Source organism: Capricornis sumatraensis, chromosome 22, assembly GCF_032405125.1.
Source record: "Capricornis sumatraensis isolate serow.1 chromosome 22, serow.2, whole genome shotgun sequence".
Lineage (NCBI taxonomy): Eukaryota > Metazoa > Chordata > Mammalia > Artiodactyla > Bovidae > Capricornis > Capricornis sumatraensis.
In genome coordinates this window covers 25141261-25285439 of record NC_091090.1, presented here as the reverse complement: position 1 = coordinate 25285439, position 144179 = coordinate 25141261, and the positions used below count along the sequence as shown (strand labels likewise).

At 43.0% G+C, this 144179-nt stretch overlaps 1 protein-coding gene across 1 annotated transcript; it reads left to right on the top strand.

The window, feature by feature from the left end:
* The first annotated feature begins 60881 nt into the window (after positions 1-60881).
* Positions 60882-125137, top strand: TNFRSF21 (TNF receptor superfamily member 21). The gene is made up of 6 exons (XM_068994258.1): positions 60882-61340; positions 78532-79183; positions 80709-81203; positions 98127-98392; positions 121939-122167; positions 123776-125137. Exons 1-6 carry the CDS (start codon positions 61254-61256, stop codon positions 124003-124005), a joined length of 1959 nt encoding a protein of 652 aa, XP_068850359.1. The 5' UTR covers positions 60882-61253; the 3' UTR covers positions 124006-125137.
* Positions 125138-144179: the final 19042 nt, after the last annotated feature.

Below are 144179 nucleotides of genomic sequence, written 5' to 3'. Positions count from 1 at the left end.
TGTTCTGAGGTTGACAGCAACCTTGGAAGGTTTCAACAGATGGGATCTCAAATAGCTCTGGGATACTTCAGATTATGTGAAATGATTCAAAACAATATAAAAAATCACTACAATCTTCCAAAGGCTTTACAACATTATAAAAGAAAGGATGATTTGCTTGTTTATGGATTTCTGCCTGCCCCTGTTTGCAGAAATACTTCTGAGATCTGCCTTTGTGATCACCGAGATACCCTACCTCTGTGACTCAAGTATTATGCCCAAAGCTCTTGCTTTCAGTTTATTGTCAGGGGTGAAAGCAATTTTTCGTGGTTGTAACTTTTTTTTTTTTTTTTTAATAGATGACTTTTTTTCCCCCACTGCACCAGGCAGCATGCAGGATCTTAGTTCCCTGACCAGGAATCGAACCTGTGTCCCCTGCAGAAGGGCAGAGCCCTAGCCACTGGACAGCCAGGGAAGTCCCTGTGGGTTTAGCTCTTTATAGACGTCACTCTGCTGATGCCTTCACAGTCACCATCTTCTCCAAGTTGTGTCTGTGATTTGTGAAGATGGTGAAAGCAGAGAAACTGTAGCGCCTCTGCTCTGTCCCCAGCAACATCTTAGAGACAAATGCAAGACACACACATCCTAGGTGGATTTTTATGTTATAGTACCTTATGTCCATGGGCTCCCCTGGTAGCTCAGTTGGTAAAGAATCTGCCTGCAATGCAGGAGACCCCGGGTTGATTCCTGGGTTGGGAAGATGCCCTGGAGAATGGATAGGTACCCACTCCAGTATTCTTGGGCTTCGTTGGTGGCTCAGCTGGTAAAGAATCTGCCTGCAATGCAGGAGACCTGGGTTTGATCCCTGAGTTGGGAAGATGCCCTGGAGGAGGTCATGGCAACCCATTCCAGTATTCTTGCCTGGAGAATCCCATGGACAGAGGAGCCTGGTGGGCTACAGTTCATGGGGTCACGGAGTCAGACACAACTGAAGCGACTTAGCAGGTATGCCTCTTATGTCCACAGTGCTCAGAGCGATCTATGAAAACATGCTTGCATTCATTTCAGGAACATGCCTTTGCATCCATATACTTAACACTAATATTTCCTCTACTCTATACCCACATGGCCAAGGAATTGTTGCCAATCCGTCTGACTGAGTAATTAAAAATGTATGTGAGACACCCTTGGGCCTGGTGTTGTCCTTCGTGGAGTTTCTGGTTGAGACCATAATAAAAGATACCTCGTCAGATTCTTTATGACCTAGGATGAATCTGATCCTTAGCCAAGGGGACTGAGCAGGTGACATCAAGTAGGAAGCTAAGTATCTTTTTTAAATTGAACTACAGTTATGTTACAATGTTGGGTTAATTTCTCCTGTACAGCAGAGTGATTCAGTTGTACATATACATACATTAAAAAAAATAAATTCTTCTCTGTATGCTTTTCCATAGGATACTGAATGTAGTTCCCTGTCTGTACAGTAGGACCTTGCTGGTTGTCCATTCTATTTATAATAGCTTACATCTACTAACCCCAATCTTCCAATTAGGAAGCTAGGTATTTTGAATGATCTTTTTTCCTTTTGGTTGCACTGCACATCTTGTGGGATCTTAGTTTACTGGCCAGGGATCTCACCTGAGCCCTTGGCACTGAAAGCAAAGAGTCTTAATCACTGGACCACCAGGGAATTCCCTTGGAATGACCTTTAAGGACTGCTATTTCCTAGGTTTCCTTGGCCCTCTTCTCCTCCCCCCAGGATATGCATTCTAATAGCTTTAGCTTCTATTTACATGTTTCTATTTATACAGTTTATATGTTTATTTATATGTTTTCATTTATAATGGAGTGGGTAGCCTTTCCCTTCTCCAGGGGATCTTCCCAACCCAGGGATCGAACCCAAGTCTCCCTCATTGCAGGTGGATTCTTTACAAGCTGAGTCACAAGGGAAACCCAAGAATACCGAAGTGAGTAGCCTATCCCTTCTCCAGAGGATCTTCCTGACCCAAGAAGCGAACCGGGGTCTCCTGCATTAGAGGCAGATTCTTTACCAACTGAGCTATCAGGGAAGCCATTTATATGTTGATGACTGTCAACTCTATTGTTTTAACCCAAAACTCTCTCTTGTGATCCAGATCCACATAATCCACTGACTCTTGAGCACCACATCTTGGATGTCTCTTGACTACCCTACGGAATTCATCATCCCTTCCCAACATATTGCTATTTAGTGGGTATTTCTTATCTCAGTGAATGACATGCCAACCACCCAATTTCTCCAAGCAAATATTAAACTTACTTCTTTCCTCCAAAATCCCAACATGCACACATCTACAAACAGTCTCTCTCTTTCTCTATGAATCCAGAATCCATCTAATTCTCTTCATGTCTGCTGCTACTATCATCACCTGCACCGACCCTCTAAAAGCCTGCTTAGGATTTCCTTGGTGGTCCAGTGGCTAAGACTCCAAGCTCCCAATGCAGAAAACGAGATCCTGCATGCCCTAACTAAAGATCCCACATGCCACAACGAAGATCGAAGATCCTGAGTGCCACAGCTAAGAACTGACACAGCCAAATAAATAAATAAATACTTTGAAGAAATAAATAAAAGACTGCTTATACTTCTGGCCTCTGATCTTTTACTTTTCCAATTGTCCTACTGCAACTAGAAATATCTTTCTGAAATACAATTTAGATCATGTCACTCCCCTGCTTACTCTTTCTACAGTCCTTCTTTTACTCCCTTTTTAAAAAGATTTGAACTTATTATTTTCTATTGGAGTATAGCTGATTAACAATATTGTGACAGTTTCAGGTGAGCAGTGAAGGGATTCAGCCATGCATATACATGTATCCATTTTCCCCCAAATTCCCCTCCCATCCAGGCTGCCATATATCATTGAGCAGAGTTCCATGTGCTAGACAGCAGGTCCTTGTTGGTTATCCAGTTTAAATATAGCAGTGTATACATGTTCATCCCAAACCCTCTAACTATCCCTTCTCCCCATCCTTCCTCCTGGCAACTATAAGTTCATTCTCTGTCTGTGAGTCTCTGTTTTCTAAGTTCATTTGTATCATTTATTTTTAGATTCCACATGTAAGGGATATCATATGAAATTTCTCCTTCTTTATCTGACTTACCCCACTCATATGACAATCTCTAGGTCCATCCATGTTGCTGCAAATGGCATTGTTTTTAATGGCTGAGTGATATTCCATTGTACATATGGACCACATCTTTATCCATTCTTCGATCAATGGACACTTAGGTTGCTTCCATGTCTTGGCTATTGCAAACAGCGTCACAGTGAACATTGGAGTGCGTGCATCCTTTTGGATCATGCTTTTCTTGGATATATGCCCAGGGTGGGATTGCAGGGTCATGTGGAGGCTCTATTTTTACTTTTAAAAGGAAACTCCATACTATTCTCCATAGTGGCTGTTCAGTTCAGTCCCTCAGTCGTGTCTGACTCTTTGCAACCCCATGGACTGTAGCCTGCCAGGCTCCTCTGTCCATGGGATTTTCCAGGCAAGAATACTGGAGTGGGTTGCCATTTCCTTCTCCAGGGGATCTTCTCGACCCAGGGATCGAACCCAAGTCTCCCTCATTACAGGCAGAAGCTTTACCATCTGAGCCACCAGGGCAGCCCCCTAGTGGCCGTACCAAGTTACATTCCCACTAACAGTGTAGGAGTATTCCCTTGGCTCTACACCCTCTCCAGCATTTATTGTTGGTGGATTTTTTTGATAATAGCCATTCTGGCTGGTGCGAGGTGATAGCTCCTTATAGTTTTTATTTGCATTTCTCTAGAGTCCTTTTTTGCCATCTAACTAAACACCAGCTCAGCAACCTGTAGTTCTCACTGCCTTCAACTGTCTGCCTCCTCCTCACTTTCACCTGGCTGACTTCTATTGAATTTTGAGGGTTGAATTCTTTTAATATTTCTTTTGGGAAGTCTTCCCTGAATTCTTCAGACCAGATCAACCACTCCTCTATTCTCACAGCTCCTTGTGTTCCCCTGCATGGCAGTTATGTAATTTTATATTAACTTGTCTGCCTCCTTCATGCGCTGTAAGTTCCTTGGTAGAAGGAAGTGTGTCTAGTCAGCATGGTAACACCAGTGCCTCGCAGGCATCCTGCAAACAGTTACTGACTGAGCCGAGGACCTGATCCATCTCAAGCATCACCCCTGGGAAGTCATTTATGTATGTGTATGTGCTCCACAGGAACAGAATAAAACATGAACTGGGAAAATTTAAGCTTCTGTGATCCTGAAGACCAGAACTGTGAGCCACTAATGGCGATGTATGATTCTTACTATATTCAGAAGGTATTAGAATTATGAGTGAAAAATGTCACTGCCATATCAGTCAACAAAAGATGTTGCACTTATCAAGTCATCAACCAACTGCAAACACCTCCTGAAACCACCCCCCCCCCAACACACACACACAGGATATTGGCCCCAGATAGCTGAGGTGCACATCAAAGGGATAATTTCAATGAGCCCAGACTCTTGCATTTTTTCCATACATAGAAAAGCGCTGCTGCTGCTGCTGCTGGTGCTGCTAATTCGCTTCAGTCGTGTCCGACTCTGTGCGACCCCATAGACGGCAGCCCACAAGGCTCCCCCGTCCCTGGGATTCTCCAGGCAAGAAAACTGGAGTGGGCTGCCATTTCTTTCTCCAATGAATGAAAGTGAAAAGTGAAAGTGAAGTCACTCAGTTGTGTCTGACTCTTAGCGACCCCATGGACTGCAGCCCACCAGGCTCCTCTGTCCATGGGATTTTCCAGGCAAGAGTACTGGAGTGGGGTGCCATTGCCTTCTCCTTAGTGTGTATGGTTGTCTTTAACAGTAATCTTTTGAGCTTCTAACTACCTGATCTTTGTTACAAAAACTCTTATATATCCTGCCACCCCCAGCACCCCACCTCTTTGGAGCAGTCCCTCAGGGCTAAGAGGAGGCCTCCTGGGCTTAAATCCTCAGCAAGTCCACTGAATTATTATAACTCTCAAATTTTACATTGTGCATTTTTTCTCAGTTAGCAGAATAAAGTATAAAAAAAAGGCAGGATGATTTATTGACTTAACAAACCAGGAATGAGGGCCTACTGGGTACCAGGACTTGTGAGGGGCTTTGGACATCCTGAGAGATTGTCATCCAAGAGTTCAGAGCGGAGTGGGTGACAGACTCAGGGAATGGTAAAGGGGGAGGAGACCCGAAGGAAACTCACTTCAGCCCCCTCGCTTTACAGAGAAGACCTAGATGATTTCTACAATGTCTTCCAAATTATTTAAAACACTGGGGTTTTCTTTCCATATGACCACACTTTTTCCCAGCTTCAGTTTGTCTGTCCCTAAAAAGGGAACACCGTGGGACAGCCCTCGTGGTCCAGTGGTTAGGAACCCACCTGCCAATGGAGGGGACACAGCCTCCAGCCCTGCCTGGTCCAGGAAGATTCCACATGCCATGGGGCAGCTAAGTCCATGTTCCACAGCTGCAGAGCCCAAGTGCCTAGAGTCTGTGCTCCGCAACGCAGGAGAAAGCGTCGTGTGCAGCGATGAAGACCTACTGCTCCCAAAATAAATTAGTTAATTAATTACAAGGGAGCAGTGTATCAGTGATACTCTGAAACCACAGCCAACATAAGCTCACCCTGGAAGGGAAAAAGAAAAGGAACCATATGCCAAAGCTGCCTGGAAGGATACACTTTTATTTGCAATCCTGGCATCATAAATGCTTTAGGGGGAAAAAAATCATGTCTTCAGGAAACAGTTAAAAATGATCATGAATTAAAATCATCAAGCTGTGTTAGCAGATATGGAAAGAATGTGATCACGTGATTGTTTGACTCAAACATTTCATTGACCAAAAACTGGTTTTCAAAGAGAGACTGTATTAAATTGAGAGTGAATTAGTTTTTAATGGACATTTTGGAAGTTCTGGTCCATCTGTGCACATTTCAAGGTGTTGATGTCACGCAGAGGTAGCCAAATGGTTTGCATCAGATGACAGATGAGGAAGTGGCCTGTCAAAGGCTGTTGCTCTTGAATGAAACAGGGTTTGTTCATATGGTGGGTACCCCAACATAGGAGACAAGACTAAGGCAGCCTGGAATTAAAAGCTTGAGAATATCTACATCTTCATGTCAGAAAACCAGAAATGCTTCTGGAGGACAGTGAATACCTTACATATCTCAGTTTCACTCCCATGTCCCCTGTTTCTTGGAGCTCTGAATACCCATGGATGGGTTTCACATGTCCTGGTTTTATACTTAAGAGGGTCACTGACCTTAAAGGACTTTACGTTTGCAAAAAGTTATACTGTAGAGTTTATAGACTGCCCGTTGAGGATAGTTGTTATGTTATTATAATTTTATGTATACATACATGAATTATACTATTACATGTACCTACATGAACACACATATTATTACATATACTGCTCCTGCTGCTAAGTCACTTCAGTCATGTCTGACTCTTTGTGATCAGGCGAGAATTACTGGCAAATAATTATTGGCAAGTTACTGCAGTAACTTGCCATGTCTTCCTCCAGGGGCTCTTCCTGACTCAGGGATTGAACCCGGGTCTCTGATGTCTACTGCATCTGTGGGCGGGTTCGGGAGAAGGAAATGGCAACCCACTCCAGTATTTTGCCTGGAGAATCCCACGGACAGAGGAGCCTGGCGGGCTACAGTCCCTGGGGTCACAAAGAGTCAGACATGACTGAGCGACTTTCACTTTCACTTCTTTACCACTAAAACCAGTGTCACTGTTACGTACGCACGCATACACATTATCCATATACGTGTCAGTGTTATGTACGCACGCATACACATTATCCATATGTGTCACTACTACGTACGCATGCATACACATTATCCATATACATGTCACTATTACATACGCACGCATACACATTATCCATATACATGTCACTATTACATACGCATGCATACACATTATCCATATACATGTCACTATTACGCACACATACACATTATTTACACATATGTTTCACTATTACATAAACATATGTACATTATTATAACTACTGGGACTGATTTCATTAATAAATCAGACTGTACCTCAGGCATACTTCGGAAATGATTTTCCCAGTCTTTTTGATTTTACAGTCCATAGGGGTGGGCGGAAAAAAGCTTTTCTTCTGTCGGTTGTTTAGTAGAGTAACAGCGTTATTGTTTCTTCAAGTAGAAAAGTCACACGTTGCACCTCATCTCAGAGATTCAAACAGCTTTTAATTTATATGTTGATTTCATGTGATCTGACCGGAATGCAATGGAATTAATTAGGCACACTCACCACAGTGAGAGCAAAACACCCTGCATTTTCTAATTACATGAGTACTGAGGCTTGGATGATAGATGATGGGGGAAAATCCCTAGGCAGGAATTGTAATGTGCTTTCTCATTGCTCACAGCACTTATTTCCTTTAATGTACATTGTGAATCGTGTGCCTTCTTTCCTTCAACTGTTCCCCTTATCAGTGATGTGAAGCTGATCACCTGCCCTCTGCAGTTCTCTGTACTTGCTTCCACTGTGTGAGGCTTATTCCCTTTCTCAACTGCCCACTTTTAGAGATAAGGGATTAAGGATACATTGTAAAGAATATATAACTATTTTATTATTATGAGTTGCATTTGAGGGTACTCTGTATGTTTTAGGCTCTTTTAGAGATATATGTGATTTGAATTTGTTTACAAATACAATTTTCTCAAATTTGGGATTATGACCCCATTTTGCAGTGGTGGTATTAATGTTGTATGCCCAACACACAGTGAGGCCAAACAAACTGAAAGGTCAGAGTTTGGAACAGAGAAAGGTTTATTGCAATGCCATCCAAGGAGATTGGTGGCTCATGCCCTGAAAAGCTTCTCATTCCCGGAAGGAGTTTCATCAAAGCATCTTAAAATGGCAGGTGGGGTAGGGGGAGGTCTCAGGGTACCTGATCAGCTCGTGCACAATTCTGTGATTGGCTGATGGTGAGACAGCAGGATGTTGTCACAGGGGTTAACGGTTTCAGTCCTTAGGCTTCAGGAGGCCTAGGTATATTGCTCAGGGTCATCAAGTACTTCCTCCGTTTGGTGGTGGTGGTGATGGTGAAGTGGCTTTATATTTGCAAAACAACTCAGGAAATTTGCATCAAATACTATTATCTAGGTACTTCAGAGAGGAGCTAAAGCAGAGGATGGGGGGAAGGCCTGTCTTGGGAAGATCCCCTGGGTCCTGCTTGATTACAGAGAGGATGTGCTGTGTGTATGCCTTGTCAAGTCCTCCTTGCTGGTCTGTAGGGGAGCCAGGGCTGGAAGCCAGGGTCTGATGCCAGAGCCCGTGTTCTTCCTCCATCACTTCCTTAGTAAACCATACTCCTCCAGGCCAGTCACTCCAGTCAACAGGGTACCCAACCTATGATGATTACTCAACAGATGCTTTGGAATTGATGCCAACCCTAATTGTAGACTTGCTCACCTTACTACACGAACAGGCCTTGGCAGGAAGTGGAAAGCAAAGCACTCACACAAAGAGGTTCACGTGGGCCCAGAAAGCCACGTGCTGCTTCCCTCCCCCGTTTCCCAGCCCAGAGGGGAAAGACTTCAAAATGACCCCAAATTAATTCTGCATAAGTAGGACAAAGAATGCAAAGCCACTATTGCCAACTCACTTGAGAGATGGCTAGGAACGAATTTGGTTCCAACTGAGCAGAAACTGAATTTTGGCATCCACTCAGCTCAGAAATAAGGTCAGCTGTTTAAACCTGTGTCCCAAGAAAAGCCCGAGTGTCACAGGTGATTATCTTCAAACTTTTGCAGCATCCCGGTGGACCCAACATCAGTGGTAGCCTGCTCTCCCCGAGAGTATTTGCATAAGCGTTGATGAGAGCTTTACTCTCGGTTTTTATATTCAGAGGGTTTACCCCCTCATTTAAACATCTCGTTTCCCTACAGCAACAATTTTTGGCTCGTGTCCATCTTGCATATCCTTCTCAGGGCAGACAAGCCATCATTCTCTTTGTTCTTAAGGAGGTAGCCAATTATGGCCTTTTCTACTTAAGACTCTGAAACATGGCATTTGGGACAGGCTTACTTTCATCCACAGCTCCCTAGGGCATAATCTAATTACCCACAAGGTACACAATGCCCACAGTTATGTGGAGAACCCTGGAGTAAGTGCTCTGTATTGACCAGAGACATAAATAGCAGATAATTAATTCATGAGCCAGCTTTTATTAAGCACACTGAGCCTTACTGAATATTAGGTATGCCACAGGTGGCAGCTACGTGGGGAAAAATTCTCAAGAGATTCCCCCAGTGGCTTGGTGGGGCCAGTGTCCCATCCAGTGCTGATGAAGCCATAAGGATTAGCCAACTCTGCCTTGCTCACATGTCAGTGAAGATAAACAGGTCCTATCTACTCTTCCACTGGAGGGACAACAGCAAGTTCCCCAAGAGGATGCTGGTTGTCGGGTATGGAGAAGAAGGGAAAAGAGCAGGTATGAGAATTCTGGGATGGGTGGCTTAAAGATCAGCTCTGTTGGGAATCAACCCATTAGCAGTGTCCAGTCTTCCACCCAACAAATCTCCATGGAGGAGTTGGACGTAATTGCTCCCTCCTGAGAGTTATACAGCTTAAAGTTCCGGAATGAATTTCCAACACATATGTGTGTGTTTGTGGAGGGCAGAGGGGTGGTTCCATACTTCCAAGTGGTTCTCTGACTCCACAAGGGTGTCCTACAATTCAACCCAATTCTAACACTGCAGTTGGTTCTTCCAGTCTGTGGGTTCTGTCTCTGCAGATACAAAGGGCCTGCTATACAGTGCCGTTTTATATCAGGGATTTGCGTATCCTCGGAATTTGGTATCCTAGAGGGTCCTGGAACCAACCTCCACATGTGTGGGGACGACCCGGAGACAGTGTCACATCCCACAGGTTTAGGACTTCGTCTTAAAAGCCTGTCTCCCGGTCCAGTTCAGACACCCGCTGCAAGCCCAGGTTGTCACCGGGTTTCTGACCAACAGGCTGTAGATCAAAGGTTCTCACAGCCCCTTCCTTGGGTTTGATTAATTTGCTAGAATGACTCCCAGAACTCGGAACATTTTACTTACTAGATTACTGATTTTTTTTTTTTAATGATATAACTCGGGAACAACAGGTAATACCTGACAATTGTCCCTAGAACTTTTCATCTAAATAACAGAATAACAAGACAAACACTTAGAAAACACCCCCTTAAACTGAAAAATAGCATTGTGTCAAAAATGGACAAATTAATTGTCCTCATCTTTGAGGTTCATGAAAAAAAACGGCCACCTTCCACCAAGATAAATATGCATTAGATACAAATAGCCTTTATGACAAGGATTAGAGAGGACAGAATTTTTAGAGTTGATCTCTCTGTGTCACTTATTCACTCTGCCTCTGGGATACCTGTCACTTGCAGGCTGAGGGGACACTCCCTGGGACTTGTTGTCCCTTTCTTGTGCTGTGCTGGGCTTAGTCACTCAGTCATGTTGAACTCTTTGTGACCCAATGGACTGCAGCCCACCAGGCTCATCTGTCCATGCAGACTCTCCAGGCAAGAATACTGGAGTGGGTTGCCCTTTGTTCAGTTCAGTTCAGTTCAGTTCAGTTCAGTCGCTCAGTCATGTCCAACTCTTTGCAACCCCATGAATCGCAGTACACCAGGCCTCCCTGTCCATCACCAACTCCCGGAGTTCACACAAACTCACGTCCATCGAGTCAGTGATGCCATCCAGCCATCTCATCCTCTGTCGTCCCCTTCTCCTCCTGCCCCCAATCCCTCCCAGCATCAGGGTCTTTTCCAATGAGTCAACTCTTCACATGAGGTGGCCAAAGTATTGGAGTTTCAGCTTTAGCATCAGTCCTTCCAATGAACACCCAGGACTGATCTCCTTTAGGATGGACTGGTTGGATCTCCTTGCAGTCCAAGGGACTCACAAGCGTCTTCTCCAGCACCACTTCTCCAGTTTCAAAAGCATCAATTCTTTGGCGCTTAGCTTTCTTCACAATCCAACTCTCACATCCATACATGACAACTGGAAAAACCTTAGCCTATATGCCGGCAAGTTTGGAAAACTCAGCAGTGGCCACAGGACTGGAAAAGGTCAGTTTTCATTCCAATCCCAAAGAAAGGCAATGCCAAAGAATGCTCAAACTACCGCACAATTGCACTCATATCACATGCTAGTAAAGTAATGCTCAAAATTCTCCAAGCCAGGCTTCAGCAATATGTGAACCGTGAACTCCCTGATGTTCAAGCTGCTTTTAGAAAAGGCAGAGGAACCAGAGATCAAATTGCCAACATCTGCTGGAGCATGGAGAAAGCAAGAGAGTTCCAGAAAAACATCTATTTCTGCTTTATTGACTATGCCAAAGCCTTTGATTGTGTGGATCCACAGTAAACTGTGGAAAATTCTGAAAGAGATGGGAATACCAGACCACGTAACCTGCCTCTTGAGAAATCTGTATGCAGGTCAGGAAGCAACAGTTAGAACTGGACATGGAACAACAGACTGATTCCAAATAGGAAAAGGAGTACGTCAAGGCTGTATATTGTCACCCTGCTTATTTAACTTTAATGCAGAGTATATCAGGAGAAACGCTGGACTGGAAGAAGCACAAGCTGGAATCAAGAATGCCGGGAGAAATATCAATAACCTCAGATATGCAGATGACACCACCCTTATGGCAGAAAGTGAAGAGGAACTAAAAAGCCTCTTGATGAAAGTGAAAGAGGAGAGTGAAAAAGTTGGCTTAAAGCTCAACATTTAGAAAACGAAGATCATGGCATCTGGTTCCATCACTTCATGGGAAATAGATGGGGAATTAGTGGAAACAGTGTCAGACTTTACTGTTTTGGGCTCCAAAATCACTGCAGATGGTGACTGCAGCCATGAAATTAAAAGATGCTTAGTCCTTGGAAGAAAAGTTATGACCAACCTAGATAGCACACTGAAAAGCAGAGACATTACTTTGCCGACTAAGGTCCGTCTAGTCAAGGCTATGGTTTTTCCTGTGGTCATGTATGGATGTGAGAGTTGGACTGTGAAGAAGGCTGAGCGCCGAAGAATTGATGCTTTTGAACTGTGGTGTTGGAGAAGACTCTTGCGAGTCCCTTGGACTGCAAGGAGATCCAACCAGTCCATTCTGAAGGAGATCAACCCTGGGATTTCTTTGGAAGGAATGATGCTAAAGCTGAAGCTCCAGTACTTTGGACACCTCATGCAAAGAGTTGACTCATCGCATGAGTCAAGAGTTGGAAAAGACTCTGATGCTGGGAGGGATTGGGGGCAGGAGGAGAAGGGGACGACAGAGGATGAGATGGCTAGATGGCATCACTGACTCGATGGACATGAGTCTGAGTAAACTCCGGGAGATGGTGATGGACAGGGAGGCCTGGCGTGCTGCGATTCATGGGATCGAAGAGAGTCAGACACGACTGAGCAACTGAACTGAACTGACTAAACGGACCTTTGTTGGCAAAGTAATATCTCTGCTTTTTAATATGCTATCTAGGTTGGTCATAACTTTCCTTCCAAGGAGAAGCCCTTTGTTAGACAGGAACAAAAAGCAAGACTAGTCTTTTCTGATGCTTCAGCTCTGCGGGATCTGGGATGAACTGCACTTCTGTGGAGAAGCACAAAGTGTGCAGCTCTGCGTCAGCAAGGGTCTCACACCTCCCAGTCCCATCTCAGGCAAGGCCCGTGTTTTTATGAGTGTAGCATCAGGGGCAGGTGGTGTAGAAGATGAAGACATAAAGATCTCAGTTCTGCTCAGTCACTAAATGGTTCCTAGTGCTGGACTACAATCATTTAACTTTTCTGGCCCTTAATTTCCTCAATATTAACTGGATAACTAAGCGAAAAAATTGTAGAATAATGTGTCTAGTAGGATCCCATTACCTTTTTTGTTTTGATAATATTAAAAACTCCTTTACAGGAATTCTGTGGTGTCCAGTGGTTAGGATTGGTGCCTGGGTTCAATCCCTGATTGGGGAACAAAGATCCCGTAAGTTACAGCCCAAAACAAAAGCCCACTCCCTGGCAAAATCCCCTTATTACCAAGAGAAGGAGGGGAATGGGATGAATTGGCAGATTGATATTGAAATATATACATTGCTATGTATAAAATAGGCTTCCCAGGTGGCTTAGTAGTAAAGAATCTGCCTGCCAAAGCAGGAGATGCAGGAGACGTGGGTTCAATCCCTGGGTCGGGTAGGTCCCCTGGAAAAGGAAATGGCAACACACTCCAGTATTTTTGCCTGGAAAATCCCATGGGCAGAGGAGCCTGGCAGGCTACAGTACATGGGGTCACAAGAGTTGGACATGAACTTAGTGACTAAACCACTATCATTATTCTCGCCTGGGAAATCTCATGGACAGAGAAGCCTAGCGGTCTATAGTCCATGGGGTTGCAAAGAGCTGGACATGACTGAGCATGCACGTGTATAAAATAGATGATTAAGGAGAACCTGCTGTAAAGCACAGGGAGCTCTACTCAATGCCCCTTGGTGACTTAAATGGGAAGGAAATCTCCAAAAGAGGGGCTATACATATACATATAATTGATTCACCTTGCTGTACAGCAGAAACTAACACAGTGTGGTAAAGCAACGATCTTCCAATAAAAATTAATAAAAACACTTCAGATATGTGTTATGTGTATCACACACATATACTGTGTGTATATATATCTATATATATATAGAGAGAGAGAGAGAAAGAGAGAGAGAGAGAGAGAGAATGCGTATATACATACATTGATACACACAACATCAATGCCAACATCTACACAGAGATACAAATACACATGCAGGGATAAACACAAAGAAAGCTTTTAAAATAAGTTATTCTAGAGGGACAGGCAGAAAGCTGGGATATTTGGTCCCTGTGCCCTACTTAGCGTCACTGGCAGTAAGTGGGCTGAGTCGAGGACTGCTCCTCCTTGGAGTTGGGGTGGTGAGACTTCAACTCAATTTCTCACAAGGTTATCAGGTGCTAGCAGATAATGGTCCCATAAACCTGGGAACAGTTAGCATCTATGCTCACCCTTTTGGTACCCAAGGGCAAAGTTATTTTTTCCTACTTGCAAGCACATCCCAATACTTAACCCATAGAGGTAGGCTCCTTTTTCTGGAGCACGACCCCATGGTATGTCTGGTGACATCTATCCCAAGCTTTCCATTTATAGAAGAATAGGGACCCCTGAGATTACTTCCTGTCTTCCCTGAGTTCCAGCCTGCAACTAAAGTATCCAGGAGCCCTTAACGTGATTGGCATTCAAAATGCTGATGTGAGAGTGGGAGTGGGGAGTGCTGGCTGGGGAGTGGGGATGAAGGTGGTGAGGGGAGAGATTGTTAATGTTTACTATACTTTCATAGCATGTGTTCACTATCTTTTACTTGTTAAAATGAGCACACGTGTATAATCAGAAATCTTGTTAATAAAAGCAGGCACTAAGTATGCTTTCCAAGTGCAAAATATAGCCATTATTTCAAGGAACATGCTGATTTGCTGTCCTGTGACTTTTCGTGTTATTAGAAACACTTGGTCAAGCATTTGGGTTTTGCTTCTGCTGACTATATTGATCATTGTAAGAGCATTGTTCAAGACTCATTGTTACCAGATTTGCAAGATAGAAATAAAGACATTTAGATCTTCTAAGACATCGAGATTTTAAAGATGCTTTTAAAACATGAGGTAATGTTGGAAAGAAATTAAAGCTCCTGGTTACCCTAGCCAAGAGTCAATTTGAACAAAGAAAGAGGTAATTGGATTAAAACTGAGTTAAAAAAAAAAAAAAAAAAACAACTGACTTTCAGAGCTAAGAGACTCACAGGGGGAAAAAAAGCAATTTGACTCTGAAACACCCCGACAGTGTCTGATCCTTCCGACCCTTCAGCTTCTTGTTCTTCTGCATGGATTCTTCAGGAACACACCCTCTACAACCAGTTCTAACATTGCAGCTCTCCATGAGTTAAGAAGACAAGAAAAAGTATATGAGCCACGTGGATTAATCCTCGAAGAGAAAGATGCATGCGGCTCTTGTATCCCTGACATTCAATTCAAGCGGGACTTGCAGGGCTTATTCTTAATGGTTTTTTAAGCTATTAGAATAATATTTTGGAAATGGATCAACCGCTTAACCAAAGGTCGTTCAGTTACCACATCTCATTTTCTTATAAGGCAGTAGAGATAGCTGTGTCAGGACACTGATGATTTTCCAGATGGTTTTGGAATAAGTAGAATCCTAGTCTTCCGTCAAATTGGTGAATTGCTCTAGGATTCAAAGGTGGGGAACTTCTTGCTACTTTACATGAATTAAAATAAAAAAGCTTGCCTAAGCTCCACAAGCAGGTAATTTGTGAGATGGAAGAGAGGAAAGAAGAAGCGTAAGAAAAAAGAAAGAAAAAACTCATTTTTGACCTGTGCTTATTTATTTATTTGGTTGTATTGAGTCTTAGTGGCCACACGTGGCATGTGGGATCCTAGTTCCCCAACCAGGGATTGAACATGAATCTCCTGCATTGGAGGGTGGATTCTTAACCACTGGACAACCAGGGAGGTCTCAGATCTGTACCCCTTTAGAATCAAAAGTTTACATGGTCCTCTTAGCTTCTGTGGCTCCCCTTTTCCTGGATTCAGGTTGCTACTCTCTTATTTCTCTCCCAAACTGGAAAATACAGCTGTGATCTCACTTTTAAATCACAGATATGGTATCTGTGTTACTCAGCTTCTGAAAGTGTTTAGTCGCTCAGTTGTGTCCGACTTCTTTGTGACCCCATGATTGTAGTCCACCAGAATCCTCTGTCCATGGAATTCTCCAGGCCAGAATACTGGAGTAGGTGGCCATTCCCTTCTCCAGGGGATCCTCCCAACCCAGGGACAGAACCCAGGTGTTCTGTACTGCAGGCAGATTCTTTACCATCTGAGCCATCAGGGAAGGCCACTCAGCTTCTGAGGTGGCTGTCAAAGGCAGTCAGCTCATTCAACACTGTCACCTAGGCGGTATTGCAGATTTGTGGATAGAACTGCATCAATGCCATTCCATTCAAAGCTGAGGGCATGGCTCCAGAAGTATGTCTGCACCAAAAAGTTGAGCTTCTTGACTGATTTCCATAGATTGGATAAAGTAATCCAATAATTAAATGTTGTTTTCCCTGGTGGCTCAGACAGTAAAGGATCTGTTTACAATGAGGGAGACCTGGGTTCGATCCCTGGGTCGGGAAGATTCCCTGGAGAAGGAAACGGCAACCCACTCCAGTACTCTTGCGTAGAAAATCCCATGGATGGAGGAGCCTGGCGCAGGCTACTGTCCATGGGGTCCCAAGAGTTGGATACGACTGAGCAACTTCACTTTCCATTGAGTAAGTCTTCTCAAGAGGAAATTTTACAAAGACTTGGCCTGAAAATTTGTGTGTGTGTGGATTTTAATGGCAGGCAAATAATCAACATGGATTGTGTAAATTTACCACAGAGGCTTTCTGTGGTAAATATTCTGACATTTCAAAAAATGTCAGAATTATTATTACTTAAATTATTACTAAGATTTCTTAAAGATCCCCTGGAGAAGGGAATGGCTACCGACTCCAATATTCTTGGGGCTTTCCTGGTAACTCAGATGGTAAAGAACCTGCCCACAATTTGGGAGACCTAGGTTCCATTCCTGGGTTGAGAAGATCCCCTGGAGAAGGGAATGGCTACCCACTTCAGTATTCTTGCCTGGAGAATCCCATAGACAGAGAAGCCCGGGGGAGCTACAATCCATGGTGTCTCAGAGTCGGACACAACTGAGTGACTAACACTTTCACCTTCATGGCCTCTTAGAACTATCCAATCTCTTATCTATCCCCTTGTCTTCCTTCTCAACTGTTTGAGAAACATTTTGGCAAAAGTAATTTTTCATTTTCCTATCTCCATTTGTATTTTTTCAAGTTACTATCGTACAAATGATTTATTTATATTGGCTACTGTGATTCCCAAACAGCAGAAGGCTTATGTTTATGCATTTATATCCCCTGGGACTCCACAAAGCAACTGCTTTCATGGCGTTTGGATCCATCCTTCTCATACCAATGAGTTTCTATGAGAATTTTTACAAGGTGAAAATGCTAGTGCATTTTCCTGCAATTTTATCTTGGAATGATTTGGGGCTTGAGAATAGTTATAAAAAGAAAAGAGAAGGAGAGCTACCCATCTATGGTATGATTAAAATAATTAAAGATCAGAGTGCTTTAAAAGATAATTTTTCCCAGTTCTTCATAATTTCTAAAAAATTCAGAAAATATAGCATTTTAAGTTTTGTTATTAGTTTGGTAGGTACCCAGAAGGTGCGAATCTGCTGTGGGAAAAGGATTGACTTTTTCAAATTACATCTCTTGGTTCACATTCCTGATGGAAGTGGTTGAGGTAATCCATCTTTGAAAGCTATACCTGAAAATATGAAATATGAAGTCATTCATGCATTCAAAATTCATCTGTTGAGTGCCTTTATTGGGGAAGTTGAAAGATGCTATTGGAGAAGGAAATGGCAACCCACTCCAGTGTTCTTGCCTGAAGAATCCCAGGGATGGGGGAGCATGGTGGGCTGCCGTCTCTGGGGTTGCACAGAGTCGGACACGACTGAAGTGACTTAGCAGCAGCAAGGTGAACTGAACCATCATACCGTTCTGTGATGTCTAAGTGACATCTCTCTTTTAGGATACATAATTTGCTTATTTCTCTCCTTAGGATCTTATGTTGCTCTCAGCCCGATATCATCTGCCTTTTAGTGGTTGCTTTCTGTTCTCAGAAATTTGTCATGTTATTTGTAGCCGAGGAGGGCTGTGCTCGAAGATTTGGGCATATCCTTTGTTGCATCACCGTCAGCACTCCATCTTTCTGGGCACCTCCTGCTCTCAGGCCATCTAGGGTCGCTTGGGAGGCTGGTGACAGCCGTGGATTGTTTCATCTGCTTACCATACTTCCTCATCCCCCTTCTTTAGATTACAGCACTCCTTTTCTTTGGGTAATTGTTCCCTTTTTTTCCCTTATTATTATTCTGGTGGGGTTTCTCCCCTACCCCGCCCCAGGATGCAGTAATGGTCTTGTGACCCACTCAAGGCCAACCAGAGCCCTATTTGAAATTCATTTGGGAATGGAGAGAAGTCCTCTCTGTCTGGACCTAAGGCTAGGGCTCCTCTAAGCCATCTTCTCTACTGTGTGGGGGATAAAACCAATGGGAAAAAAGCAGGAATGCGTGATGGAAAAAGAGGTGGTGAGTCCTGGTGTCTGGGAGCCCCTCTGCCCTCAAAGCAGATTCCTGCAGCTTATTTCTCATGGGAATTGCCCCAGCATCCAATCCTGATAAGTGAACTGATACATGTCATTTTTATTCCCTTCTTAAATTAGTTTGATTTGGGTGTCTGTTTCTTATGATCTAAAGAGCCCAAGCTAATAGAGTCATTCCTTACTGAGCTGCCCCATTATTGCCCATTTTACCATGACTAGTTCAATTTTCAGGTAACTATATTACTCTCTGCCAATCCTTCCATAATGTAATCAGCCCTGTATTTTCTGGAGTCCTTTCTCAGTCTTTTCTCCCATCTTTCCAAAGGGCAGCTAATACAATTGGCCCCAATGTCTCAACAGCCTGGTCTTTTCCAGTAACATATTTAAACACTCTGAGAGGGGTATATATATATCCCCAATGTATTTGGAGAAGGAATTGGCAACCCACTCCAATATTCTTGCCTGGAGAATCCCATGGACAGAGGAGCCTGGCAGGCTATAGTTCATGAGGTTGCAAGAGTCAAACATGACTTAGCAACTAAACCAATTTATTTATTTAATACAGTAATGGGAGCTACAGATGCTGTGGCCAACCAGTGAAAGAGATGCTTGTTACCCCCAAAGACTGGATTGTAAGTTTCTGTAAGACCCCTATATCTGTGTGATCCAGTCTTACATAAAAGAGCCGTGGGACTTTTCTAGTGGTCCAGTGGCTAAGACTCTGTGCTCCTAATGCAGGGGGGCCCAAGTTTGATCCCACATGCCTCAACTAAGAGTCTGTATGCCAAAACTAAACAGCCCACATGCCACAGTGAAGACTGGAGATGCAGAGTGCTGAAACTAACAGCTGGCACAGCCAAAGAAAAAATTTAATATTGGAAAAAAAAAAGAGCCATATGGTTCCACTTCACACAGAGATGGCCAGATACTCTTATCATGGACTCTCTTCACTTCTTACTGTGAGCTGGAGGATCTTTATTTTCACAGTAGCCTGTATAGATATTGTTATAGGGTGAGACCCATTATTATTGAGAAGATGCTTGGTTAAAATAATCTTTCAAAACAAAATAAGTTTCCAAGATCTGAATAAAGGACAACTATTCTGCAGATGGGGCTTCCCTTGTGACTCAGTGGTAAAGAATCTACCTGTAATGCAGGAGACACAGGTTTCATCCCCGGGCGGGGAAGATCTTCTGGAGAAGGGAATGGCTACCCACTCCAGTATTCTTGCCTGGGAAATCCCATGGACAGAGGAGCCTCGTGGGCTACAGTCCATGGGGTGCAAGAGAGTTGGACATGACTTAGTGACTAAACAGTAGCAACAATTCTGCAGATAACAAGGGGAAAGTGTGCATAGCATTCCAGGCCAGAAGAGGTAGGGAGAATGGTGGTAGGTATTAAGGAATCACTTAGGAATTAACTGGAGAAGGAAATGGCAACCCACTCCAGTATTCTTGCCTGGAAAATCCCATGGACAGAGGAGCCTGGCAGGCTACAGTCCACGGGGTCACAAAGAGTTGGATACAACTGAGTGACCTCACTCACTCACTAGGAATTAATAGACGATAATCCATGATAGGGCCTAATTGGTGTTTCTGGAGTTACAAAATGCCTTGGTGTGAGTGACATTTGTCTGGAAACTGCTAAAGGACTAGATATCCGATAATATACCGTGCTAAGTTGCTTCAGCCATTTCTGACTCTTTGATGCCATGGACCATAACCCTCCAGGCTCCTTCGTCCATGGGATTGTCCAGGCAAGAATACTTTAGTGGGTTGCCATTTCCTTCTCCAAGGGATCTTTCTGCCCCAGAGGTCGAACCCGCGTCCCTTATGTCTCCTGCATTGCAGGTAAGTTCTTTACCATTTTGGTAAAGAATCTGCCTGCAATGCAGGAGACCTGGGTTCAATCCCTGGTTTGGGAAGATCCTCTGGAGAAGGGAAAGGCTATCCACTCCAGTATTCTGGCCTGGAGAATTCCACGGACTGTATTGTCCATGGGATCACAAAGTGTCAGACATGACTGAGTGATTTTCACTTTCACTTTCTTTATCACTAGCGCCACCTGGGAAGCCCTATAAGACAGAAGTACCTATTAGTTGGTGATGCTAGAGAGAATAATCTCAGGGAATTGGCAGCAATATTAGGTAATACCCGCAAATGCAGGCAGACTGCAAATTCAAAACAATTTACTCAATAACTACTTGGCAGCAGTGTGTGAGAAACCCCTGCCTTAGCTTGAATTTGTTCCCAGGGGCAAGTTGTCTGAAACAGTAACTGTATCTGATGATATGGGAAAGCAGGTTGCTAGTTCTACTCTTGTCAGCAAAGAAAATGATAGGATTTACATGATCAAGACACTTTTGATGGCGTCTAAAAACCTCAGGCAAAAAGGGCCATTTGATTACTTCCTAACTGGCATACTGTAAGGAACTCTGTGCAGATTAAAGATAACCTATTTCATCCCTCTGGATTAGAAGCACTAAGTGTCAGTTTATTAGCTCTTTAGCTTTTGTCATTAAAAAAAAGAAAAACAAACAAGAAAGGGCTGAGATCCATGAAGAGGCAATGCCTTTATCCCGGTAAACCTGTCAGCTTAGGGAGGTCTAGTTCATTGCCATGACTTTGCAGAATCTGGGTTTTTACTCCCCCAAATTTCATAAAGTTGCTACGAACAGACAAAATTCTGAGGGCTGAGTTAAATGAGTGAGGCCAATGGGTTAAGGGTTTTTCTTTGAAACATATGAAGAAAAGAGGACCAGGGCAAAATGATATAGGATGGTAAGGATTTACTGAGAACACATGAAGAAAAGAACAGAAAGTTGTTTCTATTTTTAAGGCTTAGTGGACAGGCTTAGCACAGTTTTATAATCCTTGATCAAGTTAGCTATTTTTACATGCAGTTCTACTTTTATTTTATGTATGCCAAAATTTTCAACTCAGGCAAACCACATCCATGGTGAAAGATTCTTCTTTCTCCAGGAGTTTAACCAAACTGACTGTTTTCCTAAAGTCAAAGGACCTTCAGTACAAGCAATAGAGCTCGAGAAGTGGCTTTTCTGGCACTGAGTTAACAACCTATAAACACATCAGTAATGGCACGCCACTCACAGACATCTTTGTTCTTTTCCTGTTATTCTAGCAACTTCTTTTTCTTAAATTCAGGTAACCAGAACTGTGGGAAGCTGGAATCCAGAGGAACCATTATGACTTTGATTTCCAACTGTGAGGAAGAACATGCATTAGTGGTCACTCAGCATTATATTTATGAGGACAAGGGCTACAAAGATCGTGAACATGACCTGGTGTGTAAAGGTTGTCAGCTGGACACATCCTGACATGTGTTCCTAGGGAGAGCTAGCCCCCGGCATCTTCTGCAGGTCCAACAAAAATGAATAGGGTCTGCTCTGAAGAAATTTCCAGAGCTGTTGTTCAATCTCTCAGGTGTGTCCAACTCTTTATGACCCCATGGACTGCAGCACGCCAGGCTTCCCTGTCGTTCTCTATCTCCCCAAGTTTGCTCAAACTCATGTCCATTGAGTCAGTGATGCCATCCAGCCATCTTATCCTCTGTCACCCCCTTCTCCTCCTGCCCTCAATCTTCCCCAGCATCAGGATCTTTTCCAATGAGTAGGCTCTTCAGGAGTAAAATATCATAAACAAAGATGGCACAATAGGGCTAACATGGTGGTCCGGTGGTTAAGACTCCACATTCCCAAAGCAGCGGGCCCAGAGTTCAATCCCTGATCGGGGAGCTAGATCCTGCACATGTTGCAATGAAGATCCCACGAGCCACAGCTAAGACCCAGGGAAGTCAAAATAATAAATAAATAAAATACTTAAAAACATAAAAGTTAATCTAAATCCACAAAAACACTATAAAAGCATACCTAAATATGAATGAATATAGAGAAGGAGGAGCCCTCTGAACCGCAGCAAATCTCATCAAGGTGGGTGGCTCCCTCTGCTCCACGGCCTCGCAGTGGAGGCCTTTGGAGATAAGAAAACGGGGAAGGATAATAATGAACACTTTAAATCTAAACTCCCCCATGGTGCTCCTATAATTAACTCCATTAATGTAGATGGCCACCCGTGTTTTTAACATCTGTTCTCCTGCTTTCAGATGGAATATCAAAGCAATATCTTCTGAAGGAATTGCTAGAGGAATGCAAGAGCACCAAGGCCTGAAAAATGCAGTTCCATTTACTCCCTTCCATCTTCATGGTTTTTATCCTGGTTCTTGAAATGCCAATCAACCACACTTCATACCTTTGTCCCCTCTGGGAACTTTCTTCCCCAGGACATTCTCGTGTCTCATACTTCATGTCCCCTCCTTTTCTGACTTCCTTGTATAAAATAATATCCTTAATCAATCATATTCCTTTACCTTACATCATTTTTATCTAGACACCTGACATTATACTACAGGTTTATTCAATAATTTATTTATTGCCTTGGGCTCCCACTGGAACATAAGAGACACAAGACAGGTATACTGCCTACTTGCATTGCTTTGTTCTCCGTGCCTAGAACAGAAATTGATGTCTAATGAGCTCCTAGTAAATAGTGGTTGACTGAATGCATTTCAGTCTTTCTTAACTTCGTAAGTAAGTAAGTGAAGTCGCTCAGTCGTGTCCGACTCTTTGCGACCCCATGGACTGTAGCCTACTAGGCTCCTCTGGCCATGGGATTTTCCAGGCAATAGTACTGGAGTGGATTGCCATTTCCTTCTCCAGCGGATCTTCCCGACCCAGGGATCGAACCCGGGTCTCCTGCACTGTAGACAGACACTTTACCGTCTGAGCCACCACTGCAAATAAAGTCACATCCACTCAGTCAACTACAACAGATTATCTCTGGATGTCACTGGTGCTTCATCCCAACCCCTTCCAGATCTAAAATAAGTTCAAGGACAAATAACCCATTCCTTCACTCACCTGTTTGCCCACCAGTTCCTGATGCCTGTTTATATGCCAAGCCTTGGGACATAAAAAACCCAGCACCTACACTGTTGACAATGATACTGATGGTGATGTGATGGTGATGGTGGAAAAGAGAGAGGAGTGGGTGGTAAGATGAATTCCCATTTGTTATCAGAACTCGAGTTTCAGGTTGATACTCATCCATGGGTTACTTCTGCCTACTTTATTTGTGATTTAAATGATGTACTTCTACAGGGACAAGAGCTTTGCCTTCCATTTTGTTTTCCTCTTTGAATTTTCTTTAGATAATAAATATCCTTGTTTGATCAACTTTTATTATTCCATCCAAGCAATTTGTTACTCCTGACTTGAAGGACTAACCAGAAGTTTGGCTACAGGACTGGGCTTGGGGATCTTCCAAACATGGCTCAGTTCATTCATTATGTAAATATTTCAACTACAGACCACTGACCGTGGGCAAGATTAATAGAACACAGGAAGGGAATTTATAGCAGATAATGGGAACATGAACTCTCTGAATTTTTTTGATGTGGACCATTTTAAAAGTCTTTATTGAAGTTTGTTACAATATTGCTTCTGTTGTTGTTGTTTGGCTTCAGAGATGTGGGATCTTAGCTTCCTGACCAGGGGTCGAACCTGTATCCCCTACATCGGAAGATGAAATCCTAACCTCTGGACCACCAGGGAAGTCACCCTTGAATTGCTTTTTTATACTATACTGGGGAAGAAAGCAGCTACTGGCGATCCTAATGTAATTATTGAGTACTAGACACCACCCTTATGGCAGAAAGTGAAGAGGAACTAAAAAGCCTCTTGATGAAAGTGAAAGAGGAGAGTGAAAAAGTTGGCCTAAAGCTCAACATTCAGGAAACGAAGATCATGGCATCCGGTCCCATCACTTCATGGGAAATAGATGGGGAAACAGTGGAAACAGTGTCAGACTTTATTTTTGGGGGCTCCAAAATCACTGCAGATGGTGATTGCAGCCATGAAATTAAAAGACGCTTACTCCTTAGAAGAAAAGTTATGACCAACCTAGATAGCACACTGAAAAGCAGAGACATTACTTTGCCGACTAAGGTCCGTCTAGTCAAGGCTATGGTTTTTCCTGTGGTCATGTATGGATGCGAGAGTTGGACTGTGAAGAAAGCTGAGCGCCGAAGAATTGATGCTTTTGAACTGTGGTGTTGGAGAAGACTCTTGAGAGTCCCTTGGACTGCAAGGAGATCCAACCAGTCCATTCTGAAGGAGATCAACCCTGGGATTTCTTTGGAAGGAATGATGCTAAAGCTGAAACTCCAGTACTTTGGCCACCTCATGCGAAGAGTTGACTCATTGGAAAAGACTGTGATGCTGGGAGGGATTGGGGGCAGGAGGAGAAGGGGACGACAGAGGATGAGATGGCTGGATGGCATCACTGACTCGATGGACGTGAGTCTGAGTGAGCTCCGGGAGTTGGTGATGGACAGGGAGGCCTGGTGTGCTGTGGTTCATGGGGTCGCAAAGAGTTGGACATGACTGAGCGACTGAACTGAACTGAACTGAGACTGTAGACTTAGAGAAAGAAATGGCAACCCACTCCAGTGTTCTTGCCTGGAGAATCCCAGGGATAACGGAGCCTGGTGGGCTGCCGTCTATGGGGTCGCACAGAGTCGGACACGACTGAAGCGACTTAGCAGCAGACTGTAGACTATAAATCCAGGAGGGTAGAGATATTGTCTGTTTCCATAGAGATATTGTCTGTTTCACTCACCTCTGTATATTTAGGACCTAGAACAATGTCTGATATATAACTGAAGGGGGAGTTCATGAGCTGAAGCTTGTTAACTGAATAAATTGAAGTGCATTAACATTAGGTTTACAATGTTTTGAATGAATCACTGAAAGAAGGAATATTGCTGTTGGAGGGGGGAAAGGTTAGGGACACTTGGTTACCTAACTAGATGGGGAAATGAGAAGGACAAACACAACTTTGACCTGTAGTTAGGCTACATAAATAGCAAGCATATTCTGTTCTCTCTACATACCGATCTCAGCTGTGCTCTGAGAGTCCCTGGAATCCTGACCCAATGTTATAAATGAATAGCACAGCTCTTTTATTTATTTATTTATTGACTGTGCCTCGGGGCTTGTGGGATCTTAGTTCCCTGACCAGGGATTGAACCTGGGACCCCCGCTTCAAAAGTTCTGAGTCTTAACCACTGGACCGCAAGCGAATTCCCCATTTATTTTACAGCTGTATTCCTGGTACAGCCTGTCAATTAAAATGACATAAACTGAACCTGATTTCCCTACATTTGTATACAGGAGTCTGAAAAATCTGGATCAAGTCCAGGTCAATTAGATTTTCTAGGTCTGTGATGACATCCTCGCGTCTTGGTTTTTCATCTCTAGAATGATTATAGCTGCCTCTAGCCCAGTTAGATCCGGTGTGGCTATCTTTAATAACGTTAGCATTCCTGTAATTACTTGAACAATATCCGTTTGTCACCTGGACTGTATGCACTATGAAGGCATGGACCATCTGTGCTGTTCCCAGTTGAATCTGCAGATTGTAATAAGAGTACGCTGCACACGGTACATACTTAACAAACGTGTTGAATCAGTGACTCATGCATCACTTGGTATTCCCAAGGACACTGAAATTAAAATGGTTCAGAGTCACCACAGATGGGTAAAACATACGTCTTCGGGCTCCTTGACACAAGGTAGAGAATAGCCCATACTCTGATTTCACAAATTCTTTATGTCACAGCTATGTCATCACTATATTTTGAAACTAAAATGTACATACCCATGGATCCCAGGGCGTTGTGTGGATGTTTCTTTTACCAGGAAGGGTTCCCTCATTTACCTTTACAAGTTTTCCAGTGCTGCAGTCTACTGTCATACTTCAGGTATCTTTGAAAAATAATATATATATATATCCAAAGCCCCTTCATGGGTACATAGTGCATTCTCTACCGTAAAACGGAGCACAGAATTGTATTAACTAGATCTTGAACAGTCTGGGCAAAAAGTATTCATCTGACTCAGATAATTTGTCCATCTGGAGAAGTTCTGAAATAGATCTCCAGATATCAAGTTTTAGAATAATAACATGACCTCAAAGGTAATCAATGTGAACAGGTTCTAAGGATGAGGCAACAGGGCAAAGTGTTCGGCTTTTCTTCCTGCTCCTTTGTTTTGATTAGGCCTGGTTCTGTCCCTAGTCCTCCGTTTGCCTGATCTATAACACGGGTGTGTGAGCACCACGCCTTTCCCTAGGACTATAACTTGGACGTCAGCAAGCTTTATTACCTGCTGTTTACCTCACCTAAGAGAACACAGGACAGGTGGAAAGTGTCTTTTAATTATCTGTGTACCCACATGCCAGGTGCCACTCACCCAGCTTTCAGAACTGAGATTGGTATCAAATAGACCAGCCACACAAGGAAACAGGGAACAACAGAAACAGAAGGCAGAAAGGGAGCCCCCAGAGAGGCAGCTGAGTAAGCAAAGCTTTGGTCTGGGTCCTGCGTTTCAGGATGGAGTGATGGAGACATCATATGCTTGGAGGCTAAGTAGACGCAGAGTCGAATCCCAACTGAGGTCTTTGCAGGTCACTTAAATATCTTACTTCCAAGATCAAAACAGGGCTATGCTATTAAATGTCTTGAGTTGTTTTAAAAATTAGAAGACACACAGATAAACCATAAGAGGCATCGCAGCACTGTCATGAGTACTCGTCACTGTTTTTGACACTCCAGGGAGGGAGAAGGTCAAGTCTGATAACATCGCTGTATGTTCAGATGGGAGAAAATAGGAACAGTTCTCTTACATGCTAAAAGAAACTGCTGTCTACTAATTAGACTCATAATTAGATTTTGAACATGAAATTTTGCTTCAAAAATAGTCCCTTGCCTCCCTCACCCACTTATTTGGTTTCATTTTCCGCTGAAACATCTTGCTTATAAACTCATTTTTGGTTGTAGCTGACGTTACTGGAAATGAGTTTAAATGACATATAAATTTCTGTCATCCTAATGGGCTTCTCTTCCTATCCCTGACACACCGCTGATGCTGTCTTATCCCATGTGTCCTGCTTGCATTGATGCTGGCCATAGACCCAAGCCTGCAGAAGGATGTCTTAGATCCAGAGTGACCACACAGACACTTGTATTGGTCCCCTGGCCCTTCTGTGTAAATCCTAAAATATTTTATAAGAACACATAATGTTAAATAGAGCAGGAAATGCAGCTATAGGTATTTTTGGCAAGTCCAGCTGGTATCACTTTGGTCTTGGGCAGAGCCTTGAGGGAATTGGCATATCAATCCAGGTAAAACTAGGACTTTTACAAAGGTCAGTGATAGAGAACCTAAATATATAGGAGGAGAGCTGAAAAGTAAAGGAGAAGAAGGGAATTCCCTGGGTCCACTACTCCACATTCCCAATGCAGGGGGCATGGGTTCGATCCCAGATCAGAAAACTAAGATCTTGTATGACATATGATGTGGGAAGAAGAAGAAACGATGAAGAAGAAGGAGAATGAGAAGGAGAAGAAGGAGAGAGGGTTTCCCAATGGTTTAGCCAAAATATCATCCCATATATTAATAATCAACCTTGGGCATGTTACCTAACCCTAAGTCTTATTTTCCACAGCTTTAAAATTGGGATAATGAATACCTACCACAAACATTTATTATCATGATGAGGGAAGATGATGTTGGGGAAGGACCTTGCAGATTACCCAGTACATCAGAAATATCAGTTTCCACCTCCTTGCCAAGAGTCCTCTTCATGGTCAATTTCTACTCTGTTTCAAGTTCAGGGACATCCTGATGGTAGCTTGAAATTTGCTGTAGTTGGAATATTTACACCATGGAAATTGGAGCCCAAGCCTCAATACTTTGGCCACATGATGTGAAGAGCTGACTCATTAGAAAAGACCCTGATGCTGGGAAAGATTGAAGGCAGGAGGAGAAAGGGACGACAGAGGATGAGATGGCTGGATGGCGTCACCGACTCAATGGACATGAGTTTGAGCAAGCTCTGGGAGATGGTGAAGGACAGGGAAGCCTGGCATACTGCATTCTGCGGGGTTGCAAAGAGAAAGACATGACTGAGCAACTGAACAACAACAAATCATTCAGAGCTTCTTCATCCATGCCCCTCCCTAGAGAATCTGTTAAACATTTAGCAGAATTTACATCACTGATATATTATTATAAATGTTAATAATGTGTTATTATAAATGTTAATATGTATTAATATCTTTAAGCCTTGATTTCCTTACCTTTAAAGGAGGGAGAATGAACACAGTCGCCCCATCTCAAGGGCTGCTACTGCTAAGTCACTTCAGTCGTATCCGACTCTGTGTGACTCCATAGACGGCAGCCCACCAGGCTCCCCCGTCCCTGGGATTCTCCAGGCAAGAACCCTGGAGTGGGTTGCCATTGCCTTCTCCAATGCATGAAAGTGAAAAGTGAAAGTGATGTCGCTCAGTCTTGTCCGACTCTTAGCGACCCCATGGACTGCAGCCCACCAGGCTCCTCCGTCCATGGGATTTTCCAGGCAAGAGTACAGGAGTGGGGTGCCATTGCCTTCTCCGATCTCAAGGGCATTTGGTGTCACATAACAAAAAACTGAAAATGACTGAGCGTAGTAATGATTAAGAGTCACGTGAGCAAGAGGAGGCGATGATGGCATTTCTTCCAGGGAAGAGAGAAAAACGCTGGAGGTCTGTCACTCCTGGTGAGGTACCGTGGTCCACGATTGGAAGCTGAGAGGAGAGGGAGCCCATTTGCCACATCCCCTTGGACTGGAGACTTGGTCATTGGAGAAACACGGGGGAGGGAAGGAGGGAACAGTGGTGGCTCAAATACTGCAGATTTATGTAGTTGTTATTGAGAATCAGTGTATTTTCTTGAATGAATATTTCTTCATAGGCTCTCTGCTCCTAGGACAATTTCCATAATTATTCGAAGTAGAGCCGATTCACATTATTGTATGTTAGTTTCAGGTATGCATCATAGTAATTCAGCGTTGCAGATTATTTTCTGTTTGCAGTTATTATGAAATCTTGGCTCTGTTTCCTGTGTCGTACAGTATATTCCTGTAGTTTATCCATTTTATACACAGTAGTTTATGCCTCTTAATCCTCTCCCTCTGTCTTTCCGTTCCCCCTTCCGTCTCCCCACTTGCTTGTTCTCTGTATCTGTGAGCCTGTTTATTTTCTTATACTTATTTGCTTGTTTCACTTAGATTCCACATATAAGTGATAACATATGGTATTGATCTTTCTCTGTCTGACTTATTTCACTTAGCATAATACCTTCTAAGTACTTCTGTATTGTTACAAAGGCAGATATCATTCTTTCTGACTGAGTGATATTCCATTATATATATATATATATATATATATATATATATATATATATATTACATCTTCTTTATTCTTTCATCTCTTGATGGGCACTTAGGTTGCTTCCCTGTCTTGGCTATTGTAAATACTGCTGCTATGACATTAGGATGCATGGATCTTTTTGAATTAGTTTCTTTGTTTTCTTCAATTATATAAATGGCTATTTTATGTAACTTTCACCATTTATAGTTGTATCCTGTGGAGTGATCCACAGAGTTCCTCGTGCTGCCATTTTGGAAGTACAAGTAGTAGTGATTTTTTTTAAACAAAACTCCAAAATTGTAAAGGGATAAATTTGTTGTTTTTTATTACATTAAAAAGTTTTTGTTCAAGCAAGGGTGATAGGAACTCACCTAAAGACTTCCAGTTGAAATAAAATATTTACAAAGTTGTTCAGTTGCTAAATCATGTCTGACTCTTTGTGGACCCATGATCTGCAGCATGCCAGGCCTCTCTGTCCTTCACCATCTCCCAGAGTTTATGCAAACTCATGTCCACTGAGTTGATGACGCCATCCAACCATCTCATCTTATGTCGCCCCCTTTTCCTCTTGCCTTCAATCTTTCCCAGAATCAGGGTCTTTTCCAAAGACTCAGCTCTTCACATCAGGTGGCTAAATTTACAAAGTAGATTAATAATAAAATATTGTACATTGTTAATGGATATACATCTAGAATACACAAGAATTTCTAAGTCTGCAGGAAAATGATGGGCAATCTCATAGAAAAATGGGCAATGAATGACCTAAGCAGGTCACAGAAAGAGGAAACTCTTACAGCTAGTGAGTTCATGAGGAGAGAATTAACCTCATTAGTAGTCATAAAAAATGCAGTTAAAATAAGTTTCCATTTTACTCTCAACAGGGGGCAAAAGTTGAGTTATAGGCAGTCAAATGCTGATGAAAATGGGGAAACAGAAAGCCTCACATACTGCTGATGAGACTATAAGCTTTTGGAGAACAATTTGGTACACATTTAGCCTATAACCCAGGAAATTCCATGCTTGTGGGTACCTTAGAAAATCTTTCACAACATGAATCAGGGGAAGATGATTCATGGCAACATTGTTGTTAATGTTTGTCGGTGTAAAGATTTCAGTTCAGTTCAGTTCAGTCGCTCAGTCGTGTCAGACTCTCTGCGACCCCATGAATCGCAGCACGCCAGGCCTCCCTGTCCATCACCAACTCCCGGAGCTCACTCAGACTCACGTCCATCGAGTCAGTGATGCCATCCAGCCATCTCGTCCTCTGTCGTCCCCTTCTCCTCCTGCCCCCAATCCCTCCCAGCATCACAGTCTTTTCCAATGAGTCAACTCTTCGCATGAGGTGGCCAAAGTACTGGAGTTTCAGCTTTAGCATCATTCCTTCCAAAGAAATCCCAGGGCTGATCTCCTTCAGAATGAACTGGTTGGATCTCCTTGCAGTCCAAGGGACTCTCAAGAGTCTTCTCCAACACCACAGTTCAAAAGCATCAATTCTTCGGCGCTCAGCTTTCTTCACAGTCCAGCTCTCGCATCCATACATGACCACAGGAAAAACCATAGCCTTGACTAGACGGACCTTAGTCGGCAAAGTAATGTCTCTGCTTTTCAGTGTGCTATCTAGGTTGGTCATAACTTTCCTTCCAAGGAGTAAGCGTCTTTTAATTTCATGGCTGCAATCACCATCTGCAGTGATTTTGGAGCCCCAAAAAATAAAGTCTGACACTGTTTCCCCATCTATTTGCCATGAAGTGATGGGACCAGATGCTATGATCTTCGTTTTCTGAATGTTGAGCTTTAAGTGTAAAGATTTGGAACCAACCTAAAGGTTGAACAGAGAAAAGATGAACATGTGTGGTATATGCATATTATCAAATACAGGCTATAAATCAGAAAGAAGGAAATATATATATATATATATATATAGAAGGAGAGTTCACAAATATACTACTGAACCTAAAATTTAAAAGCATAATGAAATGTTTATCACAATGCAATTGATGTAAAACATAAAATAATGCTTCCTATTGTTCATTGTTACATAATTTGTGACTAAATGCATGGATGATAGAATAATAGACATTAAAAACAGGAGTATGAAAGTGAATGGAGGGCAAGGAGGTGACAAATGGCATTGAGTATGGAAGATGAAGAGGACAAAAATAAATGCATAAAATTAAACTAGAAAGAGCCTCTTGATGAAAGTGAAAGAAGAGAGTGGAAAAGCTGGCTTAAAGCTCAACATTCAGAAAACTAAGATCATGGCATCTTGTCCCATCACTTCATGGTAAACAGATGGGGAAACCGTGGAAACAGTTGCTAACTTTATTTTTCTGGGCTCCAAAATCACTGCAGATGGTGATTGCAGCCACGAAGTTAAAAGGCGCTTAGTCCTTGGAAGGAAAGTTATGACCTTCCTAGACAGCATATTAAAAAGCAGAGACATTACTTTGCCAACAAAGGTCTGTCTAGTCAAAGCTGTGGTTTTTCCTGTGGTCATGTATGGATGTGAGAGTTGGACTATAAAGAAATCTGAGTGCCGCAGAACTGATGCTTTTGAAGTGTGGTGTTGGAGAAGACTCTTGAGAGTCCCTTGGATGGCAAGGAGATCCAACCAGTCCATCCTAAAGGAGATCAGTCCTGGGTATTCATTGGAAGGACTGATGTTGAAGCTGAAATTCCAATACTTTGGCCACCTGATGCAAAGAGCTGACTCGTAGGAAAAGACTCTGATGCTGAGAAAGATTGAGGGCAGGAGAAGGGGATGACAGAGGATGAGATGGTTGGATGGCATCACCGACTTGATGGACATGGGTTTGGGTGAACTCCGGGAGTTGGTGATGGACAGGGAGGCCTGATGTGCTGCGGTTCGTGGGGTCACAAAGAGTTGGACACGACTGAGCGACTGAACTGAACTAAAACTAAAACGTTACTACGTGGTTGGTGGCATCTATAGTGCACCAGAAACGGAGTACGGTTGGTCCTATTAGTGCTAGTCTGTGTGTCTGAGAGCCCATAATATTAATGATGATGATACAAGGAGATAACATATGTATGAATGACGAGCAGTGAAACCATCTTTGCTAATTCTCCTTTCCATTCTGTCTACCTTACAGAGAGATAGCACCAGAATTAGGGAGATACACTTTTGAGATGGACTTTGAAACTTTCTGCAGAAATCAAAGTTTGAATTACTTTTGTAAAAACTAAGCATGAATTACTATTATGAAAATGACTATTTATTTGTCTGAACTAGTCAATGCCTCAGTCAGGTAGAGACATAAGTGGGAAGGTAAAGTTTAAAAAGAAGATATTTCAGCAAGGCAAGCTATCACAGAGCATATGAATTAATGCCAGAAAATGAAAATAAAAATTTCTGGACAAAATCTGTAAGTCCTGAAATATGGTCCAAACATTGCCATCTGCTCATAAAATTACGGAGAGGCTGTTGGAACATTCCAACACTGGAATGGACTGTCTACGCATAGCTGTCAAGGCAAAAATCTGTGGCACCAGACCATCAGGAGAGTTCCCAAAGGGAGGAGGTCACTGGGATGCTTTCTTTCTCCTTGGCGTATTTCTATGCAGCAATTTCCAAACTTGAAAAAAGAAAAAAAGAGGATTCACCCTCATAAAACACCAGTCCAAACTATATTTCCTTCCAGTGAACTAGCCCTGGAGCACCCTTCTTAGGGGAAGCTCACTGATTGAAACCTCCCACTCTGGCCAAGCTCCATAGTAACCATTTGCATACGTTATTTTAGGACAGGAAGTCTTCCTAAGGAACACAGAACTAACAAGCTAGCACCAACCAGAAGAATTCGGGAAAGGTCAAAAGGAGATGCCACATGCCTTACCACCTCCCAGAATCCTTGCTGGCGTCCATCTTGGCTGAGCTATGCAAGTGCCAACAGGAAGGGCCCTGAGTCAGAATGATTGGCCAAAGATAACCCAGAAATGAATTGCATCACCATAAAATCCAAAGCTGGGAGTCATGTGGCAGAGCAGTTCTCCTGGGTTCCCTTACCCTCCTGCCCTCTGCCTGGGTGGCCCTTCCCAATAAAGTCTCTTCCTGTGTCAGCTCGTGTGTCTCCTTGGACAATTCATTTCCAAGTGTTAGACAAGAACCCCTTTTGGGCCCTGGAAGGAGTCCCCCTTCCTGCAACACCCCAACCTTAATACCATGACCCATCCAGTTCGTATTCATTCCTCAAGTCTCAGGTTCAAGAAACGGTGGGATGAGTAAGGACCTTGGATACAGACAAACCTAGGCTCCAATCTAAATTCAATTGCTCAAGAGCTGCATGAACTTGGGTAAAGGTTGAAATCTCACCATGCTGCAATTTCCTGAACAGAATGGGGAAAGTAATACATAATTTTCAAGTTGTGAGAATGAAAAATCTAGAGCAGACACTCAAATCAGTATTTACATATTCTCTCTCCTGGTTCTTGACTCCTCTTGTCCCAGTTGATCTCTCCCCTCTTGGAACTTCCTCAACACCCACAGGTGCAACTCAGTAACTTTCTGTCTTGATTGTAATCTCACTTCCTGGTGTAAGTTTTACCTCACCCAGAAGAGCTGGGCGGGAACGTTTTTTTTCCTTCTTCTGACCTTTCCCTCAAAGAACACTCACTAGAACAGGAACTTGGCTGCATATTACTAAAGTACCATGAACAGGTAAAGAAGAGAAAGACCTTCACCTTTCTCTTAAGATATCCCCACTGGCAAAGTCAGAATTCTCAACAGAAAATGTTGTTTTCGGTAAAACAAAATTGAGTGCAGTATTTTCAGCCACACAGAGGCTACACTCATTTATCTGTATGCTTTTAAAGAGGGCATCACCAGGTGGAAGCAGATCCTTTGTTTTTCGTCCACAAACACAGCGATGACTCAACTGCTCCTTATTTTGTTGTCACAAGTGGAGCTGGACATTTTATTTTTCCTATGATAAATCTAAAGTAGATAATCACTCTTTTCTCCAGATAACCTGGCAATACCGACAGTCAAAAAGGATTCTTTTTTTTAGTTCATTTAAACTCATAGTTTCATATAGGCCCGGAATGATATACCAAACCAAAGAAATAGTTCAATTTCATCCTACTGCTCCCAGTCAGAAAAAAGATAAGGCTTCCCTGGTGGTCTAGAGGTTAAGAATCCACCTGACAATTCAGGGGACATGGGTTTGATCCCTGGTCCATGAAGATCCCACATGCCCTGGAGCAACTAAGCTGGCACTCTAGAGCCTGTGAGCCACAACCAGAGAGAGCCCATGAGCAGCAACAAAGACCAAGTGCAGTCAAAAAAAAAAGAATAAATAATTAGATTAAAAAAATTTTTTTAATATTGCACTTTTTTTAAAAAAGAAAAAAACATATTTTAGCTGGTAAGGGATGGGATTGAAAGCTGAAATTCATCTCAAATCCTTAAGCCAAATGGATGATTTCATGGCTATATAACTATATATAACCAGCCCGTTTCTCCAAGATTCACAGGAAAAAGGGGTGCTTCCTATGTTGGGGGGTGCAGGGAGCCAAGCGCCCTGCATGGTGGGAGTGCCCTTCTGGTTTCCATGCTGTGGTTGTCCCCAGGAAGCCAGGGTGACTGTCCCCAACTCCAGCGTGACTGCCAAGGCACATGGGCCAAAGGACTCCACCCCCTTTAATGAAATACAAATTTCTATGAAGGGCTTCTAGCCTTCAAAGGTACTTAAAGTAATTATGCCCTGGCTTTAATACAGAGGCCATTTGTTTCATACATATAAATCAATCCAGTTCCATTTCGATGTACTCAGTTCATATAACAGCCTTGTTGAGGTTTACTTTGCACACCCGTAAAACTGAAGTACAAAGAAGTGAAGCAACTTGCCTAAGATCTGAGAGCTGGCAAGAGGGTAAGTCAGGATGTGAAACCCAGCAGCCTACATCCCATCCTCATAACAACTAAATGGAAGTACCTGAGGCTCAGGGAGCTATGGAACTTGCCCAACACAGCTACTCAGTCACAGGGACTAAATTGAAACATGAGTTGTCCATTACCAAATCTTCACTTTTTTACTAATTAGATGCTCTCACTCCAAATTGTGGGAAGCTTTGAATACAAGAGCTTCCCAACTACTTTAAAAACATTTCTTTCATGCCCATCATTCACTCAACAGTCACGGAATAAGTACACTGAAGTGAGCCACAGAGAACAAAGGCATGGTTTTATGCCGGGGGAATCACAATCTTGTGCGGAAACAGACACAAAAGCAAGGAATTCTGATGGTAGGAACCTGAAAAAGCATTTTGTTTGGAGAACAGGAAGGACTAGATTCTACTCAAGGAAGCAGAGACTTGAAGAAGCAGCCCAGGAGACATGCCGATGGGAAAAGACTCTTAACTCTTTTCTGGGTGCGCTGTGCGGCATGTGAGATCTTCCATCCCTGACCAGGAATGGAACCCGTGCCCCCTGAAGCAGAAGCTTGGAGTCCTAACCACTGGACCACCAGAGAAGTGCTGAAGACTCTTAATTTTTCGTAATAGGGTGCAGATGAGAGGAGAATCAGAGCAGTATTTTGAGACAAGTTGATGGAGGATAGAAATTGATGGACAGGAGACAAATTGTTAGGTTGATCAGGAATAAGATGGAGATACTAGAATCCTAAATTAGCACCCTGAGCACAGAGAAGGGAAGATGGGGGGAGATAGTGGAGACTCTGTGCACAGCGAACACAGTTAGTTATGAAGTCCATCTGTGTGCTCAGCACTGGGCAGAAAGACACACAGAGGGAAAGGACCTGAGGATGCAAGGTGAATTCTCTGATTACTCCTTAATCTATTGGGGAATTTTGTTGACCCAGTGAAAAGGAAGAGAATCCTAAAGTTCTTGGGCATAAAACCTCCCTCCCTTTTCTCACACATGCAGTTCCTTCCTTTGGAGGTCTTTTGGGGTTTGAAAGCTATCCTTTGGCAATGCTAATGATTTTGGGAGAAAGCCTGACATCTGGGAGGAAGTGGATGAGGGGTTAAGACACATTTTCCTCCATTTTTAATTTTACTAAAGACTCTGCTGACAGTTCGTGAGTGAAAATTCGAATTTTGAGTAGCACTTATTACTACAAGGGTACCATCTTCATTTCCTTATTTGCACTAAGTTATCAAGACCCCATTCTTCTATTTGCCATTTTTTCCACTTCCCTTGTAACCACAGACATGAGGGCTGAGCTCTGCAGTTTCCGAGGGTACAGAGTCTACTTTGAACATGGGAGGCTCTACACCAGGACCTACTGGAAGGGTCTCCAGTTTCATAATGCAAGCTGCAAGCTGGCATTCCTTTCCAAGAAGAATCCTTGGCAGCTAAACTGAACTGCTCTCCCCAGAAGAAGGCATAAAAAGGACAAGCCTGAATTTAAAAAAAAAAAAAGGAGAACTTACAGTGCAAATTTCAGAGGCTATCATGGATGTAGCTGTTGCTAATATAAAGGCTAAGAGCAATTAGGGCTTCCCTGGTAGCCTACAATTCAGGAATTTGCCTACAATGCAGGAGACCCCAGTTGGATTCCTGGGTCAGGATGGTCCCCTGGAGAAGGGATAGACTACCCACTCCAGTGTTCTTGGGCTTCCTTGGTGGCTCAGACAGGAAAGAATCTGCCTGCGATGCAGGAGACCTGTGTTTGATCCCTGGGTTGGGAAGATTCCTTGGAGGAGGTCATAGCAACCCACTCCAATATTCTTGCCTGAAGAATCCCCAAGGACAGAGGAGCCTGGTGGGCTACAGTCCATGGGGTCAAAAGGATTCAGACATGACTGAGTGACTAAGCACAGTACAAGAGCAATCAGAAAGGCTCAACTATAACAACAAGGCTACCAAGGAAGAAAAGAGGGCTAAGAAAGCATCTAAAAATATAGCAGTGACTTCTGCTAAGCCTCCCTCAAAGGCAGCATCTAAATAAAATGTGAAGCCCATGAAGGTTGCTGCTCCCTGAGCTGATAGGAAATATCAAATTGTCAGATCAGATTATAAAATTAATTTTAATTATTTTTAGATTGATTCTAAAATAAACATCTGACTCTAAAAAAAGGGATTCTGTGCTTAAAATAAGTTATACATATTCACATCTTTCCCTTTCTTCTACAAATTTGGTCAGCCTTTCGGGAGTTAGCCATCAGCTGAATCTTCGCTGCTCCCAAATATTCAGACATGATTGCCTTGAAACTCACTCCACGCCCTGTGGGAATTCAAAGTCCACCCTGAGATGACTATTCTCAGGAGGCTTCCTGTGTATTCTGATCTGAACTGTTTTTCCTGAGTTCTCAGGTTGATGACTCACCTGGGAAAATTCTAGGTGCTGCCCCTTCTTCCTTGTTGAAACTTTCACTCCAAGCACGTGATATGGGACTCCCTGAAGACTTAAGGGTACTTAGGGAGGGTTTACAACGCCGAAAGGCAGGATCTTCAAATCTCCAGTCATCCAGCCTTATCACTAACTGCGATTTTCCTCAGTCCCTGCACAGATGCCCAGTCACACCACCTTCCTCCTTTCTTCCCCACATCTCTTGAAATTCTTTCTGTGAAGGTATGCAGGTCCCAGGTTCCAGGCTTACTGGGTATTTGAGAGCTCAGTGGCACAGTAGAGGGTCTCTGCAGAATCCAGCCTTGGTAAACGGAAATTTGTGGTTATAAATAGCAGATCTCTCCCTCCCTTCACCCCCATTACTCTCTGCCTCTATTGTTGCATGATACCTTCCCTTAGGAAACTTCAGTCTCTGGGGAATAACACCTAATAAAGATATATGCTAAGTGCTAAAAGGACGACAGGAAAGGAAAGATTTGCAAAGAGATTTGTAGGGATGAAAGCAAAGCCTTATGAGTAGTCCATCCATCGACTCACCCACACATCCATCCATCTATCCATCCATCCTCCCATCTGTCCATCAACTTATCCATCTAACATTGACTAAATGCCAGCTAAGTGCCAGACACTGTTCTAGCCATTGGCTATATAGTCATGGACAAGATAGTAAGGGCTGTGCCCTATCAGAGTTTACATTGTAGTGGGGGCATGTATTCATTTTGATTCATGTTTTGCAGCAAGAATAGGTGTTCACTGCATAGGTAAGGGAGTCAAGACCTTTCCAGCAGAGAAGACAGGATGCACAAAGGCAAGAAATAAAATGAAATTAAATCACTAGGAAACAATATGACTGGCTCAGATTGCAGTGGGAAGACAAAGATGGAAGCAGGGCCAGGAAGGCACATAGTTGGGAGTTTGGATGTTATTCTGTGGCAAAGGGAAGGTCTAATCAATCTTATAATGTCTCGGCCTTTCTTTCTCCTGCTGCTGTGCTTTCTCCTCATCTCTATTCCAGTCAGCATGTGTTCTTGTCATTCCCAACCAAATGAGTCCATAGTGATGGGAGCATTAATTTATTTGAGCAGACATGTGTCAACATCATTTGGAGAAAAGGCACCAGACCCATTACATACACTCAAATAATGTAATTAGGACTAGTTTGAAAGCAGCAAACCTCGAGCTTTCCTAATTCAGTCCTGACTGCTTCAGCCCACTCTGTCTCTCACCCTGTCTTTCGAGCTAATTTCTACTTCTCCATCTCTCCACTCCTAAGCCCTTCCCGCCGCCTCCCCCACCACACAACTTATCTCAGGCTCTCTCCTGTTGTCTTGCCATAACAAACCGTAATATTTACTGGATTTCCATGGTAAAGTATTAGTCGCTCAGTTGTGTCCGACTCTTTGAACCCCATGGTCTGTAGCCTGCCAGGCTCCTCTGTCCATGGAATTCTCCGGGCAAGAATACTAGAGTGGGTTGCCACTCCCTTCTCCAGGGCGTCTTTCTGACCCAGGGATAGAACCTGGGTCTCCCACATTGCAGGCAGATTTTTTACCATCTGAGCCAACAGAGAAGTCCACGGTGAAGAAGAGAGAAATTTTTAGACGTTAGCTCCCTTAGTGTGTGGGAGAAGGCATTATAATAAAAACATGGCCACCTGATGAGAAGAACCAACTCATTGGAAAAGACCCTGATGCTGGGAAAGACTGAAGGCAAAAGGAGAACAGGGTGGCAGAGGATGAGATGATTAGATAGTATCATGTCTGACTCAATGGACATGAATCTGAGCAAACTCCGGGAGACAATGAAGGAGAGGGGAGCCTGGCCTGCTGTAGTCCATGGGGTCTCAAAGAGTCACACATGACTTAGCAACTGAACAACAACAAACCTTAATCTCTTCTCATCCTAATTGGAGTCATAAAATTTTAAAGGCAGTATTCGGACGGGACCTTGAGACTGTCTAGTGAAATCCTCCTCTTTCATTTTGGAAAAAAACAGGCTCAAGGAAACATCTCAAGTTAACCAGGCTCTGGAGATGAAACCAACAGAGGCTTATTCTGATATCTCCCATCGATGGGGGATATTCATGAGAGAGAGAGAGAGTGTGTGTGTGTGTGTGTGTGGTCGAGAGGAGTGTGTGGGTGTGTGGTAGGGCTGGTCCACCTAGTCCAAGCGGAAAAGGTAAGATGCAATCCCATCAGTCATACAGCCATGCTTTATGGATGCTAGAACACTCTTTGGGTTCACAGGGGTTAATACAGCACAGAACTCAGGCATCCAGCCACACCCCCAGCATTAAGGAATTCTTAGTCCTTCCCAAGAGTTATGCCGGTGACAGTCTCACTCCTCTTATTTATGCCTCTGCTATTCCTGCTACTTCTCCTGCTTTAGGTTAATAACTTGGGGGAAAAACCAAAAAAAACTCATCGGTCTTTTTGTAGCTCATGCTGACTCTTGGCTTCTCCTGATTGTAGTTTTTGCTTGCTTGGTTTCTGCGGATCATCAGCTTCTTCAGTTCAGTTCAGTCGCTCAGTCGTGTGCGACTCTTTGCCACCCCATGAACTGCAGCACGCCAGGCCTCCCTGTCCATCACCATCTCCCGGGGTTCACTCAGACTCACGTCCATCGAGTACGTGAGGCCATCCAGCCATCTCATCCTCCGTCGTCCCCTTCTCCTCCTGTTCCCAATCCCTCCCAGCATCAGAGTCTTTTCCAATGAGTCAACTCCTCGCATGAGGTGGCCAAAGGACTGGAGTCTCAGCTTTAGCATCATTCCTTCCAAAGAAATCCCAGGGTTGATCTCCTTCAGAATGGACAGGTTGGATCTCCTTGCAGTCCAAGGGACTCTCAAGAGTCTTCTCCAACACCACAGTTCAAAAGCATCAATTCTTCAGCACTCAGCCTTCTTCACAGTCCAACTCTCATATCCATACATGACCACAGGAAAAACCACAGCCTTGACTAGACGGACCTTAGTCGGCAAAGTAATGTCTCTGCTTTTCAGTGTGCTATCTAGGTTGGTCATAACTTTTCTTCCAAGGAGTAAGCGTCTTTTAATTTCATGGCTGCAGTCACCATCTGCAGTGATTTTGGAGCCCCCCAAAATAAAGTCTGACACTGTTTCTACTATTTCCCCATCTATTTCCCATGAAGTGACGGGACCAGACGCCATGATCTTCGTTTTCTGAATGTTGAGCTTTAAGCCAACTTTTTCACTCTCCTCTTTCACTTTCATCAAGAGGCTTTTTAGCTCCGATTCAGTTTCTGCCATAAGGGTGGTGTCATCTGCATATCTGAGGTTATTGATATTTCTCCCAGCAATCTTGATTCCAGCTTGTGTTTCTTCCAGTCCAGCGTTTCTCATGATGTACTCTGCAGATAAGTTAAATAAGGAGGGTGACAATATACAGCCTTGACGTACTCCTTTTCCTATTTGGAACCAGTCTGTTGTTCCATGTCCAGTTCTAACTGTTGCTTCCTGACCTGCATACAGATTTCTCAAGAGGCAGGTCAGGTGGTCTGGTATTCCCATCTCTTTCAGAATTTTCCACAGTTTGTTGTGATCCACACAGTCAAAGGCTTTGGCATAGTCAAGAAAGCAGAAATAGATGTTTTTCTGGAACTCTCTTGCTTTTTCCATGATCCAGCGGATGTTGGCCATTTGATCTCTGGTTCCTCTGCCTTTTCTAAAACCAGCTTGAACATCAGGAAGTTCACCGTTCACGTATTGCTGAAGCCTGGCTTGGAGAATTTTGAGCATTACTTTACTAGCATGTGATATGACTGCAATTGTGCGGTAGTTTGAGCATTCTTTGGCATTGCCTTTCTTTGGAATTGGAATGAAAACTGACCTTTTCCAGTCCTGTGGCCACTGCTGAGTTTTCCAAATATGTTGGCATATTGAGTGCAGCACTTTCACAGCATCATCTTTCAGGATTTCAAACAGCTCAACTGGAATTCCATCACCTCCACTAGCTTTGTTCGTAGTGATGCTTTCTAAGGCCCACTTGACTTCACTTTCCAAGATGTCTGGCTCTAGATTAGTGATCACATCATCATGATTATCTGGGTCGTGAAGATCTTTTTTGTACACTTCTTCTGTGTATTCTTGCCACCTCTTCTTAATATCTTCTGCTTCTGTTAGGTCCAGACCATTTCTGTCCTTTATCGAGCCCATCTTTGCATGAAATATTCCCTTGGTATCTCTAATTTTCTTGAAGAGATCTCTAGTCTTTCCCATTCTGTTTTTTTCCTCTATTTCTTTGCATTGATTGCTGAAGAAGGCTTTTTTATTTCTTCTTGCTATTCTTTGGAACTCTGCATTCAGATACTTATATCTTTCCTTTTCTCCTTTGCTTTTCACCTCTCTTCTTTTCACAGCTATTTGTAAGGCCTCCCCAGACAGCCATTTTGCTTTTTTGCATTTCTTTTCCACGAGGATGGTCTTGATCCCTGTCTCCTGTACAATGTCACGAACCTCATTCCATAGTTCATCAGGCACTCTATCAGATCTAGGCCCTTAAATCTATTTCTCACTTCCACTGTATAATCATAAGGGATTTGATTTAGGTCGTACCTGAATGGTCTAGTGGTTTTCCCTACTTTCTTCAATTTAAGTCTGAATTTGGCAATAAGGAGTTCATGATCTGAGCCACAGTCAGCTTGTACCCATTGCTAAGTCCCTCTCTCAGTCCAGCCTTTAAAATGGAGAGGGAGTATAACTGAGGAGGAACCCCCCAGGGCCTTCGCAGGGCAGGCTTTCCCCACATCCTCTGCTTGAGCTCCTCTCTGAAGTACCTGATGCAAATCTCCTGAGTTGTTTTGCAGATGTGATCCCCTAACCCCCCTAAATGGAAGATGTTAACTGCTTGAGGGCCATGAGCACATGGCCCCAGGCCTTCTGGAGCCAAAAGACTGATAAGTTAACTCCTGTGACATCACCCTACCCACTGTCAGCCAATCAGAGAACTGTGCACGAGCTGATCACAGACCCTGTGACAACCCCCACCTGGCTTTTACAAGTGTTTTCCGGTAAGCCTTGGGGAACTCAGTGCGTTTTAGGGCTTGAGCCACCCGTCTCCATTCAGGGCCCTGCAATAAACCTTTCTCTGCTCCAGACTCCGACACTTCCGTTTGTTTTGCCTCACTGTGTGTCGGACACGGATCTTGCCTTAACAGGAGTTCCCTGGTGGCCTAGTGGTTGAGATTCCCGGCTTTCACTGAGATCTTGTAAGTCATATGGTAAGGTCAAAAAAAAAGCTTCCAAGACTTTCGGTTCTGGAACTGATCGTCTCCTTGTTTCATAGTTATTCTTCATGGACCGTATTCTTGTGCCAGACCTTCTCAAAGATAGCCGCCTGACCTAGGGATCAGCTGTCCTGGGATCCAGCACCTGTGCCCAGGGTGGCAGTAATTTGCTTCCATTAGACAGCACTTTTGGTGGCAGTACAGAACTTCCTCTCCATGCACCCTCTCCGGTTAACTATTAGTGCCCCAGGTAGGGCTTAAATCCATGTGTATAGACCTTTAACTCCATGCCCTCCTCTTCATGTCAGACTCCTCTGGGTTCTCACTGGTCCTATGTGTTTCTTCGTCACCAGCCACGTTAGCATCTCCTGCCCCAAGGGGCATTCACTCTCCCATAGAGCAGGGCCTTGGTTCAGATCCTGGAATTATTGAAAAGGACTCGATAAACTAATTATAATTGAGAATAGCTTAGTCTATATCCTGGGTATTTATATTTTAACGATGTTTTAAGCCGAACAAATTACTCTCTAATGTGGCATTTCAGACTGAAGGAAAGATTTGAAAGGGGGCAAATTTCCCAGGGCTACTCCAATTACCATATACACAGTAATTTACTCTTCATGCCAATAAATATAGCTTCCAGTCTCTTCTACATATATTATCTCCCTGGTCACCACCTTAATTTCACTGATGAAGATTCAGAAGTTAATAAATTTTCTGGACACGGCCCAGATTAAGGATGTCAAGATAGGCAAAAATCAGTACATTTTATGCTATAAAAGCATGCTTTTTTTTTTTTTTAATATTCTATAAGAGGCTTAGAAGATACAAGGTGAAGGATAGGAAAGTCCCTATATAAGAGAAAGTTTTCTAATTTAAAAAATCTCTAACTTTCTGTTACTCATTGTACTATCCTGCAAGGTAGAGGTAAGTTGTCATTTATGGACCTGAAGTTAATTTTCATGTACTCCTGGAGAGTTATTGAAACCAAGAGCAGGAACCTGTGGGGCTCCCAGGTACAAATTCTTTCCGTGTCTCCTGTTTCTTGTTTGTAGGAAATAGACTTCATTCAGCCTCCTGACCTTGCCTGAGTTCCAAACGATAGATTCAAACAGATGCTGATCAGGGAAGAGAAGGGATGCAGAAACAAGGGAGGAACGGTCAAGAATGAATAGTGCAGCCTTGGGGCAGGGTCCTGCTTCTGGCTCAAGAAATATACGAAATAATATTTTTGTGTTTCTCTGCAGAACCAACCCCCAACCCCCAGCCCCCCACCCCAGGTGGAGGATGGGATGGCAAATTCAGGCTTGAGTAGATTCCTGGAGCACCACCTTGTTACCTCACCAACAACCAATCAGAAGAAAGTCACACACCCTGCAGCCTCACCCCAAATATTGCTTCTTAAAAACTTCCCCCGAACCATTGGGAAGTCTTGGGTTTTTGAGCATGAGCCACTCCGTCTCCTTGCTTCGCTCTGCACTCAACCTTTCTCTGCTCCAAACTCTTGACTTTTTGCTTTATTTGGCTTCTCTGCATGTCAGGCACATGAACTTTGTTCAGTAACATTTTTTTTTTTAACCAACAAATATTATTAGAGTGCCTATTAGGGACTGGGTGATATTTTCAAAAATATTTACTTTTGTAAATATTTTAATTTTTACATTCATTTTACACTTACTGTTCTTGAACCCAAGTCCATGTGCCTGATGCACAGTGAGGCCAAACATGAACATCACAGTTTGGGCAGAGAAAGGTTTATTGCAGGGCCAAGCAGGAGAACAAGTGGATTGTATTCAAAAGACCTGAACTTCCCAGTGGTTTTTAGGGATGAATTTTTAAAGGCAGTATTTGGTGGGGGAGAGCTGCAGGGGGGTGACTTCCTTCTGTCTGGTGGTTGCCCAGAATCTCAATCTTCTACCTTCTGGTTCCAACTAGGGTTTTAGCAGGTAGTTACCTTCCCCCATCTGGGTGGGGGTTTTAGTTCCTGCAAAACAACTCAAAGATTCCTATCAGATTGTTAGGGATTTCCCTTGAGGAGGAGGGAGGACTCCCTTTTATTGCTACACTATTGTTTCTTAACTGCTTTTCCTTTGTTTCTGCATTCCCTCACTTCTATAGTTAGCAATTGCTTAAATCTGCTCTTTGGAACTCACGGAAGGCCTAGGAGAGTAAAGCCTTTCCCTACAAACATGTTTCAACGCTATTCTCTCAAATCATCCCACCCTTGCCTTCTCCCACAGAGTTCCAAATGTCTGTTCTTTATATCTGTGTCTCTTTTGTTGTCTTGCAATAGGGTCATCATTACCATCTTTCTAAATTCCATTTATATGTGTTAATATACCGTACTGGTGTTTTTCTTTCTGATTTACTTCACTCTGTATAATAGGCTCCAGTTTCATCCACCTCATTAGAACTGATTCAAATGCATTCTTTTTAATAGCTGAGTAATATTCCATTGTGTATATGCACCACAGCTTTCTTATCCATTTACCTCCTGAAGGACAGCTAGGGTGGGATGATTTGAGAGAACAGCACTGAAACATGTATATTACCATATGTGAAATAGATCACCAGTCCAAGTTCGATGCATGAAACAGGGCACTCAAACCCGATGCACTGGGACCACCCTCAGGGATGGGATAGGAGGGAGGTGGGAGGGGGGTTCAGGATAGGGGACACATGTACACCCGTGGCTGATTCATGTCAATGTATTGTAAAAACCACTACAATATTTTAACTAGCCTCCAATTAAAATAAATAATTAAAAAAAAGAAAGAAATGGGAGACATGGAAAGCCTTTTGTACCCCAGAGGACTCCATAGGATCCTGCTCGATTTCAATGCTTCAAATAAAAATGAGAATGTGTGTATCAATATATTGATGTATCAATATACTTTATCGATACATGTATTGATATTCTTAATATTTATATTAACTTTAATTAATTTACAGTATTTCCCTCTTGGTAGATATTTAGGCTGTTTTCAAATTTTCACTATTGCAATGATGCTATAAGGGCTTTTCTGCTAGCTCAGCGGCAAAGAATCTGCCTTCAGTGCAGGAGATGCAAGTTTGATCTTGGTTGGGAAGATCTCCTGGAGAAGAAAATGGAAACCTACTCCAATATTCTTGCCTGGAAAATCCTATGGACAGAGGAGCCTGGCAGGCTACAGTCCATGCGGTCACAAAAGAGTCAGACATGACTTAGCCACTGCTGCTGCTGCTGCTGCTAAGTCGCTTCAGTCGTGTCCAACTCTGTGCGACACCATAGACAGCAGCCCACCAGACTCCCCCATCCCTGGGATTCTCCAGGCAAGAACACTGGAGTGGGTTGCCATTTCCTTCTCCAAAATGAAAAGTGAAAGTGAAGTCGCTCAGTCGTGTCTGACTCTTAGTGACCCCATGGACTGTAGCCTACCAGGCTCCTCCATCCATGGGATTTTCCAGGCAAGAGTATTGGAGTGGGGTGCCATTGCCTTCTCCTGACTTAGCCACTAAACAACAACAAATAAGTCTCTAAATAAATCCTTATTTGCACTGATGACTCTTCCTTAAGATAGATTTCCAGACTGGGAAATAGTGAAAGAGCCTGATGATGTTCAAGGCAATAAAAAAAAAAAATTTTTCTTTGAGGTTGAGCTATAAAGAAGCTGCAGTGCCAGATTTGGGAACAAGGCCAGGACCCCCTTCCCAAGTCCAGAGAAACATATCTGAGTGAACACTCAGTTTCCTCCAGCAAGGAGATGGAGCCTGCTTTGAGGTGTGGCTTGCATTTTGTCCTCCATTTTTCTGTTGGAGAAATGCGCAACCAGAGTTGGTGTAACCCAGCAGGATGCTCAATATGGGCCTTCCTGGGACAGGCCTTCCCCACGTCCTCTGCTTTAGCTCCTCTCTGAAGTACTTAGATCATATTGATAGTACCCGATGCACATTTCCTGAGTTATCTTGCAGATGTGAACTCCCTCTCACCCCACCAAATGGCAGATGTAACTACTTGACCAGGGGCACACAGCCCCAGGCCTCTTGGAGCCTAAGGACTGATAATGTTAAGCCTTGTGACACCACCCTGCCACTTCACTGTCATCCAATCAGAGAATTGTACACGAGCTGATCACACACCCTATGATCCCCCCTCCCTCACCTGCCTTTTAAAAATGCTTGGCTGAAACCCCTTGAGGAGGTGGAGGCTTTTTAGCACGTGAGCCACTCATTCTCCTCTTGTAGCCCTGCAATAAACCTTTCTCTGCTCCAAACTCAAGTTTTTTTTGGCCTCACTTTGCGTTGGGCACGCGAACTTGCGTTAATATTTGGAGGGCAAGTCGGTCCTTTAATATCATTGACGACGTCTCACTCTCAGCTTAAACCGTCCTCTCCTTTCAATGGTCTTCACTGAGAATAACATCCAGAGGATTATCGAAGCCCACAGCATCCACACGGTGTGGCCCTGACCATCCATCGGCCGTCTTTGGCATTGTCCCCTTCCTTCAGTGCCTGGAAGGGGTTAAGTTCTTTAAAGGCTTTACTCTCTGAAATATTCTTTTTTAAGATCTTCAAAAGATCTTGCTCTTTTTCTTCCTTTGGAGTCAGGTTCTCTGAAGAATCTCTTCAGAGAGTTCTTGCCCATATCACTTAGGATGTTGTTACTTTGTAGAACTTACCAAAACTTTCAATTATTTTACTTTTTTCTCTGTTGTTTTTTCCCATTTATGATGGGAGAGTCAGTTCTCTGGAATACCCAGAGCCTCACACAGTGGCTGGCATATAACAGACACTGGATAACTATTTACTGTTGAATTTCTGTAGAGTTTGGCCAGTTATGACAAGAGGACAGAGTGTAAGAGGAGATGTGGGATCCAAAGCCAGATTTGCACAGCAGAGACCAGGGTGCCAGGTCCAAGGTTGAGTTCATCTGCATTACCTGCTGAGTTAGCTGAATAATTAATAAAAGATGGCCACATCCTCAACCCTGGAACCCTTGACCATCTCAGAGTGAAATCCTGAGGCTTGCTTGAGCAAGCAGCTAGCCAAGCCACCACCCCTCAGGTTGGGATAGCTGTGATCTGGTTTCAGAGGCTAGAACACCATTTATGAAACGCCCAGCTCTGCAGAAATCTCAGCCACTGTAGTCATAGCACCCACTGAGGCCCCAGTTAAGCCAAAACCAGATACTGAAGCCAAAGCTGGATGTAAACCCCAAAGGACCTCAAGACATGCTTTGTCTGTGGGAGTTGAGTATTCGAAAACGGCCTTGGGAATTTCCTGGTGGTCCAGGGGTTAAGAATCGCCTGCCAATGCAGGGGACCTGGGTTGGATCCCTGGCCTGGGAACTAAGATCCCACATGCCTCGGGGCAACTAAGCCTGTGTGCCGCAACTACTGAACCTGTGCTCTGCAACAAGAGAAGCCACCACAATGAAAAGGCCTAGCATTGCAACTGGAGAGGGGCTCTTGCTTGCCGCCTCTAGAGAAAGCCCACAGGCAACAAGGGAGATACGATGCAGTAAAAAAAATAAATAAATAAAGAGTGGCCTAGTGTCACTGAAACAGTGTGGACTGTGATATGAACTTTATTTAAATCTGGACTTGGCCACTTCCTAACTAGTTAGGGAAGCCTGAACAGTCCTTTAACCTAGCTAAGATTTTATTTTGTTGTCTATGTCAGTCATAACAGACCATGCAGGATAGTTGCGAAGCTGAGAAATTCCATTTATAGCATGCCCAGGACACAGTAGTTTGAAAATGGTGATTATTATTACTGGAGTGTCTTCCAGGGACCCACAGCCAGAGTCATGGGTCAGGGACTAAGACTCTATCTTAGCTTGGTTCTCATGGATGGGATGTCTGTTCCCCTGCCAAATATCCCTCAAAGGGGAGCAGATCTAAGAAAGGGATATACTAAGGGATCAGATCCATTTCCCCACCAGCTCCCCTACTTCCAATCTCAAACCCTGTTTAGCACCATTTGGCAAAACCATGAAATGAGAAAAAAGTGCATCTCTACTGGGTAGAAAGCCTATGAAACTTCTGTGCAAAAAGTTAATTTTTAATCCTATGTTCTTCATCTCTCAAATAAGGGTAATAATAGTATCTTCCATGGAGAGTTATTATAGATAGGAAATTAAATAATACATATAAAACACTTATCAAGGCACCTGGTAGATGACGAGAGCTCAGTCAATACTGTTGCTGAGGTCCTGTCAGCAGTGATGGTGATCCTGAGGGTGCTTAGGGTGAGGATGGTGAGGACCATGATGATGATGACAATGATGCCATGAATGTGGCTTCCTGATTAAATTCAGGGGACACCCTGGGAGCTGACAGTCCTTGCAGTCTTTTCTTTGGAGGGAAAAGGAGGTTTAAAGAAATGTGAATTTATTCCCATCATTGTGCAATCAGAACTTTGAAATCAGTCTCACTGAGCTAAAGTCAAGCTGTCAGCAGGGTTGGTTCCTCCTGGAGGCTCTAGGGAAGAATCCATTTCCCTGTGTCTTTCAGCATCTAGAAGTCACCTCCCATTGTGGCTCAGCTGGTAAAGAATCTGCCTGCAACGTGTGAGACCTGCGTTCGATCCCTGGGTTGGGAAGATCCCCTGGAGAAGGGAAAGGTTACCCACTCCAGTATTTTGGCCTGGAGAATTCCAAAGACTGTATAGTCCAGGGGGGTCACAAAAAGTCGGACATGACTGAGTGACTTTCACTTTAGAAGTCACCTACTCCCCTGAGTGCACAGCTTTCATCCATCTTCAAAGTATATCACTCTTACCTTTGCTTCTGTCATCACAACTCCTCAATCCTTTGACCTTCTTACCTCCCTCTTATAAACAGCCTTGTGATCACATTTATGACCCAACAGACAACCCCAAGTAATCTCCCCATCTCAAGATCTTTAACTTCATCACATCTGCAGAGCCTCTTTTGCCTTATGAGGTAAGCTTCCCAGGTTCTGGGAATTAGGATGTGGATATCTGGGGAGGAATTCCTATCACAGCCACGGGTGACAATCTGTCCCCTCGTTCCCACTTTATGAGCATACATTTCGGGACCCATCTCTGAGGCCCTCCTTATAGGTAACCTCCATACCCTCCCCTCTCCCTTCCACTGTAAGCTTCAACTTAAATACCCAACAGTTGTAAGTTTCAATTTGAATACTCAACCCTCCACCAGCTATATGTCTGCATCCAAACAGCTTGATCAGTCTGGAGAAAAGCATCACTGTGACACTGGGTCCCACTTTCCATTTTTAGTCCCAGATCTGAGACAGGTCCTAAGTATTTCAGCAGAGATTCTGACACAGGCCAGGCCGTAGGCAGGCAGGGGAGAGGCAGAATGGCTCATTTTGAGATAGCTGTCCAAGAAAAAAGATAGCGAAGGTTAAATGGGGATAAGACAATCTCCTTTGGATTAAAAAATGAGTTGTGAGGAACATTTACTCTGACTGGGAAGAGTTTTCATGCGAAGCCCTCTGGGTGGGTGATGGAATTCTTAGGCAGAGGGAAAAGGTCAATACAGAAAAGGGGACTCATTCCAAGTCTGCTAAGAGGCTAGAGGAAAATGCTGTGTAAGCCCAGGGCTTAATTCTTATGAGGGAGACAGAGTATGATAAGGTAAACACATGAAGATAAAATAAATGCCAGGTAGAGAAAAATGCTGATCAAAATAAAACAGAGAAGATTACAGAAAATAACATGGATTGCTATTTTAGAAAGAAGAGTTGGAGTAATGACCTATATGGGGAAAGAAGCTAAAAAAAGAAAAGGAGAAAAAGACTGTTTATATGTATGAAAGAAAGTGAAAGTGAAGTCGCTCAGTCGTGTCCAACTCTTTGGGACCCCATGGACTGTAGCCTACAACACTCCTCCGTCCATGAGATTTTTCCAGGCAAGAGTACTGGAGTGGGTTGCTATTTCCTTCTCCAGAGGATCTTCCCAACCCAGGGATTGAACCTGGGTCTCTCGCATTGTAGGCAGACACTTTACCATCTGAGCCACCAGGGAAGTCCGGATATGTGTATAAGTATAACTAAATCACCTTACTGTGATTAACATTGTGAAGTTAACATTGTGAATCAACCATATTCAGAAAAAAGTTATTAAAAAAAGAAAGAAGTTGGAGAGAACATCTCTGAGGAGGTGGCAAGTGAGCAGTGAGGAAGGGGGGAAGAGACAGATAGGGGAGAAATGAAGGAAGCGCAAAAGCCCTGGGGCAGGATTTGCAAGGCGAGTTTGAGAACCAGCAGGGAAGTGGGTGTGGCTGGAGAGGAGTAAGCTTGGACGGGACTGGTAGGTGAAGGTGGCTGGGTCTCCAGGGGCCACAGAGTGGAGAGCCTTGGAGGACCCTCATGCCTTTGCTCGCCTGCTCCACTGGTGGAATGTCTGTCTCTTGTCTCAAAGGTAGAGCCATGAGGCCCTTCAGGAAAGCCCTCCTATGTGTCATCTTTACTGAGAAGCCCGCCTGTATCCCCTGAAGGTGTAACTGATCGCGACCTCTTACACTCTTCCAAGGCCCTGAGAGTCTTCACTTTGGGCAAGTCTTCACTTCTCAAGATCCCAGCCTCTGTGTGGGACCAGCTCAGCCTTCCTGTGAGACAAAGGGACCCATCCTTTCCAAAGCCCTGATATCTGAGTCATCACCCTATAACAGGTTCTTTCAGAGGATTTGCTTCTCCCTCTTATGTTTGGAAAGAAATTTGGCTTTCTTCTCCTGGGAAAAATGAAAACACTAATTCAAAAAACATATCTGTACCCCCATATTCATTGCAGCACTATTTACAATAGCAAAGGCATGGAAACAATCTAAGTGTTCATCAATGGAAGGGTGGGTGAAGAAACTGTAGTATGTGTGTAAAAAAAAAGGAAAACTCGTCATTTACAGCACAGGGATGGAACTCGAGGGCACTATGCTAAGTGAAAAAAGTCAGACAGAAAAAGACAAATATCGTACGACTCTCTTATATGTGAAAGTGTTACTCGGTCAGTCATGTCTGACTCTTTATCACCCCATGGACTGTAGAGCATCAGGTTCCTCTGTCCATGGAATTCTCCAGGCAAGAATACTAGAGTGGGTAGCCATTCCCTTCTCCAGGGGATCTTCCTGACCCAGGGATCAAACCCAGGTCTCCTGCATGGCAGGCAGAATCTAAGCAACCAAGGAGCCCCCCAGACAAAACAAAACAAAACAAAACAAAATTCCCAAAGGGCAAGCTAATAGATACAGAGAACAGATTGGTGGTGGCCAGAGGTGGAGGGTGGGGATGGAAGAAATGGGTGAAGAGGATCAAAAGGTTAAAAAAAATTTTTTTTTTTAACTTTCAATTGTTTGGCTACCTAATGGCTGGGCGCAGTGTACACAGTGAATTGAGAGAGCTGTCTTCAGCGAGGGTTGAAGTTAAGAGGAGGATGTATCTCAGGTTCTTTAACTGAATAAAGCTGCATTTTTCAAACTAGATCTGAGTTTCTGACGCCAACAGGTGTCATTGCTAAGCAACTGGGTAGGATTCTAGCTTAATCACTTGGCCATATGAGCTTGGACCAGTCACTTGCCTCTTGGAAAATCTGTCTCTTCATCTGCAATATATGATTAAGGATTCTTGCCTCATAGGATTATTATAGTATGATTTTGTAAAAATGTCTGGCATAGAGTAATCATGCAAAGTAAAAGTTTGCATGACCTGAAATTTCAAGTTGTACCTTTTTCTGAGTTCGATAGAAATAACACTCCACCTTCCATCCCTGGCTTTCCCATCTCTAAATTCTCTGCTCTGTCTACCTTGCAAATTCCTCTGTGTTCAGTGCATCTGACAGGAGAATTTCAAAAAACAGTAATAAGGAATTCCCATGCAGTCCAGTGGTTAGGACTCTGTGCTGCTTTCATTGCCAGGGACTTGGGTTCAGTCCTTGGTTGGGGAACTAAGATCCCACAAGCCATGCTGCATGGCCAAAGGAAAAAAAAAAGAAGGTGACAGAAATTAAGGTGAAGTTATTAAAAAAAATTTTTTTTAATTGCTTGTAAACAGATATACTTATTAGGAAAACAAGAATTTAATGCCTTAAAATGAAACTCAGTTTTACAATTACTTCTAAGAGAAAAATTGCATAAATTACCAGTGAAGTAATTTACAATCCTTACTGTTAAAAGTAGTGACTGTTTCTATATTAAAGACAGAGTCTAACTGATTTGGGAATAGACATGAAAGAAGGATAGGTTTTCAAAACAACCCTGTTCATAAGTCAATTCTAGAACAGACTACAATAAGATGCAATTATCCATTGTATTCACCATTATGACTTTTTAAAATTTAATATTAGTTTCAGTGCTGTGAAGAGAGATGGCTGAAAATCTCACAAAGTGACAACCACTTTGTTGATTACTCTTAAAGCTTTTGAATATTTAAGATATTTCCATAAAACGATTATTTTCCAAGCAAAATTAATGCTGCTTTAAAACTGACTTCAGATACAAGCAAGTTAGTCCAACTGAGCCTAAGACATGGTATGTGCAGAATGTCCCTCAAATGTTAAAAGTGGTTTTAAGCCTTTCATTATTTCAACAATGTATATGTTATAAACAACAAAAAAATCATTTGAAAGTGTTAATAGTTCAAGTTTTTTACCTTTATGTATCTTGGTGAATTTTGAATGACTAATGTTTTAATTTTTGTTTGTTTGTCAAATATGTGTTAACTTCGATGAGAGGGACAAAAATTAAAATTAAATGTGAATTCTTCAAAACATTAAAAAATGTGGCAACTGTATGAAAAAGTTAAAAAAATGAAGCTTTCAAATAGTTTTTAAAGTTTGTAACATGTATACTTCTGAAAGTATTAACGTTTAAAATTCCAAGAAGAACTTTAGGACATACTCTGTCAAATACTACATATAGTAAGTGCTGTAAAGAATAAAATTGAAAAAAGATCAAATCAGAAGGGAAAATTTCCTCTCAAGGGAAAAAAAAAATCCTTTTTTCCTCAGATCAACTGATGCAGGTAGGGCACCAAAGACGAATCATGCAAAAAACCCCTATGGGCTCTTGAAGGGGTGGGGCAGGGTGTGTAGGGATGGTGAATGGGGTGGTACCCTGGTTATATTGACTAAACTTCCATCAGCTAAACGACTCTGGGTCCAATGCTTCTCTGTCCATTTTTCAGATGCTTCTTTTTTTTCAAGGTCTCATTTTTTATATTTTTAAAAATGTTTTTGTTTTATTGTGGTAAAAGTCATATAATACAAAGTATACTATTTTAACCACATTTAACCATAGAGTTCAGTGACACCAAGTACGTTCACCTTATTGTGCAACACTTACCATCATCCTTTTCCCGAATTTTTTACGTTCCTAAACTGAAACTCTGTCCCCATTAAACATTAACCCCTTCCCATCCTCTCCCCACCGCCTCCCCCTCCAACCCCTGGCATCTACCAATCTACTTTCTGACTCTGTGAACTTGACTATTCTAGGTACCTTGTATAAGATGGCCAGCGTCAGTCAGTCAGTTCAGTCGCTCAGTCGTATCTAACTCTTTGCGACCCCATGAATCGCAGCACGCCAGGCCTCCCTGTCCATCACCAACTCCCAGAGTTCACTCAAACTCACGTCCATTGAGTCAGTGATGCCATCCAGCCATCTCATCCTCCGTCGTCCCCTTCTCCTCCTGCCCCCAACCCCTCCCAGCATCAGGGTCTTTTCCAATGAGTCAACTCTTCGCATCAGGTGGCCAAAGTATTGGAGTTTCAGTCTCAGCATCAGTCCTTCCAATGAACACCCCAGGACCGATCTCCTTTAGGATGGACTGGTTGGATCTCCTTGCAGTCTAAGGGAGTCTCAAGAGTCTTCTCCAACATCACAGTTCAAAAGCATCAATTCTTTGGTGCTCAGCTTTCTTCACAGTCCAGCTCACACATCCATACATGACCACTGGAAAAACCATAGCCTTGACTAGACGGACCTTTGTTGACAAAGTAATGTCTCTGCTTTTGAATATGCTGTCTAGGTTGGTCATAACTTTCCTTCCAAGGAGTAAGTGTCTTTTAATTTCATGGCTGCAGTCACCATCTGCAGTGATTTTGGAGCCCCCCAAAATAAAGTCTGACGCTGTTTCCACTGTTTCCCCATCTATTTGCCATGAAGTGATGGGACCAGATGCCATGTTCTTTGTTTTCTGAATGTTGAGATTTAAGCCAACTCTTTCACTCTCCTCTTTCACTTTCATCAAGAGGCTTTTTAGTTCCTCTTCACTTTCTGCCATAAGGGTGGTGTCATCTGCCTATCTGAGGTTATTGATATTTCTCCCGGCAATCTTGATTTCAGTTTGTGCTCCTTGGAGTCCAGCGTTTCTCACGATGTACTCTGCATATAAGTTAAATAAGCAGGGTGACAATATACAGCCTTGACGTACTCCTTTTCCTACTTGGAACCAGTCTGTTGTTCCATGTCCACTTCTAAGTGTGGTTTCCTGACCTGCATAGAGGTTTCTGAAAAGGCAAGTCAAGTGGTCTGGTATTCCCATCTCTTTCAGAATTTTCCACAGTTTATTGTGATCCACACAGTCAAAGGCTTTGGCATAGTCAATAAAGCAGAAATAGATGTTTTTCTGGAACTCTCTTGCTTTTTCCATGATCCAGCAGATGTTGGTAATTTGATCTCTGGGTCCTCTGCCTTTTCTAAAATCAGCTTGAATATCTCAAAGTTCACAGTTCATGTATTGCTGAAGCCTGGCTTGGAGAATTTTGAGCATTACTTTACCAGCATGTGAGATGAGTACAACTGTGCAGTAGTTTGAGCATTCTTTGGCATTGCCTTTCTTTGGGATTGGAATGAAAATGGACCTTTTCCAGTCTTGTGGCCACTGCTGAGTTTTCCAAATGTGCTGGCATATTGAGTGCAGCACTTTCACAGCATCATCTTTCAGGATTTGAAATAGCTCAACTGGAATTCCATCACCTCAACTACTATATAGATAGGGGGGAAAAAAAGGTAGAATCTGTTCATAGGACATATATTAAGTTAACCTTAAAATTCATTCCAACATACATTAGGTGCAGACAAACACTGTCAGAGGCTTTTAATGCTGCTCTTATCACTTATAAAAACTGAGAGAATGGCTCAGGAGAGGTGTTGGAGTAACTATTTATCCAAAGGATCTTCTTCAACCAACAGTCAGTTACTGTGAGGCCATCTCCTGTGCACTGGCTCAGCAGGTGAGCTATGAAGCTGGACTGAGACCAGAAATCAAATCACCTGACTCTTCCCCTTCTCTTGACACTACTTTGCATCATGTCAGAGTAAGCAATTTTTCTTTTCTTTTCTTTTTTTCATTCATATAATGAACAGAGTAAGCAGTTCTTCTATCCATCTTAACTCCCAATTCTAATGGGTCTTGGAGTAAATTTCAAATTTTCCAACCTACTGTTTCTTCTCTAATTACAGTAGATTATAACAGAGAAGCCTCTCAAAAACAGGAACTTGGAGAAGGAATATTGAGTACATAGTAAGGGACAAGCCTTGTGCTGGTAATTTCACATATTTTATCTTACTTATTCCTCCTAACAGCACTAGGAGATATTTCTTACTATGTTAAAAATGAATAAACTCAAAAAGTTGAAGATACTTGCCCAAACTTAATGTATAAGTAGTATAATGGAGATTTGGTCTCAGCAGCAGCAAATCTATTGTCTTTTGATTAAACTATTAAGTGAGGCCTACTTTCTCATCAACTCACCTGAGAAGTGAGAAATTATTTGGGGCCCTGTGTGGAAAATCATACAGCAAAATGGGAACATTACAGGGGTGAACTCCTATTGCATATGAATGATGGACAATTCAAGGTCAATGCCACCTCTCACAGTGCTCCAGATGAAAAAGAAATTAATTTAATTACCTCACTGTCCCCAAGATTGAAACAAAGGTATTATACCTTCAAAGGATTGGCTATTTTATGTTATCAAATCATCCCTCTCTTACTATCCAAGAGAGAAGGAGGCTTTCAGAACCATGCCTGCTTTGCAATTCTATTCCCATTTGATCTTACGCAAGAATGCCGTCTTAGTAGAATGTCTCTGTGAAGACTTGATCAAATCATGCCCATGTGCTTAATATCGCAATGTGCTGCCGAATGGCTGATATTCCTTCTTAAGCCAAAAAACAGCAAGTTCTTTTTTAAATTTATTTTTAAAAAATTTCTTGGCTGTGTCATACAGCACGTGGGATCTTAGTTCCCTGACCAGGGATTGAATCACCCCCTTTCCTTGCATTGGGAGTGCAGAATCTTAACCACTGGACCTCCAGGGAAGTCCCCAAGAATGACAAATTCTTAAATGAACTAGTTTAAGGAAACAAAGCTGAGGACAAAGCACTTAAACCCAAGTCCAGGACATGGCACTTTAGCAAAACACATATTAAACCTTTATTATTTGTATAACGCAGTTCAGGATGTTTGATTTAAGGCTTGGAAAAGGAAAAAGGTACATCAGGTGTGTTAACTGTTCCATGGTCTGTCAAACTTTTCAATATTTCACTTGGCAAATATTTATTGAGCCAGGTCAATATCTTGAATCTTGACTACGGAGATAGAAGATGATTGAGACATAGACTTTGGCCCCATAGAGCTCAAAATGTGGCCAGCAACACAGACAGGAAAACTAACTACAGTGTCGTGTCGTATGCGCTATCACAGAGACATGTAGGAAAAATCTTGAGGAAGGAACAAGTGTCTTTCCATATAAGGGTGTAGAAGGTGAAAGAAGATGTTAGGAAAGCATTCTTAGCTGAGGTACCACTTGAGGTTGGTCTCAAAGGGTAGATTCATAGGAAATCAACAAGCAGAGGTGAATTGAAAAGAAAACAAAAGCTAGCAAAGACTCGGAAGTATGGCAAAGACAAGGTAGGTAAGAAACACAATCATCTAGCAGAATTAGCATGAAGAATCTAGGGTCTGTAGGGGCTGGCAGGCAGTGGGAATGAAATTGGATGTAGGAAGTAAAGGCTCCATGTGCTGAAATTGGAGGTAGGAAGTAAAGGCTCCATGTGCCTTATCTGTATATGTCTACTCAACTTGCAGCCATGGGGAGGACTGAACCATGATCAGAGATGAGAATGCATGGTTTTATTAGGCCTTTGCACTTCACATTGAGAGTAACGAGGAATATTTGTTGGGTTTTTGGTGAGAGAAGGACATAATCAGATTTAGGTGCTAAAATGTTCATTATCCTTAGGATGTTAAGAAGAGTTTCTTTTGCAGGACTGAGAGGTCCAGGCAAAACATGAGACAAAAATCATGAAGTCTGTGTAATCGTCTGGGCAGGAGTAAAAGGACTATAGAGGAAGAGGTGCTGCCGCTGCTGCTGCTAAGTCGCTTCAGTCGTGTCCGACTCTGTGCAACCCCATAGGCGGCAGCCCACCAGGCTCCTCTGTCCCCGGGATTCTCCAGGCAAGAATACTGGAGAGGGAGCAAGGAGGAAAAAAACTGTCAGAGACAAAATTAAACTACAATTAATTTGGAGAGAAATAGCAGGTCTTCATGACCTTGAATGAGAGGGATGATGGACAGTTAAGGTCTTGCCAGGGAGAATACTTCCCAGAAGACATGAATGGCCATTCTGCTTGGCCAGCAATTCGGTCATACATAGGTGCACTGGAGACTGGGAAAAGTAGTCTTATATTCTGGATAGTTGCTCTGAGGCACATGGAAGCTTCCCGGACCAGGGATCAAATCTTCATCTTCTGCACTGGCAGGTGGATTCTTAACCAATACACCAGGGAAGTTCCCCAACTTCTTTAAAACAAGACTTTTTTTTCCCTTGTCAGGCAGCTTGTGGGATCTTATTTCCCCTACTAGGCATCGAACCCAAGCCCCTGCATAATAGTGCTGATTCCTAACCACTGGACAATCAGGGAATTCCATAAGCAAGACTTATGATGGTATTGATTAGTCATTTTGAAGTTTTGAAGAAATAAATGAAGCTGTTATCTATGGAGATACAATGCATCTCCCTCTTTCTGGAACTAGATTGAGAAATTCAAGCGCAACCATAATCCTCTCCCCCAAATTCCATATTTAGTAGTAATGTTTCCTAGAACTTTGATTTTCACCAGACGGTACACATTAGCTTTAATATTTATGGACAATCATTTTCTTTACTGGCAGATGTTTGCAAGAACAGATTGGAATTAATCCTCAGATTAATTTTTAGCATCTTTCAAGTGTGCATAGTACAAAGGCCAAAGCACAATATTTTAATAAGAAAACAAATAGTTGGCACCTTTCCTTTGTAGGTTACCTTCAGAGGTACTGTATTGATTCTTGAAGCAGATAATCGAGAAACTATATTATCTTTAAGTAGAAGGGGTCACAGAAGCTAGGAGAGGTCCAGCACCATAGAGTTCACAAATGAGTGGTGTGAACCAGATGGTCAAAGAGGCAGTTTCAGTATAGTGTGCCCTGTGCTGGCAGAGACTCAATTGTAAAGAATCTGCTTGTAAACGCAGGAGACGCTGGAGGTGCGGGTTCAATCCCTAGGTGGGGAAGATCCCCTGGAGAAGGACGTGGCAACTCACTCCAGTATCCTTGCCTGGAAAATTCCATAGACAGGGGAGCCTGGCCAGCTGTAGCGCACAGGGCTGAAAAGAGTCAGACATGATTGAGCAATTGAGCACACACATGCTGTCAGAACCTAGACGATGGACACTGTACCAGAAATGGTGGTGCTGCCAGGAGACTCTGCCTCCCCCCAGGTGAGACAACGAAAGGGTTGCCAGGTCCTCACTCACATTCAGAAATGCAGGCGGTGCCAACTATGCCCAGGAATGCTCTGTGCTCTTACTTCCGAGGCACTATGTTACCTCCCTTTCTACCCACCCACCTCCCACAAAGGCATTTGGAACTCAACTCAAAAATGTTTAATATGTTTTTGGAGGGAGAGTGTTTCTTATCTCTGTGATAAATTGATTCAGAGCTCTGGATCTTTTATTTAGGAAAATGCACCTGCCCACATATTTCAGGGGCTTCCAAGGCCTCTGTAAGAGCATCTATGGATCCAACTTCCGTGGACTCCAGGTTTGGAATTCTTTAGTCTGGATTTCCTTAATCGCATTTATTAACCCAGAGGATTTCAAATTTTGTTCCAAAATCTCCCCCAAATCACCTGGAGAAGTGAAAAAAAAAAAAATTCCCAACGCCCAGACCACATTCTATTCCGATTGAAGCAGAATTTCTAGGGTGGGAGCAGTCATCACAGTTTGTTTTAAACATTCCAGGTGATTCTAAAGTGCAGCTAAGTTTGGGAACCAACTCACTGGTCTCTTTATGGCACACCGTTGATCTAAATACTTTTTGCTTTTTCTCTGATCTTACTCATCGAGCCAGAAACAATAGAAAGGCGTCTGTCACAGAAAATAACTTACTGAGAATCATCTTAGTAAAGAGGGAAATTTGGGTCAAGGGTGTGCATACCTTCGCAACGTTTTCCTTGGATCAGAAAGCAGCTGCAAGTTCTTCAGCGAACGGCAGGGGGCATCCTGCACCTCCTTGCTTGTTCTGGACCGCCTTCTCAGTTCTGCTCGCACAAAGAGCCCGGCCTCCTTCGCGATGACATCACAAAGGGCCGATTCCCCGCCCCTTCGGCGCCACCACGTGTTTCCCTGCGCTCGGCGGCCACAAGACTCAGTCCCTCGCCGGCCGGTCAGGGCAGCGGAGGACGGTGGTTGGCAGCGGCCGGAGGCTTCGCTATGGGAAGTTGTTCCTTCGTTCTCTCGCGCCCAGCCCTCCTCCCTTGTTCTCCGCAGCCGCTGTCGGAGGAGAGCACAGGGAGGTGCGGGTTGCAGCAGCGGCTGCTTCTCCCCGTCCGGACAGCCGCGCAGCTGGGCAGGTGTTAAGCGCCCCCGGAGCCTCGCTCGCCGCCTCCCTCCTGTGTCCGGCCGTCCGGCTGCCGCAGTGCACATGGGGTGTTGGAGGTAGATGGGCTCCCGGCTCGGGAGGCGGCGGTGGATGCGGCGCTGGGCAGAAGCAGCCGCCGATTCAAGCTGCCGGGGGGCCACGCGCCCCGGGCGCCCTGCGAGCCCCGGGCTCAGCCATGGGGACCTTCACGAGCAGCAGCACCGCCCCGGCCTCCTGCAGCCGCATCGCCGGAGCCACGATGATCGCGGGCTCCCTTCTCCTGGTGAGCGCTCCGGGTGGGGTAGACGGGAGTCGCGGGCGGCGGCGGCGCTGGAGCCGAGGATGCCGCGCTCGGGGAGCGGGGCGGGTCGCGGGGCCGGGGCTTCGGGGGTGCTAGGTGCAGAGGGGGCAGGTTGCGAGCGAGGGCAGGCAACAGACCCGAGGGCTTGGATCGGGTCATTTTTGAGGGAGCCGCAGAGCTCAGCCCGACTCCGGAATGAAGGCGAATTGTTTTCCTTGCAGTGTGGCTGCGCCGGGAGAGGCGCTGGAGATGGCCACTCGGCTTCCTGCGCATTTCAGGGTTTCTTCACCTCCCCCGCCTCTCCGGGGCCCCCACCCCCTCGGCGCACCCGCAGGGCCCCCAGCCGCTAGCCCCTCCGCGGGGTGTGGGGCCGGGGAGCCGAGGCTGGTGGCGGCCGCCGCTTTGTTGCAGCTGCAGTGTCATGCCGGGATGCTGCTGCAGTGGGAGAGCGCGGGACCCGGGCGCGCCGGCCCCCCGGAACGCCGGGTGCCTCGGCGCCTCGCCTTAGGAGCGGGCGCCTGCTCCCCTTCCCCCTTCTCTCCGCCTTGACTGGGTGGGTCCCGGTTTCGGCACGCCCAAAAAGGAACCCTGAGACCCACTCTCAGGCGCCCCCAAAGCGCCGGCTTCCAGCCAGGCGGCCAGCGCGCTGACACTTAAGTGGGGGAAGGGGAGAGCCCACCATAAAGGAAGCTGAATTTACCCCCGTTTTTCCCCATCCTTCGCTTACCTGTGGCCGGGCAGGTGAGCATGGAGGGTGGAGCAGCTTCCTTTTTCTGCACCCGGTCTGCATTCAGCTCCAGGGCGTGCCCTGTAGCTAGTTCTCTCCATCGCTGATCTGGCCAAAGCCTGAAAGCACCTTCGACCCAAAACTTGTCCCCAACTTCCCCACATCCCTTGCCCGCCTTTCCAAATATTGGCGGGGGGATGGGATGAATTAGGTGGAAGAAGAAAATTGACTTGAGATCAAACCCACGAGCCACCATAAGCTTCCGTGCTTATCTTTCTGTGTCTGCCGGGTGGATGGAGATTCTTAGCTAAAAACCGAACAAAAACAAAAAAACAAGAGCCTATTTTCATGGCAAGGCCGTGTCAAGGAGAGGCAGGCTTGCTGTCTCCTTCCCGAAAAGGGCTTAATGCCCGGCCAACCAAGATCTCTTAGATCCCAGGGCACTGCAGTTGCTATGGCCTGGGAATTCATCCTACAGACACTCTGGTTCCCTGTGCGAGGGTGTGTTTTAAAGGGGAAGAGAGACACTAAAGAAAAGTTTGGTGCTGTTCGGATTTATAATGAGGCAGGTCCCAGACTCCCTTCAAAGACCCTTTTCTGCCCATTCTATAGCAGTGGCAAAGTCAAGATTTGTGTCCTTGACACAAGGGTGCTGGGTGGTGGGCAGTAGGCTGGGAGGGTCCTTGAAAGCAGTGGGCATGGATTGGACAGTTGGTGTGGAGAGAAACTCATCTAAGTCCTGGGGAACATCGAGCCCAATATCAATGGAGGTAGGTCCATCCTCAAGCTGCCTCCTTCTCAGTCTTAGATCTACTGCCCTATACCTGTGCTCCCCTTGGAGTCCACTCCTGGATTAAGTCAGTGCAGTATTTCATTGACTTTACGTTTCTGCATGAGATGCTTAAAGTAAGGTTGTGGTGTAATTAAAGCATAGGTTGCTTTAACCTCCAGAGAAAGAGCCCAGCTCCTTTTCTGAAATCATTAAGTCTGGTTGACCTAAAAAATTGTGCACTGGATTTGCAACTGAAGACTTGAGAAAGTAAGTTTGCCTGTCTTTTGTAAAAAGTAATTTATAGTGGAGCTTAGATGCAACCTTGAGATGCTAACTAAAATGAGAGTGCTTATTCTCTTGCTAATTGTAACAGAAAAGTTCCACTGCAGTTCACTGAGTGCCCTGAGGTGACCCCTGTGTCCGGAAGGGAAACTGAGAGAGTGGACAGGGGTCACCAGGGTGGGGAAGCAATGTCTTTTATTTTTCCCACTCTACCAGCTATAGTTCTTAGCCCAGACATTGATAGCATATGAAATGATGATCTCATGGTTAAGACTCCACGGTTGAGCACGGGTTCCATCCCTGGTCACGAAACTAAAACCCTAAATGCTGTACAGTGTGGCCAGAAAAAAAAAAAAAAAAGATGATTTCATGACATTGTTATAAGGATTCTTTATCCCACTGGGATTCTTGGCCCTATGAAAATGGCAGACTTCAGGTACTGCAGCTCAGGTCCACGCGGCAGCATGCTCAAGGCACATGGTTTTCCTCTTGTTTCAAATATTTCCTCTTTTAGGGTGAAGATATTTGTTACTGTCATCATTTTTGATTCTTTCTTGTGATGACAGGCTAACTGAAGGAGAACTTACTGTAAGCTTTAAAAACCCTTTTTATATAATATATATACAGCATATAACATGATTATCGTATATATCAGGTGCTTTATAGATAGTACCTATCTTAGTCCCAACATCTCTGTGAAGCCAGTGGGATGAGCTCAGTTTTCCAGTTGAGAAAATGGAGACCGCAAAAACTTCACTGGCAGTTCTGGGCCACCCTGCTCCCAAGTGTTGAGGGCACTGGTACTGGGACCCAGGATCACTAGGCTCCCTCTCACGACTCCACTGCCTCCCTGCTGTGCCACTCTGCAGGTTTCACAACTCCAAATTGCCAGATGAGGAAGTGCAACAAGAGAGAAGACTCACTGGGGGAGAGTTGAGGCTGGTGGTTTGATTTGTTGCAGGACACTGATGAGAATTGCATGAATACCTTTGGGGGAAAGTATTCTTGCTGCTTGCACTTCTGTTTCTGATGTGTTGAGATGTCTGCATGATATTTGAAAGTAAACCACACACTGAAAGGCAAAATCTTGTGCGTTTCAGGCCAAAAATCTGGAGAGCAGATGAATGAGACCTTGAGGTTTGTGCCAGTGTTAAGAAATGCCCTAGAATGGGCTAACAACACACTCAGAGATGTCTCTTGCCCTCAAGGAGCTTGCTTTGACTGCACAGATAGAATATTGGCAGTGGGACAGTCAGAAGAAAAAGGAGATGTAATTGATAAAGGAAATGAGGTCTGAAATGTTAGAACCCACTAATCTGTGTATATTATGAATTCCTGATAGAAGAACAGTTACTGTAAGAGCTTTCAGATGAGTGTTCACCTAGAAAGTCCCACATATGGGTGTTTGTTACTGTTGTTGAGACTACATGTCTTCGTGCCATCTCCTGACCTTTGCTTATTAAAGTTAATCATCTAGCATCCTGGCATTTGACTAGATTGGTGTGGAGTAGCTGGTTGGGGCTGAAGTCCTGAATAGATGCTAGACTAAGTGACAGGTTCAAGGAGAACTTCGAATTAGAGCTAATGTTACATCCAAAAGATTTTCTCCTTCATATACACCTGAACTTCACAGTCCTAGAATGTGAAAGCTGCAAGGGAAAACTTGGAGGGGAAAAACAGCCTAGATGGGGGAAGCAGATTATTTTTTCATGTTAACAAACCTACATTGAGCGCTTACTCTCAGAGGCACTGTTCTTGGTAGTGGAAGCCCAGGAATGAATTAGAACTTGGATCTTGCCCTACAGGTACAAAGTATATGGTGTATAAACGGACGTAGCTATCAGTAGTGCTGGTTGAGTTTCACACTTTCAGAAAGAACCCCCAGATGAATGTACTGTGCTCAAAGTAACACACAAAATGTGATGGATGTTAGCATCTTTAGACTACTTGAGGGACTTCCGTGGAGGTCCAGAGGTTGAGGCTGCGCCTTCCAACGCAGGGAATGAGGGTTTGATCCCTGGTCGGGAAGCTAAGACCTCCAGTGCCTCACCACCAAAAAACCAAAACGCAAAAAGAGAAGCAGTATAGTAACAAATTCACTAAATACTTAAAACATGATCCACATCAAAAAAAAAAAAAAATCTTAAAAGAGAAAACCACGTGAAGAAATTGTGGCTTTTAGTTTGAAAGTCAAAAGAAAAAATTTTGTAGTCTCAGAATAACACCTATTAGACTTGGTAGAGAAAATGACTCATGATCGCACAAGTCAGGTATGTCCTGGAAGGCAGGGTGTCTCACATACCATGTGAATCTCCCATCCCTATTGTCAAACTGTATAGGATGGGATTGAGCTTTTTTATCCGAATTCTCAGCTGTTTCTAAAGGCATATGGCTGAATCTGCCACAAGCCCAGTACAAAACAAACAAACCTACAGTGTAAAGAAGACACACAGGCACATCAAGTCAGCAAGAAAACAATTCCTTGTCATGGAATTCCCTACCACCCAAAGTTGAGAAAATACCAGCACTAGATCCGCCAACTCGCTAAACTGCATATTTTAGTGTGGCTAAATTTGGACACAGTCTTTCCAGCTGGAGGTGGTCAGCACGGTTAATACTGTATTTTCCAGCACCATTTGCAGCAGGCCCCTTTCTCCAAGTGGATGGAGTGAGTGGGTGTGGGTTCAAGTTGGTTTCAGCAGGTGCTCTGTGTCCCATCTATTTGTAGATCAGAATGAGGAGACATTTTTCAGCCTTAGGCTTGACTGTGAGGGTGAGAGGTGCAGTCTCTTTAGAGACCCTGGGGACACGTTGCAAATCGGTTTTGTCCTTATCCGGCTCTTTGTAAAGCATGTAAACTATAATTGGCTTCAGGGAACTTTATTAATTGTGTGTGTGTGTGTGTGTGTGTAATGGGAAATGGTGAGAGGCATCATCAGATTATTCCAGGGCCAGAGTGAATTGAGTGGCTTTTTGTCGACTGCAGTGCCTCTTTTTCCAGGAAGCACTGACTCTGCTGGCCTTCTTCGCCCAAGCAGGCCTGGCAAAGACTTGGTGATACCAGGTCACTCGGCAACTTCCTGGAAAATTCAGGTGCTTCTCTGCAGTGACAGAAGTCTCTCATTGCCTTTGGGCTTGTGCCTGATGACCATTTGGAATGGATTCGGTCTGGAGCATTAGGCGCAGATGATGTCTGTTGGACAGAATGAAAACTGAAGCTGCAAGAGGAGTTATCCTGGCCCCCAAGTTGAATCCCCCTTTAGCATTAGTAGGACACTGGGCGTTGTAGTTGGAGTAGCAGCTGCTGAGCTGCGATTCTTTAGGAAAGCGGCGAGATGGTGAATAAATCCTGGCCATGCCCCAGTGTTTGTATTTGTCAAATACCAGAAAGTAAACAGGCATCCTGAATTGGCTTGTGTGCTGCCACCTGGCTTCCATACCACCTTCCATGTCCAGCCTGAGCCCAAGAGAGGGGAGGAGCTGGGCAGAGCTTGTAAGTAGGAAGGGAACTGGCTGATGTCAGCAAGTATCTGCTGAACACTCACGGGGGCTGTAGAAACACGGGGCTCATGGATGTTTAGGCTGTTGCTTCAGAGCAGTGGTGATCTCACTCTTCTATCTCTTCTTCATGGCCACACCGAAGGGTAGATATGTGGCATCTTAGTTCCCTAACCAGGGATCGAACCTGTGCCCCCTGCATTAGAAGCGTGGAGGAATAACCACTGGACCACCAGGGAAGCCCTGTGATCTCACTCTCCTTGAGAGATGCTGAAGGCCACCAGGAAGAGTCCTTTCGCCTGGATTCTGCAAAAAAATCCCACACGTCAGCACCCTGGCCTTGAAGATGACAGATGCTTCTGTGGTGGGAAAGTTGTGCTCAATGTGTCCTCAGGGTGTGGCGCTTGGAGCCATTTGCAAATCTGTTTTGGGAAGAGGAGCCTGAGTTAAATGGATTTAGCAGGGAGGAGAGGAGTGAGACGGGTTCTGGAATCAAATGAGCAGCAGTGGCTCTAAGGGGGCTCTGGTCTCGATAGAGGGGAGGAATATTAACGGCTTTTAAGATGAATCATTGATTTTGATTATTATCAAGCTTCTTTTTATTGAGCACGTACTATTGGCGTTGAGTTGAATAGCTTCTACAGATGATCTCAATAGACCCTTCAAGTCCATGAGGTACTAGCATTAGCCCCATTTTACAGGCAATGAGGCTTGGGAGAAGCCATGGTCAAGAAACTGGCAACTGCCAGAGCGAGGGCTCGGAGAAGGCAATGGCACCCCACTCCTGTACTCTTGCCTGTGAAATCCCATGGACGGAGGAGCCTGGTATGCTGCAGTCCATGGGGTCGCTGAGGGTCAGACACGACTGAGCGACTTCACTTTCACTTTTCACTTTGATGCATTGGAGAAGGAAATGGCAACCCACTCCAGTGTTCTTGCCTGGAGAATCCCAGGTATGGCGGAGCCTGGTGGGCTGCCGTCTATGGGGTCGCACAGAGTCGGACACGACTGAATTGACTCAGCAGCAGCAGCAGAGCAAGGACTCAGATCTAAGTCAGTCTTCATATACACTGCTCTTTCTGCCAAGGTGTGGGTCGGGCACAAGCAACCTTAATTTACTGGAATTTTGTTTCCCGTTAAAGGAGTACTTTTACCTGAGAGTTGAACATTCTCTTTCCACTGGGTGAGCGGTTCTGCCCCATGGTGGCATTTGGAAGTTTAGCCAAAAAGGCTGATTATAGCGTAAGAGCAACCTGTGTGTGGCGATTGAAAGGGAAGGGCTTGGAGCCACTGGCAAGCATTTTCCTATGGTGTGGCTCTGACCGGCAATGGTTCCACAGTTAAGATGGAAAGATTCTCTTGCAAATTGAAATGTTATAAATAGGGAAGAGATGCTGTGCTTTCCTGCTCCTGGGGTCATTTTGAAAAATATTTGCCTAGTGAGTAACAGTATGACACGAATTCTGCTTAGCAAGCTAGTTTCAACTCATCCTGAGAACTCGAGGACCTCTCAGGGTTTCCTTTGCTGCCGGCCTGATTATTCGTACAGGATCAGTCCACAGGTTTGCGTCATCTGTTATTGGCATTTTCTTTGTTAACTTTTCATTTCAGGTCTCAGAAACTGGTTGAGCTCTGTGATTTGCAGTCTCGGCTCACGTGAGATGTTTGTATGTGGTTTATCACACGTGGAGCTCTCTCCTAAGGGAACTTTTCAACATGTCTTTTCATAGATTGTAGATGCTGAGTACACTAAAGAAAGGCAGAAGGTGAGGAGAAATTTTATCATTGCTCCTGGAAGGAGGTTGGCCTTCTGATTTCCCAAAGAACCCTTTGGAGAAGGATTATTATTTTATGATGATTATCAGATATCACCTTAGGTATGGCCCGGTCAGCATATCCAGGATTAAAAGAGGCAAGAGGCAGAGGAGGAAAAAACTCAAGGCAAATGGTGACAGGTTCCCAGAATAATCTCACTAGTCGTTCGTCACTCCTTGCTCTTTGCTTCTGCAAGTCCATGGCTCCTCTCTCTTCTTTGGTTGAAACCTTCTGTACCTGGTCCAGAAATACCGGATTTGATGAGGATTGGGTCTGCTTCTGCATACAGCATGCTCAAGGCCATTGTTGTTATTCCTTTTCAGCTTCTTACAGATGACAGACAACGCACTATTCATCTTGGTGTTTCTAGCCCAATGCCCTGACACACAATATTTAAGCAATAAAGGATTGTTGAATGAATTCCAGAAGGATTTTGCTCTAAACTAACAGTTCATTCATTCTGGAGAAGTTAGAGTGTAGTGGGAGCTTGATCTGAGTCTCAGTACTTTGAGCTACATATCAAGGGTCTTTGACTTACTAACAAAGAACATTTACTTTTTTACTTTTTTTTTTTTTTTTGGTCTCATCTGGGATCAAACCCATGCCCCCTGCAGTGGAAACATGGAGTCTTAACTGCTGGACCACCAGGGAAGTCCCATGATTTCCTGGTTCTTGAGTTTAGTCTCTGATGGTCTGACTGCTTTGAAGTGGTGGGAGACAAAGGAGCAGATAAGGTTGGGTCACCCAAAGTTTGGATGTGAATTTGAGGTGCTGTAATTCATCTCAGTGCAACCTTCCTGCCTGTCAGTTTCTATGCCGACGTCTCCTCTGGTTGGCAGTGTGTTGAGTCATCCTACTGTCGTTGGACCCTTGGTTGTTGTTCTCATTGTTTTCCTGCTGCAGGCAAGCAGCACAGACAGAGTTGTCTCTATACAAACCAGTTGCTCTTTTTTCTTTTGGGTTGTTCCCAAAAGTGAGGTACTTTTGATGTGTATTCGCCAAAGTGGAATTGCTGGGTCACAGGAAATGAATGAACTGTTTTCCGGCTCTTGCTGCACGTTGCCAGATTGTCTTTAGAAAGACTGATTGATTTAGATTGTCATCAGCAACCTATAAATGTGCCTACTACCCCACAAGCCGGCCAACATTGACGTATATCATTTTAATTTACTTATGCTGCTTTAATAGAGATATGTAAAGGTCCTTGGTTGTGCAAATTTACATTTCAATAGTTGCAAGGGATATTATCAATTTATCCATGGGAAACTCAGTAGTAAAGAATCTACCTGCAATGCAGGAGACGTGGGTTCGATTCCTGGGTTGGGAAGATCCTCTGGAGATGGAAATGGCAACCCACTCCAGTGTTCTTGCCTGGGAAATCCCATGGACAGAGGAGCCTGGCGGGCTACAGTCCATTGGGTCATAAAAGAGTCGGACACGACTTAGTGGCTAAGCAAGGTATCCGTATAATTATTCTGTCTCCACTGTTGAGAGCAATTTTTGTTAACTTGCTTTGTGTTAATTTTTTACATTTTCAGTTGTAAGCTTTTATTAGCTGTATATGGCATAGTTTTTTCCCAGGCTACTTTTAATGTTTTTATATTTTATAATGCAAACATTTTGGTTAGTTTCTTTTTTTTTTTTTTTTTGGTTAGTGACACTTCGAGGCTTTTGGGATTTTAGTTCCCCGACCAAGGATCAAACCTGTGCCCACTGCAGTGGGAGCCCAGAACCTTAACCACTCGACCACCAGGGAAGTTCCACTTTGAATTTATGTTTGATCTTATTAATGTTGGATTTGTTGCATTTCTGGACTTTAACATGTTAGTGGTGAGAACTACATCGGTGTGTTCTGCAGGATGTTCATGCTCCTGATGTGAGTAAAGGATTTCATGATCACATAAGTTTGGGAAGTTTTGGGCTCAACTGAGTCACCGTTTTCTGCAGCCCTCCTGGGCTGGGCGGGCCTCTTGCAGCATTCATGAGGCTGCCATGAACTGTGCCTCTCCAAGAGACGACTCCAGTGAGGAGCACGTCCTAAACTTCTAGGCCAGGGGTTGCCGAGCTTTATCTGTAAAGAGCTAGATAGGATTTCTGACCACGTGGACCCTACGATCTCTGTGGACACCACTCAGATCTGCCTCTGGTTTGAAAGCAGATCTAGGCAATGCCCAGAAGAGTGGGTTGTGGCTGGATTCCAAGTCAACTTGATTTGTGGACACCGAAATTTGAATTTCAAATCATGTTCATGTATCATAAAATTTTATGATTGTTTTGATTTTTTTTTTTAACCCAACTATTGAAAATGGGAAAACTAACCTTAAGCTTGTGGGTGATGAAAAAGCAGGGAGCTGGCTGGGATTTATTCACCCGTGTTTTAGACCCTAGAATCATCAACATCTTGTGGGACAAGATCAGGAAAATTCCCTCTGGAAAATGTTTCCTTAACTTTCCCTCCATCCATCTGCAGTGTACCAATAAATAACGAACGCTTTCTCCTCCTGTGTTTGCTCATCTGCTCGGTACTGTATATTCTAAATCTGTCTGGAAATGCCAGTTGGTTCTTGTTTCTCTTTTACCTCCTTGCCATGCAGTCTGTATTTTTGGTTTTGTGGCGGGCTCCAAGCCTAGTAGGGTATGTTTTAGGATTACAGTTTTTTAAAAATCTGGAGTCTTTGACACACTTATCAGGAATTGGTTATTGGCATATTGTTGTTGTTGTTGTTTTTTAAATAAAAGGAGGCTACACCTTTGTTTAACTAGTGTTGTAAAAACACAGGGATTATTGTTATTTTTATTGAATTAAAGATTCTTTAAATTCTATAGTGCTTTACAAATTTCAGAAGTTTCATACATATGATTTCTGTTTTGAAATTATTTTTTATTTTTGACTGCTCTGCTCTTCCTTGCGGCACTTGAACTTTCTCTAGTTGCATTGCCTGGATTTCTCTTGTTGTGGCATGCAGGCCTAGTTGTTCCAAGGCATGTGGGATCTTATAGTTCCCTGACCAGGGATTGAACTCAAGTCCCCTGTGTTGAAAGGCAGATTCTTAACCACTGGGCCACCCAACCCAGTGGGTTGATTTCTTATAATTCCATAATAACCCTTTGTTCCCCCTTCCCCATATCATTTCTCCCCTTTTCCTCTTTACACTAGTAACCACTAGTTTCTTCTCTATTGGGTATTTGTGTTTTAATTGGAGTGGTTTGAAAAGCTGTCTAAGCCCAAGGGACTGAAGCTAAACTAGAGTACCGTGATAAATAGGAGTGATGATTAAAATAGCATTCATGAAGAACTACCTTGTGTCACGACTGCTTCACCTATTCTTATCTGTAGTAACAATTGTGAAAACAATCCTAGGGTTGTGATCGTATGTATTATTTTTATTGTATTATAAAAATTATTTTTAGTTTATTATTTAATTATATTATTATCATTATCTCCATTATACTAATGAAGAAATGGAGACACAGGTTAAACTGCTCCCCCCCTCCCCCACACCCCCATCAGGATCTGGTAGAGCTGGGCTTGCTCAGATGCTTCAGGCTAAATTAGGTTTTGTTTATACAGGCTACAGTCGCTGCCCTGGCTGGTGGTGGCAGTTTTGCCAGGTTTAATGAGGACTCTGTAAATTCTTCACCTTCACCACTGTCTTGGGTTCTCCAAGTAGGTGGGGTCTTAGCCTATAGAACTAGCTGTTGTGATGGGTGACTAGTGGGCTTCCCTGGTGACTCAGGTGGCAAAGAATCTGCCTGCAATGCCGGAGACCCGAGTTTGATCCCTGGGTCGGGAAGATGCCCTGGAGAAGGGAATGGCAACCCACTCCAGCATTCTTGTTGGGAGAATTTCATGGACAGAGGGGCCTGGGGGGCCACAGTCCATGGGGTCACAAAGAGTCAAACACGACCGAGTGACTAGCGTGACACAATAACATTGTGACGGGTGGTGTGCGATGTGTTTCTATGGTCCAGGCCCCTGAAGGCTAAGTACACACACTCTCCTGCATTGTAGGTTCCAGGGAAGACAGCATCTGGGTTGGTTCTGTCTTGTTTTTTTTTCCCTTTGCCCTCCATCTCCTCTGAGCTTGCCTCCTTCCGGTCTTGTCGTCAGCACATTCTAGCCTCAGCATTCTTTGGATTCGCCAGCTTGAACGGCAGTCCCTGCTTTTGCCTTAGCAACAGAAGGCTTTTTTAAATCTGAGAGGATAGTAGACAGTGCCAGAGTCGGCCAGATTTATATAATGTAACTGGTAACGGGTCTCTCTGTGCTTTGCAGAAGCTTTTTGCTTGGCACCTTTCTCTTGGTACATTCTTTTTCTCCCTTCAAATCTCTAGAATTCCGGGCAGTCAATGACTTATGATTACAAATTTAATGTGATGTGGAAAATAAAACGGTCAGAACTTCTGGGAGTATCTCTACTCTGCCTGGCTTTTTGCCATATGAGCATCTGTTGTATGTTTTATTTTTCTAAAGATGTTTTTGATGTGGACCATTTTTAAAGTCTTTATTGAATTTTTTACAATATCGCTTCTGTTTTACATTTGGGTTTTTTGACTGAGAGGCATGTGGGATCTTGGCCCCCTGACCAGAGATCGAACCTGTAACCCCTGCATTGGGAGGTGATGTCTTAACCACTGGACCACCAGGGAAGTCCCTATTAGTATGTTTTATCCTCACCGTGTTTTTATAGTTACCATCTCAGGAATAACTTGTTTCCTTAGTTATCGTATCCAAGGAAGCTGAGATTCCTTTTGACATATTAATTTTAGGCAGTATTAACAATTTTTCTATAGTAAGCTCACAAGCGATCTTTGTGCTGGTCCATTATGAACAGACAAAAGTTTATCCCTGCCTTGAGTTTGCTCATTTTCTATGAAAAGTGATTGAGATTTGATAGGGAACAAGAATGACAAACACATCTACTTATAAACTGCACAGGCTCTTTCCCTCATTTATTAGAAAGATGAGGTCATGGGATAAGAATTGTTAAAGATAAATAAGCATCAGGACCTTCCCGGCAGTCTAGTGGTTAAGACTTCCAGTGCAGAGGGTGTGGGTTCAATCCCTGGTCAAGGAGCTAAGGTCTCACATACCTGGCAGCCAAAAAACCAAAACAGAGAACAGAAGTAGTATTGTCACAAATTCAGTGAAGACTTTAAAAAAGGCCCACATCACCAAAAAAAAAAAAAAAAAAAAAAATCTTAAAAGAAAAAAGAAAAAGGAAAACAAGCAAAAATAAGCGTCAACATTCTGACATATATTAGCACACCTGTTGTTTCTTGGGTCCATCTCTGTGTCCTAGAGTAAGAGTGATATAACAGGATAGGTGTGATGCAAGTTGTCAAGGTGAGTGTGGAGACCTTCCCTCCTTGAAATGTGCTTTGTGTCCTGGGTTTTCCCTTTAATCCGTTCATAAGTATTTGTCGTGCTTCTGTACCCCGTGCAGTTTGGAATGGTACACTGATTTTTGTCCATCTATCATTGTTGTTGTTGAAATAAGTGTCCTCTAAGTAAATGAAAACTTTCAAATAGCTGAAGTTGAAATCAGGATGGGACATAGGTGACTTCTGGAGAATGATCTTGTTATACTGCTTATCATTCTAATCACCAAGTTACTCTAATCTTTTTATGAAATGAGAGCTATTTTAAATTCTTCATTACATTTTCTTGTCATCTTAAGCACCACACAGAGCATAATTCTTATAAGCCAGTTACGGTTCTGTGAAAACGGAATGATATCCTCAGGGGCTTTAGAGGTGAAACTGTATTATTTACTCTTACACCGAAGAGTGCCAGCCTGTTTGAGACACGGGGGGGTGGAGGCATCTTGGCTTTCTGTCACTTGATTTATCCCCAGCAACCTCCTCCACTCCCACCCTTTATTTTGCTGCTTCTAATTAATTATGGTCTACAAATCCACTCATTCATTTAGCCAACACACCCTGGTCAGGTATACCATGCATTGAGTACTGTCCTCGAGGGCTTGGAGAGCATCAGCATATAACATACATTCTATTATCCTCATGGAGCTTGTGGTCCAGAGGGGAAGACACACTAAACAGATAGATGTGTAACTACAGAATGATGGTTGTCATATAGGAAAAAAAGGAATAGAGGATAGATAAACAACAAAGCCTTACTATATAGCATAGGGAACTATATTCAATATCCTGCAATAAACCATACTGGAAAAGAATATGGAAAAGAATGTGTATGTATGTATAACTGAGTCACTTTGCCAGACAGCAGAAATTAACACACTGTTGTATTGATAAATCAACTATACTTCCGTAAAATAAATTTTAAAAACAAAACATTTATTAACCTAAGGAAAGGGGGTACGGGGTGAATGGGAGACCTGTTTTAAGTGGGGGAGGGGAGAGCAGGGTTGGGATTTTGGAGGAAGTCCTAACTCTGGTAAAGGTTTTGCATCCACCCTAAGTCATGTGAGGAGCCACTGAGAGTTTTAAACAAGGGTTGGGAGGATCAGATTTGGCCTGTGAGTTGGAATGAGTGCTCAAGAAAGGAAGCCATGAACTCCATCACCTGCTAGACTCTCCAAGGAGGTATGAGTGTTCCAGTGAGGGAGCTCCTGGTCCCTGCATTTTCGACGTTTCTTTTGATTGCTCAGCATAGGGGTTGGCAGGCTTTTTGTTTTTTTCCTTTGAAGAGGCAGATAAGTTTGCAGCCATATGGTCTCTTGCAGTTATCCATCTCTGCCGTTATAGCATGGAAACTGCCATGGACAGTGCCTAAATGAATGCCTGTTGTTGTTGTTTAATTCCTAAGTCGTGTCCAACTGTTTTGCGATCCCATGGACTGTAGCCCACCAGGCTCCTCTGTCCATGAGATTTCCCAGACAAGAATACTGGAGTGGGTTGCCATTTCCTTCTCCAGAGGATCTTCCTGACCCAGGGACTGAACCCCATGCAGGGATCTCCTGCAAGGCAGGTGGATTCTTTACCACTATACCACCAGAGAAGCCCAAATAAATGCCTAGGTTCCCATAAAACTTATTTACAGGAACAGGTGGCATGTGGGATGTAGTTTGCTGACCCTTGGTTCAGAGGATGCTCTGTTTATCATTTCCATGGTCGTCACCATTGAGGTGGTTGAGCAAGAGAGGAAATGCAATCTACATGGTTGTCCCTGGCCTCGAGCTGCTTATAATCATTATGGGAAGATAAGTATATACACTTTGGAAGTCATCAACTAACATTACAAGGCAATATGTAATTAGGCACCAACATGATGAGCAAAAGAAACAGGAAATGTGATGAGTTTGCTCATTGGCTTGGAATGAGCGTCTAGGAATGGTTGTAAAGGCTTCGTGGAGAAGGTGGAACTCTGACAATCACAGACACCTTGAAGTTGAATGCACCTTGAATTGAATACAACCTGATCCAACCTGCTAATTTTACAAGTATGTAAACCCAGGTGGTATTGATCATAAGGCAGAGCCTGGACAAGAACACAAGTCTTCTATTCTCTAAATCTTGGCCCAGGTAGTCTTTCTCTTTCAGGTCTGGTCCTCCCACAGTCTGAAAATACCTATCTAGTAAATTCGTGGTAGTAAAGAAGAGAAGGACCGAGAGGTTCCAAGTTATGGGTTATTTGGTTCTTGCAGAAAGGAGTTCTTAAAACACTGAGAATAGCATGATTGTACCTATTATTTGGGATGGCAAGGAAAGAAAAGAGAAACTCGTGTGGAGTGGGAAGGGAAGGAGGTGCATATGGATTATAGAAAGATGCATGGGTGCACTGACATGTGGGCAAGGAAGCAATCTACATGTCCTCAGTAAGAAGAGTCTCTAACTTCTTTACGTGTGCAAGTTCAAAGGCATATCCATGCTGTTAGAGTACTTGACTGCTATAAAGAAGGAAGTAGTCTGTGTGCTCTGATGTGGAAAGATTTCAGTGATGCAGTAATAGAAGGTGACCAAAAGCAAGTCATAGAATAGTGGGTATATACAGCCTTTCCCCTTCATATATGGAATCCAGACCCAAACCTGAGGTAGCCAACTTGGCCAAGTGAAAGCATGTATGTGTGTTTTATGTGTAAATGCTCAGAAAATGGTCTGGAAAGATGCATACCATAATAAAGAGACTGTTTCTCTGGGGGTAGGAGGCTTTGAGCAGAGACTTTCACTCTATTTCATAATTAGAATGGTTACAAGGACTAGTTAGGGAATGTGGGTTTGACTTGTATACACTGCCGTATTTAAAATCGATAACCATTAAGGACCTACTGTACAGGGAACGCTGCTCAATGTTATGTAACAACCTAAATGGGAAAATAATTTGGAAAAGAATAGATAACATATATGAGTATAACTGAATCACTTTGCTGTACACCTGGAACTAACTCAACATTGTTAATCAACTATGCGCCAATATAAAATAAAAAGTTAAAAAAGAATGTTTATTTTTATTATAAATAATGATTTTAAAAAGAACAGTATTAAAGCAATAAGGGAACTTCCCTGGTGGTCCATTGATTAAGCTTCACGCTCCCAGTTCAAGGTTAGGGTTCTCCTGGTTGGGGAACTAAGATCCCACAGGCCACACAGCACAGCCAAGAAAAAAAAAAAAAGAAACAATAGAAAGTGCCAGGTTGGGTGAGAATTGGAGGGAAGGATCTGACAGTTGAACTGGGTTGTCTCCAAAGTGGTTCTGGGAATCCCAGGTGATTAGAGCCCAGGGGCGCCCGTCTTGTTTCAGGAAGTCCAAAACTTAGTTGGGGATCACAGTCATTGGGAAAGCTTAAAAACCAAATCAGACCAAAACAGATTGCAGATCCACCTGATCTCAGATGATGGGCTGGGGATGTGGATTTTCAAAAAGCTTCTCAAGGTAATGTTGATGTTGCATTTGAGGCCCCAGGCTTGCTTTGAAGCTCTGATTTAATTCCCCTGCCTCGGTATCAAGGAGAGATGGAAGACTCTCGATCATGGAGAACCAGCCTCAGGTTTTCTGGCTCCTGTTCTCCTCAGCTTTTTTCATTGCCTGTGTCTCTTGATTTAGATGTTTTCCCTAGCATCAGCTTTTAGGCATCATCTCAGCTTGTTTTTACATTTTATAGGGAACTTTCTTAAATGTTGTTTTTGAACTTTAACTGCCCTCCTTCCCATGCTTTATTCTTAGGGTCTTGGGTGGCTGCAGGTCCATGCTGCGTCGATCATGGCCTCAACAAATAGGAGGTGCATCTGAAAGTATTAACTCTGTTGTTTAAAGCTCATTCAGAACACCAAGGGTCTGCCTCTGATTTACAAAATAAAAAGGAAAGGCCATTTAGCTTTGTAAAGACAAAACCTTTGGAAAAAAAAAAAAAACCACACTTTGTCTGTTGGTTAACACCAAGTGGATCACCTGTAGTAGCAGCTTGAATATTTGTTATCCTGCCATCTCAGCTGATTTGTCCAGGTATCAACAAATGGCTACCCATCAGTTGGGTTGTAGCAAGAAGACACTATTCAGCAAGTTACTTTCCTCTTGCATTAAGATTTTAACTGCTGTGTAGCATTTTTAATATGAGTCCCAAAGTGCTTTCACATTCATATTCTCCATTGATTTTATAATCAGTTTGCAGCTTCATTTTACAGATGGGAAAAAAAGAAAGCTGAGGCAAAGGTCAGGCAACAAAACCAAAACTTTGCAGCCAGGAGATCAGGCCCCCTATGGAATTGTAGTCTATTTTTTTTTTCTCTCTCTCTCTTATGATGTAGCTGTTAAAAGGGCACAGTACTGGGGACTTCCCTGGTGGTTCAGTGGTTAAGAATCCACCTTCCAGTACAGGAGACTTGGGTTCAATCCCTGGTTGGGAACTAAGATCCCACATGCCACCGAGCAACTAAGCCCCTATGTGCCAGCACTAGAGAGAAACCTAAGAGCTGCAACTAAGACCTGATGCAGCCCCAAATAAATGAATGAATATTAAAAAAAATGGCACAGTACTGGTCAGACTTTTGATGGGAATGATGATGGTCGGGTAGGGATTGTTCCATCCTTTCTCCTCCTCTTCCTGTGTAACATCTTCTTAGCTTTTGTTCCTCCTTTCCCTTTTTTTTTTTTCTTTCAGCTTGGATTCCTCAGTACCACCGGGGCTCAACCAGAGCAGAAGGCACCAAGTCTCATTGGCAAATACCACCACGTCGACCGCATCACTGGCCAGGTGCTCACCTGTGACAAGTGTCCAGCAGGAACCTATGTGTCCGAGCACTGTACCAACACAAGCCTGCGTGTCTGCAGCAGCTGCCCCACGGGGACCTTCACCAGACACGAGAATGGCATCGAGAAATGCCATGAGTGTAGTCAGCCGTGCCCCTGGCCGATGATCGAGAAATTGCCTTGTACTGCCTTGACTGACCGAGAATGCACTTGCCCACCTGGCATGTTCCAGTCGAATGGTACCTGCGCCCCCCACACGGTGTGCCCTGTGGGTTGGGGGGTGCGGAAGAAGGGGACAGAAATGGAGGACGTGCGGTGTAAGCAGTGTGCTCGGGGGACCTTCTCCGACGTGCCTTCCAGTGTGATGAGATGCAAAGCGTACACAGACTGTCTGAGTCAGAACATGGTGGTGATCAGGCTGGGGACCAAGGAGGCAGACAACGTCTGCGGCCCGCTGCCGTCCTCCTCCAGCACTGCCCCACCCGCCGCTGGCACAACCAGCCTTCCACGCCCTGAGCACACAGAACCCCATGACGCCCCTTCCTCCACTCTCATTCCCAAAGGTAACTTAACCTCGTGAATTGCGTATGTGCGGAGGGCTCTGAGCCCTGTGGAGTGAGGCTGGGAGCCATGATGCTTCTCCATCTTGTCTATTCCAAAGTCACCCCTTGAAGATGGGGCTTGCCTTTTATGGCTGTTTAAAGTCTAGCTTCCATGGACCTATTAGAAACATTGAGACACCAGAAGTGTTAGCTATTAGGGAGGAGTAAATATCTGAGAACTAGGTGACATCAAGTTAGAAAATTAGAACCAGGAGAAACAAGGTCAGCGTGTAGCCTTGGGGAAATCACTGAACTTCTGCAGGCCCTGGTCACAAACTTGCCAATCATATGACACCATAAATGAGTGATTTGGCTCCTTTAAGGTCCCTTTGGATTAAAAGTTTTCTTAACACCCAGTCAGTCCTGGGGAGACACAGCCAGAAGGTCAGAAGGAGAGAAAAATACCACGACATCTGGAAGGGAAAGATGAACGCTGGATCCGAGGGGAGTGCGAGAAAAGGAAGGTCAGGCAGGAATGTCAGGAAACAAACACATTTGTGTCATGTTGAGGGTAACGCGTTCACATCTGGAAAATAGTTTTTTATTTTTCTCCCATAGGACTTTATGTCCTTCATCAAGTATATCCCAGTTTTCCTCAGAATTCATTTTGAATCTCAGGCAAGAATAACATTTAGCTTTTATTTCCAAATTCCTTTTGATTGAGTTTAATTTTCATGAGATGATGGCCGAAAACTGTCCAGTGAGCTCTCACCGTGTGGTTATGTTTGACCTTCTGATGAGACCCCATAAGGAAGGCCTTCTCACAACCGCCACTAGAAATGAAGAAGCAGCCTCAGAGAGCTCCCGTGATCTCTCCAGGTTTCCTCAGGGGTCAGGTCCTGTCTCTCGGGACTTGACATCCCTGGCTTTCATTCCTTAATGGAGAACTGCTTGTGGAAGCTTCTCTGAAAACACTCCACTAAGCTGCGTGCCCAAATCTTGCTGCTCTGTTACTAGCACATACTAAGCAAGTCCTGCTTGATTTTGTTCACTGAATATCCCACCAAACCTTTCTCTGGTCCAACATAGATTGGGGTTTGAACTCTTTCCTTTATCTTAGTTATGTTTTCCATTTTATCACTGCCTCATGAAATAGCCGGTTGGTGGGAGAGGAAGAATAAAGAAATTAAAAGACAGTGGAATTCAATTGGAGCTAGTTTTCTAATAATCAGAACAATTAAGAGTTGACATAGTACGTGCAGCACAGGAGAACCTACTGTGAAGCTCAGGCACTTGGTCCCTGAGGATGCCCTTGCTTTTGGCAGGAGAGAGTGAGTTTAGCTGTTAAGCTGAGTTTTAACCTCCCACATAAAGGCATTGTCAAGGTCTTTGTGAAAATGTACAATATCATTTATTCTAAAGCTCCATAGGTCATCTCTTCTTGGATTATCTGACCTGGTTTGGAGATGACTAGGAAGAGGATGAATGTGTAGATACCCCACATATAGAAAAGCTCTTCCCCCCTCCTTACTCTTTTTTTTTCTAGGCATCGACTCAACAGAATCCAACTCTTCTGCCTCTGTTAGACCAAAGGTGCCAAGTGGCACCCAGGAAGGGACAGTCCCTGACAACACGAGCTCAGCAAGCGGGGAGGAGGGCATGAACAAGACCTTCCCCAAGCTCCAGGTAGTGAACCACCAGCAAGGGCCCCACCACAGACACATCCTGAAGCTGCTGCCGTCCATGGAGGCCACTGGGGGTGAGAAGTCAAGCACGCCCATCAAAGGCCTCAAGAGGGGCCACCCCAGGCAGAACCCACACAAACATTTTGACATCAACGAGCATCTTCCGTGGATGATCGTGCTTTTCCTGCTGCTGGTGCTGGTGGTGATAGTGGTGTGCAGTATCCGGAAAAGCTCGAGGACTCTCAAGAAGGGGCCCCGGCAGGATCCCAGCGCCATTGTGGAAAAGGCGGGGCTCAAGAAACCCACGGCCCCCACCCAGAACCGGGAGAAGTGGATCTGCTACCGCAATGGCCACGGTGAGCCTGCCAAACTCGCCCCAAAGAGAGATTCCGCAGTTTCTGGAATCTCGTTTTATACCAAGTGCTGTTTGATCTGGTTGTGATAGGAGAAATCAGGTGGTTAGCATGTGACTGAGGTAATGTTCAGAGAGAATTACTCATCTCTCCTGGTTCCCCTGGGCATTTAAAGGACGGTATTTCCAAATGAGACGTGACAGTGACCTTCAGGGTCTTTGTTTGACTTTGTTGTGTAACAGGGGAGGGGATCAAGTTCAGAGAAGTTTGGCTGCCTTGACCCAGGGGAGTCAGTCTTTCGTTTCAGCGAAGGTGGGACTGAATCCGTATCTCCTGATGAGGCTGCTGAGAAAATAGAGGGAAGAAAAAGGCAACTTGTCTGAAGTGCGCTTTTTCGAATCTGAACCTTGCCTTTAGGTTCCTATCACTTTACCCACATGTATTTTTCCCCCCTTATATTTTTAGGATCTCATCTCTATCGGGAAGATAGGAAGGTTTTTGGGGTTTTAGACACCCAAAGCTTAGTATCTTGGTCACCTGAGGCTGGCCCCATATCTCTTACCTAGTTATCAGTGTGTATGAGTACGGGCTGGAATATTTCCATTTTTTCTCTTTGGAGGGCAAAACGTAGCTTATGAAACTTTTCCTGGTAGCTAAGTGTGATCTGAAGACTGCAGTTTTCAGACTGCGGCAGTAAAACTTCCGTTTCTTTAATATTAAATAAGATTTTAGCCCAAGTTTTGATAATCCCATTCAGGATCTTTCTCCTTAAAGATAAAGGCATAAAGCTTAATTCCTGTAAAGTGGTTTGACCTTTTGTATTGAGTCTTAAACTTGCTTATACTCTTTGGTCCAGCAGTTCTATTTCTGTGAATTTATCATAAAGATATAAACCAGAAATACTAAAACAAAAAAATTTAAGCACAAGGATCTTGAACTTTTAATTCAACATCATGTATAATAAATAAAAACCAAAAGTAATCGAAGGGTTGGTTTTAGAGAAATGACTGAGTAAATCGTGGCATATCCATATTATGACTATGAATATTACGTTGAGGTTGAGGATTATGAAATTTTTATTTTTTTTACCCATGACATGGGAAAACGTTTATACTAGATTAAAGAATAGAAAAACCACCATACCACACACCGTATATAATATAATCTTAGCTATCTTAAAACTTGGGAATAAATTCTGAAAAAAAATATGCCAAAGTGACAATGAAGTTTCTTTCAGTTTAGTGGTGTTTATGTGGATTTATCCCTTATTGGTTTTGTTTTTTATCCGAATTGTCTTTAATAAGCACATGCTACACTTACAATCAAAAATGTGGAGGAAGTTTAAGAAAACAACTCATTTTATTTCCCTTTGCTAATTTGTGTGAATATCAAACCAAGTGAAAGACTGGGGTGAACTTCCTACTTGGGATGAGCCTGCACAGATTTGAATGAAACAACCTTTTGCTGGCAGCTGAAGAAGGAAGACTCCAATTCTCCCTTTTTAAGAAAAATCATTTTTATATGGATATAATTGCAAAAACAAAAAAAATCACAAAATCAGTACAAAGAATATCTATATTTGTGTCCCCAGTTGACCTATTGCTAACATTTTGCCCTTCTGCATTATCCTTTGGTCTTTTTCTATAAAAATATATGTGTTTTATGTTATAAAATGTGCCAGGTAATTTAGTTATATATAAAATGTCATGTACCATAATATACAATATACAGGTAATTTCCCTGATGGCTCAGATGGTAAAGAATCTGCCTGCAATGTGGGAGACCTGGGTTCAATCCCTGGGTTGGGAAGATCCCCTGGAGAAGGGAAAGGCTACCCAGTATTCTTGCCTGGAGAATTCTAAGGACAGAGAAGCCTGGAGGGCTAGACATAAAATAGTTTTTCTGAACCATTTCATGACCATTTATGGCAGCTACTTCAGTATTTATTTCCTAACAAAAAGGATATATTCTTAAAGAATAGCACAGTTTTCAACTTCAATAAGTTTAACATGGATACAATATTTTAATTTATACCATGCGTATTCCTCAGTTGTCAACTGACCCAGTAAAAGGCCCGTGATAGACAGTATGCTTTTTCCTGTGATATAGGGTCTTGCCTAAGATCTGATATTTCATTAAACTGTCCTTTAAGTGGCCAGGCAGAACCTTGGTTCTCTTATATCTAGTTAGCAGAAACAGTGTGTCCACCCTGTTCAATTAAAGAAGCAACTCCATTCTTTTAGTAGCTGTGTTTACGGATTCGGTTATGGACAGCTGTATTTCTAAAAGTCTCTTGCGGTGTAGTTTTCAGAATTCTTGAGAATACAGGAAATTAATAGAAGTAAATCTAGTCCAGCAACACAAAGCAACTTAATACAACGGTTTTAGGTGTTTTTATGGCCGCCGTAACCTTGTAAACGACTATGTCTGTGTCCTTGAAACAATCCTATTTTGCAGAAAGAATGGAAGGGCCAAATCAAACAATACCTGACCCTACCTTCTGAGGAAGCAGAGCTTCAGCATTCTGTTTTTCCAGCTAAATCACAGTCATCTCATTCAGATGTTATTATCTCTTTCAGCAGTTTAACCTTTTTCCCTAGGATTTTGCCTTGGGAGGTTTATATTTAATATTTCTTTTTTTTTTAAGGAAGATCTCTTCTTTCCAAATTGCTGTCCTCAAAGGTACTCTCAGGTAAAATCCCATAACAAAGAGAGGTTCTGTTTCAGAAAAACCTTTCCAGGTGCTCAGAGAGGCCTCTGGAAACAATACCTTGTTGATCTGATTGCAGTGAGTTCTGGGCAGCAGATAATCCTGTATAGTAAGATCATTTTCTGGTCCTTATCCATTTCACACTGAATTGTTCAGGAGGATAAGGGTGAGGGTAAAATCACCAGGTCCTGGGTGTTCTGCATAAGAGGTCATGTAAGATTTCACTTACCCTTGGCTCACCTTAAGCAGATGGTGCTGTGTTCCTGAATGCCCTGTAGACCCCAGCACTCTGAAGCCAGACCAGTGGTTCCCACCTTTCTCATCAACAAGAGCATCTTTTTTTTTTGGTGGTGGGGGGGTCCTCTCGCCCCTTATGGATTTATGGTTTTAAAGTTGAATTCCACAAAGCTGCTACCCTACTTTCATGGAATCCTAGTGCTGGAAACACAAGATGAGGTCTTCTGTGGCCAGGAGGAAGGGAGACTGAGAATGCTGTGGCATTTTGTGTGTTTTGTATGTTTCCTTCACTTCTAAAGTCATAGCAGTTTTCTGTTTGGCCAGTTGGCACTGTACTCCTTTGAGCTCGGTCCATTGTGGGAGAGCTGGTCTTTGTTCAAATTTTTATTCATTTGTTTAATTTTGTTTGGGCTGGATCTTCCTTCGTCTCTGCACAAGGGCTCTCTCTAGTTGCGGCGGGCAGGGGTCCTCTCTAGCTGCGATGCACAGGCTTCTTATTACAGTGGCTTCTCTTGTTGTGCCCAGGCTCGACGGCACTCGGGCTGCAGTAGCTGCCACTCTCAGACTCTCGAGCACAGGCTCAGCAGTTGTGGTGCAGGGCTTAGTTCCCCTGTGGCATGTGAGATCTTCCCAAACCAGGCGTCAGACTCGGGATTGAACTGGTCTTTATTGGGCTTATGAAGGAAGACCATTTCCCGGTTTCACAACTCTGTGGAACTTCCCCCTCTTTCCAGGAGAAGCAGTGAGAAACAAATTGTAGGAAGGGAATTGTGATTGTGTTTCTCTTATAAATATTTCCCCGAAGTTGCAGGGGTTGGTTGGGGACAAATGCTGAGTAACTGGAAGCTGTGCCCTGGATGTATCTGAACAACATTAATATACTCTTCAATCAGATTTCAGGAATGACATAACATTTCATCTGAATTATTAAAGCCACCATAAGCAGTGTTCAGAAATGAAGAACAAATGAAGTGCATTAGGAATTCAATAATGAGTACTTTTCCATGTTTCTCTGAAGTGGGACTAGGGGGTGTTTGCTACTACCAACACAGGCAAGATCTTGAGGTGATTTGGGGGTGCAAATCACCCAAATAAACTGTGACTTTCTAATATAATTTTCTAACCTTATAAGAAGGGTTTCTGCCACCATTAAGTTTTCATCGTCCACTTTTCTTTAACAAAGACTGGGACCGTCCTTAGGCTTCCGTGGAGGCTCAGTCAGTAAAGCATGCTCCTGTCAAATGCCGGAGACACAAGAGACTCTGGTTTGATCCCTGGGTCGGGACGATCCCCTGGAGAAAGAAATGGCAACCCACTCTAGTATTCTTGCCCAGGAAATCCCATGGACAGAGGAGTCTGGCAAGCTATCAACCTTACTGAATGCCATATCCTGTTCTAAACATTTTTATAAGTTTAACTTAATTTTCTGAACCCTATGAGGTGAGCTACTGCCATCGCCATTTTCAGTTCAGTCGCTCAGTCGTGTCCAACTCTTTGCAACCCCATGAATCGCAACATGCCAGGCCTCCCTGTTCATCACCAACCCCTGGAGTTCACCCAAACTCATGTCCATTGAGTCGGTGATGCCATCCAGCCATCTCATCCTCTGTCGTCCCCTTCTCCTCCTGCCCCCAATCCCTCCCAGCATCAGAGGCTTTTCCACTGGGTCAACTCTTCTCATGAGGTGGCCAAAGTACTGGAGTTTCAGCTTTACATCAGTCCTTCCAAAGAACACTCAGGACTGATCTCCTTTAGGATGGACTGGTTGGATCTCCTTGCAGTCTAAGGGACTCGCAAGAGTCTTCTCCAACACCACAGTTCAAAAGCATCAATTCTTCGGCGCTCAGCTTTCTTCACAGTCCAACTCTCACATCCATACATGACCACTGGAAAAACCATAGCCTTGACTAGACAGATCTTTGTTGGCAAAATAATGTCTCTGCTTTTGAATATGCTGTCTAGGTTGGTCATAACTTTCCTTCCAAGGAGTAAGTGTCTTTTAATTTCATGGCTGCAATCACCATCTGCAGTGATTTTGGAGCCCCCCAAAATAAAGTCTGACACTGTTTCCACTGTTTCCCCATCTATTTGCCATGAAGTGTTGGGACCAGATGCCATGATCTTAGTTTTCTGAATGTTGAGCTTTAGGCCAACTTTTCACTCTCCTCTTTCACTTTCATCACAAGGCTTTTTAGTTCCTCTTCACTTTCTGCCATAAGGGTGGTGTCATCTGCCTATCTGAGGTTATTGATATTTATTCTGGCAATCTTGATTCTAGCTTGTGCTTCTTCCAGCCCAGTGTTTCTCATGATGTACTCTGCATATAAGTTAAATAAGCAGGGTGACAATATACAGCCTTGACGTACTCCTTTTCCTATTTGGAACCAGTCTGTTGTTCCATGTCCAGTTCTAACTGGTGGGAAAACCGAAGTGCAGAGAGTCACTTGCCCAGGGTCATACAGCTATAAAGAAGTAGTGCCAGGTTTTAATCTCAGGCACCGATTTGACTCTGGACATTGCTCTCAGATTCTCAGAGTCTGGATTTATAAAAAAATCTTGATTTTAATTTTTCCAGTGTTAAAAATTTCTAGGTTTCTGTGGTTGACTTTTTTTTTTTTATCATGCCCAATCAAGAAAAATTTACTTCCCTTAGCAAAACCCAACTTGTTCTGAAATAAAACAACCATAAAATTGTCATCAGTAATGAGTTTGCCTCCACGGAAGCCACTCCGATTACCTCCTTTTCCCTTTTTCTTGGATTGCCTGCTGTGGAAGCATTCTCAAGCCAGGTACCCAAGGGCTGCAGGCTCTGAGGGCCGTTTGAAAACAGAAAAGCTGTTTCGAAGAAGTCCGAGGTGATGGAGTTGTGCTCATAGAAGCTCAAATCTGTTGAACTTGGTAGTGCTTTTCTCAGCCCTGGATGGCAGCAGCAGCAGCAGCTGCAACCAAGAAACCCCCCTTGCTTTGCCAGAAGCCTCCTGGACTCCAGATTCCAGACGGTCATCCTGTCTGTCAGCCCAAATTTCCTATGGCAAGTAGACTTGAAGTGTAAACACTGGGGAGCCGGGCTGAAGGGAGCAGATTCTTCCACTGACGAGGCTGCCCGGTCCTTGCTGTGTCCTTAGGGCTGCAGTCATCTCACGGGGAACAGGCAGGAACAGGCGGGCTGCTTTCCAGTCCCCCAATCCCCACCCTCTGTCTTTGCCACCTTTGCTTCCAGTAATGCTGTTTCCAGCAGACGGCACCTTTCAGTGGATTCTAGGATGTGTGAGAATTATAAAGCACACACAGCCATTGCAGGAGAAAAGCCTCTTACCGCAACAACTTCAAAAGCATTACCTCGTGCAGAGTGGAGGGAGGTGTGGCCTCTGCCCTTGGAAGGCTGCTGTCCTCCCCAGGCCCACCCTATGGTGACTTCTTCCTCTAGACTTTAGAGGACAGTATTTATGTTTTATGGAGGAGGAAACGGCAACCCACTCCTGTTACTCTTGCTGGGAAAATCCCATGGACAGAGGAGCCTGGCTAGCTACAGTCCCTGGGGTTCTGAAGAGTCAGACATGTCTGAGCTACTGAGCATATTTGTTTTTGATGTATATTTTAGTCTCTCATTTATCTAACTAACAGGTTTTGAATGTAAGCTATTTGGGATACTGGAAAAACACATCAGCATTTTCACCACGTAGGGCGAAAATACAAGCAGGGAAAAAAGTCCCTCACCAGTGAGTGTCCTTGAATCAACCTGGTCAGGTTTATGTAAGCAGATTTTGCAGAGGAGGAAGAGTTGCTAGAATTCTGTTGATCGTTCTTCACGAGTAATTAGTTGTTACCCTTGCAGTGTGTGTACAGAATTTGATGTGTTGGGTTGCTAATATGTCAAATTGTAAAAAGTAGGTGGGTTCAAGTTTATAAATTAAAAAGAAATTCTTACTATATTTTGTCAAATTGAAGATGCCACTGATTGTGGGATGTACTGTTTATACTCCAATAAGGAGAAAAAAGAAGAAGGCAATGGCACCCCACTCCAGTACTCTTGCCTGGAGAATCCCATGGACGGAGGAGCCTGGTGGGCTGCCATTTATGGGGTCGCACAGAGTCAGACATGACTGAAGTGACTTAGCAGCAGCAGCAGCAGCAAGGAGGAAAAAAAAAAAAACACTGCAACCGAGCTATGGAAAGGCATTGATTAAAAACAGATCACTTATATGTAGAATCTAAAAAAATGATACAAATGAACTTATTTACAAAACAGGCTCACAGATATGGAGAACAAATGTGTGGTTACCAAAGGGAGAAGGGGTGAGTGAGGGATAAATTAGGAGTTTGGGATTAACAGATACACACTACTATATAGGGGGCTTCCCTGTGGCTCAGCTGGGAAAGAATCCACCTGCAATGTGGGAGACCTGGGTTTGATCCCTGGGTTGGGAAGATCCCCTAGAGAAGGGAAAGGCTACCCACTGCAGTTTTCTGTCCTGGAGAATTCCATGGACAGAAGTCTATGTAGTCGCAAAGAGTGGGACATGACTGAGCGACTTTCACTTTCCCTATATATAAAATAGATAAATGACAAGGCCCTACCATATAGCACAAGGAACTCTATTCAATATCTTGTAATAAAAAAAAAAAAATCTTGTAATAGCCTATACGGGAAAAGAATCTGAATAAGAGTATCTGTCTATCTGTCAGCCTGTCTGTAAATCTGAATTACTTTGCTGTATACCTGAAACATTATAAATCAGCTGTACTTCAGTTTTTAAAAAGTGCTTTCAGATATCTTAGAATGTGTAAAATATGGTGGCAATGTTTTAGCCCTAGTCCTGCCTCTTTTTCATGAAGTCTGACGGCCTGATTCTAACTGCGTTGTTCAGTTCTGAGTTTTCCACTGTGACCTGTTGGCTCCCTGGGCTCCTTTCATCCTTCCTTTGGGTCTCCTCCCACCATTCTGGCTGTTCCTTCTTCAACTCCTTGGCTAGGTCCTCCTCTTGGACCCGACCTCTGAATAATGGAGAGCAGGCTCCTCCTGCACAGATTCCCTCCCTGGGTGACCCATGGCTTTACATACCATTTATCCGCTGGTCATTTCCAGGTGCATCTTCCCAGCCTGGATCCTGCACCTGAACTCAGGCAGAATGCCTCCCACCTGCCTGACGGACCCAGATGTCCAGTAGGCACCTTCCAGTTCAGATGGGAAAATCTGAATCCTGAACCATCCAGTCCACATCAGTTACCCAATGCAGCAGAAAGCGCCTCCAGTTTTCCCCCTGATTAAAGTGAAAGTGAAAGTGAAGTCGCTCAGTCGTGTCTGACTCTTTGCGACCCCATGGACGTAACCTATCAGGCTCCTCTGTCCATGGGATTTTCCAGGCAATAGTGCTGGAGTGGATTGCCATTTACTTCTCCAGCGGATCTTCCCGACCCAGGGATCGAACCCAGGTTTCCCGCATTGTAGACAGACGCTTTACTGTCTGAGCCAGCAGGGAGGCCCTAAGCAGACCTTAAAGTCTGCTAGGTTGGGAAGATCCCCTGGAGTTAGAAATGGCAACCCACTCCTGTATTCTTGCCTGGAGAATTTCAAGGACAGAAAAGCCTGGTGGGCTGGAGTCCATGGGGTTGCCAAGAGTCGGACACGACTGAGCACGCACGCGTGTTAGAATCATCTTTAACTCCTTTCCTTCTTTCTCACCCCATATTAGATCCATTAGCCAATTCCACCTGCTCTATCTTCAAAACAGATGCAGAAGCCGACCATTTCCCCTCCTTTTCTCAACCACCACCCTGGCCTAAGCCACTGTCACCTCTCTCTTGAATCATTGTCTTGACATCTTAACTGGTCACTCCGCTTTTGCCTGTGGCCGTTTTAGTTTATTCTTGACACAATGGCTAGAGTGATCCTGTTTGATGTAAGTCAGATAGTGACTTTCGTGTCATTGAAAAGTCAAAGACCCCAGTGACTTTCCATTGCATGCACAGCAGCGGCCTGGAGGCCCAGTGTGGTCTGTGCTTCCCTCCCAGCCAGTCAGCTCCAGCCTCCGGTGCCCACCATGTTCCCCATGGCTGACTTGCTCCAGCCACACCGGCCTTCCTCCCTTCACACCTGCTATTCTCTCCACAGGGCTTGCTCCCTCACCTCTAAGGCTTGATTCCAGCGTTAGCTCAGTGGACCCTTCTCTGAGATACCAGGGAGCAGGCCCGTATCTAAAATTGCAGCCCAGCCTGCTCCGTCACTTTCCCTTTGCTCTCTTTTCGTCCCTAGCTCTCCTGCCTGGCTGTCCAACACATGGAATATTTCATTACTTCCCATATCCCTCAACTGAATGTAGGCTTCACCAGGGAAGGATTGCTTCATTCATTGCCACTGCCCAGTGCCTAGAATTGTGTCTGATGCTCAGTAAGGGCTCAATGCATTTTTGTTGAATGAATAAATCAGCATCTTCAGATACAGGCTAAGATGAAGGAAGAGGGCATTTTTGGTTTTGTGTTTTTTTGTGTGTGTTCCTCTGAGAAATGAAAAAAGGTTATTAGTTGTCCTCACAGCATCAGTGAAATTGATATCTTTCATCTGGAAAACCATCTACTGTCTTGACACAATTTGCCCTTGGTAAACAGTTCCTCTGTTAACCGCGAGACCTTTGCACAGTGGTTTTTAGCGGCTCCCTAGATTCATCTGAGCTTGTAATGATTGCCCATTGAACCTTCAACAAGATAGTGATGAATTCTGCCTTGGAAACCACCTTAGGGTTTCAAATGAAATCGAAACAGTTCCCCCAGCTTTTCACCTCCACAGGGAAGGACTATTTTTAACTTGGGGCAAACCAAGTTCCTGGTGTGGATGAAGCAGTTTTCTGTGTGATGCTTTTGGGAGTGATCGTTATAGATACAGTGTGTTTTTATTGTTATTTTTTGACCATGCGGGATCTTAGCTCCTCCACCAGAGATCCAGCGGGTGCCCCCTGCAGTGGAAGCACAGAGTCTTAACCACTGGGTTGCCAGGGAAGTCCCAATAGAGCATGTTCTAACCATCCTATGACATGCTGGTTACTGCAAAGCACATTCATGTGTGGGGTGTCTGCTTTTAGGAGCATTTACTGTATTATCAGGCCAGTCAGACCGTGGCTTGGATAGCTTATCTCTGGAGGAGGTTTCCACCCTGGTGGGACCTCTTTGCCTCATGAGCTCTGGGCTCGGATGTACAAACAGTGGACCCCCCTCCGTGGAACCCCTGGCAGAGGGAGAGGTTCTTGCACAACAGCTGGGTTCCTGTGCCGGGAAGCCTGGGTTCCCCTCACTGACAGCCACATGTTGGCCTAACTTCTGGTCATGATAAAGACTGTCGACCTGGCTAGACCACACAGCAAGGATGTGATAGCCTTTGGTCCCTTTGGTCCCTTCTCAGGGGTTTAAGTTACAGACTAAGGGGATGATAAATGGCAAGGGTGAGCAGTTTAGGCAAGAGGGACGGGATAACAGAATGGCTCCCATTCATTCATTCATTCATTCAGAGATCCTCATTGTACTTTTTATTATTGCTAGGTTCCAGGAGTTGGTGGGGATCATGGTGATGAGAGCAGGCATGGGGCTCAGGCAAAAGAGGTCCAGAAAAGACATCTCTGAGAACATGCCCATTGTACAGGGCATCATGGAATGCTAAAGCTAGGCTTTTATTCAGATTTCTGAACTTGACCTACATTGCTCTATACAGACATTTTATGTGCTGTGTCCATCTTTGCCCTGTGTCTGCTGTTGGCAAACCTGAGATTACAACATGTGTTGGTGAAGAGCATGTTTGGGGTGAGGAGTCAGGTTGGAGGTAGAAGTGAAGTGGTTTTGAGCTCATGTGTCCTGTTTTCTATATGTATGTCTCAGGAGACTGTGTGTGTGTGTGTGTGTGTGTGTGTTTGTGTAGAAACCAGCACAGGGATAACTGTGGAGTCATCTATCCTGGGAAGAGTTTGTGTGCTAATTGCCTCCATGAGAGTTTTTTCATTATTTGTCCCTCCTCTTCCCCCACTTCTTTTTCTAGAAGGATAATGAGAACTGCTATACATTTCACAAGGATGGGAGATGCAGTGGAAATCTTTTTAAATGATGAGAATGTAGTACCAGCAAAAAGCTTATACTAAACACATTCATCCCTTCGATGTACTCATTCCTGTACCTCGTGGTAGTATAGCATGGAATTCAGAGGGCTGTATCGTGGGGTCCACACGACCTCTGTTTCCCCCAGTTCTTTTATCACCGTTTTTTGTGTCTCTTCCAGAGAAGGCTTCACAGTGGCTTCTTAATGATGGCACTCATTTCAGATGTTTATCTCCAAAAGAAAGGAGCTTTAATACTTTATTTATAACAGTCAGTTCAGGTTGTTATTAAAAGAGGACGAACCCTTTCTTGCATGCTGGCATTGACATGGAGCTTGAAAAGAAATGAGCCTCCAGTGAGGGTTGTCACCCAGATTATATCTAACTCAGGGTTTTATAATGTTTGGGAAGATACTGTGTCTTTCACGATAACCTCATGCCTTTTTCTTGAGCTCCCTCAGGGTGGAGCTGGGCAGTCTGCTCACTCAGAAGAGGGAGCCCCCAAGTGCTATCTTGATGCTCTGCATGTGGCAGGGGAGGCGGCACTGACCTTTCACCTGTCCCTTTCTGTGAGTGGCTATTGTCTTGTGCAATGATGCCCCTTCGGACACATACTAGAAAGATTTCAAGAAACCCAGGAGGTTGGGATGCTGGACCCTGGCTTCATCGTTCAGTGCCCGTGATCTGGTGCTAACAGCTTGTCTTTGTAGAACTCCTACCTTTCAGATTCGTTGCTCCAGTGACTATGGTCCAGAAGTGGAAGAAACAGGAAGGAGAAAACTAGGGTGCTTTATAGTTTTTACACTTGACTCCATCCATCTCCTTATCTGGCCTATGAAATAAGAAGTGGTATTTTCATTTTACTGATGAAGACACTGAAATCTTGGAAGTCATTTGCCCCAAAGTCACACAACTAACAGGTCACAGAGTTTGAAACCATATCTTGGGATTTATAAGTTCGTGATCTTTCTACTACTTGGCACCTTAAAAATCACAAGCCATTTCCCTTGGGCCAGGCCCACCTTCTCAGATGCAGCCCCTGGCTAGTACAGCCCCTGGTTTTTAGGACTTGTCTCCTTCAATGACTTCTTTAGAAACTTTTACCATTGCCCAGAGCTCCAGGACCTGCAAACACAAAAAAAGCGAAGTTATCCTCATTGCCCATCAGTTAGCACTTTCATGGGTTGACAATTATATTGCTTTTCAACCTAAGGAAAAAGAAATTCAGCTAAATAAGTTAAGATTAATTCAACACTTAGTGACTGTCTTCAATGAAAATTCTCAGAACTCTGATGGACAGATGACCAGGACACCCTGCCAAGCAAAGACTTGGTCTCAATCTCAATTTCACTAGCATTTCACAGTGAGGTTAATCATTGGAGTAGGACCTTTCATTTTTGAGTGTGTGTTTCTTTTAACACAGTGCTTTTCTAAGTCTTTTTGCCATTTGATACTTCACTCTTGTAACTGATGGGAATGTAGTACCAGCAAAAAGCTTATGCTAAACACATTCGTCTCTTTGCTGTTTTCATTCTGTACATCCTGGTTTAAAGCAGTTTAAAATGCTACCATCTCAAAGGTGGCAGAACTACAGCACATGGGCTCATTTGTGTTGCTTATGGCTGCTGTCAGCTAACAACAGAATTGAGACCCTGCATCAGAAACCGTATAGTTCTCAGTGTTTACTTTTGCCCTGTACAGAAAAAGCTTGCTGAAACTTCCTTTTTTTTTTTTAGGGACCATAGTTTAAAGAACTACAGTTGGTATCCTCAGAGAAAAACTTTCCCAGCATCTGCTTGGTCAGTAATAACAGGCCAGGAAGAAGCACACACGTCATGGCCACCCCTGAGTGCATTCATATGTGGACTGTGCCCGAGGAGCAGAATTCAAGCAAATAATAATGTTCCTCTATGACACCCCATTTCGTACGATCCACAGCAGAGGTACCACTAGCTAGCTAGGCAGCCTTAAAACTGGTCATTAATCTTTCTCCATGAGATTCCTCACCAATAAAATTAAACACTTAAAAGAAAATTTATATATCCACGTAACAGTATGTATATATATGAGTTGTATATGAATACATGTCTGTAGAAGTGTTATATATGTTACATATATAGCTTTAAAAGTAGTAATAAAATAAAAATAAATATCAAGTACAGTAATAAAATACAGAGACCTGTTCTCCCACCATGCAGCTTTGGAAGTTGGACCTTGTGAATACCTTTGAAGTCCCCTCTGTGCACCTGTCCAGTAATGCCCCCCTCCCTCCCCAGAGGTAGTGATCTCAGTTAATCATTCTACTGCATTTCTTATACTTGTATTACTGATTTTGCCTGAAACTTTTTTTCTAAACAAAGAACACTTTCAGATCCCATCAAATTTTGTGCTCCATTGGCATGACTTCATTTTCTTGGTGCTAAACTCTTTGTCTTAAAATCTCACAAGGGCTCTCAGTCCAGCAAACACAGTTAACACACAGTGGCTGCCCAGTGAATACTCTTGAAATACTCTGCAGGTTTTTCTTTTCCCTTTGGTGGCGATGGTGGGATTGGGCAAGGTATACCTAGAGTCATGGGCTAGTTCAGACTGATCTTCATCTGTGGTGGTCTGTGATCCTGTGCTAGGCTGAGAGGCTGGGGTCTCCAGAGCCAGTGGTTACCTCCGCCTTCTTTGTCTTTATCGGCTCTACAGTGGGAGGGGCCAGGCTGGTTCACATGAGTTGACTCCATGTTTACATAGTAAAAGAATAAGGTGAAACATGATTCATGGTCCTTAAATTTAGCTTCCAGTCAATCTTAGTTGAAGGAAAATCTCATTGCACCCATTCTTCGTGTTTTCCTTTTTTTTTTTGTTTGTAATTTTTGTGTCTGAAAAAAAGTATAAATGCTGGCTTTCGGAAGAAGGAGCTATTGTTAAGCGTAAGCCTTTTAAACTCTGTAATTACTCCATAAAGCTTGCATGTTTGCATCAGAAATGCATTTTGTCTTAAGTTGTAGTGCTCAGTGTATGGAGCATTTATAATGATGGGGTACTTCCAAAAATAAATCGACTCTATAGAAAATGTTAATCAGCTCATCCCCAGGGACCGTCCTGAGTATCTCCACTGTACATATGAGGAAATGAACATGACAGTTAGTGGTTTGCCCAAAGCCACACTGTCACTGGCATCACGAAGATTTAAGCAAAGGTCCCACATACAAGAAAACACAGTCATGTTTCCATGCAAGACATTGTATAGGCCTTCCTCACATTGACCTACATTAAGATTCAGGGACGAAGCGTGTTTGGAAGAATCGACTGCATCAACCACAAAGAACTGGTTTGCTTCTGAAAGTTACCTGCGGGGTTTTAAATAGGACTTTTTTTGTTTTTTTTCAAGTCTGTTTGCTTGAAATCAAAAACTATGTATCGCTAACGATTTCTATGAAAACTAAAAAGCAATGGGTTCAAGTGTATTTCACACTGCCAGGGAAAATAGTGTGAGAAGTACAGTCATTTCTCAAAGTGTGGTATCCTGCTTTTACCGTTTTCAAGAAAGCAGCCTGCTACCAGGCACTTACTTTCCGAAACCATTTTCAGGGGATTGGTTCAGGATATTCGCAGCCTTCCAAATCATCTGCCTCAGTAGCATGCTGTGACTGAGGAAAGGTTTCCTTGGCTATGCAAACCACAGAGTCTTCCATTTACAAGGACACTTCTGGAATTCGTAGTGCTCTCTTCTTAGGCACAAATGAATAGTTTATAAATATTTTCCTCAACAACAATTGGAACAAAAAACGTTTTGTTTTTTTTCCCTCCTGACTAACCTCTGCTGCTGCTAAGTCGCTCCGTGTCCGACTCTGTGCGACCCCATAGATGGCAGCCCACGAGGCTCCCCCATCCCTGGGATTCTCCAGGCAAGAACACTGGAGTGGGTTGCCATTTCCTTCTCCAGTGCATGAAAGTGAAAAGTGAAAGTGAAGCCGCTCAGTCGCTCAGTCCTGTCTGACTCTTAGCGACCCCATGGACTGTAGCCCACCAGGCTCCTCCGTCCATGGGGTTCTCCAGGCAAGAGTACTGGAATGGGGTGCCATTGGCTTCTCCAAGACTAACCTCTAGTTAATTGAAAAATTCAGTTAACCATCCTGGTAAATTCTTCTTCCTTTGCTTTCTTCCCCAAGCTTCACTTGGGAACTTGACTCCTTTTTTCTTTTTTGAGTAGTAAATGCTTTAAAGACTTTTTCTTCAAGATTTTTATTTTAAAAATTGAAGTATAGTTGATTTACAATGTTGCGTTAGTTTCTGGAGTACACTGAAGTGATTCAGTTTGACACATATATATTCTTTTTCAGATTCTTTTCCATTGCGGTTTATTACAAGGTACTGAATATAGTTCCCTATGCTATACAGTAGGACCTTGTTGCTTATCAGTTTTTTATATAGTAGTTTGTATCTGCTAATCCCAAACTCCTAATTAATTCCTCCCTCACTCCCTTTCCCCTTTGGTAACCATAAGTTTGTTTCTGCATCTGTGAATCTGTTTGTTTTGTAACTAAGTTCATTTGTGCCATATTTTAGATACCATATATAAGTGGTGCCATGTGTTATTTGTCTGTTTCTGACTTACTTAGTATGATAATCTCTAGGTCCATCTGTGTTGCTCAAATGGCAGTATTTCATTTTTTTACGGCTGAGTAGTATTTCACTGGGTATATATATACACCATATCATCTTCGCTAGCTACAGTTAGCCAAGACATTGTTAACTGTAGTGACTCTGACATCTGGGCATGTGAGTATGAGTACTGAACGATATGGTATTGACTCAGAGGATTCATTCACCTGTGGTAGTAACTACCAAAGCCCTTACTGTGGGGTTATAGTGGATAAGTTTGGGCAAAGCCAATGCATGATTGCAAAGAGATGGTGCTTTATAGGGGAGGACACCAAATTTTGCCATGTAGGGAAGCCCCTACTTCACAGCAGGTGGATGCCAGGTACTTATCCTAGTTATCAGACCCCAAGATTTGATTTTGGCATTTCACACACTGATCATCAGATCTGGGAACTACAGATCCACGCTGACGGATTTACAAGTAACCGATGAGCTAGAAAGACTCGGTATCCAGTGAGTTGGGTTCAAAAGCCAACCGGCCTACCTTTGTGATATTGGGCAAATTATCTTACTTTTTTTCTTTTTTTTTTTTTAACCCAGACAATTGAAATGTTAATATTTTATAAAAATGTTCCAGGAGTTAATGCCTTCACATAATATCTGGAAGATAATAGCTATTGTTATTATACTGTCACTTTGCTGTTGTCTCCATTTATAGCTGTGCAAGTCAGTTTAGAAGATTGAATAATAATAGATGAGAAAGCTGCCCTTTGAGTACAGTATTTTAAAGCGTGAGAAGGAATTGGACTGGATCAGATGGGTGTTTGTCAGTTTCTGTATTGAACACCATAGCCTCGACTCTCAACACCCTTTACCCAGACAGTGCGGGATTAACTCCACTTCAGTTTGAACCTGTGGCTTATCTTTTTCTAGATTTCATGAAGTCACCTTTTTTTTTTTTCATCTGGGAGACTCTTGTTTATTTGACTCCAGTTTTTAGCAGCAAATAAAGGAATCTTACCTTGAGTACTGTGAGTTTGGCTTTCAAAACATCTTTAAGGGGCGATTTATTATTCTTCCAGGTTGCTCCTTCTCCTGGTTCCACTTTCCTGAGGTGACATTTGCAGGAGGGGGGCTAGCTCATCCCAAGGATGGGCGGCGTATGCCAAGTGCTTCTAGAAGACACTACATTCCCTTGATTAGAGCATGGGAAAGCATGCTTCTTTAAGTTTGTTAAAACAGAACGGCCTTCTATAAAGCCCTCATGTTTCTGTATTTTTTCTTTATTTTGTTTTGTGTCTGGTATAGGTATTGACATCCTGAAGCTGGTAGCAGCCCAAGTGGGAAGCCAGTGGAAGGATATCTATCAGTTTCTGTGCAATGCCAGCGAGAGGGAGGTGGCCGCTTTCTCCAACGGGTACACGGCGGACCACGAGCGCGCCTACGCAGCGCTGCAGCACTGGACCATCCGGGGCCCCGAGGCCAGCCTGGCCCAGTTAATTAGCGCCCTGCGCCAGCACCGGCGCAACGATGTGGTAGAGAAGATCCGTGGCCTCATGGAGGATACGGCCCAGGTAACGCAGCCCAGCTGTCTGTTCTTCCTACTAACCTTTACGTCCCTGAGCTCCAGATTTTACCAGGTATATGTCAGAAGAGAAAAGAACTGCTCCTTGCTATTTAGCCTCACACACACACACAGAGACACGCATATCTCTTTTAGGGCAGTGCTTCTAAGCTGTTTCCCATTAATCATCTAGAGAACTTTTAAAAAATTCTGGTACTTGGAACCTCACTGTAGACCAAATTAGAATTTCTGAGGACAGGACTCAGAACGAGTACTTTTAGGAATCAGTATATTTAAAGGCCCTGTAAGTGCTTCTAATGTACAAAACTGAGAATCTTTGCTTTCGGGATGGAGTCTGGCATCAGACTGTACATCTAGTTCTATTCCTTTTTTTCCCAATTTACGGTTTCATTTTGCATAACACACTTTGCACAAAAGTAAGAAGGAGGACTTTTTTCTGTTCCCTTCCTCTAACAGCCGATGTTTTCTGTGATGTCGTTTAAGAAGGCTCCCTCTCACCACCAAGTATCCGCAAGGATGCAGGTGAGGCTGGCGGTGTTTAGTAACAAGATTAATATTTCTCCCTGGGCTTGTCCAGTCGGTGTCTCAGATGAAACTGAGGGGACCCGGGAGGGTGATTTATTTATAGTCGTTGGTCCATGAGCCCCGGTTTTGGCCTCAGAAAGCACGGGATAGGAATCCTGGCTCTGACACTAGCTGAATGACCAAGTATGTTTCACTTTTAACTTTCTCTGCCTCTGTTATCTAGTCACCCGAGTTCATTAAGACTCTAGGAGTAAAGGATATAAAATGCCTGACCTACTGAAGATGTTCTACGTAGCATAGTTACAGTCATGATGTATTTACTTAGCCCTTCCTTAATCATAAGGTAATTCTCTGAAAGGCCGTGAATTAACTACAAATTAGGCTATTGAATCATAGTTCTCAGATTTCGATTGAAGTTTTGCAATGTATTCTCAAGGAAAAACACTGCTGCTGAGACTTGATAAAAAACCACTTAAAATTTTAAAGATCATTCTGCCTGTGTTCTTTTCCAATGGTCCAAACTCATTACCTAAAAGAGTGAGGGAGAGAGTGTTTTTTCCCTGATCCACTCTAATCTGCTATCATTCTGCACCACATTTGTGTATCAAGGGACTCAATTTTATATATTTAAGAAGTCCAAATGCCTTCATCTTTCTATACTAGCAGTGTAGTGTTTCTTCATTATTGAAATAAACATTCATCAGGTGAATCTTTGATCTAAGTGACTGACTGGATAAAAGTTCGTTGGTGCTAATTGACTCTGAAGGTAGTCTCTAAAGCTCCTTTTTAAAATTTATTTTTAATTGAAGGATGATTGCTTTACAATCTTGGTATATTTTTAACTCCTTTGAAATGTGGAAGTTCAGAAAAAAAGATTTACTAATAGAGGCAGGGGTAAGCATTCAAAGGCACAGAGGCAGGGGTAAGCATTCAAAGGCACACACGGTGTCTTGTGACTTTCTGAGAAACCATCTCAATTAAATATGGTTCACAACTAAAATAAGACTTTGAGTAGCTGGATTTGGGGAAAGAAAAGGGAGATGATTGGCCTCCAGTTAAATAAAATGATTGCAGTTCAAACAAAGGGGCTCAGGAGGCAAAACATTGTGCTTCCTTGGAGTCTCAGGTTGAAGGAAAGAACTGTTAGGGCAAGCAGCAGATTGAAGAAGGATTTAGATACTTGGGAATAAGTCACTGGATCACCTTGATATTGCCTCCAAAAAAGAGAAAATATAATTGATGCAGTGATAAGATTTGGTTAAATGGAATATTTAATAATGTGGAAGGATGATCACGAGGTATTGTTAAGGGTTCAAAAGAAGGTTTCTCATTAGGAAAAACAAATATAAACATAGGAAAATGAAAAATGCTAATATTATGCTATTAAATTTAGGCAGTAGAATTAGAAGTGATTTTTAAAATTATTTTTATAATGAAAATATTATTTTGTGATTTAAAACATTTTAAAAAATGACAGCTGAAAGGACCCACGAGAAAGATAAGTAGGGCTTTGTTTTACTGTGCTAACTCGAAAGAGGGAACCATCCTTGTTTTAATTGAGGAAGAGCCAACAGTGGTTTATGTGCCAATCCATTCTTTCTTGGGAGGACTGGCTGAGGTTTGCTGTGTTGGGTCAGATTTGCCTAAAACTTATTTCATTTTTGGTTTCTGCACATCTGTCTCCTCTTTCTCTGTGTACACTCAGCAGTCATTCAGAATTTGTTCCTAGTCTTTAAGGTACTTTCTTTTTGGGGGTGGTAATGATGGTAGTGGAGTATCGTCTACACCAAGTGACCTTGGTATGTTTCTCTGATGGTTCCATTGAGTTCCATCAATGGAGCACTTGCTTTATTCCAGACTCTGTCCTAGGTCCTGGGAAAGGTGGGCCCAAAGATGCAGATTCCATGGAGGAGACTGCATGCCAGGGAGAATAATTTTTTCCTTGTTCATATCTCCTCCATATATATAAAATATTCTAGTATCTATTTTTTTGTGGTTTATTTTTTAAGAGACAGTAGCACCAAAACATTCTGTAGCTTTCTCCTTGGTTCTAGTGTGGCCTGCATTTTGAGATGGAGGCTGAGAAGGCAGAAGCTTCTTGTTCCATGTTTTAATTATGTCCATCATTATCTGGCAGTGTTGTGGACCCAGCTCTGATTCTAATTTTAATAGCCAATGAGCATGGATTTCTGGTTGCCAGCTCTTATTAATGGCGCAGCTTGTTCCTAGTTTATCTCTGAGATTTGTGGAGTCAAACAAGAGAATCAGAGAACACAGGGGGCCTAATTGAGACTTAGTTTTTCCATTTTCTGGTGGATTTGTATTCTGTGTGTATGGTGGTACTGCTGGCAATTTGAGACTTTGCCCCAGGAGTTAATGGGCTCTTAATGTGTAAAAATGACTTTGTGTGTGTGTTTAAAATGGTTAATGCTTTTTTTCCTGTTCGTGAGCCTGAGAACACCTATGTTATATTCCACTCAGAGGATTGGTCCTGGTGTTCCTTTTGGTTACCTCTGTCAGGAACAGCCAGTCCATTATTAACCTTGGTGGCCTGTTAGCCATTTATGTATTAAACATATCCAGAGTCTGACTTAACAACAAAATTATGCATTAACAAATTATAAGTACAATTTACTTTATGGTGTACGGTTCTTTGAATTTTTTTAAAGACCATTTTTTAGAGCAGTTTTAAGTTTAAAACAAAATTGAGAGGGAAGTTACATGCACCATCTCCCCCTCATTCACCATTATCAGTATCGGTCAAAAGAGGGGTATCAGGGGTATCCGTCTAAAGAGTTTTTACTGAGAGGGAACCTATAAATGACACGTCATAATCACCCAAAGTCCACAGTTTACCTTAGCATTCACTCTTGCTGGACGTGTCCTGTGGGTCTGGGTAAATGATGCATGTCCATCATTTTCATACAGAATATTTTCACTGGCCAAAAAATTCTCCACGGTTTACCCATTTCTCTCTTCCCCACTACCCACACCTCCCCGCCATCGACCGCTAACCCTTTTCAGTGTCTCTTACAGTTTGGCCTTTTCAGAATGTCATGTAGTTGGAATCATGGGGTGTTTTGCCTTCAGACTGACTTCTTCCACTCAGTCATCTGCATTTAAGCTTCCCAGATACTGGGGGTGGGGGGTGGATGGACTGGGAGACTGGGATTGAAATATCTACGCTATTGATGTTGTTGTTTAGTTGCTAACTTGTGTCTGACTCTTTGTGACCCCCCTAGACTGTACCCTCAGAGATGGCTGTTTATGTCTGTTTATGACTTGATAACTGATTTGTTTTTAGTGCTGTTTCATTGTCTGGGTGTATCACAGTTTATTTATTCATTCGCTTACCTGACTCTTTTCATATCAGAAGTGTGGCCCAAGTTTCTCAGTATGCTCTTCTTTCAAGTTCAATATCAAAATGGACCCCAGCCTTCCAGAATCATCTCTATTCTTTCTTTCCCAGGCATGAACTTTTGAGAGAATCAGCAAAGGACAGTAGTTGGAAATTACTTGGACTTTGCCAGAACTCTTTAAAAAACGAAACAAAAGCCTAATACAACTTTCCAAATTGTATGTTGTCTATTTTTTCCATCCTTTAACTTTTTTTTAATCTGTGTCTTATAAAGAAAGCCTTTTGTAAGTAAATATATTGAAGGTTTTAACAAATCTATTCTAACAGTTTTGTTGTTAAGAAAATTTCAGTGTGGTAACATTTTTAATGTACTTAAAGAATGGTTTCTTTACTCATATATTTGGGTTTAAATATACCATCTTATTATTTTTTATATTTGTCTTATCTGTTTTCTTCCCCTTTTCCTTTCTTGTTAATAAGGTGTTTTTATTATTCTAGTTTTCCTCATTAACTTCTTAGGTACACATTTTTTTTTTACTTTTAATGGATACCCCAGAGATTACAACACACAGTTAAATTATGAACTATTTTATAAATGTGTACTTTTTATTATTTTCCAGACAACACAACAGCCTTAAAAGACTTTAAACATATTTGTCCCTCTCTTGTGTTTTGTTGTCATACATTTTATTTTTTTAAGTTATTAATAATTTTTATTGGAGTATGGTTGTTTTATAATGTTGTGTTCATTTCTTCTGTACAGCAAAATGAGTCAGTTATATCCCCTCCCAGTCTCCCAGGCCATCCCCCCAGTATCTGTACGTCCATCCTCTATGCCTGTGTCTCTGTTTCTGTTTTGCAAATTTGTTCATCTGTATTATTTTTCTGGATATCATATATAAGTGATGTTATATATTTGTTTTTCTCTTTCTGACTTACTGTCATACATTTTAACACTACACATTTCTTAGCCTCCCAAAGGCATAATTATTATGATTTTACACAGTCACACTCCATGTAGATTTACCTGCTTACTGATTTTTTTCTGTTGCTCATTCCCCATGTCTGCCTGAGATCCTTTTACTTTGGCCTAAAAAATACTTAGCATTGGTTTCCAGCAATAAACTCTGTTTTTCTTCATCAGGAAAATGCCCACTGACTAAAATAAATTGCATTATTTGGGCTTTGTTTTTGAAGGAGAGCCGGAAAATGGAACTTAAGCTTGACAGTTATTTTTTCTTTCAGTACTTTCTAGCCCGAGTTTAAGTTTCCCCTGCTAAACTGTAAGAGAGAGGATGCAATTTTATTTTTAAATCTGTATTACATAACAAATTACATGGGCACCATTATGCCAGGCACTTTGGGCAATGCAAAGACAAGGGGAGACAGAGTCGTTGCTGTCAGAGAAACCTATTGTTGAAGGGAAGAAAGGTGTACATCTTTTATCTAAGGGAGTAAACCCAGGAGGGAGGGAGGAGGGAATTGGTGGGTGTGCAGTTTATCAACATAAAGGCTCCAAGTCAGGATGTCAGTGTGAAGAGTATACCGGGTTAAATTCCTGTCCAGGTCACATACTTGGCATCACTGACTTGGTTTTTTCATGAGAAAATGGGAACACCCTTAGTGCCTGTCCTCTGAGCTGTTGTGAAATTAGGTGAGTGTGACCCAGAGAAAACCCTTGGTGAATGTTTACCGTGAATCACTGCAATTATTCCCAGGCTCTAAAGGCAAGAGAGATGGAAGAATGTTCTTGACTAGCTCCAACTCACATATCAATAGATTCTTTAAATCCTGAACACCAAGGGTTACTCAGTGCCAGATAGGGAGAGACTGCCAAGTTCAAGACTGCTTGATGGGTAGACGGTTGAGCATGAGGGTTGCCATCTGCATTCAGTGCCCAAGAACTGGAAATTCCAGCTAGTTGTAAATATTTATTCTTGTACTGCCTGAGTGAGTGTTCCTAGGCTGGCAGGAATGTTTTCTCTAGTGAAGAAACAAAGGGGATGCTGTATGTAGACAACGGCCTGCTCTTTCAAGGGCTGTCAGAAAAAGGATACAGAATTGAGCAACTGAATTTCTAGGTTTCCTTTTATGTTGTTGCTGGTCCGCCTCCCCCCGCCCCCCCACCCCCGGTCTTTTTATACTCAAATAGGCTTACCCAGTGTACTGGTTTTCCTTTCTTCCCCCCTCATCTTAGACTTGCTTCTTTCTCTATAGGAAATCTTAGGCAAATTATTTCTCTGTCTCCTGTTTTTCTATTTAAAATGGGAATTCAAGTGGTATTTTTTTTTGTAAGCATTAAATCAGATAATGGCTTGTTATGCTATGGGATGTAAAAAGGTAGGATATGAAAGGGATGCTTACTGGCTAGATTCAGAAGTCGTGGTGATTTGAATTTCCCAGGCTTCCGTTAGAGTTTCATTTTGAGAAAGGGAGGAAAAAGGAATTTTATGTGCATTTAAAAATGATAAACAAGGTCCTATCATGTAGCACAGGGAACTGTTAATATATTCAATATCTTGTAATAAACCATAATGGAAAAGAATATGAGAAAGGATGTATCTTTGTAACTGAATCACTTTGCTGTACATCGGAAACCAACCCAACGTTGTAAATCAGCTGCATTTCAATAAAAGGGGATGATCATGTTAAAAACAACCGCAATCATTTAAAATAGTATAAAGCATTACTTTAGCTGCCTGCTTTGACCAGAGATTCACAAATATAAAGAGTTGGTGTTGATCAGGCAGAGGGTTTGGGGTGTCTCAGCCCTCTCTCCCTCCTTTCATGAGATTAGCTAGATTAAAACCATACTGTAATGTACCAGTTGGTGAATCTGAAACCAGTATTGTTGTGGTTAATGTCTACGTAGTAGAATGATTCTTTGTTAGAAATTCTTAATCCTTTCCAGAAACCACGTTGGAGACGTCGGTCCCAGGGACAGAGTTCTCTCTCTCTCAACCATGGTGGACTCTGTATTGGAGGCTGAGTGGTTTTGCTGTGTATGATCCACTGGGAGAATCTGAACCGTGAGATGATGAGCACTGACATTCTGTCTGTGAGGACAGTACCACTGCTTCTGCTGAAAAGGGAACTATAGTTACTGATGTTTTTTATCGGCTACAGGATGTACCTGTCTTGATCTGCGTTGTCTGAGAGCAGCTCTTTTCAGAAATTTAATAAAGTAAGGGCGAGTGGAGGCAAACACCAGCTGTACCTTTAGCTGTTGACTTTTTGGCTTTTTAGATTTGTTCTTAACTTGCCAGTTGACCGTCTCTTAGAAAACAGGGATTACTGTCCTAAGGCCTTGAGATGTTAGCTAAACTGGCATGTATCGAGCCCCTGACTTCTGCTGTGTAGCCACTACATGGGGGTCATTTCAGGTCAAGTTACTTAATTTGCAGAGTGTGACTGTGGGTTCTGGGGAACTTGCAGTATGGTGAGAAGGCGACACTGTAAAGGCATGTTGACACACAATAGGACAGAAAGTTTGAGCAATGCTTGTGTTTAAGGTGGTGGTTGTGTACAAAGGAGCCAGGCCTATGAAGGAGCCTTTAGACATTTAATGACATTTCAGGCCATTCTACTTATTGTCATACTCCATGGTTTCATTCAGTTAGTCAACAAGCTTTTGTTGAGCAGCAGCTGTGTGCCTAGTACTATGTAAACAAGAAAGGTGTGTGCCTTTCAACAGCTCACTCACCAAGATGGAGACATGTGTGCAAATAATGACAATTTATTGGCATAGGCAAGTGTTGTAACAGAAGTGTGCATGAGGAGTTATAACATCAGAAGATAAGGGTACTCAACCCACCACAATATACCTAGAAAATAAGAACAAATGTATACATTTCTATTTCATGGTTTTTTTTTTTTTAAAGACAGACTCTAATTTCTTTCAAGATTATATTTTGGTCTTCTTGTCCAAGACTTTCTCATGAGGTTTCTGCTGAGGGAGGCCCATCTGTTTTTTTACACTAAGGTCTCAAACTTTTGACTCTACGAAGAACATATATTTTACTTGGAATTTTGTTTCATTTGGTTCAGCAGCGAGCTTATCAGAATGTTCATTGCTCTGTAATAGGAAAGGTACAAGAATGAGGCTTCAGTGTCTCACTTCACATCAAGTGCAGGAGTTGGAACTTTGACTCTCCAAAAACTAGTAAAAGGAGCTGACATAACCAACAATTAGACCTTTGTCTTATAAATATTTGGTGAAATCGCATGTAAATAGTAGAGATAATGATTGTACATGCCCAGGCATGCACTTGACATCTACTAGTGGGGCTCAATACATCTTTGCTACTGTTTTATGTGTTGGAATTTGAATCCCATACACTGCTTTTTTGACTCAAGCAATAGCACTCTCCTTTCTGTAAATGCATGGTATGGAGAAAGTGAACCAGTGTTTGCCTCAAATCTGCCGTGTCCCAAACACTGTCTAGGTGCTCTGCATCTCCTTTTATCTAGCAAGCTTCATGGCCCCGTGAGAAACAGGTATTAGAATTAACATATATTTCTGCATTTTGTTGAAAGCTGTGTCAGCCGTGTATATACCATTATTATAGTTACCACTAAGAAAGCAATGAAAACATTGTGAATTATAGTTGTTAGATACAGCCCAATTTCAGACATGTAAAAGCATTTGAAGTGTGACAGGTGATAGAAAAGTCTGGGAAACAGATTCATGGGATCTTGGGACTGGGTATACCCTCCCTCCCTAACACACACATACTTACACATGCTTTCTTTCTTTCTTTTTTTTTTTTTTTTACTAGCCTTTGCTTTTTTATTAATGAGTTTTTTTGTTTGGTTGCACCACGTGGCATGCAGGATCTTAGTTCCCCAACGAGGGATTGAACGTGTGCTCCCTACAAGTAGAAGTGCAGAGTCCTATCGACTGGACTGCCAGGGAAGTCCCTTTAGTAGCCTTTAAAGATGGGATGGTTTGACACAAGCAATTTGTGTAGCAAACATTAAAGGAACACCCATTTTGTTTCAATGTCTGTACTAGGCACTACAGATACTAAATGAAAACACACAATATATACAATGGAATACCACTCAGCTATCAAAAAATAAAACAATGAAGTTTTGCCATTTGCAGCAATGTGGTGGACTTGGAGGGTGTTACGCTTAGTGACATAAGTCAGACAGAGAAAGACAAACACTATATAAATCACCTATATGTGGAATCTAAAAAAATACACCACAAGTGAATACAACAAAAAGGAATCAGACTCACAGATAATAGAGAACAAACTAGCAGTTTGGAAGGGAAGCAGGGAGGAGCAAAATAGAGATGGGGAGAAGGAGGTAAGACTATCGGGTGTAAGATAGGCTAAAAGGATATATTGTAGAACACAGGGAATATAGCCGATATTTTGTAATAGCTGTAAATGAAAAGTAACCTTTCAAAATTATATATATATAAAAAAAAGAAAGGAAACAGACACACACCAAAACACACAGAAACAGAATCATCGCTCACGATGCCGGCATTTTATAGAAGGGTGCATGTGTGAGCCTGATGTTGGAACATCCTCTGTGAAATGGCCATACAGAGGACTTGAAATGGGCTTTTCTTTTTTTTCTTGGGACGGTGTCTCTACATTCAGAAAAGGAGTCTATCGGTGGATGATAGAGACGGGGAGTGGGAGGTAAAACTATTTTCTGCCCCTTTAATCCACATCCTTACTGGCTTCCTCAAAAAGTGCATTCGAGAGAAACAGAATCAATATTGTGAAAAGAAGCTTGTTTTCTCCATGAATTACCAGTGCTGGATGTCATAGTTTGCTTTTTTAAAGCCCAAACTCATATTCAGACAAAGTGTAATATCTTTCAGTTTTGGCCTAGCTTCTCCATCCTGTGTTCATGAGACTTGTCTCTTCATCTGTTATAACCCAAGTGCCAAAAGCATATGCACTTACTGTTAAGGAATTATATTTCAGGCAGCAGGAGGCTTTATTGTACACTAGTTAATTTCATCGCTTTGATCACTTGTGCGTGCGCGCTCAGTTGCTTCAGTTGTATCCGACTCTGTGTGATCCTATGGACTGTAGCTCACCAGGCTCCTCTGGAAATGGGATTCTCCAGGCAAGAATACTGGAGTGGGTTGCCACGCCTTTCTCCAGAGGATCTTCCCAACCCAGGCATCGAACCCGAGTTTCTTTTGTCTCTTGCATTGGCAGGCAGGTTCTTTACCACTAGACCATCTGGTAATTGCTTATTCCTCACCATTTCCTTGGGGGAGAGACAGCTGTCATTTCTGATTTCCCTATTAATTTTTTTTTTTTTTTTTTTAACAGAAGAAAATTTGATTTATCCAGTTTTGGCTGAGTCAGGGGCAGGCTGAAACGACCAACCATTAAAATGGCTTAGGGAAAAAAGTACTAGGGAAAGAGATGGAGGAAGTGTTTTGGTTTTATAATCACTTATTGTATAAGTAAGTGTCTTTTGAGAATGATACAAAACACAGAAGCCATACAAGAAAAGTTCAACTCCTTAAGACGTATATAAGTCAGAAAACACCATATACAAACCAAAGACAAAATAATAACTGGGAAAGTTGTTTGCAATATAGGGTTAATTTCCTTTAATAATGAAGGATTTTTGCAAGTTAATTAAGAAACCAACCATCCAAAAGAAAAATGGATGGTTTATGAACAAGAGCGTGCACAGAAAAGAAATCCTGAAGGCTCTTAAAGGTATAGGGATTTTTTTTTTTTGTAACCTTGCTCAAAATAGAAAAATTCAAATTGAAACCTGCACTGAGATGCAATGTTAACCTCTTAGACTGGCAGAGAGGAAGGTATAACTCCATTCTTGTGTTATGAAGGGAATAAAGAAGGTGGAACAGTATCCATTGCGAATGGGTATGCACATGAGCCCGCCCCAGTGGAGGGCCATCTGGCATGTACCAAAATACATGTGTTTTGACCATGGAGTCCACTCCTAGGAATACATCTTACATATGTTCTTTTAAAAAATTTACTTTATCGAGGTATATTATAAATCAGTGTTGTATTAATTTCTATTGTACAACAAAGTGTTTCAGTTATATATATGTATACACACACATTCTTTTTCTTATTCTTTCCCATTATGGTTTATTACAGGATATTGAGTATAGTTCCCTGTGCTAACAATAGGACCTTGTTGTTTGTCCATTTTCTGTGCAGTAGTTTGCATCTGCTAATCCCAACCCCCCAATCCACCCCTCCTCCACCTCATCCTATGTATATCCTTACATACGTCCTACATATGTGCAGAACGGTGCAGGTAAATTATTCATTGTAGCATCACTCGCTAGTAACAAAAAGGTAGAAGCGACACAAATGCCCTTCAATAGAGAACTGGTTATGTAAGCAATGGAACATCCATACAGTGGAACAGTACGCATTTATCAAAACCAGTGAGTCAGCTCTTTATGTGCTTAACCTCAAGAAACATTTTTAAACAAAAAAGTGCAAGATACAGAACGGTATGGACGTAAACTGTGCCACCATGTTGTAAAAAAGGATTGTAAAGAATGAAAGAGAAGGTCTAGAATCGGGTGAAGGATATATGTACCTACCAGATTGGTGTAAGTGTAGATTATTCTGGAAGAATACATGGGGAGCTGGGAACAGTTAACACTGGAAGGAAAATGAGAAGCTGACATCATTGATTAGTGAGGGGAAAGTATTTTCAGAGTTCCCTTTTGCACCTGTGGCATTGGGTACCACGTGTAGTCTAATTCTAATGGCATAAATTCAACTAAGATTTTTATTAAATGACACTAATTTAATCAGATTTGGGAAGTTCAGAAAATTTGAGTAGAAAGATCAGCTTGAGCCTACTTATTTCAAGGTGTTTTTATGAAATTATTTTCTGTCCACACTTCTAAAAAAAACCATTCTAAAGCCTTTATTTAGCATCATGTAGACTATTTCATTATAATACTTGTTAACTTCAAGACAAATATTAAAATAACTTACTGGCAGCTACCAAAGGCCCTTTGGAACAATACCTCAGTCCCTGATTGGGTGGATCAGTACCATAAGATTGACTGCCTGCATGCATGCCAAATCGCTTCTGTCGTCCGTCGCCCACCAGGCTCCTCTGTCCATGGGATGCTCCAAGCAGGGATACTGGAGTGGGTTGCCATGTCCTCCTCCAGGGGATCTTCCTGATCCAGGGATCAAACCCACATCTCTTACCTCTCCTGCATTGGCAGGTGGGTTCTTTACCACTAGCACCACCAGGGGGGAGGGGGAGGGCAGGCTTGCCTGGTGGCTTTAGTGGCAAAGAATCTGCCTTCAATGTGGGAGACCAGGGTTCAGTTCCTGGGTTGGGAAGATCCCCTGAAGGAGGGTGTGGCAACCCACTCCAATATTCTTGCCTAGAGAATCCCCATGGACAGAGGAACCTGTGAGCTACAGTCCATGGGGTTGCAAAGAGTCGGGCACAACTAAGCCCACCACCTGGAAAGCCTACCATAGGATTAATGCACCCCAATTAAAGGATCAAAGCTACTGCACAATAAGTCTCTAAACATATCTTAAGTACACAGGTACCTGGCAAATTTTAAATTCATAGGACCTCCTTTTATATAGTTGGATACTTCGATCGTGTCTTAAGGCAAGGTTATGATTCTTGCAGTCTTTTTTTCATCACTAGAATTGTCCCAAGGCTCTTTTTGTGGGAAAGGCTTCCTAATGAGCAATAGGTCTCACTGAGTGAGGTTTAGGGAAACCTGTCATTTTCAACAGGGCCAACTCCTCCTGTAATGATGGGGCTGAGCCCTTATAAGGCTGGGCGGAGTGTTTGATTGTGAGCTGGCTCCAGCTCTGAACTCAGGGAGCCCCCTGACTTACTCTCCTCACTTCCTTTTTTTGAGAAAGCCGGTTGGTGAGTCAGCTCAGGGTTGATGTCAGCAGCCTGAACAGCTTGCAGACAGTGGGTTGCCACGCCCTCCTCGCCTCCCTCCGGAGCCAGCTGGTTCTTACCAGCTCTGGCAGCTTTATACCGCATTGCTTGTGGCTTCTTGTGCCTGTTACCCTGCACACCCAATTCTCTTAAGTTATCTTGCTTAAGGCAAGGATTGGCTAGCAACCACACCTTGGCCTAAATGTGGCTGGTTTTTTAGCCCTTGGGATTCAGTTTTGAAATGAACTCTTAAGATCAGGATTAGCAAATGATTAGGGGCAGGAGGAAAAAGGACGACAGAGGATGAGATGGCTGGATGGTGATGGACAGGGAGGCCTGGTGTGCTGCGATTCATGGGGTCGCAAAGAGTCAGACACGACTGAGCGACTGAACTGAACTGAACTGAACTGAACTGTATATATACGACTATAGGTAGATGGCTTCCCTGGCCGGTAGCTCAGTTGGTAAAGAATCTGCCTGCAGTGCAGGAAACCTGGGTTCAATCCCTGGGTCAGGAAGATCCCCTGGAGAAGGAAATGGCACCCCACTCCAGTATTCTTGCCTGGAAAATCCTATGGATAGAGGAGCCTGGCAGGCTTCAGTCTATGGGGTGGCAAGAGTCTGGACTTGACTTAAGGGCTAAACCGCGGCATATAAGACTATAGCAACTGCCTTGACTGGGGCTTGAGATGCTTAAAGGAGAAGCTCACCATGGCCAGCTAACCTGTTGTTGTTCAGTGGCTAAGTCGTGTCTTCCTCTTTGCGGCCCCATGAACTGTAGCCCGCCAGGCTCCTCTATCCTTCATTGTCTCTGGGAGTTTGGCTCAGATTCATGTCCATTGAGTTGGTGATGCTTATATAACCTGCTGATGTTTATATAGAATCTTAAGTAAGGTTGCAGTTGAAACACAATTCTTGAATTATTCTATGCTTGGACCAATCTAGGGTGGGTTGAGGGTATCTTTCTAAATAATACTCTAGTGGTTTTGGCATGTTTGGGTCAAGTTAATCCTGAGAGCTTCCTGAGGGTGGGTGAGTTTGTTCCGCAGGTTCTGCTGTTGGCTTACAGCTCACCTGGGAAATGCATATTTTCGTGTTCACTCAACTCTGCCACCTCTGTTGTCTGGCACAGGGGGTCCCAGGGAACTTGAACATCTTGGCATCTTGACATTGTACTTCTGTTCCTGCTTCCATCTCCTGACCTCTAGAAAGGAGATCTAGAAAGCATTAAGGCTGCAGTGTCTTAGCTGCAATCATTGCCAGTGTCTTAGTGGCAATCATCGCTTGCCAGTTGATGATTTAGATTTAAATGGTAGCTCTGTCCCCTAGTTATGCAATAGAAGCCCCTCTTCACTGCCCTTTCCTATAATCTGGGCTGGGCGGGAGAAGTAAGAACGAAGATCGACAAAGCACTTAACAATCAGAAGCTTAGGAAAAGTTTGGGGAATTTTTGCCTTCGGGTTATTTGGCCCATAGCCCTTCTTTATGTATTTATTGTCCTCCCTTTAAAAAAAAAGACTCAGGAAACAAAGAAAAATGAAAGCATAGTACAACACACATGCGTAACCTACCACCTAGATTGAAAAATTATGTTTTGACATCTTTGCTTTATCTACGTATATGTGTTTGTATGTGTATATGTATATTTCCATTCCATGTTTCTTTTTGTAAGACTTCCCTCCAAATTTGTTAGAACTGCCAACCTTTCTTTTAAAGGTTTAGGAGTCATCCTCTGCTCAATTTCCTCTTTTTTCTTTATATTTGCAAAAATTTTTACTGAGTAAACTTGGCTGCTTCTTCTCATGACCCCTTTCTCTGGATTGTATTGAAACAAGAATTCACACTCAGAAGAATAAAGTCATTGTTACCTATCAGCAGGGACTTTAACGAAACTTTCCCCTTTTATTGGAGGTGGGATTTTTTTTAAGGGAGAAATCATCTTGTACAGAAATTCTTTAGTATCTGAACTTAGGAATTAAATAGATTCAGGTACATGTTTTGAGGAGGTGGGGCTGGTAACCATCATTATCTGAACTCTCATTTAGATCTGAAGTCCAGGAACCACATAACTTTGGGTAACAAAACGTTTCTTATTATCTGAATTCCTTTTCTCTAAACATAGGAACCACATAGATTCCAGTATCAAGAGATACTTGTATGGTAAGGAGGAAAGTGCTCGTTTTTTAATCAGAACCCAGTCTTACATATCTACATAGACCTATTAAAAGTCATGAAATTTAATTTGATCTTGGCAGCTGGGAGAGTGGGGGAAACAAGCTTGAGATAATATCATCATCCTTAAATAGTTGTAGTTATCTCTTTATTTGTGACTGTAATTCATTTGAGATAGACCTTTAGTGGAAATTGAATTTGTGTTTTTTTTTGAGTAGTCACTGGTCTGTTGGGATCTGAAATATTTTCTAATAGAAAACAAGGTAATTGGCCACAGTTGAAGTATCTGGTATTTACATAATCTCTCATCTTTACCTCCGGGCAGCCATCCAGCCGAGGTGCAAGATCTGCCGTTGAGTTATAGGTCCTCTGGCCCCTGCAGTCTGATGGACAGGGCGGAGCAGCTCCCTGTGGTCATGTGATGTCTTTGTATTGAGTTTACAGGGTTTGTCAGTATCTGTAAATACAGTGAGTCTAGACAGGCAAGTGACATGACTCAGCAAAGAGGATTAACTTGGGTAGAAACTAGACCAAACCTGATTTTTTTTTTTTTTTGAAGTTTTTATTGTGGTAAAATACACGTAACATGAAATTACTATTTTAATCATTTTTAAGTGTACAATTCAGAGGGATTAAGTCTATTCCCAGTGCTGTGAACCTTTATCATCCATCTCCAGAACTTTTTCATCATCCCAAACTGAAGCTCTCTGCCCACTGAGTGATGATGACGAATGATCTCTGCTCCTCCGTCTCTGGCAACTACTGCTCTACTTTCTGTCTCTGAATTTGCCTGTTCTATGTGTGTCTTATCAGTAGAATCATGCAATCTTTAATCTTTTGTGTGTGATCTGTTTCACTCAGCATTAACAGTTTCAAGGGTCATCCACGTTGCAGCATGCATCAGAATTTCATTCCATTTTAAAATCTGAATAATATTCCCTATATGTATAAACAGCATTTTGTTTAACTATTAGCCTGTTCATGGGCATTTAGGCTGTTTCCACCTTTTGACTATTGGGAATTGGCTGCTCTAAACATTGGTGTACAAGTATCTGTTTAATTCCCAGATTTCAATTATTTTGGATACATATGCATAAGTGGAATTGCTGATTTATATGAGAATTCTTCGTTGAACTTCCTAAGAAACAACTACAGATTTTAAGTGAAAGTTGCTTTGGCCACCTGATGCAAAGAGCCAACTCATTTGAAAAGACCCTGATGCTGGGAAGGATTGAGGGCAGGGAGAGAAGGGGATGACAGAGGATGAGCTGGTTGGATGGTATCACCGAATCGATGGACATGGGTTTGGGTGGACTCTGGGAGTTGATGATGGACAGTGAGGCCTGGTGTGCTGCGATTCATGGGGTCGCAAAGAGTCGGACATGACTGAGTGACTGAACTGAACTGAACTGAAAGTCGCTTAGTCGTGTCTGACTCTTTTGACTATACAGTCCATGGAATTCTCCAGGCCAGAATACTGGAGTGGATATCCTTTCCCTTTTTCAGGGAATCTTCCCCACCCAAGGATCGAAGCCAGGTCTCCCGCATTGCAGGTGGATTCTTTACCATCTGAGCCACAAGGGAAGCCCATGAATACTGGAATGGGTAGCCTATCCCTTCTCCAGTGGACTTTCCCAACCCAGGAATCAAACTGGGCTCTCCTGCATTGCAGGCGAGTTCTTTACCAACTGAGATATCAAGGAAGCCCACAGCTTTTAAATATAATTTAAATGTAATTTTGTGAGTGAAATTTGATCAAAATCTGTATTTTAGTTAATAATACTGTATCACATGTTAATTTCCTGTTTTTTTTTTAACAACATAGTATTTCTGTATATTCTCAGAATTGGATTAGAAGTTTCAAACCTCATTCAGATTTTTTTTTAAATCACTAGATAGTAAGCTTTCTGGCCTTTTAGCAGTAACACTAGATGTCTGAATAAGTGGAACTGTATCAAAATTTTGAGTGAATGTAAATTAGAAATTTAGCATTCTATTCATACTTAGTTAAACAAGTGGAATCAAAATGTCATAAATTTTTTAGCTAGACAAAAATGGAGTTGTTTTCTAAAATATATATTACATTATAATGCTATTTATGTATTTTGTGACCAAATGCTTTTCTATTACACTTGATAAAAGCTTGAAAAAGAATAACGAAAGAGAGAGAAACTGGAGAGCGTAAATGAAATGGGAGCACTAAGCATGAAACAGAAAAAGTGAAACAAACAATGAAAGTGAAAGCTCACCATATAGTCCAGTTGTTTTTAAACATGGCTGCTCATTAGAATCACATCTGGAGCTTTGGAGAAGATAACAGTGGCTTCTGTCTTGGGCAGGTTACTTAAACCTCTTTGAGCCATGGTTTGCTCATCTGTAAAATGGAGCTAAGAAGAGCTACCTGAGCATCAGATAGATTCCGTATGTTCGTGTTGCGCCACTTAGCTGAGCATTGATGATGACATTCTTTAAAGCCCTTTTTTGTTTACTGGAGCTGAGTAACAAGCTGGTCAATTCAGATGGAATAACAATTAGTTTCCACTGAATTTAGCAAATGTGTTTTTGAAAACCATCTTTAAGTGATAGACATTTTCACAAATGTGGCATAAGAATTCTACCTACTTTCTAAGTATTGGATGAGATCTGGAGGGAAGGTTCAGTTGGAAGGGAGACTTTTGATAGTAAGGGGCTTTCTCCTTAACCCTATCAGGCATATTTGGCTATGGAGAGGAGAGAGAAGGATCTTATGGAATCTGACTGGGTGATGCCAGGAGCCAAGGGGTTAAGTTGAACCATTTTGGCAGATTAGCAAGGGGCATTCAAGCTGGGTAATGAAGGCTTCATTTCAGGAGATCACTGATGCATCAAAGTTGTTAATTAGTTTTATGAAAACAGATTGTACAACCACGGGGAGATTGTAATTGGGTAGTAATTGAAAATAACTCAGTGCTAAACCTTAGCTGAGGAACCAGTGGGAGTAACTTGGAAGGAGAAAGGGAGCTGGGGGGGTCTGCAGGTGGTGAGGAGAGAAAATGAAAGAGCCGTAGTGAGACAAACAATAAGCAAGACAATGTGAAGAGAGAGAATGTAGAGTAACCTTATTCTTTTAGAAACGAGGAAACAAGTCTGAAAAGGGACAAGGTTTTTCTAAGACCACACAGCTAGTTATCGATAGGCTTCTTTTCTTTCCTTGCCATGATGTTCCAGGATTGGCATGTCTTTGAGTCTTAGGAGTTGACTATGAAGATCATGAAACATGCTGAAAAGAAGGCTTCTGGGGCTGGAGTCCTCCACCCTTTCATGCTTGCAGAGTATCCTCAGGGATGCTGTTCCATCATAGGAGAGAAGCAAAGTCTTCTCAAGCCCTTGTTTTGTTTATTTACCACCCGTGCCATAACTATATCTTCTGCACCTATGGCCCCACCATCCCTGGGGCTGGAGAGACACACTTCAGGCTTCCACAGTGTGTCATCCTAGGAAAGGCCAGTCAACAGGGAAGTGAGTTTTGGTTTGATATTAAAAGAGGAGAGTTAATTTTTCCTTGGGGTATAGCTGATTTACAATGTGGTGTTAGTTTCGGGTGTATAGCAAAGTGATTCAGTTATACATACACATATTGTGATATCGTTGTTTAGATTCTTTTCCTGTAGATGTTGTTACAGAATACTGAGTTCCCTGAGCTACATGGTAGGTCCTTGTCGATCATCTGCTTTATCTCTGGTAGTGTATGTATGTTAAGAGGGGAGTGAGTTTTGAACTTCAGTTTCAGGTTGTGATTTGACTGCACACCCAAAATGAGCAGCTGGATTTGGGGAGCTGGTTGAGGGAGGGAAAACATAAATTATTTATGCAAGAATAAACTGGACTTTGCTCTTTCCAGTGTGACCTGGGACAAGTTACATCATTGTCCTCACCAACGCTGCCCAAGCCTCTGTAACCCAGAGACATTCAAGGCCACAAATCTCAGTCAATAGCTTGTGTACCTAATCTCTTTGGTTGGTTCCTTGTACTCAGTGGTTCTGGTAAATCAGAAAGGCAAGTAGTCAGCAGTGAAGCTTTAGGTATGACTCAGGTGTCAAGTACGGTGAACCACTTATCTCTCTTTTCTTATCAGTTTGGACCAATAAATACAGTATCTGGAAGGACAAAGTGCATTTGCCTGGAAACTAATCGGGAGAACATTTGGGGTTCATTTGGCCGAAATCCTTGGGGTATAGCTGATTTACAATGTGGTGCTAGTTTCGGGTGTATAGCAAAGTGATTCAGTTATGCGCACACATACTGTGATATCGTTGTTTAGATTCTTTTCCTGTAGATGTTGTTACAGAATAGTGAGTTCCCTGTGCCACGTGGTAGGTCCCTGTTGGTCCTCTGCTTTATCTATGATAGTGTATGTATGTCAAATCGTGTGGTCTTGCAGTTCACACAGTAGACCCATATAGATTTGGGCTACTTGGGAAGCTCTCCTCACAGTCCCTGCTCCCTCCCTCTCTTTGGTCTGTCTGACTGTCTAACCCTTATTTCTCAACTGAGTCTTCTAAGTTAGCATGATTACCTCATGGCTATAGAGCAAAAACAGCTCTACTTTTCGAGTTTCTCCAAAGGAAACTCAAATATCTATCTGGGGGATCCATTGCCTTTACTGGCCAAGTTTTCCCAGAGGCCTTTAAGTCAGTGTTTGCCTCACTGCAGTGAGTTGGGAGGACTGTTGTCCTTTCGTACCCGTGAATGCTTAAGAAAAGTAGAGAGAGGTGCTCAGTCAAGTAGATGATTTTCCAACTGTCCTGTTCCTTGGCTATCAACAAAAATAAGAACTGTTACGGCCACGTTTTCAAGTTAACAGAGGGAAAACACACTTATCAGTGGTGAGTGTGTTTTAAAAATAGCATTGTTTTTCTAATTATAAAAATGAATGTCCCTGTAGAGGGGCTCTGTATCAATATAGAGGGGTGGGATGGGGCGGGAGATGAGAGGGAAGTTCAGAGGGGAGGGAATATGTGTATACCTATGGCTGATTCATGTTGAGGTTTGACAGAAAACAACAAAATTCTGTAAAGCAATTATCCTTCAATAAAAGAATTAATTTAAAGAAAAAGTAATGTCCCTGTGGAGCATTTGGAAAGCTTAAAGAAGAAAAAGGAATAAACTAAGTTAGTCAGGGTATCTTTTGTGAATATCTTGATAAGTTTATGTTCAGATCTTTTCCGGGAGGATATAGCCTGTTTCTGTAGACATCCGGCTTTCTTGTTTAGAGCATTTGCCTCCTTTTTAGTACCTGAATCTTTTGATAAGTGCTCTTTATCTGCTATAAAGTCAATACTGAACCACGAACTTTCTGAACTGATAAAGAATCACCTATTACCCACAGCCTGAACCTCAATTTCTTTTGTTGTTGTTGCTTATTATTTTTGGTTGCACTGGGTCTCCCTTGCTGTACGGGGTCTTTCTAGCTGCGGTGAGCGTAGGGTACTGTTTGTTGCAGTACTCGGGCTTCTCACTGTAGTAGCTGCTCTTGTTGCACACGCTCTAGGTGCATGGTCTTCAGTAGTTGAGGCTCGCAGGCTCCAGAGCACAGCCTCAGTGCTTGTCGAGCATAGGCTTTAGTTGCTCCACAGCATGTGGCATCTTCCCGGGCCAGAAACCAAACCCGTGTCCTCTGCTTTGGGAATGGACTCCTATCCAGTGTACCACCAGGGAAGTCCAAGCCTCAGCTTCTTGTTAGAGAAAGCGCAGGTAATACAATGTTTGAGTTTCAGTGTTGCAAACTAGTTTTGATAGATATTGTCAACAGGCAAGTAAAGGGACGAAAGAAGTTTCTAGGGGCAGTTTTTTCTTTTCTTTTTTTTTTTTTTCTGATAGGGAAAAAAAACGCAGGTAACTCTAGAGAAATCTGGAATGCAACCAACTACTGTGTATCTTCTATCTAGTAACAGATATCTACTTGGTAGCAAAACTGATTTTCTAGAAAGATGCATGTCGAACAGTCAATTGTGAGCGCTATTGTGGAGATGCTAAAACCATTCCTAGTGGCATTTTCCCATTCACTCAACTCGCTGGTAATGATTGGACAGCTCTGCTTCAGCATTCTGTCTTTCCAAATTGTGTTGGGAATCATGTGCTTAATTTCCACTGATAAGATCCTTTGGGAAAATTAAATAATGAGCTAAGTTCAGGAAATAGGTGGGTGGACTTCTTAGTCTGTTGGCATGTGATTTGTGGGTGGGAATTTCTTTTTAAAGCAAGAATAGTGCACTATATTTTGGCTGACTGGGTTATCCATGTGCTGGAGTGTAGACAAGTGTTCTTTGTCTAATTGAGTGAATAAAAAACACATATTGGCATGAATGGCCATGTGCATTTTCAAGGAGGAGGGGCGCATGCCAAGGCCTAATGAATTCAGATCTTCAAAGCATATCTATAAGGGCTTCCCTGGTGGGTCCAGTGGTTAAGACTTGCCCTTCCAGTGTAGGAGGTACAGGTTAGATGCCTGTCCAGGGAACTAAGATCCCACATGCCTCACACCAAAAAACCAAAACCTGAAACAGAAACAATATTGTAACAAATTCACTAAAGGCATTAAAAATGGCCCACATTAAAAAAGAAAAAGAAAAAAAAACCTATCGGTAAAGCTTGGCTGTGGATCAGAAGGGAACTGGTGGGAATGCATGTTACCCAAATCTTCAGCTTGCCCTGGAAGCAGAAGCAGGATGTTGGTGGTTTGTACAGGGGACGGATGCTGTTGGGACATTAGACGTGCCATCATCAGAGGTCTTCAGAATCTGCACTCAGTTGCAAGAATTGATCTGGGCTCAGAGGTTGTAAAAGAGGCAGTTGTGCTTTTCTTTATGCATTTTAACACTAGTCAGCATCATGCTTTGAAATGAGGGTCAGTGTCCTTCTGATTGAGGAACTTGAAAATGTTTCGCTTGACATGCGTGGTCATGAGGTTTATAATGAGGGTGATTAACAGCTCTGGGAAGAGCACACATCATCCCTTGAACCCTGCCCTGTGTCATCTGGCCACCTGGCTGCCGGATTTCCCTCCCAGCCAGAAGAGCAAATAAAAAGATAAGTCAACCGACTGGGAGATGCCACCAGTGCCTGCCACATTTCTAACCTATGGTGTCAAGTGACAAGGGCAAGTAGAGATATCCAGCTGGGCTGAGTTGAACATTGGCTTTCTCCCAGGATCTGTGTGCCCTCTTGGGCCTCGGTCATTTCACCTGCAAAATGGGGTGATACTACTTGTCACTCCTGCCCATCTTCCCTGTGCATCCCGGTACAAGCCACGATGATACCTCACCTGGCCACCATGGCATCATCCTGCCTGGTCTCCCCACATTGATTTTTGCCTCCCTAAAATCCAGTCTCGTTGTCCAGCCAAAGTGGTCACGATGGTCACTGTCTCTATCTGAAATCATCTTGTTTGGTGGCTTTCTTGTGATTGTCTCTCTGACCCCCACCCTGGAATGCGAGCTTCATGGTTTCCACTGCATCCTTAAGAGGCCATCTACTGGTTTCAGAGCGGTGGTCCTCCCTTTCTCTTTCCAGCTGCTTTTGCCTCTGGTGTTCTCATTCTTTGACACAGTTTTATTGAGTTCCAGAGCTAGTTTGAAATGGGAATCAGGAGAGGTAGGGTCTAGTCTGAGTCCTGCCACTTCCTGGCTGAGGGCCCTGAAGACAGTCACTTATCTTCTCTGGGCCTTTTTCCATACCTGTAAAGAGAAGGGTATATTCATTTGCGAGGGCTGCCATGCTAAAGTATCACAGACAGGGAAGCTTAAGCATCCGAAGTGTATTTTCTCACAATTCTGAAGGCTAGGAGTTTGAGGTAAAAATGTTGGTAGGGTTGATTCTCCTTGGTGTGCAGAAGATGACCATCTTCTCCGTGTCTTCATGTGGCTTCCCCTCTGTGTGTCTGTATCCTCATCTCTTCTCACAAGGACGTTGGTCACAGTGGATGAGGGCCACTTCATTACCTCTTTAAGGTCCTGTCTCCAAAAATAGTCATGTTCTGAGGTATCAGAAGTTATGAATTCAACATATGAATTTTAGGGGCACACAAATTCATCTCAAAACAGACAAGAATATGCTGTATATTATCTAAACTCTTTCCAGTGGTACAAAATCATATTTTAGGTTGGGGATCTTCCTTTTCACTTTCTTGTCCAGTTACACTCCTGTGAGGTAACAGCTTCATATACACATAATTCCTCATTTTTAATCTTCATACATAATCCTCAGGTATATTTTGAAGGGTTTGTGAGTATGTGTGTAGCAATAATGTAAGTTATGGACAGTCAAAATGGGAGAATTTCTCTATAAAATGTTAAGTGGAACAAAAAGTGTCTGGAAAGGGCTTTTAATTTCATTTTTCTCTATAATTTTTAATTTAAAAAATTGTGTTTATTTTTTCAATTGAAGTAGAGTTGATTGACCATATTCTGTTAGTTTCTGGTGTACAGCAAAGCGATTCAGTTATATATATGTATTCCTTTTCAGATTCTTGTCCATTATAATTTGTATAACTTCGGACTGTGTAGTTCACAATGGTTTGTTTCTTCCCACAGCTGGACACTGACAAGCTGGCTCTCCCCATGAGCCCCAGCCCGCTCAGCCCCAGCCCGATCCCCAGCCCCAACACGAAACTTGAGAATTCCACACTCCTGACGGTGGAACCGTCCCCTCTGGACAAGAACAAGGGCTTCTTCGTGGATGAGTCTGAGCCCCTCCTTCGCTGTGACTCCACCTCCAGCGGGTCCTCCGCGCTGAGCAGGAACGGCTCCTTTATAACCAAAGGTACAGATGGCTGGCAACCCGCATTTGTTCTTAAGTCTCCTCCAGAACAGCCCCTGGGATCTCTCCCTCTATCAATTCCTCGTTCCAGTAGGAGTAGGATCAACTGAATGACCTACTCTGGCCTCTGAGGTGAGGCTAGCCTGTGAGAAACTACGTCATTACCCACCTGGGACCTGCCTGGAAAATCTTTACAGTCCTGACTGTCTGGCCAGGAGCCTGTGTCCAGGAGTATCAGTCACCCTTAGTCCTCATGATGTTATCAAGTGTTTCAGGGAAAGTCCGATAACGTGTAGTCTGGCAGGGTTTTTTTTTTTCCTTTTTGCAAATAATTTACCAAGCTTGTAGAACACAGGGATTTAAAGTATAACTTATCTTGAGAGTCTGGAGTATAGGTTTTATTGACTCAAATTAAAATTCGCTCTGTTAAGCTTGGTTGCAAATAATGTTTTAAAGATTCTGGACTGACGCTTTTGGTAAATAATTTGCTATTTGCAGTTCTGAATAGCAGGGTAGGGAATTAACAGGTATACTATATTGATGACTGACTTTTGTTAGAAATTTCCTAGTTTGGATAACACCAGTTATATTTTACTGAAAGGGCTATATTTTATGTTGTTATATTTTACATATTTATAAAATATATTCTATTTTACATGTTTATATTTTATACTTTATATAGTCATATATCTGTATAAAGATTTATATTTTAGTTTGTAATTTGGTACATATTATCTTTTAGAGAATACATTTTATAATGGTAATAATAGTTTAGTTTCTTACCCCATTTTAAGATATGACCCAACAAGCAGTATTTTCTTATTTATGTGCCTTGACTCCTAGAAGTTTACTTTTAAAAGATAACAAAGTGAAAGTCGCTCAGTCGTGTCCATCTCTGTGCAACCCCATGTATTTCTCCAGGCCAGAATGCTGGAGTGGGTAGCCTTTCCCTTTTCCAAGGGATCTTCCCAACCCAGGGATCGAACCCAGAACCCAGGTGTCCCACGTTGCAGGTGGTTTCTTTACCAGCTAAGCCACAAGGGAAGCCCAGGAATACTGGAGTGGGTAGCCGCTCTCTTCTCCAGCAGATATTTCCAACCCAGGAATCAAACCGGGGTCTCCTGCCGGCAGGTTCTTTTACCAACTGAGCTATCAGGGAAGCCCAAAATACAACAATGTAATTAGAAAGTCAGATAAGCTGATTATTAACTTGGAATGTTTGTGGGGGAAAGACTGGGCTGATCTTTGCTTACTAACACACACTACAGATGGGAAAAGTAGTGAGATTTTCTTTTAAGTTCCTTTAAGTATTTCAGCATCCTCCTGAGTTTTGGAAGAACTTAGAAGTCACTTGAGTCCAGGCAAAATGTCATGTTCCATCAACAACCCAATCAAGCAGATCCTTGTCTGATCTCTATTAGGCCAATCTTGCTTGTTATCTTAAGCACAATGTTGGCAAAACCCACCGTGTTGTTTGCAATGTGCCAGAGCTTCAGTCCCTCATCTTGTCAGGGGTGGGGACAGCCTGGGGAGAGGATCACTGTCACCTTAACCCTCCTGTTCCCTAACGCAGTCCCTTTACAGCTGTCCCCTCCCCTTTCTTCCCTGCAGAAAAGAAGGACACAGTCCTGCGACAGGTGCGTCTGGACCCCTGCGACTTGCAGCCTATTTTTGATGACATGCTCCACATCCTGAACCCCGAGGAGCTGCGGGCGATTGAAGAAACTCCGCAGGCCGAGGACAAGCTGGATCGGCTGTTTGAGATCATTGGAGTCAAGAGCCAGGAAGCCAGCCAGACCCTCCTGGACTCTGTTTATAGTCATCTTCCCGACCTGTTGTAGAACACGAGGAATACTGCACTCTGGAAATTACTCAATTTAGTGGCAGGGTGGCGTTTTTTTTTCTTTTTTAATTTTTATTTTTTTGGTGTGTGTGCGCGCGCGTGTGTTTAACGGAGTATATGGCCAGTTCTTTCTTTTTAAAAACCCATCTGGGAAATTAGCATATAAGCCTTTTTGACTGTTTCAGAATATCCACCACTGAAGTTTTTTTTTAGGTTCCCTCTTTTCTCTGTTTTGCCTTTGGATGTATTCTCAAAATTTTTCTGTGCACTTTAAATTCACTTAATGAACCACAAATGCAGTGTGGCTCTTCTCACACACTGGATTGTGAGGCTCTGAACTTCTTAAGCGTCATGGCATCTTATGAATGCTATAAGCCGTCTTCGTGTCTCAAAATCCACTTCTGCTTTTATTATTACTGTTTTATTATTCGTCATTTATGGGTTTTCTTAAGGGTTCGAGAAATGTAAGACCCCATTGAGTTACTGTAATGCGATTAGATTTTGAGTTATCTTTTTAATATGCCTTTTTGGATAGTTCATATTCATGGCTGAAACTTGACCACACTGTTGATGATTGTATGGTTTTCACCTGGACACGTGTTGAATGCTTGATTACTTGTGCTCCCCTTATGCTAATCTGCTCTGGGCTGGAGACATGAAGTCCTCACAAGCCATCACGACTTTACTATTTGAGTGGCTTGACAACCAGGCCACCAAAGAACTTGAACTTCATCTTTTAGGGATTGAGCTCTTCTGGAACCTATTGCTGCACTTTGGAAAGTCACAATTGAAGTGCTGGTGACAACTGGCACCTTTTCCAAAGGGAATTTGCCCAGCTTTGCTTGACAAGATGTCTTGTTTTTTATACACACATAGTCAATAGGTCCAGTCTGCCCTCAAGGCCTTGGTCTTGGTGGGTTTCCTTCATTCAATCACTTTAATTAAAAATGGCTGCAGCTGTAAGAACTCTTACCTGATATATTTGCAACTCTGCTCCCATTTATAGACGTGCTGTCTGATGCTCAGTTGATGGATTCTAACGCAAAGGTGGTGTGGACTCCCTTTGTGTGGGTGGGGTTTGTGGGTATAATGGTGAGGGACTGATATCAGAAAAATGCCTTCAAGTGTACTAATTTATTAATAAATATTAGGTGTTTGTTACTTGAGTAGTTGGAGTATATTTAATCCTTGTCTTATCTGTGTGTTCAAGGCAGAACTCTTTGATCAGTCTCTTGGAAAAGTATATTCTAAAAACTTCAGCATTTCTAGGGACCTGTGGTTCAGTGGTTACAAATCTGCCTTGCAATGCAGGGGACCTGGGTTCCATACCTGGTTGGGGAACTAAGCCCCCATGCTGCAACTACTGAGCCCACGTGTTCTGGAGCCAGTGGGCCACAACTAGAGAGTCCACTCGCCAGAACTGGAGAGTCTGCATACCTCGACGAAAGATCCCATGTGAGGCAGCTAAGATCCAACACGACCAAAGAAAGAAGCATTTCAAAAATTAAAAAAATAAAAACTTAAGCCTTTCTAATTTGTGAATCATACATATTAACAAAGATTTGTGTTTGTAAAAGTACCCGGAAATTCATAGAGAAAGACTTCCAAGCGTTTCCTAGTTTTATGGAGGTGAATCTGAGGCTTCTGCTTTTGAAATTGTCTCCACTTTAAGAAGTGAGGATTTGGAGGTGGAGAGGTTTAATTGCTGACTAGGCCTTGGACTATATGCCTCTTACTCATTTCCATCTAGGAAACTAACACTCATGGGCGGGTCTATACAAGTTCACAGACTTCTGTATGAAGCCCCATTGCCCCTGAATAACTATGGGGAACTTTCTGGGAAGTATGGCATCTTATGTGGGTGGGACATATTACTTTACATTTTATCTATTATGTTATAGTTTGTTTCACTGCATATCCCCCTTAGCTTGGGAACCCTGGCTCTACGGAATTCTCAGAGTCAGAACCCTCAGCAACTTTGAGTTCCTCTTTCAGTAAGAAATTGGAAGTGGATAGCCAGTCTGAACACTTTGACACCCGTGTCAGTGACATGAAAGGGCTTTTCTGCTTTTGTGTGCTTCCATGTGGCTGGTTTCTAGAGAGCCATCCTGGGATTTGGTTTCGTGGCTCTTGGGCCAGGTTTCCCTTCCTCTTTTGTTGACAGAGCACAGAAACTCTTCACAAAAGGAAAAGCTAAACCAGAATGGGTCCTGGATGGTGGTAGAGACAGATTTTTGTTTGTTTCTCCTAAGGTTTCAGGAGCACTGTTTATTTTATGTGGGGGTGGAAAACATGAATGAATGAGTCAGCATTGTGGTTATTAAATTCGTAGATTCTTCATAGCTTGGGGATGCTTTTGTTTATTGTTTACACAGCTTTATACTTTATTGTGGAGGAGGAAATGGAAACGCACTCCAGTACTCTTGCCTGGGAAATCCCATGGACAGAGGAGCCTGGTAGGCTGCAGTGACTTCTCACATTTATCCTATAAGATAGGAACTGTTATGCCCATCTTATAGATGAAAAATAGGCTTTATTTTAAAGGCTAAGGAACTTGCTTAAGGACCAACAGAAGAGCTGTAGAGATCAGACTGGAACTTGAATCTGAGACTGTTTATTCAGTACTAGAACCAGAACCAGAACGCGTTTGTCAGAGATCATGGTGATGAAATGTATCTGGGTTATAGGGAAAATGCTCTACTTAAGTTGAATAAATAAGGTGGCTCAGATAGTAAAAAATATGCAGTGCAGGATACATGAGTTCGATCCCTGGACTGGGAAGTTCCCCTGGAGAAAGGAAAGGCTACCTGCTCCAGTATTCTTGCCTGGAGAATTCCATGAACAGAGGAGCCTGGCAGGCTACATTCCATAGGGTTGCAAAGAGTCAGACACGACTTGAGTGAGTAACAATTTCACTTTTTCACTGTAGGGAAAAATGTTATACTTAAGCTGAATAAATAATTGTGAAAATATAGCGATAGGCTGACAGCTCTTGGTGACGCAAGGGGAAAGGGACATAGGGGTTGAGGTTAAACAGAAGTTTAACATTAAAAAAAATAATTTTTATTTGAGTATAGTTACTTTACAATGTTGTTTCTACTGTGCAGAATCTTTTTGGGATTTCAGAAGCTTAATATTGAATTAATACAACATATTTTTTTAAAAAAAAGCTAAGGCTAGTTGCACTATTAAAAAACAGCTTGTTCTGGTCAGAGTTAATGATAATATGATGCGTATAGTACGTTGCTCACCTTGGAGGTTTTCTCTCTGGTTGGAGCTGCCTTCCTTTGAGGGGTCTGGGAAACTGGAAGGTCTCCAGTGTAGGGATGAGGAGAATAAACAGGAGAGTAAGAAACAGGAAGGGGAGCAATGGTTGGGAAATCTACACTTGATGATGAAGATCCATGGAGGCGAGAGAAACACTGTCTTGAGTAATCTGAAAGGCTAAGGAAGGGACAGTGTATTTTTCTTTAGAGAGTCAAACTGTTTCCTGTAGGCCAATTTAGGCTAAATTCAGCGGAGCTTTGAAACAGAGAGGGCTGGTTTTTCAAAGGAGAGAATGATTCCCACCCTGGGGAGATGTTGGCTGTGCCTCAGTGTTCCTCTTTGTGTAAGTAAGCATTGTCTGGGAATAAGCAGGTTGTTAACAAGGTAGATTTCCAGAGAGTATGATTCAGGAGATTTGTGGTGACATGGAAAACGAGCTTCCCCCACAATTTTTCTGAACACCCTCATTGGGCCACATTGACAAAAGTGGTTTAGATTCTTGACTGTGGACCGGAGACCAGCCAGCTACACCATCTGGGAGCTTTTAGAAATGCATAGTTTGAGGCCACTTTGCTGTGCTCCTTAAACTTTAATAAGCAATGAAACACTTGGAGAACTTGTTAAAGTGCAGATTCTGTTTCAGCTGTTGGGGGTGGGGGTAGGTACCTGGACTTGGATGCTGCCGGCCACCGGATCACATTGAGCAGTCTGAGATTAAGCTTTGGTTTCAAGGAGGCTTACAAAGAATAGCACTGATATGAGAGAAGTTTACACCAACTCCACAGGAGAGATGATCCAAAGAGATTTCCAGAGTCAGGCAATCCTGGTCAGAACCTACAACAACTGGAATCAGCCAGGGGAGCTTTGAGAAATGTAATGCCCAGGCTAAACTCCAGACTAGTTATGTCAGAATCTCAGGGATAGGACCCAGACATGAGTGTTTTTGAAAGCTCCCCAGAAGATGCTGATGTTGTCAGCTTGGACAACCACTGATTTAAGAGTGAACGAAGAGTGTGCTTCTAAAGCTCTACCCTAGATCTGATGGGTAAGTCTTACAGGGAGGTAACCTGGGAATCTTGCTATCGCCAGTTCCACTCAGCTCTGCAGACTTGCTTTAGGCCCCATAGCACACATGCTCAGTCATGTCTGACTCTTTGTGACCCCATGGACTGTAGACAGGCTCCTCTGTCCATGGAATTTTCCAGGCAAGAGTACTGGAGTGGGTTGATTTCCTCATCTAGGAGGTCTTCTTGACTCAGGGATTGAACTCGCTTCTCTTGCATTGACAGGCAGATCCTTGACCCACTGAGCCAGCTGGGAAGGCCTTTAGGACCCATAACCGTGCTTTAACATGTTATATAACTGTTAGGAATGTATACACTTTCAAGTCCAGTTGGGGCAACAATTTATGGCTTAATTGCTCTGACGAACCCACCTGCAATTAATCAATTCTTGTGGCTTTGAGCATAATATATAAGGTATGACTAATCAAGAATATTTGGGAAGGGATGTTATGAACGTATAATGAAACGAACACTTGGGAAGTGATGCTATTCTGATTTATGTTTCTATATATATTTGATTGAAGGTTTACCAATTTTCAAAGAAATGAAATAAGATATCATGAGACATAAAACTGCACTGATATAATAGAATCTCAGACTTTTGCAACACCTGGGCCACGAGGATGTCAATCTCATTGTCCAGTCCTGTAGATACAGCAGCTAACCTACCTTGACCCTCAACTTGAGAAAAGTAAATCCAATCTTTTTTTAGCAAAATTTTAGTCCTTACTTTTGTACAGAACCTTGGATATCATCCAGGGAGCCTGTGGTTTTCAGGTGGGAAGTTAGGGCACTGATATAAATCATAACATTGTGGCATCCCAGAAAGAACGCTGGGTTTGGGGTCAGAAGTCCTTAACCTACAGCTGCTGTTGGTTAAGACCAGAAAGGTCTGGGACTTCCCTGGTAGTACAGTAGCTAAGACTCCGCACTCCCAATGCAGGGGACCTGGGTTCAATCTCCGATCCGGGAACTAGATCCCACGTGCCACAACTAAAGATCCCGCATGCCATAATGAAGGCCCCACCACTAAAAGATTTCTGTGTGTTGCAATGAAGATAAAAGATCTTGCTTGCCGCAACTAAGACCTGGCAAAGGAGGAAAAAAGACCAGGAAGGTCTGAGCACATCTGAGCTATCTATCAGAGTAAAGGGCTAAGGAGGCTCTGAGAGTTTCAAGGAAGCAAGGGACATAAGACAGACATTGTTACCATGGTCAGGTCAAGCTCTGGATCAGAGACCAGGATTCAGACATACTAGAAAGAAAATTGAGATGAGAGAAAAGCAATTAGAAAATGACAATGTGGAGCTTATAACTGAGGAAAGGCTTTAGCAGAGCCAGAGATTTCACCTTCACTTTCTCCTTGGCCCTAAACCAAGTCCGGGGCCATAGGCTTGGCAGTGGGTGGGACAGACTAGGGAATTATGGACTATGGATTATGAGCCTAGCTTGAGTCAAGACAGAATCTGAAAGTTCATGTAGGAGCCCAGCTGGGAGAAATAGTTGGAGGCAGGTCCCAGAGGGTTTGTGTCCCAGGGATCTAAAATAGAACTTGTGGGTCAAGGACAATTTTCAAGGCTGCCCAGTTTACAATTAAGTGGTGGCCACCAGCCGGAGCACGGTGGGAGGTGAGTCAATGCCCAGAGGGCAGGATGTTAGTACCTAGAAGGCCAGCAACATGGATGGCGCACGCAGCCCTTCAAAGATTGGAAATAGAAAGAGAAACCCCCCTCATGATGATTTGAGAGTGGGGAGATTTAAAAGATAGGGATTTTAAGCTCAGTGCGTGCTTTGCGTGTGTGCTTAGTCACTCAGTCATGTCCAGCTCTTTGCAACCTTTGGACTGTAGCCTGCCAGTTTCCTCTGTCCATGAAATTATCCAGGCAAGAATACTGGAGTAGGTTGCCATTTCCTCCTCCTTCAGGGGATCTTCCTGACCTAGGGATCAAACCCGAATCTCCCGTGTCTCCTGCATTGCAGATGGACTCTTTACTTGCTGAGTCATCAGGGAAGCCTTAAGTACTCCCCAAATAGACCTACATCTTCCAAGATCAGATTTATCCATGAAGTTGGGGGCACAATTGCCTTATGGATGAAGGTGAGAGGTGAGTGAACAGACACTCCCAGAACCAAGCAAGACAATACAATCAGCATAAAAATCACCAGAAATGAGGAAGATGGGTGAGTGAGCCCCTGATTCAAAGGGGGAGCAAATGAGTGCAGACGAAGTCACAGCTGGATGCAGGAAAGTGGAACTGTCCTGCAACAAGATTCTTGGTGGTCCCTGAATCCACAGCTCATAAAATATGAAACTAGAACTCAATATGGACACTTCCACCTAACTGGTCATTGAGTCATCTTTCTTTTCTTTTTTTTGTTTTGTTTTGTTTTGTTTTTTTATTGAGTCATCTTTCTGAAATTTAGTTTAATTCTAACTCCAACCCACTTCTGACTCTCCTTGCCAGCCCCGCAAGGGGAGAGTGTCCATCAAAACACCGCCTGTCCCATGGTGTACGGCCTCTCTTTGACCATACTAGGATTGTTAGGTAGAAATTAGCCTTTTCCTTTTCAAGGAACATCAAAAGTGATAATTTTAAAAAACAACATATGTAGTGAAATTTCTTAGCTCCAGATCTCTGTGGTCCAAGGACTAGAGTATTACGTAAATGGAAGGAACATTAGAGGTCATTTAATCACATTTCTCACTCCAAAACACTCAACTGCATACTTCACGGCATTCAGATTCATGACCCTTGAAATTTAAAAACATCCATCTAGCCCTTGAGCTCTAAAAGCAGTCAAGTGCAACAACTCAAGTGCAAAGTGTGAAATTTTTAACTGCCAAGCAAATTGGGGCAGTAATGATAGAATAGATGAGTCCATGGCAAATAATTATCTACATACTCCAATCCAGCGGTCAACTGGCAACTCTAGATTTCAAGTTCTACAAATCTAACTGAAAGCCTCAGCTACATGATTAAACAATTCTTAGACTATGAAGTGATTATTTCCAAATATATTTCCACAGGTGCAATGCAGATACAGTCAATCTAATCAAAACAACCACCATAAAAGTGATTTATCTATATTACTGCCTTTCTGCTAATGGTAGGAAACCCACCTGCCAATGCAGGAGGCATAAGAGGCGCAGGTTTGACCCCTGGGTCGGGAAGATTCCCTGGAGAAGGCCATGGCAACCCACTCCAGTATTCTTGCCTGGAGAATCCCATGGACAGAGGAGCCTGGCAGGCTGCAGTTCATAGGGTTGCAAAGAGTCAGACATGACTGAAGCAGCTGAGCACACATCCCAATTAACATCTGTTTTATTGCACCAAGTGGAAGAAATAGATAAAAATAATAAGATCTCATCTAGCTTCTATTTTGAAAATGTTTTCAGGGAAAACAAATGTTTGCAAACAAAATAAATGTGCCTGCTTGGGTCTTATGCCTACTTCGACAAGCAGGTTCTTTATCAAGGAAAAATCTTTGTGGGAGGAAGTCTTTAGTAAACCAACAAAGAGATATGCTAGTCTTTCGAGCATGCTTTCCCAGGAGATGCTGTGGAAGTTGGAAAGACTTCCAGGTGCTTGCAGAGTGCATCCTAGCTGTGTCTCCATCATGGCAGGCCTCCTTTCTCTCACCAGCTCTAAGCCCACGTCCCCACCCCAACCAATCTGTACTATCCTCCAAGGACTGTACTGTGTTTAATTCAACATTTACAATCCTTACTGTTCTCCCCCTCCAGCCACTCAAATTTATTGGTCCAGCTACATGGTACATTTTGCAGTTTCCCAAATAGACCCCAAATTTTCTTCATAGACCTTGTCAGGGCTGCTTCTTCTGCCTAAAATAATCCTCCTGCCTTCTCCACTGCCTTCCGTCTGCTTTATTGGCTAATTCATTCTTACTCTTCAAAACTCAGCCACACTCAGCCACAGACCAGGCCATGGCATTTTCACTACTGTGGCCCAGGTTCAATCCCTGGTTGGGGAGCTAAGATCCAGCAAGTCAAGAGGCATGGACAAAAAAATAAAAAATTAGTAAATAAATACAGGGTGTAAATATAGAGTGGAAAATCAGTTTAAAAGGACTACAACTAGTCACTTTGTGCTCATTCTGTCTCTTCAGTGCCATGGATGCCTTGTTTTAGGAAAAATGAAATGTTTCTGAATGGTATATGTCCCTTCTCCCTTTCCTTAAAAAAATCTCATCAGAAATGATATGGTGTTTCTGGATTTGCCTCAAAATAATGTGGGTTTGAGAAGGGAGATGGTGGATTATCTATGAAAGAAGTCTGCTCATGAATGGACTATTGTTGAATCTGGGTAATGAATACCCTGGAGTTTATGAAACTTTTTTGCTTTTGTTTATTCATAATAAAAAATACAAAATAAATCCTCATGGAGAATATGAGTTCTAAGTAGCTTACCAAGCTGAATGATACACTAACTGCATATGTATACATGTCTTAATGTGCCGGGTACTTGGCAAGGCATCACATATTTACTGTGATCAAGGTAACTGTCCCTGTGTTTCCTGCTTCCTCCTCAGTCCTGGTTGTTCTGAACCCTGGCTCAGGTCATGGATGATTTATTCTGGAGGAGATGATATCACAACTGAGAAGTGGATGTAGATATCTTCTCTGAGAGGATTTCACAAAGGGCCTCTTACATACCAATTATCCACCAAAGATGGGGACACTTACCCCGCTATCTCTGTTATATCAGTCCATTCATCTACTATCCCAAGACAGGAAACTTTATGCACAGAGAGGTTAAGTAACTTGTTCAATATCACACAGTGAGTTAGGGGTAAACTGAAGATCTGAACCTTATGGTGTCAGACCTCAAAGTCAGTTCATTTACTCATTCAGGAGTGTCTGAGTCAACGCTATGCTGCCTTGATTTCCACACGCACTTCTTGCTTTCCACACCCACTTCATTTGCGCTCCCATCTTCCTGTTCTCGGATACTGGCTTTAGGGACAACGTCCTCACTCCCTTTCTCCCATTTTGGAGGTTAACTTTTTCTCTCTCTGTGTACCTGAAGCCTGGATTCCCTTAGGCTAAACCTGATCCTCTAACTCCCCAGATATACTGTTTTTGGCTCCAGGGTCTTTCAAGTTGCCCATTATGAGATGCGGTGATATGTTGGCAAAGGAAAAAGAAGAAAGGGAGGCAGATGTAACAGCGGCTGTCTTGAGACGACTGCTGCCCTCTCCTCTTTCTGGAGGTAGCTCATCAAAGGGGCAGTGAAGGCTCCTGACAGTAACACGTGACAGGGTGGATCCATGCTTGCAAATGCTGAGCACTTTGTATCAGTTTTCTTACTCAACTCTTAGAACCGCCCAGTGGGATAGGCACTATTATCTCCTTCTTACAGATGAGGAACTGAGACTCAGAAATTGAGGACTTGCCTCAGGGTACACTGCTAGGGCGGCAGGCCAGGGATTGGCACCTGGCCTTCTGTGTACCACTGTACAAATAGGGGCACCACTTTCTTCCTTTATTTTTGGCTGTGCTGGGTTTTCACTGGTGCCCAGGCTTTCTCTAGTTGTGAGCGGAGGCCACTCCCGGGCTGTGGTGTGAGGGCTTCTCAGTGCAGGGACTTCTCTTGTTGGGGAGCGTGGGCTCTAGGACAGGAGGACTCCTGTGGTTGTGGCGCACAGGTTTTGTGCCCTGCAGCATGTGGGATCTTCCTGGACCAGGGATCAAAACAGCGTTGGCAGGAGGCATCTCAACCACTGGACCACTAGGATGTCTAAGGGCACACCTTTCTAATGGGCACAAAGATGTCATACAGGCAATTGGATGCCCCATGTGAACCTGCCCAAAACACTTGGGAGTCAGACCATTGACTCTTCATCTCGCTTCCCAGGAGTCAACGTGGGCTTTTCCCAGAGCACAGAGGCTACATTCCTGGGTATGTGTTGGATTGTTACAATGACATTTTGAGAAGAGAGATATCCATGTGAATTGGTAAAGAAGCAGGATTCATGGGAGAAGTCAGTCCAAGCCACCCTGGGATGGATAAGCCGATTCTTTTTTAGGCAGGGAGAAAAGAAGACAGGATGTCCTGGGTAAGAGAAGATGGGGAAAGGCAGTCGGGAGTGAGCAAGCAGAGTAGGTGTGCGGGGAGGGGTGGGATCTGAGGATGCCAAGGAGGCAGGGGGTGGACTGGGGGGCACCTGCCAGGGGACAGAGCAGTTGAGACTTGAAACAGGAGGCAGTCAGGAGCCAGGAGAGTGATCTGATCCAGGGAGGGGTGAGATGAAAGCATATTTTAGGAGGATTAGGCTGGCTGAAGCACAGCATGTCTTGGTCTCAGGCAAGTTCAGGCCAAAGGTTGATGAGAAGTCCCGAAGGAGGGGTCCTAGTCCAATGTCTGGCCCAGCGTTGGGCCCCCAGGTGCAGTGACAGCAGCCTCCTTAGGAAGGATGATTTTCCCCAGGGACTCTGACTGGGTGTGTCTGGGACTCATCCTACCACCAGCTTTGCCTCCACCCCGTCCCCTCACCCGCCACTTTCAGGTCCCAGGAACCAAAGGATCCAGCAGGCTGGAGTGTTCAAAGGCCATTCCCAGAACTTGCCTGGTCTGCCTCTCTGCCCCTGCAGAGAGGAGACAGGCATTGTTCAACTTGGCCTCTGCCATCACGTGCCCAGGGTTGATCTCAGCTTCCTTGTGGCTCATCTCATACCCCTTCTCTCTGTGCAGCCCTTACTCTCACCTGTTCTTTCACTGAGCTCCTTGAAACCATCTCTAACTTTCTCTGGCTCCTTCACATGGAGCCACAGAGGAGAAATCCCACTGCCAGCTTCCAGGGGCAAGGTTTGGAAAGACGCTGAGTGCTGCCAAGCCTGGGAGGGTGACTTAACGAGAGCGTGAGCCGCATGCCTCCTCCTCTCAGTCACCAGTGGTGTCTTATAGATGACAAAGAAGGCCCCTGGTGGGCATCTCTACCCCACCCCATGCAGGTCAGGAACAGAGTCTGAGCTGACTTTCTCACTGTCAGAGTCTGGTCCTGGCTCAGTATCATAGTGCCTGCCTGCTAAGTCATTCAGTCGCGTCCAAGTCTTTGCGACCCCATGGTCTATAACATGCAGGCCCCTCTGTCCATGGGATTCTCTAGGCAAGAATACTGGAGTGGGTTGCCATTTCATTCTCCAGGGGATCTTCCTGACTCAGGGATCCAACCGATGTCTCTTTTGTCTAGTCTATTGACAGACGTGTTCTTTACCACTAGCACCCCCTGGGAAGCATCATCTCCAGGTCCTAATTCTCCATAGGGCAATGGTTGTGGAGTGAGCAAGTCTTGCTAAATGCTTTCCAGCTCCATCCTTCTGGATCCCCTGAGGACCTTCCCAACCTCAGCCCTGGCCCAGGCAGAGTCCTGGCTCCAACCAGGGCTGTGGCTGCCCGGGGAAGGCACACAAATGCCACCTCTGTGTAGGAACCACCTCTGCAAACAGGAGTCACACCTGTGCTCACACACATAGACACACACACATCTCTGCTTCTTGTGATTCTGACTCATTTCTCTCCAAGAGGATGCATTTGAACCACACTTCTCCCAAGAAGCTTCCATGAAGGTACCATCCGTGCCCTTATCACTGGAATCCTCCTGCATCGTGTAATGGCCCTAGGGTGAGACAAAGCCAAGGGGAATTTTATATGTTTAATAGGCTCATGTGGTCCCTAAGTCAGAGAGTCTACCAGACCCTTGGATCTACCCCTTTCCCTTGAATAGCCAGATCATTTTCTCTGTTATTCTTTTTTTTTTTATTTTTTCTCTGCTATTCTTGACCTGCAACAGGAGATGGGTATCCCAGGTCCCCAAGACTGGCATGACCCACGATGCTGTCCCAGACCAGGGCAGGCCAGGGTTTTAGCTTGAAGGAAGGTATCAGTCTGGCTAAGAGAGACAAGTGATGGGCCTTCAGAGAGGTTTATGTGATAACTACCCAGAGAGGGGCCAGACTGGCAGTGGTACAAGGGTCCTCCTTTGTAGGAGCTGATAGGCTCAGGGGAGCTTTGTAGAGGCGATTCTGGATGCACGGATGTGATGACTGGAGGCTTCGGTATGTGGAATGGACTCAGGGAGATTTCCCAGGAGAACACGAGCCAAGACACATGTGAGAAAGATGGGGTCTCAGATGAGCCTGGGCTTGCCTGCCTGAGGAAGAGTTCATGCACAGTGGGAGATGATGTTGGAGAGAGAAGGAGGCATCAGTCAAGGATGCTGGGGATGAGCTCAACAGCTGGCACCCAGAATGGTGGGACCAGGTTGTGTGTGTAGCTGCTGCGGAAGGTGAGCTGCTTGTCGTGACTTAGTTATGAGTTAGCACTGCCCAGGAATCCTAAGACAGCCACGAGGAAATGAACACTGACAAGAGCTCCATTTGTTTTTTCAGCCAATACCTTTCCTGAGAGCTGAGGTTCTTTTGTTCATTCTACTCCCTACAACTGCTGCAAGTGATGCCTCATGGACTCTGAGGATGGTTTTCTTGTGGGCAGAAAAAATTGCTAGCCATGCCGTGTGTGTGTGTGTGTGTGTGTGTGTGTGTGTGTGTGTGAGAGAGAGAGAGAGACAGTAACACACACAGAGAGACAGAGAGAGAGAGAAAGGAGATTGATAGAGGATGGATGGAGAGATGACACCATGAAGAGGCAAGGGAGAAGAAGACAGTCTAGTGTCTTACTGTTGGCGCTCAGTAAGGGTTCGTGCTTAACAAATGCTGTTGTATTAAACTGGAGGGCTAGGCAGAATTAAAGAGCTGGATTGGAGCCACCATGCATTGCCTTATTTGTTTGATGGACTCCTGGACCAAATAAATATGCACCATCTAGTCATCCTGATGCAACAGAAATGCTGCACCATGAAGGAGATTGGATGTCAATCCTTGGAGATGTTTTTGCTCTTTCTTAGGCTCTGTAGTTCTTTCTAGCATTGGATTTATTAACTTTGCTCCATGCTGAGGCTATTAATAGTACCTGTAACCCTGGGTCAGTCACCTTATAAATGCACAGCCCCTTGAGACAGCAATTGGTTCCGCATTAAACTGTCACTATTCTTAAAGTGACATGAAGATTTCCTGAGTTTGGGCCAGCACTGCCATGGTCAATGATAAATGGCAGGTGACCCCTGCCATCTTTCCCAAGGAACTGAGGTCTCGCTTCTGCCAAACAAGCAATCGGTTAATCAAATCAGTACTAATTGGATGTCTATTACACCTTCAGTATTGGGAGGCAGCCTCTCTTCCTTTGATACTCCAGGAATTTTAACTCTGACTTGAACTTTTCCCTACCTTTACTCCAGAATCACATGGCTTCTCTTAACTATTTTTGTTTCTGTCTCTGGAAACTGAAAAAATAGCTCTGACCTAAGCACTTGGGGGCAAGTAGAGAAATTGGGTAACTAAGAATTAGTACAAGAAATTCTTCCACTTATTGAGTTTTCCAGGAATTTTGGACAATGTGGATATTTTCCTTCTTATTTTTTTTCCCCCAGTCACTCTACAGGACTTGTGGGATCTTAAGTAGTAGTAGGACTTAAGTAGTTCCCAGAGTAAGGATTTAAGCAGGGTTCGTGGTAATGAAGGCACCAAGTCCTAACCATTGGACTACCAGGGAATTCTTCCTTCTCATTTTAAAGGTATGAATCATTTCATACCAAGAGAAAAGAACAGAGTAATACTGCAGTCTCCTGGATTCTCACCACCTAGTTATGTTAGACACTAGCATTTAGCCATCACTCCTTCTGAATTTCATTTTCTAAATAAATGGAGCTTTGGAAATCCAAAAACAAGGGGATATATGTATGGCTGATTCACTTTGCTGTAAAGCAGAAACTAATATTGCATTAAAGCAACTATACTCCATTAAAAAGAAGAAAAAAAAGGAATAGAGCTTTGGACTTTAATCCCAATTCTATTAAGTGACCTAGAGATAAGTTGGCTATTTCTGTGCTTTGTCTTTAAAATGAGGTGAAAGGTGTAGCTTTGAGAGGGACAAAAGTTCCAAATTTTATTTTAGAAGAATTATGAAATATGCCTAATAGAAATTTTAAAATATTTTAAAACTATTAGTTTATCAAGTGTATGAATTTAACAGAGTTTAAGTAGCTCTTAATTTCCCCAACTACTAAGTTTATTTTGGAAAGTTTTCGAAAGTCTTCCTGTCTACAACATAATAAATCCATTTATCACTCTATGGTCCTTACCCTCTTCAAATTAGCCAAATCCAAATACTCATGAGGTAAGTAGAATTTAAGAATATGACTTATTCTTTTGGTTTCAGTGCTTAGAAATTCAAAAGTTCAATGTCATTTTTCTGTTTTGTCTTGGTTTAACATTTCTTATGTTGTTCTTTGGAAAGAGAGATATAGGTGAATACTAACTTCATTAATGAGCTGCTATTTGAGTCTTCTGAGCTTAAGAGTTGAATGGGCTGTTTTCCTTGAATTGAAAAGTTGGCTTGTATTCATTCATACAGAGAGCCAATTTGATAAAAACTTTATAGAATTTAGAATATGTAAAGCATGTGAATAATAGTGGAAAGATTTTGAGAGATTAGGGACGAGTCAAGCAAATCCTAGGGCTATAGGTACCATTAAAAATCATTGTCTCCAAGAACAAAGATCATGCCAAACATAGCATGTGCTTATATCAGTGCAAGATAGAAAGCGGTCAGTAGAGTTCAGTTTGGATGATGACACTGCCCAACACACTTGGAAACTATGAGAAGCTTAAAGATGACTAGCTAGTTCGTCATCAAAACATATAGTCAAGTTGTATAGGCAAGCACGTATGACTAAATAGATTGCGAGGTAATAAAAAGCCAGTGCTGTAACAGACATACAAGGGGAATTCCATGTGATGAGGTGGGGACAGTTGGCTAATTCAGCAAAGATTTATGAAGCAAGTACTGAGCAATCTGTCCTCACTGCCAGGAGTGCAGAGCAGCTCAAGATAAGTTGGTGTTTGATCTTAAAAAAAAAAAAAAAAAAAGCTAAGCTTTCAATAGGAAGAGAACTGGGGATGACAGTATAGGTAAAATAGGGAAAGAATCAGGAGAGGAGAAAACTGGTATAAATGAGGATACAACATAAAGATGTAGCGGGTTTTGAATTTCCTCAGATTTGTCTGTAATTGCAATGCCTCACCTTTAATTTATTTCTCTCTGGTAGCTCAGATGGTAAAGAATCTTCCGGCAATGCAGGACAAATCCCTGGGTCAGGAAGATCCCCTGGAGAAGAGAATGGCAACCCACTCCAGTATTCTTGCCTAGAGAATTCCATGGACATATGGGTTTGCAAAGAGTTGGACACAACTGAGCGACTATCACTTTCACTTTCTAGCTTTTGTTGACATCACTTGTTCTGAGGGCTTCTGGCCAGGTCATCAGTAATTTCTCCATTTCAAACCCAACAGACACTTTTAGTCTCAAGCAGAATGAATCCAAGGAGGAACACACCGAGACACATAATAATCAAACTGAAAATATTAAAGGTAAAATATTAAAAGCAACAAGGGAAAAACAACAAACAACATATAAGAGAACTCACATAAGGTTATCAGCTGATTTCTCAACAGAAACACTACAAGCCAGAACGGAATGGTATGATATATTTAAAGTGATAAAAGGGAAGAAATTACAATCAAAAATACTCTACCCAGCAAGATTCTTATTCAAATTGGATTGAGAAATCAAATGGTTTACAGACAAGCAAAAGTTAAAACTCAGTACCACCAAACAAGCTTTATGACAAATGCTAAAGGAACTTCTCTAGGCATGAAACACAAGAGAAGGAAAAGACCTACAGAAAATAAATCCCAAACAATTAAGAAAATGGTAATAGGATCATACACATTGATAATTACTTTAAATGTAAATGGTTTAAATGCACCAACCAAAAGACATAGACTGGATGGGTGGATGAAAACATGTGTATATATGCACATCCACTCTCTACATCACTTTGCTTGATTCCCCAAATTGTATATAATTATTTTATATCATTAGGTTAATCATGTTCCCATTATGGCTTGCAATTGTGATTATCTTTCATTTTTGTCTGACATCTATTTCTGCTTTATTGACTATACCAAAGCCTTTGACTATGTGGATCACAATAGACTGTGGAAAATTCTGAAAGAGATAGGAATACCAGACCACCTGACCTGCCTCTTGAGAAACCTGTATGCAGGTCAGGAAGCAACAGTTAGAACTGGACATGGAACAACAGACTGGTTCCCAATAGGAAAAGGAGTACGTCAAGGCTGTATATTGTCACCCTGTTTATTTAACTTATATGCAGAGCACATCATGAGAAACGCTGGACTGGAAGAAGCACAAGCTGGGATCAAGATTGCCAGGATAAATATCAATAACCTCATATATGTAGATGACACCACCCTTATGGCAGTAAGTGAAAAGGAACTAAAGAGCCTCTTGATGAAAGTGAAAGAGGAGAGTGAAAAAGTTGGCTTAAAGCTCAACATTCAGAAAATGAAGATCATGGCATCTGGACCCATCACTTCATGGGAAATAGATGGGGAAACAGAGTCAGACTTTATATTTTTGGGCTCCGAAATCACTGCAGATGGTGATTGCAGCCATGAAATTAAAAGATGCTTACTCCTTGGAGAGAAAGTTATGACCAACCTAGATAGCATATTCAAAAGCAGAGACATTACTTTGCCAACAAAGGTCCATCTAGTCAAGGCTATGGTTTTTCCAGTAGTCATGTATGGATGTGAGAGATGGACTGTGAAGAAGGCTGAGTGCCGAAGAATTGATGCTTTTGAACTGTGGTGTTGGAGAAGACTCTTGAGAGGCCCTTGGACTGCAAAGAGATCCAACCAGTCCATCCTAAAGGAGATCAGCCCTGGGATTTCTTTGGAAGGAATGATGCTAAAGCTGAAACTCCAGTACTTTGTCCACCTCATGCGAAGAGTTGACTCATTGGAAAAGCCTCTGATGCTGGGAGGGATTAGGGGCAGGAGGAGAAGGGGACGACAGAGGATGAGATGGCTGGATGGCATTACCGACTCAATGGACATGAGTTTGGGTGAACTCTGGGAGTTGGTGATGGACAGGGAGGCCTGGCGTGCTGCAGTTCATGGGGTCACAAAGAGTCGGACACAACTGAGCAACTGAACTGAACTGAACTGAACTGATTGATTGTGAAAACTGGTAAATATCTTTCACTATTGTGATTATGCAACTATTATTCATTTCAATAATTGCATAATCATTGGCCAACAGAAAATATTAGAATTCTATATCACTAAATAAAAGGGAAAGTGTTTGTCTCTCAGTTGTGTCTGACTCTTTGCGATCCCATGAACTCTAGCCCACCAGTCTTCTCTGTCCATGGAATTCTCCAGGCAAGAATACTGGAATAGGTTGCCATTTTCTTCTCCAGGGGATCTTCCCAACTCAGGGAACGAACCCCAGACTCCTGCATTGCAGGCAGATTCTTTACTGTCTGAGCCACCAGGGAAGCCCTTATCACTAAAACTATCATTTAATAGAAAAACCTGTAATCACTTTCTAGAACCCTGATGCACATTAGAATCATCTTGGAATTTTTTGAAAAATATAATACCCAGGTATTGTTTTTTTCTCCAAAGCCCCAGATATGAGTCTAATGAGCAGCCATGTTTAAAAACAACTGGACTATATGATGAGCTTTCACTTTTATCCAGCTTCTTTCACTTTTTCTATTTTCTATTCAGTGCTTCCATTTCATTTAGTTTACGTTTTCTAATTTCTCTGTTTCTCATTTTTTGTGGTTCTTTCTTAAGCCTTTATCAAGTGTAGTAGAAAAGCTTTTGTATACATATATATAAACAGTGTGTATAATGTATATATTTTAGAAAACTTATGAATTTCTGCCTAGCTAAAAAATTTATGACATTTTTATGCAACTTGTTTGACTAAGCATGAATAGAAAGTTGCATTTCTAATTTATATTCACTCAAAACTTTGAAATGGTACATTTATTCTGGCATCTTGGCTTCCCTGGGGGCTCAGCGGTAAAGAATCTGCCTGTAATGCAGGAGCTGTAGGAGGCTCGGGTTCGATCCCTGGGTCAGGAAGATTCCTTGGAGCAGGAAATGGTTACCCACTCCAGTATTCTCTCCTGAAGAATCCCATGGACAGAGGAGCCTGTTGGGCTATAGTGTATAGGGTCGCAAAGGGTCAGACATCACTAAAGTGACTTAGTATAGCATATTACTGCTAAAAACCCAGAAAGCTTATTAACGTCAGTGATTTTTTTGAAAAAAATTTGAATGAGGCTTGAAACTTCTAATCCAATATTGAGAATATAAAGAAATATTGTTAAAAAAAAGAAATTAACAACTGATACAGTATTATTAACTAAAGTACAAATTTTGATCAAATTAAAAAAAAAAAGATCCAGTGGATGTTCTTTAATCCTCATCTTATTTGACCCCTTGGTAACATGGCTGCCATGGTCCACTCTTGCCTTTTCACTCCTCCTTTGTTTTCTACAACATTTCTTTTTCCCTAAGTTCTATTCTCAGTTCCCTTTCTCTGGCCATTCCTTCTCGCCTCAATTCTTTATACATACATTTTCTTCTCTTGCAATAGACGCTCCCTTCTCATATTATATCCAAATCATTCTTTCTTAAAATATTTACTTATTTATTTTTGGCTATGTTGGGTCTTAGCTGCGGTGTTCAGGCTTCTCTTGACTTGTGGCACGTGGGTTTAGTTGCCCTGTGGCATGAGGGATCTTAATCTCTCAGCCAAGGATCTAACCTGAGTTCCCTGCACTGGAAGGCAGATTCGTAGCCATTGGATCACCAAAGAAGTCCCCCAAATAGTTCTTATTTACTTTTCAGATCTCAGCTCAATTATTTGTAAAAAAATATTTTTTTATTTATTTGGCTGCACTGGGTCTTAGTTGGTGCACTTGGGATCTTCAACATTCATTGACACCTGAGGGGTCTTTAGTTGTGACCTGTGAACTCTTAGTTGCCATATGTGGGATCTAGTTCCTCAACCAGGAATAGAACTCAAGTCCCCTGCGTTGGAAGCTTGGAGTCTTAGCCACTGGACCACCAGGGAAGTCCCTCAGCTCAATTATTACTTCCTTTAGGAAGTCTTCCCTACTCTACTCCTCCCCAAATCTTGCCCCTGTATAGTCAGCAGCCTCTAGATGAACACCCATAGTACTCAGATATCTTCCTAGATAAGTACTGGCAACACTGTATTTTCAACACTTGTATCATCTAAATCTAAATACAGAAGTCATGATCACCATTATATTCCTAACACTTAGGAGAGTGGTGGACTAATACCAAGCTCTTAATAAATGCTTCTTAAATGAATGAATGAATGGTTTATTCAGGTGACATAAAAAATCTGCATTAGTTAAAATAGGGTGCATATAGAAAGAGATGAGGGGAAAAATAGATTGGGGGAGATTCCTGGCTTTCAAAGAAAAAAGTTTTAACTCCACTCTATAGACAAAACTGACCCTTGAAAAACACCTGGGCTAGAGAATGCCATGTCCTAGCATTAGTCTACTGCTGCTGCTGCTGCTAAGTCGCTTCAGTCATGTCTGATTCTGTGCGACCCCATAGATGGCAGCCCACCAGGCTCCCCCGTCCCTGGGATTCTCAAGGCAATCACACTGGAGTGGGTTGCCAGTTCCTTCTCCAATGCATGAAAGTGAAAAGTGAAAGTGAAGTCACTCAGTCATGTCTGACCTGCAGCGACCCCATGGACTGCAGCCTTCCAGGCTCCTCTGTCCATGGGGTTTTCCAGGCAAGAGTACTGGAGTGGGTTGCCATCGCCTTCTCCGATTA

Excerpts from the sequence above, each read along its gene's own strand:
- TNFRSF21 (XM_068994258.1), top strand. The coding sequence starts at position 61,254 with ATGGGGACCTTCACGAGCAGCAGCACCGCCCCGGCCTCCTGCAGCCGC. Across the intron at positions 79,184-80,708 it reads CTCCACTCTCATTCCCAAAG|GCATCGACTCAACAGAATCC; the intron begins GTAACTTAACCT and ends TTTTTTTTCTAG. Across the intron at positions 81,204-98,126 it reads CTGCTACCGCAATGGCCACG|GTATTGACATCCTGAAGCTG; the intron begins GTGAGCCTGCCA and ends TGTCTGGTATAG.